The sequence below is a fragment of the Elephas maximus genome, chromosome 17 (genome assembly GCF_024166365.1).
Source record: "Elephas maximus indicus isolate mEleMax1 chromosome 17, mEleMax1 primary haplotype, whole genome shotgun sequence".
In the NCBI taxonomy this organism is placed as follows: Eukaryota; Metazoa; Chordata; class Mammalia; order Proboscidea; family Elephantidae; genus Elephas; species Elephas maximus.
Window position 1 is genome coordinate 8,896,387 of NC_064835.1, and position 144,179 is coordinate 9,040,565.

Sequence of the window (144,179 nt, forward strand, 5' to 3'; positions counted from 1 at the left end):
TGTTTTATTGACGATGCAAGGGCATTCAACTGTGTGAATCATAACAAATTATGGATAACATTGTGAAGGATGGGAATTCCAGGACACTTAATTGTGCTCATGAGGAATCTGTACATAGACCAAGAGGTGGTAGTTCAAACAGAACAAGGGGATACTGTGTGGTTTAAAGTCAGGAAAGGTGTGTGTCAGGGTTGTATCCTTTCACCATACTTATTCAATCTGTATGCTGAGCAAATAATCCAAGAAGCTGGACTATATGAAGAAGAACGGGGCATCAGGGTTGAAGGAAGATGTATTAACAACCCGCAAGACTTCTTTGGACATGTTATCAGGAGGGACAGGTCCCTGGAGAAGGACATCATGCTTGGTAAAGTGGAGAGTCACTGAAAAAGAGGAAGATCCCCAACCAGATGGATTGACACAGTGACTGCAACAATGGGCTCGAGCATAACAAAGATCGTGAAGCTGGCACAGCACCAGTCAGTATTTCATTCTGTCATACATAGGGTCACTATGAGTCAAAGCTGACTTGACAGCACCTAACAACAACAAGAACAGTGCCTAGCACATAATAGGTGCTCAATAAATGGTAGCTTAAAAAAGTGAGGGGAAGTGGTGGGGAGGGAAAAACACTAACTAGATAGTAGACAAGTAGTAGCTTTGGTGAAGGGTAAGACAGTACACAATACTGCAGAAGCTAGCACAGCGTGACCAGGGCAAAGTCATAGAAGCTTTCCAGGCACATCTAAATGCCCTGAGGGACCGAGCTACTGGGCTGAGGGCTGGGGACCATGATCTCGGGGGACATCTAGCTCAAATGGCATAACATGGAAACCCTGGCGGCATAGTAATTTAGAGCTATGGCTGCTAACCAAAAGATCGGCAGTTTAAATCCACCAGGTGCTTCTTGGAAACCCTATGGGGCAGTTCTACTCTGTCTCCTAGAGTCGCTGTGGGTTGGAATCAGCTCAACGGCAACAAGTTCTGTTTGGTTTTTTTTTAGTATATGAAGAAAATGTTCTACATCCGACTGTGGTGAGTAGCATCTGGGGTCTTAAAAGCCCGTGAGTGGCCATCTAAGATACATCGTTGTAGGTTGAGTTGTGACCCCCCAAAATGTGTGTCAACTTGGCTAGGCCATGATTCCCAGTATTATGTAATTGTCCACCATTTTGTCATCTGATGTGATTTTCCTATATGTTGTAAATATATATGTTTCCTATATGTTGTAAGGAAACCCTGGTGGTGTAGTCCTTAAGTGCTATGGCTGCTAACCAAGAGGTCAGCAGTTCGAATCCCCCAGGTGCTCCTTGGAAACTCTACCCGGCAGTTCTACCCTGTCCTATAGGGCCTCTATGAGTTGGAATCAACTGGATGGCAGCGGGTGGATATGTTGTAAATCCTACTTCTACAGGTTATGATGTTAATGAGGCAGGATTAGAGGCAGTTATGTTAATGTGGCAGGACTCGATCTACAAGACCAGGTTATATCTTAGTCAATCTCTTTTGAGATATAAAAGAGAGAAGCAAGCAGAGAGACAGGGGGACCTCATACCACCGCGAAAGCAATGCTGGGAGCAGAGCAAGTCTTTTGGGCCCTAGGTTCCTGCTCTGAGAAGCTCCTAGACCCGAGGAAGATTGATGACAAGGACCTTCCCCCAGAACCAACAGAGAGAGAAAGCCTTCCCCTAGAGCTGGCATCCTGAATTTGGACTTCTAGCCTCCTAAACTGTGAGAGAATAAATTTCTCTTTGTTAAAGCCATCTACTTGTGGTATTTCTGCTATAGCAGCACTAGGTGACTGAGACATCTACTGGTCCCATCCCAGCTAGAGCAAAGGAGAATGAAGACAACAAAAGACACAGGGGAAGGATTGGTCCAAAGGACTAATGGACTGCAACTACCACAATCTCCACCAGAGTGAGCCCAGAACAACTAGATGGTGCCCAGTTACCACCACCGACTACTCTGACAGGGATCATAGTCGAGGGTCCCAGACAGAACAGGAAAAAACATAGAACAAAATTCAAATTCACAAAAGAAAAAGAAGAAACCCCAAGAGTATGGCCCCCAGACACCCTTCTAACTCAGTACCGAAGTCACTCTGGAGGTTCACTCTTCAGCCAAAGATTAGACAGGGCTATAGGGCTAACAATAACACACTTTAGGAACGTGCTTCATAGTTCAATTTACGTACACGAGACTAATGGGCACAGCAGTGCAAAAGCAAAGACGAGAAGGCAGGAAGGGACAGGAAAACTAGACGAATGGAAACAGGGAACCCGGGGTGGAGAAGGGAAGAGTGTTGACACATTGCAGGGCTGGCAACCAGTGTCACAAAACAATTTGTGTATTAACTATTTAATGAGAAACTAGTTTTCTCTGTAAACTCTCACCTAAAGCACAAAAAAAAAAAAAAAAAGAAAGAAAGAACATAAGGGGGCAGGGAAATTAGATTAACGAAACAGAACAACCTGAACAGAAAGAATGAGAATGTTCACACATTGTGAAGAACGTAACTAACGTCACCGAACAACTTGTGTACAAATTGTTGAATGGAAACCTAAACTGCTGTGTGAACCCTCACCAAAACCATAATAAAATAGTACTAAAAATAAATAAATAAATAAATGGTAGCTATTATGGTTATATAGACCCTGGGTGGCTCAAGCAATTTTCAGTCCACTGCTAACCTAAAGGCAGGTGGTTTGAACCCACCCAGCAGCACCGTGGAAGGAAGTCCCTGTGAAATGCTTCCGTAAGATTACAGCCAAAACTCTACGGAGCAGCTCTACTCCGACACACATGGGGTCCCCATGAGTCAGAACTGACTCCACAGCAAAGGGTTTGTTTTATTACTCTTATTGCTATAAAGACTGAATAGAAACTACTGAGTTAAAACAAAAGGGAGTGGCTAGGGAGGAGCTGGAAAGGTAGGTTTAAGCCTCAGCATGGAGGCCTTGAATGCCAGAAATAAAGAGATTGGTCAATAGGGAGGATGGGACTGCTGACCCAGCCGGTGCTCAGAAGAAGCTGTGAGCACCAGTCAAGGGAGCGCTCCCGAAAGAATATTTGGCAGAGCCCTGGTTGGTATCTGGTAAAGAGCTGGATGGGATTATGGTGGTTTTAAAATACGTGCACTTTTTTTTTGACACTCTTCCCTTCAAAACATGAAATTTAGCACCCCCCCTCCCCCCGAGTATGACCAGACTTAGTGATTTGCTTCCAACATACAGAATAAGGCAGAACTGACAGTGTGTGACTTCAGTGCTAGGCCATACATGACATTGAAGCCTCTTGCTCACTCGCTCGCTCGCTCTCTTGGATTACTAGCTCTGGGGGAAGCCATGTTGTGGAAACGCTTAACCAGTCCTATGGAGAGGTCCACGTGGCAAGGAACTAAAGCCTCCTGCAGATAGCCAGCACTCACCTGCGAGCCATGTGAGTGAACCATCTTGAAGGTGGATCCTCCAGCCTCAGTCAAGTCTTCAGGTGACTGCAGCCCTGGCTGACATCTTGACTGCAACTCATGAGAGACCTCGAACCCAAACCAGCCAGCTAAGTCACACCAGAGCTCCTGACCCACAGAAATTGTGTGCAATAATACACATTTATTTCTGTTTAAAAAAAGCTGCTAAATTTGGGGATAATTTGTTATGCAGCAACGGATAGCTAATACGGGGGCTTGTGATTGGGTCTAGAGCTACAACCCCCAACAGGGCATCGAACCCACAGCTGCAGCTCCTAGGTATCCCATGAGGTTACGGTTACCAATAACTGAGCTTGGTCAATACCCACAGCAGGGAGGGTGAGAAGATGATACAGGCACCCAGGCAGGGAGGGCATCAACGAGTGCTGCCACAGACAGAGCTCGGAGTGTCGTCCGCAGCAGGTCTGGCTGTGGAGGGCATGGGTAGGGCCTGGATTGTTCAGCATTTCCAATAGAGGCAGCAGGATTGAGATCCTCATCTTCCCTGAACCTTCAGTTTCTCATCTGTAAAATGAAGATGACAAGTCCTGCTTCCCAGGGTATTTTTCTCATGATGTGGTAAAGAGCCTCACTACATGAAAATCAAATGTGAAATGAATATACAGCACCAGGCACAAAGTTGTAGCTCCGTAAGTGTTGGTAACGTCTACCCCTTGACGCCAGAGAGTGGGTCTTTCTCTTTGGTATTTTTCTTTGCCTTCTGACTCCCATCTTGCCCACTTCCACTAGGATCTGCAGTAATTTGCAAAGGAAGCTTAAAAAGAAGGGGGGGGCCCCACTGGTCATTTCTGTCCCATAACAATCCTTATTAATTAGTTGATGCTTGTTTATAGAGCAAACCTTGGCCTCCGCATCACAACTCTGGGCTACTCACTGAGGCATGGTTCCTCTGTTAATGCGTCTAAGCTCCAGCGTCCTCACCTGTAAAATAGAGATAGTAACAGCACGTGATCCATACGTAGGGCTGTTGGGAGAGGTAAGTGAGACCACAGGGAATGGGCCTGGTAGGCCCTGCACGTATATTCAGGGTGACATGACAATGATGACACTTTCACCAGGGTCTGTGATACTAAACAAGGTTATGCGCTTTTAGCACAGAACTGAAACAGCTCAGAGCTCCTGATTTCATTTATAGAAGGAAGTTCATTCTTCTTCTGAGGCCTTTCTCCTCAAGTAATTAATTGTTGGAAATCCCAAGAAATTCTGACACAGGGTCAGAATTTGCCCTCCTCCTTGTACACCTGCTGCCATATTCTGTCCAGCACTCATTCATCTCTGTACCCACTGATGTACCTCCCACCACAGTGCCTGCACACAGGAGAGCAAGGACATATTGAATGGATGGATGGACAGATGGACGGACGAACAGATGGGTGGGTGGGTGGACGGACAGACGGACAGACAGATGGGCATAGAGAATGATGGGCAGACGGACTGATGGATGGATACACTGATGAATGGACTGATGGATGTAAGGATGCTTTGAGGGTATACCTCATTCCAGGCCCCATGCTAGACCTCATCCTAGACCTTTCTTGGGACTCAGTGTAGACAGAAAGAATTCCTCTCCTGCAAGGAAAGAGAAGAGAGAGAGGAACATCAACCATCCCACAAACAGTTCTCAATCTTAGTTACACATATTTCTAATGAGTTCATCAACTTCACCTAATTAGGCTATTCTGGTGCCACTTCTGTTCTAGGGTGTGCTGAGGGAGCTTCTCTGTTCTCCACAGGAGAAGGGAGGGAGAGGTTCTAGTTGGGTCTAGTTAGTACTCTCCACCATTCAGGTGGCCCAGCAGCCCAAGGGGGAGGCACAACCAGTGAGGCAGGAGCCTTCCAATATGTTCTCAAGAAGAGCATCTTCCAATCTCTGAAATCTTATGATATTCTGGATAAGGGTAGAGAGTGGGGAAGGGGAGAAGCAACTCTTCAGAAGACTCCCCCACCACCTCCCCTTCCCCTGGAGATGCCCAGAAGTCACCAAGAGAGGAAATAGGGCTGGCTGTTGGCTGGGAGATTATTTTAGTATCATGGAAAGAGCCCTGGACTTGAGTCAGAAGCCGTGGACTGAAGGGTCAACCCTGACATGTGTTGGCTGAGTGACCTTTGACCTCTTCAAGCCTCATTTTGGTGAGGAGGTTGGATTGGATGATCTCGTTAAGTCCCTCCCATCTCTCAGGACTCGTTGACTACAGAAGATAAACTTCAATGTCCTTTAGGAGCTCCAGATCTGGACACCCAGGCTAAGTCAGGAGAGTCCTACCCACCAGCTGGCCACATGGGGTCCTGGATGAGTTAGGGAAGCCTCCGGGGTCCCTTCCCCAAGTCCATGACTGATGCCAGCAAGGACACCCTAGCAGAGCCTGGCACCCTTTGCACCAGCAAAGGAGTTGGCAAGGAGGCTTGGGGAGGAGACAGTGGCAGAGACCGGAGCCCCTGACCATGCATATGCCTACCTTCTCTGTACAGATGGCCGCCCTGCAGAGAGCCAGTACCCTACAAGCCCCAAACCTTCCAGGAGATGGTGAGCTAGGACCTCTCCCTAGTGCCCAACAAGGGCCCATGGCCACATCCTCCTCACATAAAGTCCTCAGGAGCTGGTCAGATGCTCCAGCCACAGGGAGGACCAGGCTGCCAATCCTGCCCCAGTCACCACCTTGAACTCTGGCCCCCTTCCCCTGTTGTGCGTGTCACCTGAGCAGCCCAGGCAGCCCCAGCACAAGCATTGACTCAAGGTGATGCAGCTCCACCAGGCCAGACTCCACCAAGCAGGAGATGGGTCTCCCTGGGCCTCCACCTCCACTGTTCCAAAACAAAACTGGGGAGGTAGGAGAGGTGGCTCAAACGGCCAGCCCTCACCTCCTGCCAAGACCAGGGAGGGAAGAGAAGAAGCTGGCATCATGAAGGTACTTGCTAGGAATTGTGGAGACAGTATCTATTAGGAGAGCAGTTGCTTTGCTTCCTTGGATCTAATCCAGTCTATCTACCCTGTTGCCTAGAGCTTCCACTGCCCTGGCTTCAGCCACAGCTCCCAAAGTTGGCTTAGTCTACTGGTGAAGGACTGCACCCAGGGCAAGGGAGGAATTCCCCAAGGAGACAAGGGATCTCACTGGGGCCAAGCTGCCGTGTGGCCCTAAAGTAAAGGGAAGTGCAGGCTGCGGGACCTGGAGCCAGGCTCCTCCCTGGTTTTTCTGATCCACACGGGGAGTGAGTGACTCTAGGCACAAGAAATGGTGCTCTGAGGTGTGCCTGGCTTGGAGATAGGATCCACCTGGTTCTCATCACAACCCTGCCGCTAACCTGCTGCGTGATCTTCCAGAAGAGGCCTGAGCCCTCTGTGTCTAAGTTTCCTCATCTGTACAATGGGGATAATAATTTCTGCCCAGTGTTCCCTCAGCTCAGGGCTTCTCGTGAGGTCCGTATGAGTTAATGCCGTGTCAGTTATAGATAGCCCCAGCTGTAAAGCGGCCTGGGGGTCCCCATGCCAACCTCCCGGTTTTACAGTTGTGGAAGAGTCTCAGACAACTTAGGTGACTTCCCCAAGGTCACACAGCACATTGTCTGAGAACATGAATTCCAGTGCTCGTCATTGTATAAAGATAAGGCATCATTAACAGAAATAATGCTTATGTAACAGGTATTTGTAATAAACCCACGGCCAGCTCTCCGAAGCACCAGTGATGAACTGATGAAAGTTTCAGATCCTCTGTCTGAAAAACACTCACATGCAGACTGCTCATGTGATCTTGGCGGGGCTGAAGCCCATTCATGGATTAGCTGGTGGTCAAAGATCCAGCTCTGCCGCTGTGTGAGCTTGGGCAACTTACTTAACATCTCTGTGCCTCCATTTCTTTAACAACTAAATGGGCATAATAATGGTACATAAGTTGTCGTGTGGAGCCCTGGTGGTGTAATAGTTAAGAGCTATGGCTGCTAATCAAGTGGTTGGCAGTTCAAATCCACCAGCCGCTTCTTAGAAACCCTATATGGCAGTTCTCTCTGTCCTGTAGGGTTGCTACGAGTTGAAATCACTTGACAACAACGGGTTTGTTTGTTTTTAGGTTGTTGTGTAGATTGAATGAGCTATGTACGTGTAAAGCACTTAGAACAATGCCTACCCACAAGAAATGCTAAATGTGTGTTGTTACCATTATTCCCCTAAGATAGCCTCAGCTTCCCAGGAGCCCCAGATGCCAGCACAGCTTCCTGGGATCCTTCCAGATATCCAGATATAGCCACTCAGATCTACCTCAACTTCCAGCCTAGCAGCCCCCTACTGCCACCAAGCAAATCCCCCTCACTCACCCTTGGCAATCCCCCACCTGCCTACTGCCCACCTGGGCAGCACTGCCTGCAGTTCCAGGAAGCCAGCCTCTTCCCTCCCAAGCCCTGCCCTCCCCACTGCTCTGGAATCAATGCAATCCCCTAAAAACTCATAACTCGGAGGTAATTATAAGAAGCATCAATTACCCAGCAATGTGGATTTCGTGAATTCAATTAATTTGCATGGCGATCGATATGGGTGGGCTCGCTGGGGTCCCCAGGGGAAGTTAGGACATTGTTCTGCACACTATTGATTTTACAATGTAAAATAAAACCTCTCTCCTCGAATTCATAGATGCCCATTCAGCCATATTAACTTTCAGATCATTTATTTTTGTATGTCTTTCAACTCTGTTTGTTGCTATCACACAAATGCAGAGCATTACATTGTAAGGAATAATTGAATCAATGCAGTCATGCTACGCCAGGCCTCCCAGTTGAGGAAGAGTAGCTGGTTGGTAGGCTGCTGGTCAGCAGGCTGCTCTTCTTCCTACTCCTCTTCTCTGCCTTCTCCAGCCACCCCCTCACCCCTACCCCAAACAGTCCCGCTGCCAACCAGGCTACTCCCCTAACCCCAAGTCCTCTACTCCATCAAATGTATCTACTTGATTCAAGATAGTCTTAAAGTGCAGCTGGAGGCATGTGGTTAGACAATAGGAAGAACTTTTCTGGCAGTGGATAGAAATTCAAGGAGGGATGGGGGAATAGAACCAAAACCAAACACATGGCCATCGAGTGGATTCCAGTTCGTGTCAATGTCACGTAACAGAGTAGAACCGTTCCACGAGGTTTTCTTGGCTGTAATCTTTTTGGAAGCAGATCAACAGGCCTTTCTTTCATGGCACCACTGGGTGGGTTCAAACTAACTTTTAGGTTAGTAGTCAAGCCCAAACCGCTTGTGCCTCACAGGGACCTTACAGGAGTAGAGGTCTCCCCCTTTCTGAGGAGCCTTCAGAACAAAAAAGATTTAAGCTCGATGGTTGGATTAAGTCAGGGGTGCAGTCTCAACCATCTCTTGATGACCCTTTCTTGGCCATTCAGAAGAGAACAGGCTTCTTTATCCTGCGCTGAGAGAAAAGTGCTTCTCTTCCTCCCTCAGAGGTGGTGACACTGAGGAGGCATCATTCCCCAACGCTCTGCCACACCCTTCACCCAGGGACGGCCAAGTTTAATAGGAAAAGTGGCCACCCAGAAAGGAAGGGCCCCACCAGCCTTAGCCTCCCATTCGCCCTAGCTCCCATTCCCTGTGCCCCCAGCCCTGCTGTGTTCTTCTACACTCAGCCTGCCAGTCTCCCCTGGGTGCTCCTTGAAAGAGGCCAAGCTACACTCTGAGCAGCATCCAGGGACTCCTGTGCACCCTACACCCCCCTCCCCCCTGCCACCACACACACACACATCCAGATATAAGGCTGGGGGCCACCAACCCGGCCAGTCCCAGGAGGAGATGAACTGGGGCTACCCCACTTCCCCCCACAAAAGCCCCAACTCAGCAAAGCACCCTCAGCACCCCCTGTCTGGAGAAGGACAGAGGCCTTTTTTAATTTGTCTCTTCCCCCCGCCCCTTGTCAGGATATTAGACAGCTAAACAGTCCCACGCCTGTTTCCTTCAGATAACCAGTTCCTGACGAGCCCCCTAATTGTCCCCGGAATCTCAGCGCCAGTGTATAGAGTAGGTCATTTAACCAACAGTACACACAACTAAATAAAAATCCATTTTCCAAGAGAAAATTCTATTCTTATCAGAGTTTTGCAAGAGGGTTGCAAGCAGCCCATGTTAATTGAAGCTTTGATGTTTGTAGGAGGAGGCCTCTAATCAACCCCACAAAGGAAGCTGATTCACGGCAGGGTGCCCCTTGGCTGAGGAGCCCACTCTGGGCAGCCGGTGATGGGGGTGAGGCATGCAGAGGGTCCGGGAGAGAACAGAGGGCTCAGGCCAGCCACCAGCCACCACAGGGTCCCAGCCACGGGCCCAAGCCTGGAGCCAGGCATCAAGACATGCGTTGGGGGTGGGGGGTGGGGGTTCAGTTGTCTACTTGCCTGCGGTCAGGAAACACCTCTGTGACTTCTCACCCTGTGGCCTCGGGCAAGTCATTTGACCTTTCTAAGCCTGTTTTCTCTTCTGCATGACCACACCCCTCCTCTTTACTATCCTGAAAACCCATTTGGTGATGACCAACTGAAGATAAAATCTGAGAAAATCAGTTTCTTTTTGGGGGGATGTCCTGCGTGTGAGGCAGGCTTCCTGCTTCCTTCACTTTACCATGTGTATAGCATATAGTATTTCACATCACACTTGCATGCACACACACACACACATACATACAAGCATCATTTCATTTGCTCTAAGAAGGCAGGTAGGTAACTGGGAGCAAGAAGATGGGCCCTGCAGGAATGTGTGTGAGTTCATGAGATAATACTCATAAAGAATGAACTTGGCGCCTGGACCATAGCAAGCTCTCAAAGACTAGAGGCTCCTTTGGTCGTGATGATGATGATGGTGGTGGTGGTGAGGAAAGTAGTCATAACCATTTCCATGCTAGCACAGTACCTTCCATACAAGAGCTGCTCAAAAAGAAGTGGTCAGTAGTGGTGAAATTCGCATTATATCCATGTTACAAATGAGGAAGCTGGAGCTCAGAGTTTTAGTGAGTTCCACGGGCCCCACGGGCCACCCAGCCCCTGGGCAGTAGTGTTTGGAATGTCATTGTCTTAGTTATTCAGTGCTGCTACAAACAGAAATACCACAAAGGGATAGCTTTAACAAACAGAGATTTAGTCTCTCATAATTTGGTAAGCTAGAAGTCCAAACTCAGGGTGCTAGCTCCAGGAGATGGCTTTCTGTCTCTACTGGCTCTGGAGGAAGGTCCTTGTCATCAATACTCCCCTAGTCTGGGAGCTTCTCAGCACAGGAAGCTCTGGTCCAAAGGACGTGCTCTGCTCCCGACATGGCTTTTTTGGTGGTGTGAGCTTCTCTCTTTTATATCTCAAAAGAGATTGAGTTAAAACACAGCCTAATCTTGTAGATTGAGTCCTACCTCATTAACATAACTGCCTCTAATCCCACCTCATTAACGTCATGGAGGTAGGATTTACAACACATAGGACAAATCACACCAGGTCAATAAACATTATTTAAAAAAAAAAAATGACACCAGGTGACAAAATGGTGGACAATCACACAATACTGGGAATCATGGACTAGCCAAGTTGACAAACATATTTTTGGGGGACACAATTCAATCCATAACAGTCATGAACCCAGACTTTAGCTGGAAAGCTGTGATGGGACCACTTGCTCCTTGTTATCCAGTGCTGTACAAAAGCCACCGCTAGTTAGGGCTGATCTGGGAGGAAGAGGGAAAGGAGAAATCAATAATACATGGGGCTGCCTCAGGGGCATCAAAAACACTGCTGGAGCACTCAGGGTATGACACCCAGTCCTGGGTGCTGGCCAGGAATCAGGGGTATGGGCAGGACAGAGAGACAACAGTCCTCACCCTCAGGACCGTGGGGGCTGGAGGCGGGCAGGAGGCACACTAGAGGCCTACAGCCATGCTCAGGCCCAGACCACAGAGCTCGTGTGCTGGGGAGGACAGTAGGGTGGGGTAGGCGAGGAAGGGAGGCAGTCTAAGGGGCTCTGAGGAAGAAGCACCTTCAAAAGAAAAGGATTTATCATGACCCTATGGGACAGAGCAGAACTGCCCCACAGGGTTTCCAAGCAGCGGCTGCTGGATTCAAACTGCTGACATTCTGGTTAGCAGCCTGAGCTCTGAACCACTGTACCGCCAGGGCTCCAGGGTTAAGCTAGAAAATGTTGACACAGATTTGTTTAAAAGTAGCTTACCTCTGGCCTGCCAGCTCTGTGCCAGAGACTGGGGTTCAGAAATGAAAAGATGTGTTCACAAGAGGCTCCCGCTCCAGAGGGAGACACGTAGAAAGCGGCGAGGGCTTTAACAGGGGCCTAGCTGGGGCCCTCAGGGAAGAGATGGTAACCTTCCAGATGCTATTTCAAGGATGCTTAGGTGCATGGTGAGCAGGGAATAAGGAGAGGAGAGGTTTACCAGGAACTTTCATACCCATGACCTCATGTGATGGCTCTACCTGCTGAGATAAACCAACAATGAAGAAACCAAGGGCCTGAGAACACTGGCGGCTTGGTCACGATCATATGGTTTGCAGGGAACTGAGCTGCAACCCAAACCCAGGTCTTTGGACTCCTTGGACACAGTGCCTTTCCACTGCACCAGAGCAGGTAGGCATGGGGGTATGAAATGTGAAAGGCTTAGCTCAAATTCAGGAGTGAAAATCAGAGTCTGGAAATGGACGCTGGACTGAGCTGGTGTAACTGGCCCTCCCCAGGGCACCAGGCCCAGAATCCCCTACAGGCTGTGCCCATGCCCAGCTGTGTCTGTGGCGTGGCAATGGACAACTGACCCCCTATTTGGGGCATGGGGCAGGGAGGGGGTGCATGCAGACCATCTCAGGGTGAGCTGAGGGATTCTTAGAAGGTTAGCAGCTTCCAGCTTGTGCCTTCCCAGGAGCCAGTGGAGCCTGAGAAGAGATGGTGATGAGATTCAAGGGACCAAATGCACTGAGTCTAGGCTAAGGTGGGTGAGATACTTCAGGGCCTGCAAGGCTCTCTGCTTGCTTAGCCAGCTTAGTCAATCCCATTTGCCTTAGCAGCAGTGGAGTTTTTTGCGATGTGCTGGCATGCCAAGAGTTAAAGATCAGTTAGCATTTAGAAGGATCCTCAGAGGAACAGAAGGCTCACAACTTGAGTCTCCTGATCCTGAGGTCAAAGCCTAGGGAGCCCAGGTGACTCCAAGCCTCCTAGCTTGTCCCCTGGTGCTCCCCCTGTCCTCTCCACTCTGCTCCCTGTCTGAAGCCAGGTGGTCACTCTAAGGCAGAATCTGACCATGTCACTCCCCAGCTTAGAACCCATGTGTTTCCTCACTGTCCTGGGGTAAAATCCAAAGGCTTTGCTGACAGCCAAGACCTTCTTCATCTGCTCCTGCAGGCCTTTGCAGAAGCCTTTAGTCTTGCAGGCCCTGCCTCACACTCACTGCTCCTACCAGGCAGCTCCCAGTGCTCTAAGCCCTGACCAGTGTATGCTGTTCCTTTATTCTGTGACATCCCACCACCATCCTAGCATTCAGTCCACCTCTGGTGGATTACATTAACAGCCGAGATTCTAAAGAAGTGGAGTATATTTCCCTGAGAGAAGGCATTGATGGTTCAGTGGTAGGATTCTTGTCTTCCATGAGGGAGACCTAGGTTCGAAACTCAGCTAATACACACCTGTTTGTCAGTGTAGGTGTTTATGTTGCCATGATACTGAACAGGTTTCAGAGAAGCTTCCAGACTAGGAAGAAAGGCCTGGTGATCTATTTCCAAAAATCAACCAGTGAGAACCCTATGATCACAAGGGTCCAATCCACAACCAATCATGAGGATGACACAGCACAGGGCAGTGTTTCATTCCATTATGCATAGGGTCTCCATGAGTCAGGGGCCAAATTGACAGCAGCTAAAAACAGCAACATATTTTCTTTTCCCTTGACCTTGAGTTCAGACGTTACCTGCTTTGGGCAATGGAATGTTAGTAGAAGCAACAACAGTAAAGGTGGGAAAAGTGCCATTGTGAATGGGCTTTCTCTCTTGTGCTTCTGCCGTCACCATTAGAAGACCATGCCCAGGCTAGCCTGCTGGTCCCAGGAGGAGAATAAGGGACTCATGGAGCAGGGTGGCCCGGTCCGGCTCAGCCTAGATCAGCTGACCCCCAGGCAACATGCAGAAGCACGAGCAAGGGCAGCTGAGATGAACAGAGGCACCTAGCCGGGCCCAACCTAACACAGCTGACCCCCAGCTGACTCAGAGAACCATGAGTTAAGTGAATGGTTATTGTTGTATGCCACCGAGATACTGTGGGTGTTTGTTACACAGCATAGTGTAGTACTAGCTAACTGATACATCATCTTAACCTGACTAGCTTCTATCCATTCGCCAGATCTCAGCCAAGGTAGGTGTCAACCCTCCTCAGAAGCCTGACCCGAGCCCCTCATCACCTCCGCAGTTCAGGCCAGGTGCTCTTCCTCTGGGCTCCCATAAAACCAGAACTAGCCGTGTGTGTGTCATAGTAGAACTGTGCTCCGTAGGGTCTTCAATGACTGTGATCTTCCAGAAGCAGATGGCCAGGGCTTTCTTCCAAGGCACCTTTGGAACCTTTGTGTTAACAGCCGAGCACGTTAACGATTTGCACCACCAGGGACTTCCTGGGCTCCCACAGCACCGGAATTTACCCTTTCTGCAGCACTTGTCACAGGCTCGGTTGTAACTAATACTTCACTATCCTGTCTCCCTCACTGGATTCTGAGCTGTTTGAGTCAGGGGCTTGAATATTATTCACAATCTCTAACGCAGAGAATCCCTCTGAATATTTGTTGGAAGAATAACGTGGAGCTGGCCTTTTCCAAAGGATGGACCAAAAAATCAAACCTGTTGCTGTCAAGTTGATTCTGACTCATAGCAACCGTACAGGACACAGTGGAACTGCCCCATAGGGTTTCCAAGGAGTGTCTGGTGAATTTGAACTGCCGACCTTTTGGTCAGCAGCCATAGCTCTTAACCACTGCATCACTAGGGCTCCCAAAAGATGGAAGTAAAGAGGATTTCAGAACTAGTACACAGCTTCACTTCTCATTTTCCATCCCAGCCCACCACCATCATGGAAAATACCCAAAATGGGAAGAAGGCCCATGTGAACTTACACTGCCCACAGCCACCTGCACACGCATGCGCACACTTGAACCCTACGTTCGCCCAGGCTGCACATACTCTCCGCCTGCTTGCTTGGTGACGAAGCGCTTTTTGAACCACTTTGCTCCATCTTTCTGCAATATCCTCCAGCAAATCAAGCATCCCTTTCTTGGGATGTTTTCAATCTGTTTTATGTTGATTTTAATTAAAGAATCCGAAACTGAACAAACAGTTCCTAGCAGGTGGCCATACAAGTGTGAAATAAGCAAACTGTTTTATCTGCCACAAACTCTGCTAGTAAATTTCTTCAAATTAATCCCAGCCTCTGAGAGTCTGCTGATTCCAAGGAGAAAGCAAAGCAATCCCAGCCTCCAAATATTTGGTTTTGTTACTGCTCCTGGAGTTAACGCCTGGCGGTGTCCACCTTTGCCCACCCTCATCCATGTTGTCTCCCAGACCCATCTCTGGCACTCCATTTGCCCAACCCGTCTGCCCAGCCAAGCCTCATGAGGTCAAACCACTGAACTCCACAGGCAGAACTCCAATTGTGTGGTCAGATGCCCAGAGGAGAGCCCCCAGCCCACCTTCTTCTGAGCGCCACCAGCCCCCAGCCATCTGCTCCCACTGCCGACCCTCCCACTTGAGCTTGGCCCATCAAACCAATGCTCTCCCACTCCCAGGGAGGAACAGCCTTGGGCACTGAGGACAAGACTTGCTTTCCTCCACATGGTACAGCCCAGGAAAGAAAGGAGCCCTGGCAAGGGTGTGAATAAACAGGCTGTCTCAGTCACTGCTGATGGACACGTAAATTAGCACGGCCTTTCTGGAGACCACTTCGTCCTTGCAGACCGAAAGTTTTAGAATGTTTCTTACTTTTGGGTCTAAGGACTTATCCAAAAGAAATAATCATCTATGTGCAAAGGTAACCTCAGAGCTGTTTCTAACAGCAAAAACGGGGAACTATTTGTTGTCCAACAATAAGGGATTGGTTAAATAAATGATGGTATGGTCATATAAAATATTGTAAAATAATATCTAATAACAGAAAGGAATCTTGATTTTCGAGGGAAAAGCAAGTTACAAGGCAATACATACAGCATGAATTCATTTTCCTTTTAGTTTTTTATGTATAGATATAGACATAGACAGCTGCCGAAGAGTCAGCTCCAACTCGTGATGACCTTACGTACAACCCAACAAAATGTTGCCCAGCCCTGCATCATCCTCACAGTCACCAACATGTTCAAGTCTATCACGGCAGGGTTTCCCTCACCCTCGTTGGCCTCTACTTCACCAAACATGATGTCCTCCTCCAGCGACTGATCCTCCTGATGACATGCTCGAAGCAAGTGAGCCAGACAATGTGCTTTTGTGATCCATAGAGTTTTCACCGGCTAATTTTAAGAAGGAGATTACCGGGCCTTACTTCCTACTCTGTCTTAGTCTGGAAACTCTGCTGAAACCCGTCGAACACAGATGACCCTGCTGGTATTTGAAATATCAGTGGCATAGCTTCCAGCCCATCACAGAAACCACCACGGTACAAAATCTGCTGTGTAGTATAAACATACATAGTATAAACGTTATATGTGTATTAGTCTAAGTATATAACACAACATGCATTGTGTATGTAAGAAAAAAGGCTGGAAAGATATAAACTGTTAACAGTGGCTGTCTCTGAGGTACTGGGACTATATTATCTTGCTTGCTCGCTCGCTCGCTCGCTCGCTTGCTTGCTTTGTAGAACCCTGGTTGGGGAGTCAGGAGACCTGGGTTGTGACACCAGCAGAGACAAAACTTAGTATTATGCCATCTCCCTACCTAACTCTAAAGCCAGCTCGGAGTTGTCAATAACACGCTGTGTCTTTCCTAATCAACATATAACATGGGAGAGAAACCAGGTCATCTCTAAGGCCGCACCCAGCTTCCTCTCTTGTAGTTCGTCAGCGTGTCCTGCACTACAACTGGAAGAGAAGGATGGACAGGAATCAGAAGATACAAACTCAACAGAACTGCTTCCTGTATAAGCTGTGCTTCCCTGGTCACACCAGCCTCAGAGTCTGAAGTATCGACAACACTAAGGAGTGTTTACTAAGTGCCGGGCATGATTCCAAATGCTTTCCATGTGTTTACACATGTAACGCAAAGGGGTTGCACTAGAATGAGAACCTGCATCTCTGCCCCACGGTAACTGCAGGGGAGACTCTGGGTGGTCGCTCTGCTGCTAACTGAAAGGTGGGAAGTTGGAGTCCACCCAGAGGCACCTTGGAAGAAAAGCCTGGCAATCTGCTTCCAAAAGGTCACAAGCCATGAAAACCCTATGGAGCACCGTTCTGCTCTGACACACATGGGTTGTCATGAGTCCGAGTCAATTCCACAGCAACCGGTTATATATATTTCCTTACTCCTGAAATGACAGTGCTTCCCAGGTGGCGACTTCCACCCTCTTTTCCTTTCTTCTTACCTCCACCCTCTCTCTGTCTTCAGCCTCACTCAGGTACTGCCCCTCACCTCTCTCCTAACATCAGGACTTGCATTTCTAACTGCCTGCTGGACACATCAGCCTACATGCTCCAACTCACCATGTCGCTCTCTTGCTTAATGAGCCCACCATCCACACCGTCACCCAAGGAAAACCCTGGGAGTCACCCAGAGTCCAGCTCTAAGAGTCCCCACAGCCAGGTGACAACAAGCCTTGCCAAGTCTAGCTCCCAGGTGCCTCTGGGTGCCATTTTCTGCAGTCCCTCAGCTTCCATTCCGGCCCTCACCATCTCTCACCCAGACCACCCAAGAGACTCCTCCTGGTCTCCTTGCCTCCAATCCTCCTCCTCCAATCCATTTCCCTCCAAAGAAGTCAAAACGTTTTTTCTGAAAACCCAGATTTCACCATGTCACCTCCTTCCAAATATGCAACATGCGGAGACCTCAGGAGAAAGCCAAGCTCCTTAGTCTGGCAGGAAATGCCTCTCACCATCAGGACACCCCCACCTACTCTCCTCCCTCCTCCCTCTCCCAACCTGCTCCCTCACTGTCCTCCACCCAGGCCCCACTAATCCCGAGACCTCATTAGTCCTGAGCCCAGCACCTGCATTCACACCTCTGGGTCTCTGTGCTAAAATGTTCTCCTTCCCACCTGGAAAAATTCTAGCATCTTCCCTGCACAAACACCCACCCCCAAAACAAAACGAGGGTGGAGTACCCCTCCCCCTACCAGTGTCCCCCAATACTCTTTTTCTTCCTTGCAGCTACTTCTACTACACCTTAGCAGATTCACTTATTTCTGGTCTGACCCACCCCCTCAGGAGCTTTGAGTTCCTTGAGGGCCTGGCACAGGGGCTGGTACTTGTAAAGTTACAAGAGGTTCCTAGAAGGAACCTAGATCCTTCTCTCTTCCCCTCCTCAGCCCAGGCCCCACAGGCCCTGGGCAGGAAAGCCTCCAGGGAGGGCGCTGGGAAGCTGAGGTCCTCCTGCCCCAACACTCTTCCCAGTGGGGCTGTGGGGCCTGGTCTGCATCCCTCTTCTGTCCGCCCCTCTGCGGAAGGCGACTTGGCCATAACCTTGAAGGCACAAAGCCAGCAGGGACCCTCTGCAGCAGCGGGCCCTGTATGCTGGCGAGCCCACCAAGGGCAGGCCCACCAAGGGGCAGGACGACAAGGGGGCTAGAAACCACCCCTCCTCCTCCTGCGAGGAGACAGCAAAATGTGGACCACAATAAACAAAAGAAATCCTTCCCCTTCATCTCCTGATCCATGCCCTGGCTCGGGACTGCTTATCAGCCTTTGCCAAGGTCTCTGTGCCACTGACCTGGGAATATCGCTCTTGGGTGCAGCGGCACCCAGCACTCGGAAGGCAGACCCACCACCTTCTGCGAGGGTGCTAGGCTGCCCTCCACGCCCGGGGAGCCCTGGGCATGCACCCTGCGGGGAAAGGGCACCCCCTGCCCAACCTGGGGACAAAGAAACTTGGGGACTCGGGGGGGGGCAGAAGAGGCACACAGGTGCACAACATGGCCCCACCTCCACACATTCGCTGGGTCCCAGGCACAGACGTGTGTCCCCCTGTGTACCTCCAACAAGTGGCAGATGCAGACACACCCAAGAGGAAAAGCCATCTGCCCGCTCAGCTAGGGCAAAAGCCATGGTCTTCACTTTCCTCCCCACACCCACATCAATCAACAAGTATGGGTTGGGACTTGCTGTGTTCCTGAGTGGGTCCAGGGGAACAGAGTGTAGCCCAGGGAAGGGCAGCAAAACCCAAACCAGGAAGAGAAATTTCAGGAGTTGGACAGTCTGGTACGCTAGGGCCGCTCACCTGAGAACTGAGAAGGCTGTTAAGGGGAGAGAAGGTGAGGGAGGAGAACATCTTGGGAGCTAGGATGCCCACTCACCTTGAATGCCTGCCTCTGAGAGGTAAGCCTGGTGAGGCCCTCTGGCCCAGGGTGGGCAGGTCAGCCTGGCCCAGCCAATGAGCCCAGAGGCAAGTCAGCCTAAACCCGCTGCCATTGAGTCCATTCCAACTCATGGTGACCCCATGTGTTACAGAGTAGAACTGAGCTCCATAGGGTTTTCTTGGCTATAATCTTTACAGAAGCAGATTGCCAACCCTTTCTTCCACAGCGCTGCCGGGTGGGTTCAAACCACAAAACTTTTGGTTCGTAGTGAAGTGCAAACCACTTGTGCCATCCAGGAACCTTACAGCACGCTCCTAATTCAGGCTTGTCTCACCCTGTTTTTACTAATCAGAGACACTGGACCACTAGAGGGTCCACAGAAGGACTTTGAGAAGTCCTCGATCTCCCTGAAATTAAAAACATAATGATTTTATGCACATAGAGACACTTTTCTGGGGAAAGAGCCGTGCCTGTCATCAGATACACAAAAGGATGAGAGTCCAAGGACTCAGAGAGAAAGGGAAACCAAGGAGCAGTCTGTGTGGTCCCTACCCCTCAGGTGGGGAAGTCAAGTGCTAGCTCACAGGCAGACATGGGTGCGGGCGCCAGACAGGGACATTCAGTACCGGGGCATGTACCCTGGAATGGGCCAGCTGGGAGGCTTGTTATACTGTGGACCCTTTGGGTGTGTTAGGGTGCCTAGGTCAGAACCATGCCCCTTGCCTAACTTAACTTGAGCCCTCAAGAGGGACAGCACCCCTTCCGCTAGCTCAGGGTCCAGAGTCAGGTGGGGTACTGAGAAGAGGAAGTGAGTTTGTTAACTTTCCACTGTTCATTCTCTACTAAGCATTAGTTCAATGGAGGTATGATTATCCCCATTTTTCAGGAGAAGAAACTGAGGGTCAGAAAGATTAAACAAAAGCTAGGTCACTGTGGCAGGCAGAATAACGGCCCCCCAACAATGTCCACATCCTTATCCTGGAAGCTGTGAATATGTTACCTTATGTGGAAAAAGGACTTTGCAAATGAGATTAAATTAAGGGCCTTCAGAAGGAGAGAATATCCTGGATGATTTGGGTCAGTCCAACGTAATTACAAAAAAAAAAAAAAAACAGTTGCCATTGAGTGGAATCTGACTTATGGTGACCCCGTGTGCGTCAGAGTAGAACTGCGATCCATAGGGTTTTCAGCCCTGATTGTTGAGAAATAGATCACTAGGCCTTTCTTCTAAGGTGCCTCTGAGTGGATTCGAACAGACAACTTTTTGGTTACTAGCCAAGCACTTGGGAACCCTGGCGGTGTAGTGGTTATGTGCTATGGCTGCTAACCAAAAGGACAGCATATCGAATCCACCAGGCACTCCTTCGAAACTCTAGGGGGCAGTTGTACTCTGTCCTATAGGGTCTCTATGAGTCAGAATCAACTCGACAGCAATGGTTTTTTTTTTTTTTTTTAGCCAAGTGCTTAATCATTTACGCCACCCAGGAGCCCCTAATGTAATCACAAGGGTCCTTAAAAGTAGAAAAGGGGCAAAAGGGGAGGTCAGAGTAATGTGATGTGAGAAGACTTCAACTCACCTTTGCCAGCTTTGAAGATGGAGGAAGTGGCCACAAGCCAAGGAGTGTGGACAGCCTCTAGAAGCTGTAAAAGGCAAATAAATGGATCCCACCCAAAGCCCACAGAACTGAACGTAGCCCTGCTGATGCCTTCATTTTAACCAGTGAGACCCACGTCAGACTTCTGACCTATGAACTGTAAAATAATAAATTTATTTATGCCGCTAAGCTGGTGGTAATTTGTTACAGCAACCACAGGAAATGAATACAGGCACACAGTTTATAGGAGAGTCAGGATTCAAAACCAAGTTGGTATGGGTATATTCTGAAGATGGAGCCAGTGAGATTTCCTGATGTATAGACGTGTGGGTGAGAGAATAAGAGAAGTCAAGGATGACTTCAAGAATTTTTCCTGGAAAGCTGGTAGTAGGGAACCCAAGTTTGAGAAGGGAGAGTGTTAACATGTTGTGGGGTTGTTAGCCAATACCATAAAACAATATGTGTACTAACTGTTTAATGAGAAACTAGTTTGTTCTGTAAACCTTCATTTAAAGTCAATAAAAAAAAAAAAAAAAGAATTTTTCCTGAGAGCTGTCACTTCCTAGAGTGGGAAGACTGTGGAAAGAGAAGGTTTAGGGGGAAAAATTAGAAGCTGAGTTTCATACATATAATATTTGCAATGCCTATGACATAACCAAGTGAAGACGTTGAGTAGGTAGTTGAATATAGAAATCTGGAGCTCAGAGGAGAGGTCTGGGTTGGAGATATAAATGTGAGAATGATCAATATGAAGAAGGTATTTAAAGCCACAAGATTGGATGAGGTCATGTAGGAAGACAGAGAAGTCTGTTATAGATTGAATTGTGTTCCCCAAAAATGCATTGAAATCCTAACCCCTATACCTGTGGATATAATCCCACTTGGAAATAGGGTTTTCTTTGTTATGCTGTTATTGTGTCAGGTGCCATTGAGATGATACCAACTAATAGCAACCCTATGTTCAATAGAATAAAACACTGCCCAGTCCTGCACCATCCTCACAATCATTGCTATGTTTGTGGCCATTGTTGCACCCACTGTGCCAATCCATCTTGTCGAGGCTCTTCCTCTTTTTCACTGACCTTCTACCTTACCAAGCATGATGCTTTCTCCAGGGACTGGTCCCTTCTGATAACATGTCCAAAGTACATGCAACAAAGTCTTGCCATTCTCCCTTCTAAGGAGCATCCTGGCTGTACATCTTCCAAGTCAGATTTGTTCGTTCTTCCAGTGGTCCATTGTGTATTCAGCATTCCTCACCAACACCATAATTCAAATGTATCAATTCTTCTTCGGTCTTCCTTATTCATTGTCCACCTTTCGCACGCGTATGAGGCAATTGAAAATACCATGGCTTGGGTCAGGTGCACTTTAGTCCTCAAAGCGACATCTTTGCTTCTCAACACTTTAAAGAGGTCTTTTGCACCAGCTGTCCCCAAAGCAATATGTCATCTGATTTCTTGCCTGCTGCTTCCAGGGGCATTGATTGTACATCCAAGTAAAATGAAATCCTTGACAACTTCAATATTTTCTCCATTTGTCATGATGTTGCTTATTGGCCAGTTGTGAGGATTTTTGTTTTCTTTATGTTGAGGTGTAATCCATACTGAAGGCTGTAATCTTCGATCTTCATCAGTAAGTGCTTCAGGTCCTCTTTGCTTTCAGCAAGCAAGGCTGTGTCATCTGTATATCAAACGTTGTTGATGAGTCTTCCTCCAATCCTGATGTCCCGTTTTTCTTCATATAGTCCAGCTTCTCGAATTTTTTGCTCAGCATACAGATTGAATAAGTATGGTGAAAGGCTACAGCCCTGATACGCACCTTTCCTAATTTTAAACCACACAGTATCCCCTTGTTCTGTTTGAATGACTGCCTCTTCGTCTATGTACAGGTTCTGCATGAGCACAATTAAGTGTTCTGGAATTCCTATTCTTTGCAATTTTATCCATAGTTTGTTATGATCCACACAGTCGAATGCCTGTTAATGAGGCCATATTAATGTATGGTATGTCTTAAACCTAATCACTTTTGAGATATAAAGACAGCAGATCAGGCACAAAGGCAAGCAAGCACAAATGGGGGAGAGGTAGATGCCACATGGAGGTCACCAAGGAGCCGAGGAACACCAAATCTAGAAAACCTGAGACAAGGATCTTCCCCCAAAGCAGGCAGAGAAAGAGCCTTCCCCCTAGAACTAGTACCCTGAATTCAAACCTCCTAAGCTCTGAGAAGGAGCCCTGGTGGCTCAGTGTTAAGCACTTGGCTACTAACTGAAAGGTCAGCAGTTCAAACCCACTGGCCACTCCGTGGGAGAAAGATGTGGCAGTCTGCTCCCATAACGATTCACAGTCTTGGAAACCCTATTGGGCATATTTACTCCATCCTATATAGAAACTATTATAGGGTCACTATGAGTCAGAATCACTCGACAGTAACAGGTTTTAAACTGTGAGAAAATAATGTCTGTTAAAGCCACCCACTTGTGGTATTTCTTTTACAGCAGCACTGGATAACAAAGACCAAATCTACAGACCTAGCCTTCAGAATCTGGGGAGATGAGGAAGAATCAGTAAAGGAGCAGAGGAGGGGCATCCAGAGGTCCAGAAGAGGTTCACGGGGCCCTGAATCCCTCCTGGTAGCTCTGACCGCAATCACAAAGTTTTGCAAGGTGAAAAGCTGAGGGACAAGACAAGTAGTAACTGACTTAATGGATCCAAGAAGGCTGAACCCGAGCTAGACATGGGAAAAGCTGAGAATCGACCCAGAGTACATTGTAGATCCTCAAAAGGCTCAGGAACTGACAACTCCAGGCACCTCTGGAACTGGTGGGGGAAAAAAAAACCCAAACCCGTTGCCATCAAGTCAATTCCAACTCACAGTGACCCTATAGGACACAGTAGAACTGCCTCATAGAGTTTCCAAGGAGCAGCTGGTGAATTCAAACTGCCAATCTTCTGGTTGGCAGCCGAGCTCTTAACCACTGCACCACCAGGGCTCCAGTGTCTAGTAACCTATAAAATGGGGTTGACTGGTCATTTCACAGGGTTATATTGAGAAGAAATTCAATGAAATGAGCAGAATTGCCCACACTCACTATAGCCACTTCTGCTCCTCTCTGGAACTCATTCCAACCAGGCTTTTGTTCCCACTGTTCCAGCGAGACATGTCTCATCAAGGTCACCAGTGAGTGCCTTCTCCATTGCTCAGTCCAATGGTGAGTTCTCAATCCTCATCTTACTCTTCAGACTGTAGAATCCAGTAACCATGCCCACACTTCTTTTAGAGACGTAGTTCCCGGAGTTACATGTCTTTGCCTTCTCATCCCTGTATCTACTCTCTTCACCTAAATATCAGTGTACCTTGAGCCTACCAGGATTAGGTGGGAGAGCACAGCCTTGTCCTCTTTTCCTTGAGCCATTTGTCCTGTTGAAAGGAATAACTGGGGTCCACATTCTTGAAGGATCTTCACTCTGACACACCTTAATCCATTCAGAGTTTCTAGCAGTGGGGATGAGGGCTATACTATTATTTTTATCCTTGGCACAACAATAAATTTTAAGTGGCTTTTGTCCTTCAAAAGTTTTCTCAGTTTTCTACCTTACTATTTGGAGCCTAAAATCGAGTGGCTTTTCCAAATATTTCAAGGCCCCAAATTTTTGAAAACTATTCATTTCTGCCTGCATATTGGCCAATTCTTTTCTGAACATATTCTTTTCTTACAATGCTTGGCCAACCACAGTCAATAATAACCAAATATATGCTAACATTCTATTTTCCTGTATTTTCACTTAGAGTTACAATTTCCTGAGGTACGTGACCTGACTCCCTGACAAGTTTTAATAAATATTTGTCACTGCATTATATCAATTACCATCCTTCCAATATCCAATAGAGTTTTCTTACAGCTCACTGCCCAGCCACTAAGCCAGACCACGTATTTTAGGCTTTTTTTTCCCTCAATACCTCATTTCTAGGAGCCTATCTTGATATTGGAGCCCTGGTGGTGCAGTGGTTAAGAGCTTGGCTGCTAACCAAAAGGTCACAGGGTCAAAGCCATCAGTTTGAATCCTTGGAAACCCTATGGGGCAGTTCTCTGTCCCATAGGGTCACTGTGAGTCGGAATCAACCCAATGGCAATGGGTTTTGGTTTGGGATCTTGATATCAATCATGATGCGCTAGGTTATGCTGTAACGACAACCAACACCTAAATCTTAATGGCTTCAAACAACGAATCTCTTGCTCATTCTACAAGGTAGGAGGGATGTGTCCCAGGTTATCCTCACTCAGGGATCCAGGCTGGCAGAGCCTCCAGCACCTCGAATATGTCAGTCATGGTAGCAATGTGGTGAACCACACACCATCTCTTTATATACATACACACATTTTTATCTTTGCAAAATTATATATAACACATTTGCCAATTTAATGTTTTTCATGTGTACAATTTGTTGTTGTTGCTATTGCCATTGATTCTGACTCAGGACAACTCCATGTGTGCAAAGCAGAGTTGCTTCATAAGGTTTTCAAAGGTGTGATTTTTCAGAAGCAGATCGCCAGGCCGGCCTTCCAAGATACCTCTGACCGGGTTTGAACCACCAACCTTTTGGCTAAGAGGTGTTGGTGCCATATTAACCATATTGTGCAACATTACCAACATCTCTTGCCAAATTTCCCATCACCATTAACAGAAACTTAGTGCTTCCTAAACAATGAGTTCCCCCTTCTCCTCACTCCCACCCCTGATAACCAGTAATAAACTTTGGTCTCTATAACACTTGCCTATTCTAGATATATCATATGTGTGAGATCATACAATATTTGTCCTTTTGTGATTGACTTATTTCACTCAGCGCAATGTTTGCAAGGTTCATCCATGCTGCGGCAGGTCTCAGGACTTCATCTTCCTTCATGGTAGTGTTCCATTGTATATATGCAGTACAATTTGTTTATCCCAGGATTTCCAATCAGTTCATTCAGGTTTGAACCCCTGCTGAGAATTTGCACTTCTAACAATTTCCCAGGAATTTATACATAAGAATCACCTCAGGATCTTGTTAAAATGTAGATTCTGATTCAGTATATCTAGGGTGGAAATGCAAATTCTCAGCAGGGAACTTGTTAGAAATACAAATTCTCAACAGGGGTTTATACCAGAACAACCAATTTGAAGTCCCTGGGATAAACCAAACGTGGTTCCAGAACAAACTGGTTCGAAGCCATGGTTTATCCATCCATCTGCTGATGGACATTCGGGCTGTTTCCACTTTTTGGCTATTGTAAACAGCGCTGCAATGAACATTAATGTCCAGCACACACCACCTCTTAAAGTCCTCTGTCCGAGAAAAAAAAAAACCAAACCCATTGCCATCAAGTCAATTCCGTTTCATAGCAACCCTATAGGACAGAGGACAGCTGCCCCGTAGGGCTTCCAAGGAGCACCTGTGGATTCAAACTGCTGACCATTTTGGTTAGCAGCCATAGCTCTGAACCACTGCACCACCATGGTTTCCCTGGAATCCCTGCAAATTCTACTCACATTTTGTCATCTAGAGCAAATCACATCACGATGCCTAACTCAAGAAAATGAGGGTGTGCCAACCTGCCATGTGCCCAGAAAAGGCTCCTTCGCCCACTCTCTCACCTCTCAAGCTCCTTTTGTCACTTGCTGTGGCCTCCTGCTCCTTCACCAGGAGTCCTAGGAGTGTAATGGGTATGAGCAAGTGCTTTGGAGCCAGATATAATGAGCTAGAATCATGCCCTAACCTCTCACTAAACCAAACAAACCCATTGCTGTCGAGTCGATTCCGACTCATAGTGACCCTACAGGACAGAGTAGAACTGCCCCATAGGGTTTCCAAGGCTGTAAATCTTCACGGAAGCAGACTGCCATGTCTTTCACCCACAGAGTGGCTGGTGGGTTCGAACCGCCAACCTTTTGGTTCGCAGCCAAGTGCTTAACCACTGCACCACCAAGACTCCTTATCCTCTGACTAGCTGTGTGATATTAGACAAGGTCCTTAACCTCGATGAGCTTCAGTTTCCTCAGCTCTGTAATGGGGATCAAATAGAATTTATACCAGAGGATTGTTGTAAGGACTTAGCCTGGTGCCTGGCAGGTATCAGCGTGGTTATTTGGGTGTTTTTATAATTTCTCTAACATGCAGTGTCTTTGTGTCTCTCTTCCTTGGTGACTGTCTTTTCCTCCCTCTGTTGATCTGTCTGTCTGTCTGTCTGCCTATCTCCCAAACAAGTTGCAGACTCTTCAACATGCTGGCCCACCTGAGAGACCCAGCTGGGCCTGGGGCTGACACCTTGTTGATCAGGAAGAGAGCCTGTTCCAGGTATGGAACCACAGTAAAGACCCCACATTGAGCATCTTCTTCACCTGTCCTGGGCAAGAATGGGAGAGACCTGTGTGGTTCACAGACAGTTGGAAGAAAGGCCAGGGAGGCTGTGGGGGGTGGAGGGGCTGAGGCTGAATTGTGGGGACAGCCCTGGGAAGGTCTGAGGAGTCTTAGTCCTGGATGAGAAGGAAGCAGGTAGCATACAAGTGGCCAGCACCCAGACCCCAAAGGGCCCCACTCTCGGGGAGAGCTGGGATAAAAGTGCTGCCCAAGGACAGCTCCATACACCAGAGATGCTTACCAAGGGGCCATTCTGTGCAGCTGGTATCAGAGCAGAAGGCACAGGCTCCCGCCCATAGGTGGCTCTAGGCCTCTTGTAGGTGGAAGGTCATCAGGCCCCTGAAGAGGCTGCGTTGATTGATGGAAGGCATCTGTGGCCTCAACATCCTGGGGCAGTGGGAAGAACCAGGACTGGTCTCAAAAGACCTCAGTTTGGGCGAATGCACAGCCACATACTAGTCACATGACCTTGGCGATATCATCCAACCTCTCTGAGCCTCGGTTTCCCCATCTGTAAAACATAATGACAATATATGCCCCGCTGGGTTGCTGTGAAAACTGAATGTACAGATAACAGGTAAGAGGGCATGTGGTAAATGCCCAGGTGCTCTGTGATGTTGGGTATTATTATTGGCACAGGCTTGATGGCAGACCTGTCACAGCCACCCTTTCAATGACCAGTCCCCCCCTCATCTCCTTGCACCCATGGCCACCCCTTATCAATGGTGACACCAGGAAGACAGACAGATACTGCAGCCTAGTCCAGTGACACAGTCCAGCGACACAGTCCAGCTGAGCCCCTGATCAGCTTGAAGAGTGATCTTGGGCTCCGCCACCCCTAGGGCTCCGTTTCCTCCCTATACTGAGGGGTTGGGCCACAGTGCTAACTTTTCAGAGGACTTTTAAGCCTCTTGACTTCGTGTCAGTGGCTTGAAGTCAGCCACGGGGGGAGTATTTACACCATGGAAATGGAAGAACACTACAAGTCAGGGCACCACTGGTTAGAACCACTGGTTAGAATTGCCTGCTTCCCATGGCTGGCCAGGAACAGAGCAGCTGGTCCAAGCATATTGCCTGCGTGCTTCGCATCCAGCTGCTTCCCAGAGACTCACCCCTGATAAATATGGATGCACACCTGGCTGGCAGCAGGCCCGCACCCCCACCTACCCTCTGCCTGGTGGATCCCTGGACACAGACAGGAAAGGGCTTGTCAGTTATGGAAACTAGGCTCTGGGCCCTGTCTGGCTTGAGTATTACGGGATGCTTACACTGCCCCATATCCCCTATCTCTTGCCAAGCCTCCATCATCCCACCTGCTCTGGAACCCCACAAAGACCCTGCCCCCTCTCCTTCTGCCCCCACAAGACCTCCATGTTGTGCAAGGGCTGTGCTTCAGGGAATGTCATTCACATAGACTGTGATGGGCCTGGTGCCCCTGGAGCTGGGCCAAACAACACCTCAAAACCTAGAAGGCAAACCTGTCTGAGCCAGGTGAGGGGAGCCCAAGATGGGGAGTTTGTTCTGGGAAGGGGGCTGGTGGAAGAGGCTGGGCCTTGTCTGACCCCAACTGTATCCCCTTCCAGTGTTTTTTGTTGCTCTTGCTGTTTGTTGAATCAAGCCCTCGGGGGAGAGGAAACTGCCTGGGGGTGTCTCAGTTTCATACTCTTTCAAAGCACACTCACTGTCATTGTGTCTTCTGATCCTCACATCAGATGACTCTCAGGTCCAACAGGTGCTGCTCATCCCATTTGACAGACGAAGAAACTGAGGTTCAGAGAGGTAATGCGCTCACTGAAAGACCCACACAGAGTTAACGACCAAGCCAGGACCAGAACCAAGGACTGCTCGCTACCAACCCAAGGTGCTTCCCAATGCCAAGCCTAACTCATTTTCCCAAATATGTGCAGAATTCTGTGAGGCCACGGGGTGGGGGACTGGGTTCAGCATCTCCCCTTCCCTAGAAAACCTTTCAGGCAGTGGTCTTTCACCAGACGTACTGTGGAATCACCCGGAACCAGCCTGATGCCCCAGTCCATTGCAGAACAATTCCGTTTAGAATCTCTGGGGATGGGGCTCAAAACACACCCGTTGCTGTGGAGTTGACTCATGGCAACCCCATCGGTGTCAGAGCAGAACACGCTCTATAGGGTCTGCAGTGGCTGATTTTTCAGAGGTAGATGGCCAGGACATTCTTCTGAGGCACCCTGGATGGACTCGAAATCACAACTTTTTGGTTAGCAGTCAAGCATGCTGGCTGTTAACCACTTGCACCTCCCAGGGATTCCAGGTGAGGCCCAGGCACTGGTATTTTTTACTGCTCCCCCGTGATTCTAATGTGCAGCCATGGTGGAGAGCCACCAGCTGGAGGGTACCACAGAGGGTCTGTTATCAGACATGCCAGCGTCCCACCATGCGGCGAGGGGGCTGGGGGCCTAAGTGCTCATACTCCACCTCAGAGGGCCTGGGCGCGCCCCACAGCCATCTCACCTCGGGAAACATCAGACATAAATTAAGGTGCAAATTGGTGCTCAATCATTTCTATATACAAAGGCCCAGAAAATTTCAGGGTTGGGGAGAACGACTGAATCAACTCAGTGACAACAGATCTGGTTTTTTGGTCACTTATTTTGGGGAGAGGGAGGTCATTAAAATATTAATAAAAGAAAAATAATATTTTCACTTTAAAGGTTGTAAATATTAAATGTTTAAACAAAATGCCTTCCCCCATGGCTTCAAAATGTCCAGAGATTTTCCTTCTCCAACTGGGAACTGAAGAGCTCAGGCCCCAATCCAGAGAGGGGGCAGAACAAGATGCCTTCACCGCCCCCCCCCGCCCCCCCGCCACCACCACTAGAGAGGCCAGGGACCTGCACAGCCGCCGCTTTCCTAACACAAACGATCCGGAACACAGGCCCCAGTACCTCCTGGCCCATCTTCCCATGCCTGCCTGGGCGCCCAGCGACAGGGAATGGGAGAGAAACACAAGCTCGTGCTGCCCTCTAGTGGCTCTGAGGATAACTGCAGGCACTTCCAGGCCCACAGGGGCCCGGTGCACAGGACCCTGACACCGAATGAAATGAGAGCCTGCCCCAAAGGGCACAACCACTGTGGCAGCACCAGGCCCCCGACAGCCGGAGATCTTACCCAGGTGCTAGGGCTGGGTGGCCTGGACGCTGCAGCCCCAAAAGGCCAGACCACGCCAGACTCTGCTTACCCTCTCAGTTCCTCTTCCTCCCATCTCCCCAAATGAGGGAGAGTTGGACGTTAGAAGTCAGGGAAAAGGCCCCAAAAAGGTAGAGTCCTGGCCCTGGTGAACGTCCGCAGCCTTCCTCCAAACAAGGCTTGTACTCTCCCTCCACTCTTACACCCACTCCTCTCCTCATCCAAATGCTTGTTGTTAGCTGCCATCAAGTGGGCCCCCCAATCATGGTGAGCCCAGGTACAATGGAACAAAACGCTGCCGGTCGTGTGCTCCCCCATGATCAGCTGTAGATTGAACTGTTGTGATCCGTTAGGTCTCCATTGGCTGATTTTCAAAAGTAGATCACCAGGCCTTTCTTCCTAGTCCATCTTAGTTTGGGAGCTCCGCCGAAACCTGTTCAGCATCGTAGCCGCACCCAGTCTACCACTGACAGACAGGTAGTGGCTGTGCATGAGGTGCCAAAAAACCAAGACCAAAACCAAACCCACTGCCGTTGAGTTGAATCCGACTGGAGTGACCCAATAGGGTTTCCAAGGCTGTAAATCTTTACAGAAACAGACTGCCACGTCTTTCTCCCGAGGAGCTGCTGGTGGTTTTTAGTCGCTGACCTTTGGGTTAGCAGTCAATCGCTTTACCCGCTGCACCACCAGTACGCTAGCCAGGAAATCAAACTAGGTCTCCCGCAAGGAAGGAGAGATTTCTACCACCGAACCACTAATGATTTGCCTAAATCCTGCCCACCCGAGCACCCACCATCTCTGGGGGGCCTTTTCTGAGCCCTCCCTGCACCGCATTCCTTCCAGCCTCCAGCCTCTCTACCTTGATTTCCTGTATCTTGCAGCGGGTACCCACCCACCAATCGTCTGTCAGTTTGTCGTACCGTGGTGGCTTCCATGTTGCTATGATGCTGGAAGCTCTGCCACCGATATTTCAAACGCTAACAGTGTCACTCATGGAGAACAGGTTTCGATGGAGCTTCCAGACTAAGAAAGACTAGGAAGAAGGACTTGGCAATCTACTTTTGAAAAAATCGACCAGTGAAAACCTTATGAATAGCAGTGGAACATTGTCTGATATAGTGCCAGAAGATGAGCCCCTCAGGTTGGAAGGCACTCAAAATACTACTGGGAAAGAGCTGCCTTCTCAAAGTGGAGTTGACCTTAATGACACGGATGGAGCAAAGCTTTCAAGACCTTCATTTGCCGATGTGGCATGACTCAAAATGAGAAGAAACAGCTGCAAACATCCGTTAATAATTGAAACGTGGAATGTACAAAGTATGAATTTAGAAAATTGAAAATAGTGAAAAATGAAATGGAATGCATAAAGATCAATACCCTAGGCATTAGTGAGCTGAAATGGTCTGGTACTGGCCATGTTGAATCAGACAATCTACTATCCAGGAATGACAAATTGAAGAGGAATGGTGTTACATTCATCGTCAAAAAGAACATTTCAAATCTATCCTGAAATACGATGCTGTCAGTGATAGGATAATATCCATATGCCTACAAGGAAGACCAGTTAATATGACTATCATTCAAATTTACGCACCAACCACTAATGCCAAAGATGAAGAAACTGAAGATCTTTACTACCTTCTACAGCCTGAAATTGGTCAAACGTGCAGTCAAGATGCAATAATAATTACTGGTGATTGGAATGCGAAAGTTGGAAACAAAGAAGAAGGATTCATAGTTGGAAAATATGGCCTTGGTGACAGAAATGACACCAGAGATCACATGATAGAATTTTACAAGACCAGCAATTTGTTCATTGCAAATACCTTTTTTCAACAACATAAAGTTTGGAGCTCACCGGATGGAATACACAGGAATCAAATCAACTACAGCTGTGGAAACAGACAGTGGAGAAGCTCAATGTTATCAGTCAGAACAAGGCCAGGGGCTGACTATGGAAGAGACCGTCAACTGCTCATATGCAAGTTAAAGCTGAAGCTGAAAAAAATTAAAACCAGCCCATGAGAGCCAAAATATGACCTTAAGTATATCCCACCTGAATTTGGAGACCATCGCAAGAATAGATTTGATGCTTTGAACACTAATGACCAAAGACCAGATAGGTTGTAGAACGACATCAAGGAAGAGAAAGAAAAGCCCAAAATGGATTTCAGAAGAGACTCTGAAACTTGCTTTTTAACAGAGTAGCTAAAGCGAACAGAAAAAATGGTGACGTAAAAGAGCCGAACGGAAAATTTCAAAGGGCAGCTAGAGAAGACAAAGTAAATACTACAATGAAATGTGCAAAGACCTGGATTTAGAATTTAGATTTAGATTTAGAAAACCAAAAGAGATGAAAATGCTTGCCATTTCTCAAGCCGAAAGAACAGAAGAAAAAATTCATGCCTCAAGTTGCAATTTTGAACGCTTCTATGGGCAAAAATATTGAATGATATGGGAAGCATCAAAAGAAGATGGAAGGAATAAACAGAGTCACTGTACCAAAAAGAATTGGTCAATGTTCAACCATTTCAGGAGGTAGCATATGATCAAGAACCAATGATATTGAAGGAAGAATTTCAAGCTGCATTGAAAACCCAAAAAAACCAAACCCGTTGCCGTCAATTCCAACTCATAGTGACCCTATAGGACAGAATAGAACTGCCCCATGGAGTTTCCAAGAGACACCTGGTGTATTCAAACTGCCGACCTTTTGGTTAGCAGCCATAGCTCTTAACCACTATGCACTAAAGGCATTAGCAAAAAAAAAAAAAAAAAAACACTCCAGGAATTGAGATGTTTCAACAAACAGATGCAGTGCTGAAGGTGCTCACTTGCCTATGCCAAGAAATTTGGGAGACAGCTACCTGGCCAACCAACTGAAAAAGATCCATATCTGTGCCCATTCCAAAGAAAGGTGATCCAAAAGAATGTGGAAATTATCAAACAATATCATTAATTTCACAAGCAAGTAAAATTTTGCTGAAAATAATTCAAAAACGGTTGCAGCAGTACATTGACAGGAATTCAAGTCAGATTCAAAAGAGGACATGGAATGAGGAATATCATTGCTAATGTCAGATGGATCTTGACTGAAAGCAGAGGATTCTATAAAGATGTTTACCTGTATTTTATTGACTATGCAAAGGCATTCAACGGTATGGATCATAACAAATTACAGATAATATTTCAAAGAATGGGAATTCCAGAACACATAATTGTGCTCATGCAGAATGTCTTAGACCAGGTTCTCTAGAGAACCAAAACCAGTAAAGCATATAAATAGAGAGAGAGAGAGATTTATATTAAGGAAATGGCTCATGTGCTTGTAGAAGCTGGAACATCTTCTACAAATCCATAGGTCATGATAGAGGCTTCTCCTGATTCACATAGGCACAGGGGCTGGTGAACCCAAGATCATCAGGTCAGACAGCAGGGCTCTAGCTCACAGGCTGTGAAGATCAATGAATCCCAAGATCAGCAGGCAAGACCGCAGGTAAACAGCTAGCTCAAGTCCCAAGAACCAGAGGCCAGAGGAACAGAAGCCAGCTGCAGGATCAAGTGCAAGCAAAAAGCCCCTGAGCATTATCAGAATGCCCACTTATGTTCGATGCAGCCCACTTGCCCAAGGAAACTCCCTTTCAACTGACTGGCTACTCACAGCAGATCCCAGCATGGGGGTGATCACATATCAAATCTCAACAGGAAAGTGATACAACATTATACGACTGCCAAAACACTGAGAATCATGGCCCAGCCAAGTTGACACAATCTTTAACCATCTCACAGAACCTAGACAGAGACCAAGAGGCAGCCGTTTGAACAGAATAAGGGGATACTGTGTGGTTTAAAGTCAGGAAAGGTGTGCATCAAGGTTGTAGCCTTTCACCATACTTATTCAATCTGTATGCTGAGCAAATAGTCCGAGAACCTGAACTGTGTGAAGAAGAACACGGCATCAGGATTGGAGAAGGACTCATTAACAACCTGTGATATGCGGATGACACAGCCTTTTGCTTGCTGAAAGTAAGGAGGACTTGTATCATTTACTGTTGAATATCAAAGACTACAGCCTTCAGCATGGATTACACCTTAACATAAAGAGAACAAAAATCCTCAGAACTGGACCAATAGGCAACATCATGAAAAACGTAGAAAATGTTAAAGTTGTCAAGGATTTGATTTTACTTGGATCCACAATCAACACTCATGGAAACAACAGTCAAGAAATCAAACGATGAATTGCACTGGGCAAATCTGCTGCAAAAGTCCTCTTTAAAGTGTTGAAAAGCAAAGATGTCACTTAGAAGACCAAGGTGTGCCTGTCCCAAGCCATGGTGTTTTCAATCGCCTCATAAGCATGGGAAAGCTGGACAACAAATAAGGAAGACTGAAGAATTAATGCCTTTGAATTATGGTGTTGGGGTAGAATACTGAATATACCGTGGATACCATGGACTGCTTTGGTGGTTTTACCATGGACTGCCAGAAGACCAAACAAGTCTGTCTTGGAAGAAGTGCAGCAGGAGTGCTCCTCGAAAGGGAGGATGGTGAGACTTCATCTCACATACTTCAGATATGTTATCAGGAGGAACCAGTCCCTGGAGAAGGACACCATGGTTGGTAAAGTGAGGGTCAGTGAAAGAGAGGAAGACCCTCAAGGAGATGTACTGATACAGTGGCTGCAACAATGGGCTCAAACATAGCAAGGATTGTGAGGATGATGCAGGACCAGGCAGTGTTTTGTTCTGTCGTACATGGGGTCACTTTGAGTTGGAACCAACCCCACAACACCTAATAACAACTGCAGGTACCACTCAGCAGGCCAGAATATTTTTCAGGGCCTGGGACTTTTTAAGGCTATCCATGTTTCCTGCCCCCCAACCCTCCCTCCAGTAGATTGGGACCCCTGAGGGCAGGTATCCTGCTATATTGCATATGTTGGCAGTGGCCGCCTGCAGTCTCGCTCAGGCTGGAGCACTTGCTGTACCAACCCCCCCTGAGGACTCAGCCCTGGGCACTCATGGGGAGGCCTCTGCCCCTCCTCTCCCACGCCCTTTCCGTGGTCCAGTGCACACTGAGGGGGCAGCATGACCTTGGTCAGGGACCAGTCAGGCAGTTAGGCCCAGGGAAGGAAAGACAAGGAGCCCAGGAATGCACAATCTGAAGCTGGAGAAGGACGGACAGGCGAGTAGGTGAGTGGAAGTCCCTCCATCCAGAGACACTGATGGAGAAGAGCTGGCTCTCAGAGAATAGCAGTGGCCTCTTTATACTTTCTGTCTGTACTGAGATGGTGGCTGGCCATATGGGGTGGGTGGAAGTGCTAGAGCCAGCCCCCCGCAGCCAGCCCCCAGTGGAGGCAGTGAGGACCCACCTCCTCCCCCACCCCACCTCAGAACCAGGCTAATTCCCAGGGTGCCCAACCCTCCCAGCTGGCTGAAAGTCCCCTCCGTGTCCCATCCAGCCTCCCACTGCCTTCCCTCTCCCCACCCTCCAGTCCCAGTGCATTAGCGCCTTCAGGTTGTGGGGAGCAATTCCAAACACCCCATTTATATTCCCAAGTCTAGGACTTGTTAATATGGAGTCGCCGCTGGGGAAATGGGAATGCTGGTGAAGGAAGACAAATCGGGCCCAGCGGCCAGGCTGAGAGCACTAACGTTCACTTACATCTCATTCACCAGGGGCCCTCTCCAGGCCTCACCACACACTGGGCCTCTGTTACTTCCATTCCTTACTGGGAGGGGCCAGGTGGCGGCCCTAGAGGAGCACCTGTGAGCTCCAAGGGGCTCCCAGGTTAATGGGAGGTGGACAGTGAGCTGTCCTGCTGGCAGCCGGCGGCAGAGGAGGGGCGGGAATGAGGACAAAGAGGAATGTGGACATAGGTGAGGCCCAAACCAGAACATTCCTTCAGACAGAACTCTCACTCCTGACTCCAGTAAGAGAACCAAAGGCTCGGAAAGCCACCAGGCTCTACAGCCAGCCTCTGCCCAGAGAATGGAGTCCACATGGGCCATTGGGCTAAAACAGGCCAGGAACGGCTCCTGCTCTGGTTGTGGCCTGAGCAGGGGCTCTGCACACACACTCACCTCCCACACTCAGGCACCCGTCACAACACAGACACAGCGCAGGGGGCAAGGCGGCCAGTGGGATACTGCCATGCAGCAGGCTAGGTGCCCAGTCCCAGGCAGGGCGGGTGCACAGCATGAGTAATGCGGACAGGGGATGCACCCGAATCCTGATAAGGGAGAATAATAACTTGTCAAAGATATATATGATATGTGTTTGCCTTCCCGACGGAATATCTATGGGGCTAATTCATCAACCTAGTGGGCTGGCTGAAGACCCAGGGAGGGGAGGGAGAAGCAGCACTTGACAGGCCCAGGGCCAAACCGGCCTACGTGGGGAGCGGGCACTGCCTGCTTAGGCAGCTCGCCCCACCTGGCCCTGTGGGACCCTCAGGCTACACCCTGTGGGGGTCTGGAGAGCACTAAAACTGGCCCTGTCCGCTGGGTCATGAGGCTCCCAAAGCTCCTCCAGACACGTTTTCTGGAAGTCCCCAGGTGGTACAAACGGTTAAGCGTTCAGCTGCTAACCAAAGGTTGGAGGTTCAAGTCCACCCAGAGGAACCTGGGAAAAAAGTCCTGATGATCTACTTCCAAATGTCAGCCATTGAGAACCCAGTGCAGCACAGTCTTACTCTGACACCCGTAAGGTTCTCATGGATTGGGATCGGCTCAACGGCAGCCATTGAGAACCCAGTGGAGCACAGTCCTACTCTGACACCCGTAAGGTTGTCACGGACTGGGATCGGCTCAAATGTCAGCCATTGAGAACCCAGTGGAGCACAATTCTGCTCTGACACCCGTAAGGTTGTCACGGATTGGGATCGGCTCAACAGCAGCCATTGAGAACCCAGTGGAGCATAATCCTGCTCTGACACCTGTAAGGTTGTCACGGATTGGGATCGGCTCAACAGCAGCCATTGAGAACCCAGTGGAGCACAGTCCTGCTCTGACACCCGTAAGGTCGTCACGGATTGGGATCGGCTCAACGGCAGCCATTGAGAACCCAGTGGAGCACAGTCCTGCTCTGACACCCGTAAGGTTGTCACAGATTGGGATCGGCTCAAATGTCTGCCATTGAGAACCCAGTGGAGCACAGTTCTGCTCTGACACCCGTAAGGTTGTCACGGATTGGGATCGGCTCAAATGTCTGCCATTGAGAACCCAGTGGAGCACAATTCTGCTCTGACACCCGTAAGGTTGTCACGGATTGGGATCGGCTCAACAGCAGCCATTGGGAACCCAGTGGAGCATAATCCTGCTCTGACACCCGTAAGGTCGTCACGGATTGGGATCGGCTCAACGGCAGCCATTGAGAACCCAGTGGAGCACAGTCCTGCTCTGACACCCGTAAGGTTGTCACGGATTGGGATGGGCTCAAATGTCAGCCATTGAGAACCCAGTGGAGCACAAGTCCTGCTCTGACACCCGTAAGGTTGTCACGGATTGGGATCGGCTCAAATGTCAGCCATTGAGAACCCAGTGGAGCACAGTTCTGTTCTGACACCCGTAAGGTTGTCACGGATTGGGATCGGCTCAACGGCAGCCATTGAGAACCCAGTGGAGCACAGTTCTGCTCTGACACCCGTAAGGTTGTCACGGATTGGGATTGGCTCAACGGCAGGCATTGAGAACCCAGTGGAGCACAGTTCTGCTCTGACACCCGTAAGGTTGTCACGGATTGGGATCGGCTCAAATGTCAGCCATTGAGAACCCAGTGGAGCACAGTTTTACTCTAACACCTGTAAGGTTGTCACAGATTGGGATCGGCTCAACGGCAGCTGGGTTTTTTACTAGTTTTAATGAGTCGATATCTCACTCACATAGGACGTTTGTGTGCCCCTCCCCGCTCCTCTTCCTTTCTTTCTTCCTACTGCTCACTCTGTGCAAATCCTGTGGTTTGAAAAAACTGCAAGGTGATCAGAAAATGTCACCCATTTGGAGAGGAGAAGAACCAGGGAGAAATCGAAAAGCACGGGTCCTATTTCAATCTTGTGTTCTCCCGGTCCCTGTGTCTCTCTCCTTGCACCACCCACCCCCCCTGTGGCCACACACTCTCACACACGCACCCCTCAATCCTCTTGGCCTCTGCAGAACTGGGAAAGGAAGAAAAAAGGCAAGAAGGTCTGTTCCCTTACCCAGGGCATTTCAAGGACACTGAGACCTGAAAACCAGAAACCCACAGGACTCCTCAGGAGGCTCCTGCCTCAGAGATTTCACAGCAGGGCCTGGCCCCACCTCCTCACCGGAGAAAATTCTCTCATCCAGCTATGCCTTGATGATCACTAGGGATTAGAGCTTCCTTGTTAATCCCTTCCAGCCCTTTCTCAGCTCTTTTGTCATAGTAATAACAAATACTGAATTTGCATCTCCAGTCCTCTGGGGCCCCTCCTTGAGATCTGCCTGTCCCTCAGCACCCCAGTCCCGAGCCACACAAGGGGAATTCCAAAATTCAAGGTGTCAAAGGAAGGGTCCTCATGCGCCCTCCTCAGGCCGGCCACCTCCACATCTTGCCCAAAGCTCCCCCCGTCCTGCAGGCCCTGGCCAGGCATCGTCCCCAGCTGCCCCACAGATCCTCAACCCTACACCTGAGCTACCTGCCCAGGTCTAGGATTTGCACACAACACTGAGGTCACCTTGGTCAACTGCAAGATGATGCTCACCATCCAGCTCTGCCCATTCATTCAACAAAGGATTGAGCCCCTATTGTGTGTCAGGTCCAATCTTTTTTTCTTCTTCTTCTTTTTTTTTTTAATTGTGCTTTAAATGAAAGTTTACAAATCAAGTCAGTCTCTCATATAAATATTTGTATGTACCTTGCTATGTACTCCTAGCTGCTCTCCCTGTAATGAGACAGCACACTCCTCCTCTCCACCCCGTATTCCCCGTGTCCATTCAGCCAGCTCCTGTCCCCCTCCGCCTTCTCATCTTCCCTCCAGACAGGAGCTGCCCACGTAGTCTCATGTGTCTACTTGAGGCAAGAAGCTCACTCCTCACCAGTATCATTTTCTATCTTATAGTCTAGTCCAATCCCTTTCTGAAGAGTTGGCTTTGGGAATGGTTCTTGTCTTGGACTACCGGAAGGCCTGATGACCATGACCTTCGGGGTCCTTCTAGTCTCAGTCAGACCATTAAGTCTGGTCTTTTTACAAGAACTTGAGGGCTGCATCCCACTGCTCTCCTGCTCCCTCAGGGGTTCTCTGTTGTGTCCCCTATCAGGGCAGTCATCAGTTGTAGCCAGGCACCATCTAGTTCTTCTGGTCTCAGGCTGATGTAGTCTCTGGTTTATGAGGCCCTTTCTGTATCTTGGGCTCATAATTACCTTGTGTCTTTGGAATTCTTCGTTCTCCTTTGATCCAGGTGAGTTGAGACCAATTGAAGCATCTTAGATGGCCGCTTGCTAGCATATAAGACCCTGGACGTCAGGCCCAATCTTGGCACTTACACACAAGACGATCCCTGCCGTTGTGAAGCGTACATTGTTAAAATACTGAATACTCCCACGCCAGTTGGTAAAATCTACCACCCCCTGTTCTTCCCTCCGCTACCTCCCCACAAGCCAGAAACTAAAGAGTTAAGTCCTAGCACAGCTCAGGGGCCTCCAGGACCTTCCCCAGCTCCTTGCCTCACCTGGGGTCCACCCTGATTAGTCAGAGCTGGTGCCACACTGGTTGCTAAATAGTTCGACTGTCACCCTGGGTAGTGCATCTAACAAAAAACAACAAAAAAAAAGCCATTGAGTAGATTCTGGCTTGTAGTGACCCTATATGACAGAGTAGAACTGTCCCATAGGGTTTCTAAGAAGCCACTGGTGGATGTGAACTGCTGACCTTTTTGGTTAGCAGCTGAGCTCTTAACCACTGCACCACCAGGGCTCCGGAAGGAAGGAAAGAAGGAATAAGGGGGGAGGGGATAGTGCATCTGTAACCCCTTCCTTCCTTCTTTCCTATCTGTTCGAGGCCTGAGGTCTCCCTTCCAGCACCATGACCCTCTCCCTGCCCACAGCTTCTGGGCACAGATGTGAGAGGCCACTCCCAATGCTCAGAGTCCCCCTGTCACTCACCCAGGGCATCCTGGCACTGGTGGCATCTCAGGACCCCAAGAACCAAGAAAGATGGAGACTAGGCTCCCAGTGTGCCAGCGCCTTCCTCCCCTACCTCCCTCCCGCCCCCTCTTCTCCCTAATAAGCAGTGATAGCCCCTCTGCCCTCTCACTGACCCCCCATACTGCCCTGTCCGCAGATGGCAGGCCCCGGCTGGAGAGCGCTGGGCTGTCCCCCTCACAGGGCATGGGGAAGGTGAGCGGAAAGGGGGCACGGCCCCCGCCAGTCCAGCCTGAAGCTGGAGAGCAATTAACTTGGCATTTTCAAACAGGGGCTGAGTCAATGCAATGGAGAGGAGGGTGCCAAGCAGCTGGCTCAGCTCATTAGCAGTACGGGGCTGAGCCAACAAGAAACAAGGTCAGGGAGGAGGGGGCAGAAGCCCCCAAACGAAGATGAGGGAAGGGTGAGTCAGAAAGACGGCTGCAGACCCCACCCACGCCTGCCCAGCAGCCAGCCTGGACACTGTCCTGACTCCCAAGTGTCCCAGACCAGCCCTCACCCAGGTAATCCCTGCCCACCACTCACCAATCAGCAAACATTCCCAGGTACCATCAAGTACCAGGAGTAAAAGGTAAATCAGACTCCCTCTGGGAGCTGGCCTCACAGGAAGATAAAGCCAGTGACTCAGGTCCTAAGGAGCATCCCAGACCTGGAAAGGATGGAGGAGGACTGGGAGACTTCACAGGAGAGGTGGTCTTTTTAATACCAGTACCGGTTGCCATAGCATTGACCTCAGCTCATGGACCCCATGTGTGTCAGAGTAGAACTCCCCTCCGTAGCATTTTTAAGTGGCTGGTTTTTAGGAAACAGATTGCCAGGCCTTTCTTCCCAGATGTCTCTGGGTAGACTTGAACCTCCAACCTGTCAGTTAACGTTGGTGTTGTTAGTTGCCATCAAGTCAATGCCAACTCATGGCGACTCCATGTGTGCAGAGTAGAACTGCTCCATAGGGTTTTCAAGGGTGTGAGCTTTCGGAAGCAGATGGCCAGACCTGTCTTCCTAGGTGCCTTTTGGTGGATGCAAACCTGCAGCCTTTAAGGCTACTAGTGGAGCTCTTAACCATTTGTGCTATCCAGATTTAGGTACGCACACCCTGCCTTTTTCCAAAAAGGAAATAAAGCTACTGAATCTAGCCACTTGCTGAGAACCCTGCCAAGTGCCAGAGGCACTACCTAAATTACCTGTGATCCTTACCTCAGCCTACAAGATTCCTCTCACCTCAGGCGTAAGTGACTCGCCCAATCGCACACAGCTAGAAAAATGGCCAGGCTGGGACTTGCACTTGGCTTTCTCCGACTCCAGAGCCTGTTATTTCTAACCCAGTGCTTCTCTGGGTAGGATTCAGCTAGGCTTGAGGACAGGGGAAGCGTACTGCATGGGAAGGGGCAAGCTAGGGCAAAGGCTCAGATTCCAGAATGAATAAAGTGAGTTCCAGGGACCAGATGTTTAGCCGCCTGACCCCGCCAGGTTGGAAAAGAGCATCGTGTGTCCCCCACTCCCCAGGACAGGCCTTTACAATCAGAGGCCTGCTGACCTTGCCTGGTGGACGTGCCACTGTGTGGGAGGAGCCCCAAGCCACCCGTAAAGCATCCTCGCAGACAAGAACCAAGAACATACCAGAATACCATCCTGGGCCATGTCAGCATTACTGCCAATTCCACTACCTGCTGCTGTGGAGTCCAGTCCAGCTCACAGCAACCCAAGGGATGGAGTAGAACGGCCCCATATGGGTTCCAAGGCTATGATCCTTACGGAAGCAGACCGCCGCGTCTTTCTCCCTCAGAGCGGCTGGTGTGTTCAAACCACCAACCTTTTGGCTAGCAGCCGAGCACTTAACCACTGCACCACCAGAGCTCCTCCCAATTCTGCTAGCCTGGATTAATCTTTAACTCTTGGATGAGGGGCTATTTCCAGGAGGCTGTGTAGATCTCTCTGGTCTTCATGCTGCTGCTCTCTTCTGGGCGAGGAAGCCTTAGGGGGAAGGGCTTAGGGACCATAAGCAAGGCAGAAGGGCAGCGACAGTCAAGAATTTGGGAAAAATCTGGAGTCTACCAGACCACAGCAGGCTTTCAGGTGGGTGAAGGGGCAGGGCCAGGGAGAAAAGGGATCTGGTGTTCAGCTGAATTCTTGGCTTGAATTTTCCCATCAGAATCAACCCGGACAACCCCCTCACTCCAGGATTTCCAGCCAGGCTGGGGCTGCCTCTGTGGCGCAGTGGTTAAGAGCTTGGCTGCTAATCAAAATGGCGGCAGTTTGAATCCACTAGCTGCTCCTTGGAAACCCTATGCAGCAGTCCTACTCTGTCCCATAGGGTCCGTAGGAATTGGAATCAACTCAACAGCAACAAGTTTGTTTGTTTTTTCAGGTCTCTGGGTGGTACAAACGGTTTGCATTTGGCTACTAACCAAAAGGTTGACAGTTTAAACCCACCCAGTGGCACTGCAGAAGAAAGGCCTGGCAATCTGCTTCTGTAAAGATTATAGCCATTAAAACCCTATGGAACAGTTCCACTCTGTAACACATGGGGTCACCATGAGTCAAAATTGACTCAACGGCAATGAGTTAGACTCAAGATATGACCTTTTCCCATTCCCCCACCAATCTTGACCCGCAAGTAGATAGACTTTCCCTTGTCTTCATAGCCCCGTCTAGGTGAAGTTAGGACATTCTGTAAAGGACTTGTATCAGAAAACAGAGGGCAGATAAACTCAACATCATACAATGGACAGGAGCTCCTAACATGCTTGTTGAATGATAAAGTTATTCCCCTAGATTTCACTAGAGTGAGTTCCTTGGAGACAGAGGTTTTGACTTTTTTACTGCTGTATCCCTGGTGCCTAGAATAGTACCTGCACATTGTAGGTGCTCAATACATCTTTCTTGAAATAATAAATGGATGATGGGATGAATGGACCAAATGAATGTCCTCACTGGTGCTAAGTACACTGCCCTCACCGGAGCTCATCCTTCTCACCTTCAGTTCTACACATCAGTGATCACCAGCATTTACTGTCATACGGAATAACAACTGGCACTTGCTATGTGCTAGGCATAGCACTGAACACTTTCCTGAATTATTTCATTTGATCCTCACAATGCTATGCACAGGAACTAGCACTACACTCATTTTAGGGATGAAGAAACTGAGGATCAGAGAGGCCCAAGGCCACACAGCTGGTAAACAAGGGAGCCAGAACTTGGACCCGTAACTATCGGTTTCCAAAACCCACGTTCTCCACCACTAAGGGTACTAGTGGTAGACCTGTAACACCCACCAGGGATACCTCCTAAGAGCTTCACAAGTCACCAAATTCAAGGATATCGCCATGACATGGAATTTGCCCCCAAAATCGTTCGTTCAATAAATACGAAGCCCCTACTCTGTGTCCATCAGATGCATGAATGACTGACATCAGGCCCTTCCCCTGGAGTTGTCACGGTCCCTGTGGTGGGCACCACCTTGGTCCAGGGTCTCTGGTCCCTGTTTGAGACCCTTCCAGCTCTAACACGCTGGCCTCCACCTGTCAAACAGTCTGGGGAAAACCCTCTATCACCTGGTTTTCCCAGCCCCACCCAAGGAGGCCTGCAGTGCCCAGCTTGCTTGCAGCGCTGATCTGCCCAACAGGTCCTGTGCTCCAAGGACAATCAAGCACAGGTTGCCACTTCTCCACGGGCTCCCTGATGAGTCGTTACTCAGGCATCCCCCAGGGAGAAGGTGTTCTGGAGCCCTAACTCTACACTCTCACAACATCAAGAACACTTTACACAGACTCTAAGGATGAGTGAAACCATCTCCACCAAGGCAAAGCAGCATGGTTTTCTAACAAAAGTGCCTAGCAGGCGAGGGCCAGAAATGAACAAATCATTCCCCCTGGAAGGGGCAAAGCATTCCACCTGGAAGGTTCCCAAGTGGTTACTGGTCCACCTCCTTGCTTTACAGACAAGGACAACTGAGACCTGCAGAGAAGGCTGAAGACTCGTCCAAGAAGGCTGGGCCTAGCTATTCTGATCCTAAATCAAGGGCTCCTTCCCTTAGTGCCCGAACATACAGGGAACCAGTTCATGTAGGTACTAGGGCAGACCAGGATGAGGCGAGGCCTGATGTCAAGCAATATCCTATTAGCAGCGAAACCACCCTGGCCAATGTGGTTCTAGCCCCAAGGAAATTTCAAGAACGTGTTGTTCCACAAGCTCCTATCCTGGCTGTCATTGGGCTTGTCTGAATCTGTGGGGTTGTAGGGGCACCGTGAATGCAGGTGCCTCAGGAGCCTCGGGGTCTTTGTCTGAAGGAAGGGCCCTTTCTCCACAGCCTGCCAGGAAGAGGCCAGGGGTGGTGGCAGCCCTGATTGTCTGGAGGGGCACACAGTCTTGAATATCATTGTGGAGCCAAGTGGTCACCTGTACCCAGGACAGGGGGACTGGCAACAGCACCCTGATATCTTCCCTCTCCCCAGCCCCACCACCACCCCCTGTTCCTAGCTGGGCCAATTGTCTTCTTCTCCAGCCCAGCCTGGGGCAGTTGCTCTTTTTAATGTTGAAAGGAACCTCATCAATAATTAAGTCATACCCATCCTTCAGGTCCTCCATACCTCAGCCACATGGGATTTCTGCTGTTCCCTAATTACTTCTCACCGTTGTCGACATCAAGCCTTCACCTCCATCACTTCCTCCTTCCCTAGCTCAGCCAGTTGAAATCTGGCCCATTCTCCAAGGGCCAATCAGAACTCTCCTCCCCCACTTCCAGCTGGCAGGGCTCTCTCAGTCCTGGCTTCCCCAGGCCTCTGCCCCTGCCCCTCACAGTATATACACCACACACTGTCATATGCCATGCCAATGCTTGTACATGACGTCCTGTCCTAGCACAATACCCTGCACCAAAAGAGCTGAAAATTATTTTTTTAACTCCCCCAAACAGAAACTCTTTACCCACTAAGCATTAACTCCCCATTTCTCCTCTAATCTATTTTCTGTCTCTATGCATTTGCCTATTCTAGGTATTTCATATAAGTGGGATTATATAATATTTGTCCTTTGGTGTCTGACTTACTTCACTCAGCATAGTGCTTTCAAGGTTCATTCATGTTTTACCATGTATCAGAACTTGGTTTCTTTTTATGGCTGAATAACATTCCCTAGTGTGGATATGCCACATTGGTTTATTCACTCCTCTGTTAAGGAACACTTGGGTTGTTTCCGTCTTTTGACTATTGTGGCTAATGCTACAGTGAACATTGGTGTACATGAACCTGTTTGAGTTGCTGCTTTCAATTCTTTTGGGTGTATACCTAGGAGCGGAATTGCTGGGTCATATGGTTAAAAAAAAAAAAATTTTTTTTTTTTTTTATGGTAGTTCTATGTTTACATTTTTTAGGAACTACCAGAGTGTTTCCCACAGTGACTGCACCACTTTACATTCCCACCAGTAATGTCCGAGCATTCCAATTTCCCCACATCCTCGCCAACACTTTTTACTGAAAATTAATATTTAATAGAATGAGTAAATCTAATATGCTGATCATGTTGCAGGTGAGGAAGCTGCAGCTCGGAGAAGTTGAGTGGCTTCCCTGAGGTCACACAGCTGGCCAATGCTGGAGGCAGCTCCATCACCCATAAAAACGTGTTCCCTACCCAACCGTCTTTCCCTGACCCCACACCACCTCCTACCACTCAAATCAAGCCAGAGGCTCCAGCTCAGGATTGGTGATTTTTTTTTTTTTTTGGTCATAAATTTTACACACACAGAAGAATGTATTAAATGTAGATGAACAATTAAAAGAATAACAATCAATCACCCATCTGTGTCTCCACCACCCAGATTACGACACAGAATGTTCTTAGTGCCCTAAAAGACCGCTATGCTCCCACCCCCAAGCGCCTCCCTCCCTTGATTGCCCTGGAGTTAACCACTGCCCTAACACTGTGTCAATCATTGCTTTTCTTTATGATTGTGCCACTTTTGTATGTCTCCCTAACAATATTTTACCCTGCACTTACATAGCTAGGTTTGTGCTTGCTACTCAGTTTTTCAAAACTAAACAGGATCTGTGATCTCTTCGGTGCTGAACACGGTTCCGTTCGAGTTTTGCCAACCCGGTGAACTCTGAGCAGACGTCTGTTATAAAACCAGGCCACAAAAAGGCGTACAGAGCTCTCCCGTCAGCTGGCACCAGCTTTCCCCTACAAGCCACCTTATTTCAGGCACTGAATTAATGGTGTACAGATGACATGCACACTAATGTGGAATTAGCATAAGTCTTGATTTTTTTTTTTCAAGGAAGGATTTTGTGTATGAAAAAGTCAGCTGCTCATGCCTTTTTCTAAGGGGGCTGTTTCGATCCCAGTTGTTTGACAGCCATCGTGACTGGAAGCAGAAAAGAGGCCCTAAGAGGGCATGATGGAAAACAGGCTCTGAGGGGCCCCCAGACACCTCCTTTCCGCACCCCCCAGCCAGCCCTCACCAAGGTGGCTTTGGCCCACAGCTACCCTAACCCAGGGACTCGGTGGCAGACAGAAGCAGACCTACTTTGGTTTCCATGGCAACTGCTGGCATCAGGAGGCCAACCGAGTGAGCTGCAGCTAACAAAGCAGCTGGTTTGAAGGGTGTTGATCTCTCCGCGGACCAGCAAGACAGAGTCACCAGGGACCAGAGGTGGCAACCACACCAGGAGGAGTCACGGGAGCTGGGCACACGGAGTCTGCAGGGGCCCGTGTGTGCAACTTGCACGTGCGTGCACGCACACACACACTCACACTCACCCACAACCCTCCCTTGCCCATCTAGATAGAGGCGCATGCTGTGTAATGCACACACACGCTCCACTGTGCACACAGAGACCCGTGCACACACACTGGCCTGCACTCCCAACTCAGACCCACGTTCACCCTAAGTACCAGTTTTACAGCCGGACCCATTCTCATATACAAAAACACAGACCTCCCACATATAAACGCACAGTCATGTACAAAACTTACACACAGATCTCCACTTTACCCACCGCACAGCCTCCAGACACACACGCCCACACACACAATCACCGCACAGTTGGTACACGTCGTGTACTTACCTTCTACATGCACAGTCGTGTTTACAGAGAACCGTACATCCATACTGACCTGTGTGCTCACAAAGACACTCCCAGTCACAGACACACAGATACAGAGCAAACACCCAAATGCTAAAACTTGAAGCCGAGGAGCCCGAGCTTTCTGAAGTGACTCGGAAATAAGATCACGCAGTTCCATTCTGCACAGTAGCTGAATCTCCAAATCCCAGAAACATCCCTCCTCCTGGCTTATTGCTCCATTAAGTGTGCCCACCATGGAGGTGGGTCTTTCTCGTGTCTCCTGTAAATGACGAAAGGACAAAAATCCAACAGTCTTCGTGTCACTGAGACTCGAATAAAAATTTTGATGACAGACTCACAAACCCACAGAGACACACACCCCTCTCTAAGACACCCGCATGTGTTACACTCCATGATGGGGCTGGCGGTCCTGGGTAGCCTGGAGGAGGCCGCTCCCCACTCCCCCTGCCAGGCTAGGAGAAGATGCCTGTTGTTTCCTGCTCCTAAGAAAAAACAAACCGGTTGCCACCGAGTTGATTCAGATTCATGGTGACCCACTGTGTGTCAGAGTAAAACTGCTTTACAGGGTTTTCAATGGATGATTTTTCAGAATTAGACTGCCAGGCCTTTCTTTCAAGGTTCCAATAGAAACCCTATGGGTCACAAAAGAATATTGTCCAATATAGGCACTCAAAATACCCAGTGGCCACAACAATGGACCCAAGCATAACAACAATTGTGAAGATGGCACAGGGCTAGGCAACGTTTCATTCTGTTCTGTACGGGGTTGCCATGAGTTGGAGCTGGCAACTAACAACAATATCGTTATTATGAATTCAGATTGATAATGCAAATGATTTAGAACTTAAAATAGGGGCTGTTGCGATGAACATCCTTAACTCCCTAGGGTTTAACTCAGTAGATTCTTTTTCAGTTTCAGCAGTAGCAGTATTAGCAGTGTGTGGTCTTTTACAAAACAATTTCACATATGCCATCTCATTTGCATCCCTGAGCATCTCCTACGTGCCAGTCATAGGGGCAGGGAGACCCAGCCCTCAGCCTTGAAGAGCTCCTAATCTAGTTAGGAGGAAAAGGAGGGAACAGCATTCAAACTTATACCCTGTGGCCCATGTTATCACAAAGGCCAATGCAAAGGGCACTGAAGCAGGAAAAGGAACATCCATTGGTGGAGAAGAAACAGGCAGTGGTGGTGAATCAAAGGAAGCTTCAGGGAGGAGGTCACATTTGAGCAGAGCCTGAAAGCACTTTTTTTTGAAAGCACAAGTAGGTTTAGACAAGCCAACTTAACCGTTGCCATCAAGGTGATTCTGACTCACAGCAACTCGCAGGGTTTCCAAGGCTGTAATCTTTCCGGAAGCAGATGCAAACTGCCGCATCTTTTTCCAGCAGAGCAGGTGGTGGGTTCCAACCTCCACCCTTTCCGTTAGCAGTCCAGCACTTAACCGCTGCACCACCAAGGCTCCTTAAGCCAACTTGGAGGAGAATAATATTCCCGTGGAGCTAGAGTCCAGAGGTCAGGAGGAAGCAGGGGAGAAGGAAGCCACAAAGGTAGACTGAGGCCAGGTTGAGAAAGGCCTTGCAGAGCAAGTCAGGGAGTTTGGCCCAGGGAATCATCGTGTGTGTGAACCAGTCAGACCTGTGCTTGGGAAAAACACCTCTGGGAGTCGGTGGAAGGGACGCCGGGATGGAGGGAACTGGGCGTTGCAGGATACAACTGGAGCCTCGAGTACAAACAGGAGGGCTAAAATTGCACCCTCCCATGAACAAAGTCAGAGCCCTAGCTCCATGGCTGATCTCTAGAAGGTCCTCCATAAATGTCTACTGAACTGTACGGTGCCGCGGGGTCACGCGAGGAAAATGGAATTAAGAGTCAGTGACCCCGAGGTCTAGTTCAGGCCCACTATTGACTGGCTCCGGGACCCTGGGCCGGAGTTTAACCTCTCTGGTTGTAGATTTCCACGCTGGTAAAAGGAAACCGAGAATGCCCTGAGCTCTCGCAGAGCTGTTGAGGCTCCTAAGAGGGAACACGCTGAAGGCGCAGGAAAGGGGCAGAGCGCAGGCCTTAGCCGGCCGCTACCGCCTACCGCGACCCGGGACTCGCCCCGCTCTGGGACCAGATGCGGGGAGAGCTGGCTCAGGCTTAAGCAATTACCTACGCCCCAAACCCAACACCTGTGCTCCACTTCCGCACACGAAGATGGTGCCATCTGGCCGTGCCAGCCTAGGTCTCCTGTGGCCGTGGCACTGGGCGCGGTCCGGAAGCTCGCGCCCCGCGCCCCTGCCCTGGCCCGCTCCTGGTCAGAGCAGGCGCGGCGGATGGGGGGCCCGGGTCGCGGGGGAAGGGACTGGAGCAGACGCAGGCTGAGCTCCGCTGACCAGGCGGTGGTGTGCCCAAGGCGCCCTTTCCCTTTGATGAACAGCCCCTTCCCTTTGGGAACAGCAAGGCCAGCTACAAAGCACCTTCACAGCCTGATTTCTGATTCTCACAACCACTGTGAAAGGTGAGCAGGAAAGGTCTGAGCTCCCCGCTTTCCACATAGAGAAACTGAAGTGCTAAAAGATCAGGTGATTTGCATGTTAAGAGATGGAGCCAGCTGGAAACTTAGGTCTCCCAAGTTCTCGGTCCTTTCTGCTAGCTGGAGCTGCTCTGGTTCCACCAACCACTTTGGCTAACACTGGATGTGGGCAGAAATTCTTCCTTCACCCAGGGCTAGCTCTGCCTCCTTCCACCCAGCCGCCTTGCCATCCACGTGCCACCTGTCCCACCAATGAGCTCCTGAACTACTGTGTCCACCCCACACGCCCTAACATTAGTGGGGATCTGTTGTGAGTTGTTGCTGAGTGCCTTCAAGTCTGTTCTGACTCCTAGCAACCCTATACACAACAGACAGAAACACTGCCTGGTCCCGTGCCATCCTCACAATCATTGTTATGCTTGAGGTTATTTTTTCGGCCATTGTGTCAATCCATCTCGTTGACAGTCTTCCTGTCTTTCGATGACCTTTTACTGTAGCAAGCATGATGTCTGTCATGTATTGAATTATGTCCCCCAAAATATGTGTCAATTTGGCCAGGCCTTGATTACTGGTATTGTGTGATTTTTCCCTCATGTTGTAAATCCTGCCTCTATGATGTTCATGAGGGGAGATGGGCTGCAGTTGTGTTAGTGAGGCAGGACTCAAATCTACACGATTGGATTGTGTCTTGAGGCAATCTCTTTTGAGATATAAAAGAGAAAAGCAAACAATGAGACTGGGGGACCTCATACCACCAAGAAAGCAGTGCTGGGAGCAGATCAAGTCCTTTGGACCCAGGGTCCCTGCACAGAGAAGCTCCTAGTCCGGGGCAAGATTGATAAGGCCAACGGAGCAATAAAGCCTTTCCCTGGAGCTGACACCCTGAATTTGCTATTTTACTGTGAGGAAATAAACTTTTTTTTTGTTACAGCCATCCACTTGTGGTATTTCTGTTACAACAGCACTAGATGACTAAGACAATATCCTTCTCCAGGGACTGATTCCTCCTGATAATATGTCCAAAGTATTATCTCCCCGTCATTGCTTCTTAGGGGCATTCTGGCTGTACTTCTTCCAAGACAGACTCTTTCATTCTTCTAGCAGTCCCTGGTATATTCAGTCCTCTTCACCAACACCATAATTCAAAGGCATCAATTCTTCTTAGGTCTTCCTTATTCATTGTCCAGCTTTCACACGCATATGAGGTGATTGAAAACACCATGGTTTGGGTCAGGCGCACCTTAGTTTTCAAGGTGGTATCTTTGTTTTTTAACATTTTAAAGACGTCTCTTGCAGCAGATTTTCCCGATAAAACGTGTCATTTGATTTCTTGGCTGCTGCTTCCACGGGTGTTGATTGTGGATCCAAGTAAAATGAAGTCCTTGACAACTTCAGTCTTCTATTTATCATGATGTTGTTTATTGGTCTAGTTGTGAGGATTTTTGTTTTAAGTTGAGGCGTAGTCTTTGAGGCTGATGTTGAAGGCTGTAGTCTTTGATCTTCATCACTAAGTGCTTCAAGTCCTCTTCACTTTCAACAAGCAAAGTTATATCATCTGATATTGCAGGTTGTTAATGAGTCTTCCTCCAGTACTGAGCCAAGCATAAATCAGTAGGATAAATCATAAAATACACACAAAGAATGCCTTTTTTTTTTTTCAAATAGACTGCTTATTCCCATTAAACTACTCAACTGTTCTTGCCCTCTGTTATCTATAATGATTGGGAGCTGATCCTACCACTCATGGAATTATAGATTCTCCTGCCTAGAAGGAACTTTTAAGACATCTGGTCTAAATGCCACCCCTCAGCAGTACAAGAATCCCCTATTTATTCAACGTCATCAGTGAGTGCTCACCCAGCCTAGACTGAGATTCCTCCCAAAACAGGAGCTCACCATGTTGTCAAGCAGCTCGTTTCCTCTTTGCCCAACTCTGGTGGATTTGAAAGTTCTTGCTTTTCTTTAGCTGAAATCCATCAGTCTCCCTAAGTACCCAAATGTTCCTGTTGGAGCCACACTCAGTAAGTCAAATCTTCCTTTCCACGGTCCATCCTATATTACCGAGGCAGCTGGGGCATCACCCTGAGCCTTCTCTAACTAAACCACCCCAGTGCCTTCAACCATTCCTCAAAAGTCTGCCTGTGAGCTCCTTTCTCAGCCTCCAAACACTCCTGTGTGATCATGTCCTTCAGAGCTCAGGGCAAATGTGAGTGTGCACTTGATGCATCAGTTACTGCCAACAGCAGCTCCAGGAGGTTGACAGTATCATAATGCCTATTTTACAGATGAGGAAGCTGGGAAGTGCAGGAACTTGCCAGAGGTTACTCAGCTAGTGGCAGAAGAAGCTCTACTTACTCCTCTCTGTTGCCCTTGTAGTCTCCCAGAGGGACGCAGTACTGTTACCGGGCAGCTCTAGCACCAGCACAAGTGCACTGGACTTGGAGTCAGAACAGTGGCCTTGCACCCACCGTGTCTCTTATTACTGTGTGACCCAGTATCCTGATCTGTAAAATGGGCATAATTACAGTGTCTACCTTTTAGGCCGTTATGGAGATTAAGACAAATTTAGAGGTATGACCCCAGGCCTGATAGCCCCCACTAGCTCCTGCTTCCCCTCCAGGAGTCCAGAGGAACAGAATTCACGGGAACTAGGACAGGTGGGGGATTTCTGCCACAGCCTATGGACTGGGGGCTTCTCCTGGAGGAAGCCAGGTTCAGGTCTCCAGGTCTCCCACCCCTCCTGGAGTCACTCTCTAAAATGATTTCTCAAGTGACAAGCAAAAATATATTACCAATTTCAGAGTGTGATTTGCCTGCAACTTTTTAATCCTCGGGCTGTTGTTGAATAGATTAAAATGTCTGCTTTGATCCATGCATTTAGGTGGAAACATAAATATAGCCATCACTTATTCTCTCAGCCGCCAAGATGGGTGTCACGCTGCATCACGCTGGCTTAGCTACCCAGCCAGGGTAATGCATGAGAATGACCTTTTTACCATTCAAATCCCTCTTGTATTTCAGCCCGGACTTTTCTGGTCCCATCAGCAGCCGCCCTCCACGTGCTCTCTGACCCTCGGATGCACCACAGCTCACGCGGGGAAACGGTCACTCGGGACAGGGTGGGGGCGCCCCAGCCGGCGGAAGCAGCGGCCGCCCAGCCGCCTGGTGCCGCGAACTTCCCCAGCCCGGCAGAGCCCTGGAAGAATAAATCTCCGGAGAAATAGATTTTGAAGAGGAATTTGGGACATAGATCTTCCGTCAGCGGAGCAGACTTCGGCTCAGCAGTTTTTCAGGCTCGCGGCTTATCCCGAAATACATCTATTTTTACATGGATCTCGGGGGAGATTTCTTCCCTCCCGGGGTGGGAGGCTACGGAGGGAGCCGCGGTGGCCTCGGCTGCGGCGGCGGAGGGGGCGCGGGAGGTCTGAGCCCGGGCCTTCCCGCATCCACGCGTCCTTCCACAGTCCGGGCGCAGAGAAATGGAGCCGTCTTCCCGAGTCTCAGTCCCCGCACCGGCCTTGAGCCCCCGCCCCCACCCAAAGCTCCCGGCAACCTCTGTGACACCCCCCACCCCATGAAGTCCCCTGAGGGGGCCGGACCTGCGCTGAGCTGCGGGACACCCTCCCATCCCCGCGAGTCTTACGCGCGGACACGCACAGGCGCGCACAGTCGCGGCCTCCTGTCGAGCGCAGACAAAGCCCGGTGGAGCTGCCCCCCCCCCCCCCCCCCCCCGCTCCGGGTTTATTCTGGGCTCAACGGCTGGCTCCAGGCCACTGTGAACAGTGGGAGCCGTTCTGAGCAGTCCCACAGACCAGACCGCGGACTGGCGGGCGGGACTCCAAACCGTGTCCTCTGGCAGGCAATTAGGCCTCAAACAATGGCCCGCGAAATGTCAGAGGTAGCAGGGAGGCTGAGAGTCACGCGGCTTTGGGCATGTGGAGGGGCAGGAGTTGACCACGCGCTCACTGATAGAGGCCTAGAGCTCTCCTGGCTCCCACAAGCCCTTTTTACAGACTGGACGCTCGTGGGCCTCTTTTTCCCAGATCTCCTTGAATAAATTAACCACTTTCACCCCAGGAGCCTCCATGCTGCAGAGACCTGCTCCTCTAAGATAATCAGGGGAGAGAAGACAGTCCCAGGAAAAAAGTGACCCCAGGGTGGCTACAACTGGCTCTGGCCCCTACCCTCTCCCCACAGGCCAGGCCCCCACACGCAAGGGCTTCCTATTCTAAGAGGCACAAGAGCCCAGGCTCAGCCAAACCAGCATAATTTTACCCAGGCCCTGCCTCTCCCCTCTCCAGGCCCTGGCTCTGGACTTCCAGCCAGAACGTGGCACTGGGTCAGTGCGCAAAGGAGGGAAAGGTGGGCTTTGTGGGCTCAGCCCTGCCTCAGATGTTTATAACTCCCATCCTCAGGCCCACCTCTGGAAGCTTCCAACTTCATTCTCAACCTCATCAGCTCCTGCCACCTAAAAAAACCCACCCATTCCTGTAGCCTCCATTCCGACTCATCCACAGCGACCCTAAAGGACAGAGTAGAACTGCCCCATAGAGTTTCCAAGGAGCACCTGGTGGATTTGAACTGCTGACCTTTCGGTTAGCTGTTGCAGCATTTAACCACTATGCTCCCAGGGTTTCCCCCTGCCACCTAGCAGGCTTAATTCCCAAAACTGTGCCCCTCCCTCTCCTCCAGCAGTGCCAGACTCTTCCTCTGCTCTGCTTTCAGACACCCTTCTCTTTCCGCCATCCTTCCCAGCATGCTGAAGAATGTTCCTGTTGGCCCTACTGAGGCTTGGGTGTGTTCTCACTCCCTCCCTTCCACATCATCCAGTCTTTTCTTAGGCTCCTGCATCAATAACCAACGGCCATCCAGTCACCAACTCATGGCTATGTCTCACTCTCCTGCCAGACCTTTGCCCTTTCTTAACCCTGCCCACTAACCCTCCCCTGGACTCAGAGATGTGACTGCTCCTAGCCCTTCCTTCCTTCCTTTCCAGGTGTATCTGCTCTTTCTCTGTCTCTCTAATCCTTCTTCCTCTTCCTATCTCTTTTTTGGTCATCCTGCAGGGTTCTTTTCAAATTTTCTTTCTACCTCTCTCCCTTGGATGCTATCTGCACCCAAACCTTAAACCATTGCTTCCATGTGAGTAGCTCAGAAATTTGTGTCACCACGTCTGATATTTCTGGTGAGTGTCAATTGCTCACAAGATAGTTCCAGGTTGGTAGGAGCCCTGCTGTCACCCCTAAGTCACCTCGACTGAAACAAATACATCATCTTCCCTCCATAACCAGCTCCTCCTCCTAGAGCGACCAATCAGTTACCATCATTCTCCTGGTTTCCCAGGCTGGACCCAAGGTGGTTGTTGTTGACTGTGTCAGTCCATCTCATTGAGGGTCTTCCTCTTTTTCACTGACCCTCTACCAAGCATGATGTCCTTTTCCAGAGACTGGTCCCTTCTGATAATACAGCCAAAGTACATGAGATGAAGTCTCTCCATCTTCGCTTCTAAGGAGCATTCGGGCTGTACTTCTTCCAAGATTGATTTGTTTGTTCTTCTGGCGGTCCATGATATATACCATATTCTTCGACAACACCATCATTCAGGGGTGTCAATTCTTCTTCAGTCTTCCTTATTCACTGTCCAGCTTTCGCATGCGTATGAGGCAATTGAAAACACCATGGCTTGGGTCAGGCACACCTTGGTCCTCAAAGTGACGTCTTTGTTTTTTAATACTTTAAAGATGCCTTTTGCAGCAGATTTGCCCGATGCAATATGTTGTTTGACTTCTTGACTGCTGCTTCCATGGGCATTGATTGTGGATTCAAGTAAAATGAAATCTTTCACAACTTCAATCTTTTTGCTGTTTATCATGATGTTGCTTATTGGTCCAGTCATGAAGATTTTTGTTTTCCTTATGTTGGAGTGCAATCCATACTAAAGGCTGTAGTCTTTGATCTTCATGAGTAAGTGCTTCAAGTTCTCTTTACTTTCAGCAAGCAAGGTTGTGTCATCTGTAAATTTGTATAATCTGTACAATTGTGTGGAAACCTTGATGGTGTAGTGGTTAAGTGCTACAGCTGCTAACCAAAAGGTTGGCAGTTCGAATCTATCAAGTGCTCCTTGGAAACTCTATGGGGCAGTTCTACTCCGTCTTATAGGGTCTTTATGAGTCAGAATCGGCTCCACAGCAATGGATTTGTTTTGTCTTTTTTTTTTTTTTTTTGGTACAATTGTGTAGTCTCCAAGGTTAACTCTCCCCTTTTCCTCACCTCCCCACCCCTCCCCCCCAGTACACACAATCATCCACCAAGCATTCAATATTGCCTACTTTCCTTTGAAATGACTAGGTACTTATCCAGCCTTTCTATTCCTACTACACTTCCAGGTTCTATTCCTTATTTCCATTCACCAGGACTATCGAAGTAGACACCTAATCTGTTTGCCCCATGTGGTGAGCGGAATATATCCCCCCAAAGATGTCCATACCTTAATCCCTAGAACCTGTAAATATGTTACAGTACACGGCAAAAGGGACTCTGCAGAATTAATTAAGTTCCCAAAACCAAACCCACTGCCATTGAGTTGATTCTGACTTATAGTGACCCTATAGGACAGAGAACTGCCCCATAGGGCTTCCAAGGCTGTAAATCTTTATGGACGCAGACTGCCACATCTTTCTCCCTTGGAGCGGCTGGTGGGTTTGAACCACCTACCTTTTGGGTCAGCAGCTAACCACTTTACCCACTGTGCCACCAGGGTTCCAAGGTTACAGACCTTAAAATGAATTATTTTGGCTTTCCAGGTGGGCCTATTCTAATCATATGAGCCCTGAAAAGCAGAGAGCTTTCTCCAGCTGAAGTCAGAAAGACGCAGCAGGAAGAGGAAGTAGCAGAAGAGATGCCGCAGTAGGGGAAGTCTGAGTATGAGAAGGATTCGGCTACTGGCTCTGAGATGGAGGGGCCCACAGTCAAGAGCCCAAAAGAGGCCTCTAGCAGCTAGGATGGCTCAGCTGACAGCCAGCAAGGAAACAGGGACCTCAGTCCTACAACCATAAGAATCTAGATTCTGCCAACAACCTGAGTGGGTTTGGAAGCAGATTCTTCCCAGAGCCTCTCCATAGGAGCCCAGCCAGCCGACACCCTGTTTTCGGCCTCGTAAAACCCAGAGCAGTGTGAGGGGACGGTGGGCTCTTACACTAAGTGCCAGTCAAACCCCATGAGGACCAGGGAAAGCCTGAGGAGGGAGGGAAAAGAGATTCAGAAAGCCGGGAAAGGGAGGACTGGGGAGGGGAGGGGAGGGGAGGGTGAGAATAAAGGGAAAGCTGTGAGGAGGAGAGAGAGGGAAGCTGGAGAAGAGGCAGGGATTTCTCCCACATCCACTGCAGAAATATCATGGCCCCCAGAGTACCCTTAGTCTGGCGGGGTTAAGGTGAGGTGAGAAGATGGTAACACCCCCCTCCCTTGGCCACCACAACTAAGAAATTGTATAGAGTAATTAATCAAAAGGTAATGAGAAATGTGTTTTCTCTCCCAGCCTAGCCCCACATCATATTCTTATTAGCTAAGGTTATTACAATAGTAATCATGCGTGCTCCAGGCGCAAATTGGGTGTTTTGCTCCACTGCCACCAATTTAGAAAACCATTAATGGCCAGATAAAGCCCCCATGGTTCACACCAGCCTCAGCTGAATGGGCCTGTGGCCGGTTCCTTAGTCACACTGCTACCCAGCCGTTGTCCAGAGGAATTTGGAGGTCTGACAGCCAGAAGTAGCCAATCATTGGTCGAGTGCGAGGGGTGCTGGGTGCTGGGCTGGGGAGAAACTTGAATTTCATGCACACACACACAAACACAACCTCCTGTGCATTCCCTAAAGCAGTGTCTTAAACCAAAAACCCAAACCCGTTGCCAGTCAATTCTGACTCATAGCGACCCCGTAGGACAGGGTAGAACTGCCCCGTAGGGTTTCCAAGGGGTTGCTCATGGATTCGAACTGCCAGCCTTTTGGTTAGCAGCCCAGCTTTTCACCACTGCGCCACCAGAGCGCCAAGCCGTGTCCAAATTACCTCTAACTGCTGTCAAGTCAACTCAGAGTAGAACTGTGCCCCACAGAGCTTTCAGTGATTGATTCTTCGGAAACTAGATCACCAGAACCTTCTCCCAAGACGCCTCTGGGTGGACTGAAACGCCCAGCCTTTCAGTTAGTAGTGGAGATCATTACCCATTTGCACCACCCAGGAACTCCTCTTAGTGACCTTGTGCTGCCATAACAAAAAATACCACAAGTAGGCAGCTTTACAAATCAGAAAGTTATTTTCTCACAGTTCAGGAACTGTAAGAAAGTCCAAACTCAAGGCATGGCTTTAGAGGGAGGTCCTTCTTTATTTTAGCTTGTAACCCCCCAAAAAACCCCTTGCTGTCAAGTCGATTCTGACTCATACCAACCCTACAGGGTAGAACTGCCCTATCGGGTTTCCAAGGCTGTAATCTTTATGAAATTAGACTGCCACATCTTTCTCCCACAGAGCAGCTAGTGGGCCTGCTGGTTAGCAGCTGAGCGCTTAACCGCTGTGCCACCAGGGCTGTATATTTCAGCTTACAATAGCCAGCAATCCTTGAAGCTCCTAAGCTTGTAGATGCATCTGCCATGTGTCTGTCTTTACACGGCGTCTTCCCCTGTATGTGTGTCTGTCCATTCTGCTCTTTTCGTAACTCAGGGGTGATTAGGTTTAGAACCCACCCTACTTTGGTATGACCTCATTAACATGACAAAAGAAAAACCCCACATCTAAGCAGGGTTCCATCCACAGGGGCATACCTATTCAACAGATATTTTGGGGGGACACAATCCAATCTATAACAGGCAAAGGCAGCCCTCATAAAACTAAGCAGAAAGCCGAGTTTGCCTCTGGGGGTCTAAGTTATTTTGGTTTTCTCTTGAGCCCTTATGCTCCCATCATTCCCCCATCAGAGCCTGTTCTCTTGAACCGAAAACCAAAACCAAACCCATTGCCTTCAAGTTCAACTCATAGCCACCCTGTAGGACACAGTAGAACTGCCCCACAGAATTTCCAAGGAGCACCTGGTGGATTCCAACTGCCAACTTTTTGGTTAACAGCCATAGCTCTTATGACCCCAATACTCCCCAGCATGTTTTCTCCTTTTTCAAAATGGGCAACTGAGAGCTTAACATAACTAAGGCCCCGATAAACCTATAATTTTTTCTTCCTCTGCCTGCCTCCTTGACATACCTCTGTTAATGACTTTGTTTTCACCAAATGTTAATGACTTTGCTCTTTGTTTTAAACTGATGCAAATAACCTTTTGTTCTGTCCGGACTACCTGTGGCATACAACCCCCACTGGGAAGTTGGAGCTCAGGTATCAGATATGTATTTTCTTTAGCCTAATAAAGAAATGTCTGGCAGGGGACTACAAAGACACTTGTAACCCTTGTGAGATTCTATATAAGCTCTAATGTGAAACTGCTCTTTGGGACTCCATAGAGACAGCCTGTGTTGCTGCTGGGTCCCCGGTGATGTATGCATCCCCTTAATAAACTTTCTCACTCTTTCTGACTTGGAGTATGTTTCACTGGCTCCACTGCTCCAGGGCACGGACCGTAATCAGGTAACACTCTTAACCACTACGCAACCAGAGTTTCCTGTTGTCTTGAAAATGCTGGATAAATCTATGGTTACCAAACAGAGGTACACGGTCAGGTGCTGACTCGTGATGAAGTTTCCTCTAGTAAAATGAAAGATAATACAGCAAGTTTTTTCCTAAAGCTAAAAGTGCTCAATTTTAAAGATGTTCTTAAGTCTGACATTGTCCCTTCTATTTTGTTTGTGACTTTTGTACTTGGTGATTACTCAGAACTCTTTTGGTTGTAAGAGATGGATTTAAACTGATCTTACAAAATTGGAGATTTGCTGGTTCACATAACTAAAAAGAGCAAGGGTAGAACCAGGAAGTCAGGTGGTATTGTCAGACCCCTCTCCCTTTCTCTCTCTCTCTTTGTGTTTGCCTTTGTTCTCTCCTACTTAATTTGAGCTTCCCTCTGGGTTGGGGTCCTGGGAGGAGGGTATGCCAAAGGCAACTCCAGGCTTATGATCCTAGAGAAAGGAGATAGCTTCCTAAGCACACACAAAGTCCCAGGGCAGGACTCTGACTGTCCCACCTTGGGCCATATGTATATATTCTAAGGCCGATAAGTCATCAGATTACTCCTGAGGCCAAGGTATCAGTATGTCCTCTGCTGACCCACTAGAACAGGGGAGCAGTTAGTGCCCTAGAGGAAGTAGCAATGTGGTAGCCAGAAAAAGAGGGAAAAGGGACACTGGGCGGACAAAGACAGCATTCACCACACCTGGCAAAACAAAAAATGATGTCAGTCCTCGCCCCCTCCCAAAAAAAAAAAAAAAAAAAATTCCCCAAAAGGCTTGAGAACTATTGAGTCAAACACTGAGCCACTAGAAAATGTAAAGACCATTTTACTCATGTAAAATCCCAGGATTTACATGGGAAAAAGTAACATTACTTTAACCAAACCAAATGAGGCACTAATAGTAGGCTCTTAACAAACTTTGGAAACCCTGGTGGCGTAGTGGTTAAGTGCTACAGCTGCTAACCAAAGGGTCGGCAGTTCAAATCTGCCAGGTGCTCCTTGGAAACTCTATGGGGCAGCTCTACTCTGTCCTACAGTGTCACTATGGGTCAGAATCGACTCGATGGCACTGGGTTTGGTTTTTTTGACACATTTAACAACCTTATTAGTACGTAAGAGAACTACTTCAAAATATCAGCCTTCCTGTGTAATCAGAACATATTGGTGGTTCCTTTGACCCATTCCAGATAATTCTACACTGAAAACCAAGATGCAAATCAAGGCAAGGGAAAGAAGCTTCTTAGAGCCATAGACCTTACCAGGGTAAGGTCACTGGGCAGCAGTTTCTCTGGAAAGGGAACTCCCCAAGGGCCCAAAGGGACCAGGTCTCATGGAAACTCAGGACAGCTCAAACACATTTCCAGAACACCAGACCCAGGGGCAAAATGAGTTTCCTGGACCCCACAGTGCCAGCATGCCTATGGCTTGTTTGTCCAATGAATGCATCAGAGTATGGGCAGGACACCCTTCTCTTAAGGGGTGATGGCTTGGCTATTTTGATCATTTATTATTTAGCTATTTTAACCTTCTAGAGAAGTCTCCCAAAACAATAAACTGTCCTCATCTGGTGGAGAGAATGAGGATTTGGAGCTAAGCAGACCTGACTTTGAAATCTGTCTCTACTTCCACCTGGCTATTTGGGCCTGGGCAAAACAATTTTGCTTCTCTGAGCCTCAGTTTCCTTACCTGTAAAATGGGAATATACCCCAGAAATGGTCCGTGAGCAACCAGAAGTCTCAGAGACATTCTTGCTGAGCATTTACTAAGGATCAGGCACTGTGTGATGTTCTGTAGGTAAGAGAAGATTTAGAAGGTGGCCTCCCTAGGGACATGAGAGAGAGAAGACACATACCCAACATCTATGATGCAAAGGAGAATGACACATATATCATAAGAGAGATATGCACCAAATGCTACAGCATTTGGGAGAAGAGGTATTGCTTTCAGCTGAGGAAGATCTGATGGAGGAGAAGTTGTCTGCTCTGGCCTGAAATGACATTGATGAAATGTGGTGATGAGGAAGGTAAGGGTATTCCCTGCAGACAGGATGACCCAAGCAGAGGTCTGGGGACGAGAATACTAAGAGTGGGTTGGCTCTCTCCCCTGAATCTGGAGAAGGCCACGACTGGATGGTTCCTCCCTTCTGGGCTATCCCATTTCCTCTTCTTCTGCCACCATAGCTCTACCCTCTCCACTGAGCATTCATGGGTAAGGTTGGCTGGGCAGAGCAAAGGGGTGGCATGAAAGAGGGTGTTACCTCAGGACTTGTCCCTGAAGAATCCTGGGACTATGACACCGTGCACAGAACCATCCATATATACCCCAAACACACACCTCCCTTTATCTGCCTCTCCAGCTTGGCCAAGGTTCAGTGCTGCTAATTAGCAGCAATCAGCTCAGTTCCCCCAACTCCTCTGCCAGGGCAGGGATGTGGCTGATCACTGAGGCTTCCCTTCCTTCCTGCAGGGAAGGCACAGCAGGGGCTGGAGGCAAGGAGCAAAAGGGAGGGAGTAGCAGCTCTAGGGATTTGGTTGAGGTGGAAAATGGGGAGAAAATAGAGGTTTCTTTGGATTAAACTAGCTGAAGGCAATGGTTACAGCCTCTCTAGCTGCTGCGTGGACCGAGCCTCTGTGGCAACGAGAACTCCTAGCAAGAAAGTACTTAGTAATACAAAGCCCTTTCCCACCGTGTCTCATTAGCTTCGTCTCCAAACGACCCTGGGTCTTATTATTACTTATTCAATGTTCTTCTTCCCTGATCAACACTAAGATCTACAAGGGAGGGGAACATGCCAGCTTTGTCACTGCTGTGTATTCTCAGTGCTATATACAGTGCCCAGCACAGAGTTGGCATTCAAAAAATAGTTGTTGAAGAGATGGATGGACAGGCATGCAGATGGATAGATGGACAGACAGATGAGGGTTTATCCCACTTTACAGATTAAGGAACTGAGGCCCAGACAGAAAAAGTGATTTACCCAAGACCAATTAGAAAGGTAGGGGCAGACTAGCACGAAGCCCCAGTTTACCCGCCTCCCCATTTGGCACACTTCCCAACACCCCGAATTGTCTCTCTTCTTTGGTTTCCAGACACGCTCAGCCAAAAAAGGCCCACCTTCTCTGGTGGTACAGGGTGAAGAGCATAGGATTTGGAGTTAGATATTAGTTATAAACCTTCACTTCACAAGCATCTGTCCTCTCTCTTTTGGCTCAAGTCTGGCTACCAGGTGACTACCCTCCCCCTAGCAATGCTTTCCCTCCTCTCCATCTCAATGAACCTGGGTCCTAAATCTCAATCTCCTTATTGATAAAACGGGAATAATGATACCGGTCACATACATTGTTGTGGAGGTTAAATTAAATGAGACAATAGGTGAAGCCCAGTGACTGTGAGATGACAGGCTTATCTCAGTTCCCCAGCTCTACCTAGACTCCTTGCCTTAGGGCTAACAGACACCTCTCCAGTCCTCTCACACACCACCTGGAGGCTTCTAGGCTGCAGCTTCAAGCTCCCCCTCTGACCTCGCCCAACACCATAAGGGTGGAGAATTCTTCCTTAGGGCCTAGTTCTGTCCTACCTCAGCCCCCAAGGCCAAGTCAGGGCCCTTTTTCCTTCAACTTTTGTGGTTTCTGAGATAGGAGGCCCCTTGGCCTCTGGTTCCCAGGGTCACTACTTGGACTCCAGCCAAACCTCTCCCCAAAGTGAGTTCTGTCCCTTCCCAGGAGGCCACACTAATATTGTCCACATAGACCCTGGGCAGACTTTCTGGCCCCCATTGTACCTGTTGTCCCTCCTGCTCTCTGGTATTTCTGAAACACCTAGATTTCTTTGCTTAGACCAGACAGGGGTCCTGCACCTCAGGTCTAGGTAGCCCTACACAGTCCCTCAAAGCACTTTTGGGTTTATAAGGGCACATGTACATTTTATGAAAAAAAAAGATCCATAGCTAGAGGGGTCTCTGATCCCAGAAAGCTTGAGGTTCACTGACTGGAGGCCTCTGCCCACCTTCCACCCTACCTACGACAGACAGCTCAGTTCAGTCCATTGTAAGTTGGGATGAACTTTTGACCTTTCAAAAGCCCAGTTGGTGTGATTCCTCCTGCCTGGCCTAGCGAGAGTCCCGGCCAGCACCTAAATGAATTTCAGGGATATGGGGCTGTCTTAGGCTGAGTTCTCTAGAGAAGCAAAACCAGTAAAACATATAAACATATACAGAGAGAGATTTGTATCAAGGAAATGGCTCACGCAGTTGTAGAGATTAGAACATCTCAAATCTGTGGGTCAGCTGGAAGCTTCTTCTAATTCATGTAGCCGCAGGGGCTGGCAAATCCAAGATCAGCAGGTCAGACAACAGGGCTCTGGCTCACAGGCTGCAAAGACCTACGAATCCCAAGATTGGCAGGCAAGACCGCAGGTAAGCTGCTAGCTCAAGTTCCAAGAAGTGGAGATCAGATGAAAAGGAGCCAGCTGCAGGATCCAGAGCAAGCAAAAGCCCACGAGCCTTGCCAGGAAGTCCACCTTTATTGGATGCAGGCCACACTCCCAAAGAAACTCCCTTTTAACTGATTGGCTACTCACAGCAAATCCCATCATGGAGGTGACCACATTATATCAAATTTCATCATGGAGGTGATCACGTTATTATATGACTGCCAAACTACTGAGAATCATGGCCCAGCCAAGATGACACATAACCTTAATGATCACAGGGACTTTGCCACTTATTGCCTCAGGCTCAGCAGCACAGATTTTTGGACCTGGCTCTGGCCCCAGCACAAGGTATGACCCCACCACTCCATCAGTGGCTTAGTAGGCTAGCCACCAGCAGCCACCACCCTTCCCATCAGCAAAATATTCCCTCCAAAACAGAGTCTGTTATCTGTGTCCTGCATAGTCCTAAAGGATAGGATTCTATACACAATGGATGCTGCATTAATACTGCCACCAGATAGAGGTTAGAGGGGCTTTGGTTTGGGGCAGGTGGAACTGGGGGTCCTGGCAAAAACGGCACTCCTGTAGAATCCTAGAGTTAACATCTTAAAGAGATCTCATGAGACCATTTGATTCAGCCAACCATTCAAAAAGCCACTTCTTTATTACCTTCAGTGTACCCAACACTGCGGGTACGAAGACAGAGAAGACATGATCCCCTGGGATAATATTAGTGTCATTCCCATTTCACAAAAGGGGCAACTAAAGCCAGAGAGGTTAATGCCTTGTCTAAGGTCAAACAGTTGGTACATGAAAGAAAGGAACTAAATAAAGGCCAAGGGCCCTGTCTGTCTTCTTCACTTGATTCAAGAGTTCATGGCACATGCCTCCAGCCCAGTGACCTGTCCCCAAATGTGACTCGCACAGGTCAGCCTTGGGGCTGGCCTCTGCCTCCCCTCCAGATGTGGTAGAACGACAGGGAGGGTTGTCTTCAAGTGGGCAGACACTAGAGTTATCATGTCTCTGTTTTGCCTAAGGCATGTACAGGGCTCTTGGCAGAGGAGGGTGGCAGAAAGCTGGGAAGCCACGGTCTGTGCATGCAAATGAGGCAGCTGCATAATTAATTAACATCAAACAGTTTCATTAAAAGATGGAGCTTTGCGGCTGTTTGTCTTAAAAAAAAAAAAATCTGAAACAGCAGGAAGAGGACAAGAGAAGGGAGGCTCAGACTGCTCAAGCCCAACTCAGAAACAAATGATTCTGCCCGCTGTGGATGGCCAAGGGATCTGGTGATGGTGACAAGATCTGTTAGGAGAGAAGGCTGCCCAGGATGGCCTCAGGCCCCAAAGCTTAGATTGAGCTTCCTGGAGGACATCTTGTCCTTCCTGGACAGGGATGATGCCCTCTCACTGTCAGCCCACCAACCACCTCCACCCAGGCCTCTTCCTGGAGCCAAGATTTGGGGAGAAAGGTGGGTATTGCAGGCTGAGCCCAGGGACCCATCACAGGGCAGCAGAGTGAGGAGTTCACTGGGAAGAAATTTCCAGCTTCTGAGTAGTGGCTTCCCCAAGGAGAGGCAGACACCCTACACTCACCCAGGAATCAGATGCTCCAAAATGGTCTCAAAAGCAAGACAAAGAGAAGACTTGGAGAAGCCAAACCAGGGAGCCTATTTCTACCTAAATCTCACCTCTCTCCTCCCCACACACCTAGACATCAATTCTTCAAAATGGAAAGAAGAGGGCAGGGGAATGGGGAGCCCCTTGCCAAGCTTTCTGGGAGCTAATGCCTCAAGGCTGGAGCATCCCTGGGCACCAAGCCATGGGATGCGGTCCCAGTTGCCCTGGCCAATTTCCCATGAGTCAGGGCAGAAGCATAGCAAGAGGAGGTTAGAGGGGGGCATTTGCCCTTGGTCGCAAGTCCAAGAGGACACCAGACGAGGCTGACTGGTGAATCACCCCGTCACCCACCGATGAGGCTACCCCTCTGAGCCAGGGAGGTAACCCCTCAGAAGTCCTACCAACCCTCCGTGATCTGCTCTGCTTCTCTTCCCAGCTCTTCTGCCACCTTCTCACCCCTACATTTCCCCTGTGCTCCATTCATATCAAAGTGCTTCCTATCTCCCCAGCAGCCATGGTCTCTCACACTTCCATGTTGTTCCTTCTGCTAGAATGGTCTTCCACCCATGCCACCTTCCCATACCCTACAAAGTTAGGTATTTTCCTCCCTGTGCTCTGCAGAATTGGTGTTTTAATTATTTGTTTACTTGACAGACTCTAGTCATGAAAGCTCGTTTTAAAGTTACCACATAATTTTGAAGTCTAGACCTGGGCTAGACTTGAAAAGTTTGTCAAATGAATAAATGAATATAAATCTTCTAAACTGAAACAGGTCACAGATCTTCACCTTATCCAAACTTCTGACTCTTGACAAATGGTCTAAGCCATCCAGAATGAGACGTTTATTCTCTTTCTGAATATATCTGACATCTCTGCAGTTGAGAAGGGGTGGTGTTGGAAGAAGTGATCCTCAGGAGGTTAGGATTCCAGAATCCTGAGCCCCTTCTCAAAACCCAAAGATAAGCGACAGTTCCTAGTAGGTAGATGCCTTAAGCTGAGCGCTGAACCATGGTAAAGGCTTATATGCTGGGGCAGGTCCCACAGATCTCTACTCCTAAGCTGGACTGGCCCATGTGATGGTGAAACGTTATATGGGAATGTAGTGGGGCTGAAGGGATTCCAGCCTCCCTGAACCTCCATGGCCACAGGGCCCACCGAGAGCCTGCACTCATCAGGAGCTCCGGCAGCTTCTTCTGTGGGCCTGTAGTTCTGGCTGGGAACCAAGCGGGACCAAATAGCTGCATCTCTTCCTGTCCACCAGACATCCTCTTACCCAGCATCTTCTCTTCTGCCTGCCCCCCCCCACCCTCCCCCAATCTTCTTTCCTCCAAATCTGTTGACTCCTTGTGGCTTAAGTCTTCCCTGAGATGGCCAGGAAGGAGAGGATCCATTTTAAATTAATAAAGTTATTAGCAGTTAATTACCTGAGATATCTTTATAATTGAAAAGAAAGAGAAAAAACAGAAGCCCATAAACATTCCCAGAAGCCTGTTCTTTCCACCATCACTTGGCAGGGGGTTGGGGGGGTGGTGGTGGAGAAGGGGGAGAAGGGCAGTGATCAGGACCCCACTCCTTCTCCCAGGACCCTGTTCAGACCACTGTCTTTTCTTTCTCTCAGTATTCCTCCACATGCTCCGACCCATCTGCACAGGGATATTTGTTAGGAGGGAAAGGAAACCAGCCCCAAGGAGAGCAGGCTACTACGCTGCAGACACTATGGAGATGAACACTCAAGTGTTTGCAAGATACCGTTAGCTGAGAGAAGCTCAGTAGACGTCAAAGAGGTGCAGAGAGATTTATTTCACATGGGGGGGATGCAGGGAGGAGGTGCAAATCTGAGGACTTTAATACATATATTTTTAGTGATTTTTGTATCAGATTATCCTTATTATTTGACAATTAAGTGTGGCTGGCATATGCCAGTATTATTGATTTTTAGTCCCAGCCAAATTCACTGCCACCAGAGTTATCACCACGGTCAAGGGTCATCTCCCTTCCCCTCCTCCCCACCTCCACCAACCCCTGCAGGTGGTGGAGATGTGGACTGAGTGAGGGGTAGCAGCATAAGAGAGGATGCTGAAGGAAAAGGCCCCTTCCTCAAGCTGGCCATGCTAACGAAAACAAAAACAATGCCGTCAAGTCGATTCCGACTCATAGCGACCCTAGAGGACAGAGTAGAACTGCCCCACAGAATTTCCAAGGAGCGCCTAGCAGATTCAAACTGCCAACCGTTTGGTTTGCAGCCATAGCACTTAACCACTAAGCCACCAGGGTTTGAAAAAAAAAAAAAAGGGGTTAAACCACTTGATAATTAGACCCTGAGACAGCAACTACAAGCTAGGATGGCATACCATGAAGGTTCTTATCAGAACGGGCAGAGGGGGTGATAAGTTCTCCTGCAGAAAACTCACCAGAGGCCACCCTGTCGCTAAGAGCTCAAAGAGGTAGCCCCAGACCCGCAGATTCCATGAAGTGACCCGCCCGATTGGAGATCCAGCCTTCAAAATGGTCTCCCATTCTCATCAAATTTTTCCCTGCTTAGGTTAGGGTCTACCTTATTAGTAGGAATGGTCCTTGGGTGGGGCGATTTGCACTTGACTACTAACCCAAAGGTCGGTGGTTTGAACTCACTGAGTGGTGCCACAGAAGAAAGGTCTGGTGATCTGCTTCCATAAAGATTACAACCAAAAAACCAAAAACCCTGCAGGGCACGTTCTACTCTGGAGCACGTGGGGTCATCATGAGTCAGAATCGACTTGACTTCAACAGGTTTGGGGTTTTTTTTGTTCGTTTATCAGTAGGAGAAGCATGACCTGAGATAGCCAAAATCCCTTCTATCCCCCAAAAGACCTCCCCAGGAGGCAAGCAGCAGAGAAATGGCCAGCACTCACCAGTCAGCAGCCTTAGCAGAGGCATCATCAGCTCTCGGATGTGGACAGCAGGGTGTGGGCACTGACAGGGGCAGATGTGAAGGCAGACCTGTGAGCCCCGAGCTGGAAGGCAGCACCCCAGCTTCCAGCCTCTGCTGCCCTAACAAGCCTGGGACTTTGGCCACACCCTGGCTCACCCTCCCTGTCCTCCTCCTCCTGGCCCCTTTCCTTTCCCTCAGCAAGACTCTGGCTCCCTGAACTAGGCTAAAACCTCCATCTTGAGAACTGAATTTCTGAGCAGCATTTAGCCCCCTGAATAGCCAGAGATGTCAAGAGCAGAACTCTCACCTCCCACCCACTCTTCTGCAGGCAATAACAACAAGAAGCTAAGGCGGGGGGAGGGGCAGGGGTAGGTGGGGATGGGGGGATGAGCTCAGAGAAGGTCCATGCGTAATCACACAGGCATGCAACTGTGATTGTATATACAGTAACACACATACAGAAAAGTGCATATATGTTGGATTGCTTTAATTTAGCATTTACTACGTGACAGGTAAGTAACATTATTAGCCTCATTTTATAAATGAGGAAATGGAGGTTCAGACAGCCTAAGCTGTATGTTCAAGGTCACAAAGCTAGTATGTAATGGAGAGGGATATGAACCCAGGCACTCTGTCTCCAAACTGCCTAAACCCTATGTTTTATCCCTTTTTTTTTTTTAATTAATTTTTATTAAGCTTCAAGTGAACATTTACCATTCCAATCAGTCTGTCACATGTAGGTTTACATACATCTTACTCTCTTCTCCCACTTGCTCTCCCCCTATTGAGTGTTTTATCCCTTTTAAAGGCATCTGCCATGGTGGAGGTGGGGAGGAGGTGGCTGGGGAGCCAAGGTGCATGAAAACTTTCCCTCCCTACTCCATGGGAGAAGTTGCCCTTCCTCCTCCTCTTCCCCGCTGCTCCGGCAGAGCAGGGCCAGAGCCCTTGGTGGGGGAGCTGACCAGTCCGATGCAAGCTCCTCCAGGCAGGGCCGTCACCCAACTTTAAGACCTCAGCGTCCCTTTCTGGCTCCCTGCCCTCTACCTCTCTGCCCTGCCAGCTACACCCTAAAGAGCACTGACAGTCCAGGAACAGAAGCACCCCCATATGTCCCCATCCCAAGTTTCAGGATCCTGTTTCTTCCCAATTAATGCCCTCGCTTTAACTTCAGACACTTCTCAAGGTTGGCAGTTGAGCTGGTGTAATTCAGCCACTCTTACAATAATAAGACTCTGGGTTTGACTTTTGGCAATATCAGCTCTGTTACTACAAGAAATAACACTTTCGTTCAAAACACAAGTAGAAACTTTGAGGTCGATTATGCCCTTAGTACATCTCTTTCTTTCACCAGTTTGTCTAGCAAAAGTAGGACCAACCAACCAGGTTCCTTATACTTCTCATTATGACGGAATTGTAAAAATGTATCATATATGCAATCACCAGAGCCTTGCCTTTCACAAATACCTGATCTATTGGTGGTGACATTTTGCATATTTGAATTGCTACCTCATGCCATGGATTCTCTCTTTTCTACTGGAAGCAGAGTCATCAACATCTTTAGGACTAACCAGACTTGAAAACCAATTTAGAAAACTCATCCTTACAATTTTGTTCCCCTAGAGCCACTCTCAGTACCAAATGTCTTTGGCCGGGTTCTCTAGAGAAGCAAAACCAATAAAGCATATAAATATATATACATTATATATATATACCAAAAACAAACAAACAAACAATGAGTCAATTCCAACTCATGGTGACCCTATAGGACAGAGTAGAACTGCCCCATAGGGTTCCCAAGGATCACTTGGTAGATCTAAACCACCAACCTTTTGGTTACCAGCTGTAGCTCTTAACCACTATGCCACTAGGGTTTCCAAATACACATAGAGAGAGATTTATGTCAAGGAAACAGCTTACGTGATTGTAGAGGTTGGAATGTCCCAAGTCCGTGGATCAGGATAGAGGCATCTCCTGATTCACATAGCTTCAGGGGCTGGCGAACCCAAGATCAGCAGATCAGAGAACAAGGCTCTTGTTCACAAGCTGTGAAGATCGATGAATCCCTAGATGGGCAGGCAAGACCACAAGGCTTCTCCTGATTCACACAGCTGCAGGGGCTGGCGAACCCAAGGTCGGCAGATTAGACAGCAGGGCACTTGCTCACGGGCTGTGAAGATTGGTGAATTCCAAGATCGGCAGGTTAAGTTGCTATCTCAAGTCCCAAGAACCAGAAGTCAGATGAACAGAAGGCAGCTGCAGGATCTAGTGAGGCAAAAGCCAGAAAGTCCACTTATATTCAGATGCAGGCCACATACCCAAGAATACTCCTTTTCAACTGATTGGCTACTCACAACAGATCCCATCATGGTGGTGATCACATATAAACCCTGAGAATCCTGGCCCAGCCAAGGTGACACACAATCCTAACCATCACAGTGGGGGAGCCAGCCAGTCCGATGCAGGCTTTCCCAGCCCCTCAGCCAGTGCCTTCACCTGACTTTAAGACCTCAGCATCCCTTTCTGGCTCCCTGTCCTCTACCTCTCTACCCTCCCAGCCACATCCTCAAGAGCATTGACAGCCAGAAGCAGAAGCACCCAGCTGGGCCGGGGGAGGGGGGGGGGAGCCAGAAAACCAAACCTGTTGCCCTCGAGCCAATCCCAACTCATAGCAACCCTATAGGATCCGGTAGAACTGCCCCATAGGGTTTCCAAGGCTGTAATCTTTACTAGGTGCCCTGGTGGTGCAGTAGTTAAGAGCTTGGCTACTAACCAAAAGGTTGGCAGTTCCAAGCCACCAGTCACTCCTTGGAAACCCTAGGGGCAATTCTACTCTCACTGGCAACTGTTTTTTTTTTTTTAAATCTGTACAGAAGCAGATTGCCATATCTTTCTCCCATGGAGCACCTAGTGGGTTCGAACTCCTGGCCTTTCATTTGGCAGCCTAGTGCTTAACTACTGCATCACCAGGACTCCTTAGAGGAGGGTAAGGCCTAGTCTAATTCTGGGGTTCCCCACCTGCCTGGCCATACCCACCCATCCCACCCACTGCATCTGTACTTTTAAAATCACCTTAGCGTGTCTCCCATGCCAGAGAATGCAGCCAGAGGGAGAGAAGATTTGGGCCACTGACATGGGCAGCATGGGGGTGGGGGGACACCCACTGCTAGCACGAGGGAGGGGGCAGACAGGCTGATGCACAACCCGGAACCTGGAACATGGGCATGTGGGCAGGGCTGAGGGCAGGCCCCAGGAGCGAGCCCAGAGTTTTAGGTCAAACCTGGAAATGGGTTCCTCTGGACGCTGTCTGTGGGCCAGTGGATGTAGAATCTGGAACCAGAGTGGATGTGTGAACCTGGAGGGGGTGGATCTGACACCTGTAGCCACCCAAGAGCCCAGTCATTCCCAGGGCCAAAGCCGCATGTCCAAGAATCCGGGACACTCAGTTAGTCCTAATCCCATCCTTTCTTTCCTAGGAGCCGAGACTCCTCCTGTGATTCAAAGCAGAGAACAAAGCAAGGAGGGAAGGAAGGGAGCCCCAGAGTCCCCTGTCCCAGCCCCACCCCCACCCATGCCTCTCTGGCTGCTGTGATTTGCCTTCTCTTTGGCTGTCCCTGGTCTCTGGACAGGCACTGCCCATCTGCACACTGCTGCTGAAATGGCCTTTCCAAAACACACCTCTAGTCATGCTTGCCCTCTGCATGACACCGTTTCCTGCTTCCTCAAGCCCACAAAATGTTATTGAAGTTCTGCGGAATACAAGGCCCCTTCAGCCCTATCGCTCCCCAACACAACCCATCTTCCAGTCATCTCAAACTCCTTGCCATTCTCTAAACTTCTGTCATCTCTCCCTCCTCTGGGCCTCTGCACACCCTGTTCCTTGGTCTGTCTCCCGCGAGGCTCTAAGCTCCTTGAGACCATCTGCATCTCTGTAACCCTAGCACTTGGTACAAAGGAGCAGAGGTTTTCTGAGTAATGGCTTGATGGAGTGAATGGATGGATGAATGTGGGAAAGGATAAGTGAAAACTCCTAGGAGTTCGTGGTATTTTCCCCCTTGTAACAATGAAGAAAGATTCGGAGGTCACACAGAATCAGTACCACATCCCATCACCCTTGACTGCCCCACAAGAGCCCTGGAAAACCTAAGGCAAAATAAAGGACGGAGTAACAACCCGGGATGGGCTCAGGGCAGCACACGGCTAGAGTAGTGAGTGGTCAGGAAGAGGAGATGGAGGAAGAAGATTGTGGAAGGTCAGCACCTGTAGATAAAGCTCCGGGTAAAGGAAAGGGGTTCAGACTAGGGAGGCTTCAGCCAGAAGTCAGAGGAGTGGACCTGGGGTTCCAGGAGGAAAGAACAGTCTTCCTTCAGGAATCAGAAGGAGACTAAAGAAGATCCTGGGGCCAGAGTGAAGACAGTACACTGGGACAGGTGTCACTAGCCCATGCTGGCTGTGGTGACTGTGTGAGTCCTTAAACAGAGGGAACCCTTCCTCAACCCCACACCCTCAGCAAAGAAAATAAATAAATAATCATGCGTCAAATTCTCAGGAAGAGAAACACGTGGACAAGCAGGCTAGGCATTTGGCCTGTGAAGTCCTCAGCTTCTTAGCCCTAGGTGGTAACAACAGTGAGGAAATCTGGGGTCCTCAGAAGATATGGCTTGGATAGCCCTATTCCTCCTATTCTTCACCTCCCACCCTCTTTTCTGAGTCCTCCTCATCCTTTGAAAGCCAGCTCCCCATCCTAGTCCTTCCAGAAGCCTTCTCTAAGGCTTTGATTTTCCTTACTCATTTCCCTGTGAATGGCAAGAGCTCTTCACCAGGCCCTTGACTTCCCCAGTCTTATTCCGGACATGAAAGACCATCTCCCTAAGTCCCGTGGTGACTCATGCGGAGAGCAATGGGTCAGATCTTCCATCATCAGCCACCTGCCCCAGGCCTCGCCTCAGCCCTATCTGCACCTGCTCAGGGTTCAGAGCTCCAGGGTCTGGCAGGAGACAGCTGTGGTATGGCTAGTAGCCTGCTTTATTAAGGAGGGTAAGTAAGTCAGCTGTTGCCCTGCTTCAGCAGAGAGGACCCAGGATGACTGCACACCCTGCAGTGCACCAACCGGCCTTGCAGCAATCAAGTCAACCCAAGCAAAGTGGCTCATGGGCACACCTTGTCTGTGGGAAGTACACACCATGGTGAACACAGAGAAAGGCAAGTCACCTGGCTCAGGACACTGACTTAGTGCCTCTGTGCCCCCAGAGTCAGGAAAACATGGACCCAGGTTAACTACGAGGCCATGGGCAATACCGTGTCCTTGTGCATGCTCGCTGTAAACGTCTAGCCCTGCAGGTATGCTGTGTGTCCCTCTGTTAGACCCTGAGGAATCTGCCTACCAGTGCCCCACCCAGGAGCTTCTTCACCATCACCCCCAGCCCAGATCTGAGGGCACAAACGACAGAAGTAACAGATAAGAAGAGGCCAGAGGAAAGCAGCTAAGAAGCTTTGAGTTGGCCAGTCTCACCTCCCCTCCCATCATCCCCTTCTCCTGCTCAGCCAGCACCAGTCCAGCAATGGGGCAACAGGAGGAACAGGAGAGGGGCCGCACAGGAAAGAGACCGACGATCCAGCACAGACAGCCCCAGCAGGGCCACCCACTCTTCCACCCCTGGCAGCACAAGCCCCATCACCAGGCGCTAATTAAATCCCCCTAATGGTGAGGAAATAAGGATGCAGGAGCCGGCTCCACCATGGCCTCCGCAGCCCACCGCCCTCGCCTCTCCATTGGACTTATCGCTCGTCACAGGATGTTTACAATAATTTTTAATTTGTGCAATTATTAATCACTTTTCTATCTGCCTCATTTGCATAATAATTAGTCATCTCACTGTTTGGCACGCCTGTGAATGACAGTGTTTTAAATTGAATTAAGATTTTAATATTCTATTTTCCTGCTTTCTTCCTCCTCCACACGCTAATCAAAGTCAGATTTGGCAGGCAGAGGGAGGGTGGGGAGGAGGCTGGCAGGCGCTGGACTTGGCAAGCTCCGCGCTCCTGAGGGCTGTGCCGGGAGGTGGGCACGGCTGGAGAAGACAACAGCAACCACCTTCCCCCAGAACCCGCCACTGGGGCGGGGGGCTAACCCAGCCATCAGCCAACTGAGAGGTGGTAACGAGGTGAGGAATGGCCAAAGGCAACAGGGAGGGAGGGGTGACGTGGCTCAGTGGCACAGAGATCAAGAGCAGTGCTTTCACTTCTTCCCCTAAATAGGCTGCTTTTTGCAAGAGAAAGTTGGAAAGCACATTACAGGCTGGTAATTCCTCCCTGGTTACTCATCTAGGTTAACTTTGATGGCTCAGAGTCCCCCAGGTAGAGAAGCAGGCTGGAGCGGTCTAAAACCCATTGCCAACCTTTGGATGTACTAAACTGGATTCCCCTTCCCTCTCTCTGGAACCACCACCTTCCAAATCCCAGCAGACCTTGTGCCCAGGCCTGTGCTCCACCGATGTATTAGGGACAGTTGGATTTCCACTAACATGGGCAACAGGCAGGCCTCACTACCTATATATCAGAGGACAGCTGTGGTTCTCTCTCTCTTACCCTCAAGCCCCTCTTCTCACCACCCAGGAATTCAGCTACTGCCTGAGAGGGGCGGCTCCATTCCAGCCTCCCCACTGCTATTGTGGCATTGCCTTGCATGTTGCCATGGCAATCCCTGTGGCATCCCTGGATACCCATTGCTGCTCCAGAATTCCCTGCTCAGGCAGGGCAGCTCTCTCAGCAGTTGGCTCAGAGTACCGCCCCTTTCTGAGGACAAAGAGCTAGGGTATGATGGTCAGCAGGTGTCTACAAAGCCAGGTACTGGCCTCTCCCTTAAGGTGAGGAGGGAGAGAAGATGAAAGAGGGGGGCTGGTGCAAGCAGCCACAGAGCAGGCCATCACAGCCCTGGGGAGGGCCAAACTCAATTCAGCAACCAAAGTCATCCCCAGGCCAAAGCAGGGGGAAAGACCCCATCTTGGTACAGAAATTCCTTCCTCTGCTGAGGAGCAGGGTCTGCCAAGTGTGCATTCAGGGCTAAGGGAGAGAAAGTCCTCTATATGAAGAAGAAGGAAATGAGGTCTCGCTACCAGAGTAAGGAGGAGGGAAAGCTAGAAGTTTCTCTTTCACAGGTCTGCACAGCTGCTCCCCATTCTCCACTCACAGATCAGTCAGCAAGGTCATGCAGAGAAGGTGCCAGATACTCTTTGGGTTCCCTCCAGCACAGGTGTCCCTGATCTGACCCAGGAACCTCCTTCCTATACATCCAACTGCTGGTCCACCTTGGGAAGCAGCAGCCGCAGGAGCAGGAGTGCCAGGAACCCACTGGCCCAGTCTTTGCCTGAAGGGGCAGGAAAAAGGATTGTAAGGATTCAGGAAAGGCCCAGTCTAATCCAGAAATGATGAGAAGCTTTTGAGAAACTGGGCCCCAGGGCTTCCTGCTGTGTCCCCAGCAGAGACTAGAGGGAGCACATGGCCTTGTTCTCAAGCCACTAAACCGGGCCCCATGGTACCATCATCCCTCAGGGGACCCCAGCCCTGTACTACAACCAACTTCACCTTACCGGGAGTTATGTGCTCCTGGCCCTCTTCCTCCCCAGCGGCGGCGTGGCAAAGGGAGCTCTCGGAGCTCTCTCAGGCAGGCAGACCAGCACACATAGCTAGGGCTGCAGCAGCCTCTGCTGGCCGTCTTCACCTCTGATGCCTCACCTAGGGATGCAAAGAAGGCCAGCAGACCCTCTGAGAGCTCTATGGTGACCACGATTTCCAGTTTGCCTGGGAAGATCCTGGTTTACACCTGTTGTAATTATTATTAATAGCAGCCTGCCTCCCTTCCCCCGCCCGCATTCTCAGAAGTGTCCCTGTTTGGATGAGAAATTCAAGGTCTCTCTAATCACAGCCAAATTCAGGTCCCAGAGAGCCCCGGGAGGAGTAGAATATCTCTGAGCACAACGGACAGCAACCTGCTCTGGCCCAAAACCACAGCCAGCAAACAGGAGGAAATTCAGAGTCCCCTGCCCTAGGCCAGAGCAGAGATAGGTTGATAGTCCTGCTTGGCGAGAAAGAAAGCAGATCCTGGGGAGAAATGCTCAGCACAAGGGCAGAAAGAAGGTAGGAGGAGAGCAAACTCAGCAAAAGGGTAGGAAGCACGATTGGAGGAAGATGCTATCTCCACATGTGTCCAGCAGATGGCAACACAGAGCAGTCAGCATCCCCGGTCCCCAAGAAGCAGGGCAGCCTCATCTGCTGGTCACGTTGTATAGCTCCAGGTATGGCCTCTGCCCTCAGCAAAGCCTACCTAGACTGCAAAACCTCTCTCCCCTTTACCCTACTCTTCGTTCTCCCTTCCCAGGTGACTCCCTAGCCTGACTTACAAAGTCAATAATTTAAGAAACTTCACAAGCCCACCCCCTCCACACCACCACCACCTAAGAGACAAAGAGAAGCCTGAGCATTCAAACCCAGGGTAGCAGGACTCCTGATTCCTTCCTGTGTGGTGTTACCTGGCTAATGCAAGTTCCCTCGGGAGCCCCCCTTTTCTCCATCCATTGGGGTTGAGAATTCCTGAGTACAGAGGTATGATAGGGCCATATTGTTTTTGTGCAATGGGAGTGGGGTCACAGGAATGGGGATCTCTATACACCCTGCCATGCAGAAAAGTTCGCGCAAATGTGTAAGGCACAAGTCACTTCACCTACAGCAAGAGTCAACAGCTCTGGCTTCTGGGGGACCAGGACAGCAGCAGCACCCCCACTCCACAGAGCCATCCCCACATCACACAGCCTTGTGACATGAGTGGGGAAAGAGAACCCCGGGCTGGTTCTGACAGGTTTTCCTGCACTGCCTTCCACTAGTACCTCCTCCCTGCCTGTGAGGCATGTGGGTAGGCCCTGCTGGAGACCGGAAGTCACATCCTGCACTTGCAGGAGCTGGTCGTCTGGCTGGTCGACCCTTGGGCCTCAGTCCCATATCTCCTCCCACCACTTTCCCTTCAGCCTAATGCCAAGATTCTTCCCAGGCACATGGCTGGGGCCAAACTGGGATTTTATTCTCCTTTTCCCCAGTCAGGACAGGGTAATATTGAAAAGGAAAATTAAGGATCACAAAATTCTTGAGCTTTCAAAAGTGCCCTGTTTACACTTGCACATCGTTTGTAAAATAGATACTGAATTCTGGAAATTCACACTCACTTAGTTCTTACCCGCAACGGAACCTTGACCTAACATTTAGATGCATTCAGTGTTTACTGAGCGTCCTCTACAGACCCGGCTTCACGCTGCATGCTGGAGACTATGGTCTCTGCCCTTCCTAAGCAATAAGTGTGGCGGGGGGAGAAAAACACATCACAGTTCACTGTAGTGTACAGAGAGTTACGCTAGAGCTCAGGTGTGTACAAGTATTGCGAGACAGAGCCAAAGAGGAAGGATTTAATTCTGCTGGTAGAGAGGGAGCAGGGAAGCATCCACAAAGGAAATGACATTTGTACCGCGCCCTGAAGGATGACTTAGGTTTTGCCAGTGGGAGGAAGAAGAGGGCTGAAACATCAGCTTGGGAAAAGCACGGAGGCCTGAAACCATTTGACCAGGGGAAGTGAGAAGTTCAGATAGTACAGGGAAGGGGCTGATCACCCTGGTCATGAGAGGCCTTGCCAGAATGCTGAGGAGACTGGGCTGCATCCTGAAGACAAGGGCTTCATCCTGAATTTCCTTCCTCCATGAGCCAGCAGGACTCTCCTGTCCTCAATCTTCCCTGTCAATACCGGGATAATCATGCTTCGTCCATGGTGTTCCCAAAAAGCCACAGACTCCCCGTGGTGGGCCTGAGTTGGCTGGCAGAGCCACTGCATAAACATCTGACTGGAGAGTTAGTTCCATGTGCTAATTAAGCATTCATCTAATTGTTGCAGACATGACAATCAATTAGCCCAGGGGATTAGAGACCTCAACTAAAGAGCTGTGGCGGGAGGGGGAAGGGGGGTAATTCTGAAGGCATTGAGCCCACTCTCGCCCAGAGTAGCCACTCCAAGACTCATTCATTCATTCATTTGTAGAAAGAGCATCGGTAGGCTTTGGCAGCGCTGGGGTCTTTAGCCCCAGTTTTCCCATCTACAAGATAGAAATTAGCATCCACATTGTGGTTCTTATGAGATTAGTGTATGGAGAGTCCCAGGCCCACAGTAGCAGTAAGTAAATGGTAGCTATTAGGTCTGGAGTGCAAGGCCTTGGGCCAGGAGCTGGGAATTTGAAAATGAGTAAGAGACAGTTCCTGGCCACAGGTCCTCACAGCCCACAATGTAATGTGGTAAGTGTTGCGTACAAAGTGCTAAGGAAACTCACAGAAAGGCTGGATTGGCAAGCAGATCCTCCACTGGCAATAGCAGCAGGAGTTTCAATTCTGAGTTCGTAAGTAGAACTTGGCAGAGAGAGCCCTTCTAGACCCTGCCACATACCCTGAGGATCTGTCAACACCTCAGGTTGTTACTTGAGCAGTAGCTTTGTCTTTGTCAATACTTTCTTATTAATCCACACCAAAACACCTTCCAAACTGTGACTCGGAAGCTAAATTCTCTCCAGCATGAGACCAAGCTAATCTGATTCAGGCGAAAGAATGGCCTGTTACGGATTGAATTGTGTCTCCCAAAAATGAGTATCAATTTGGCTAGGCCATAATTCCCAGTATTGTGTGGTTATCCACCATTTTGGGATTCCACGTGATTTTTCTATGTGTTGGAAATCCTACCTCTATGATGTTAATGAGGCAGGATTAGAGGCAGTTATGTTAGTGAGGTAGGACTCAATCTACAAGATTAGGTTGTATCTTAAATCAATCTCTTTTGAGATATAAAAAAGAAGACAGCAGAGAGGCAAGGGGACCTCATACCACCAAGAAAGCTGTGCTGGGGTTCCTGAACTGAGAAGCTCCTAGACCAGAGGAAGATTGATGACAAGGACCTTTCCCCAGAACGAACAAGGGAAAGGACTTCGCCTAGAATTAGCACCCTGAATTTGAACTTCTAGCCGTCTTGACTGTGAGAGAAAAAAATTTCTTTTTGTTAAAGCCATCCACTTGTGGTATTTCTTTTTTAGCAGCACTAGATAACTGACACGGGGCCCAAATAGCCCCCATTCCAGCCTCCTCTTCTCCTACACGAAGGAAACCAGGACAAGGCCCACCATCCCACCACCTTTCATTTAAGAAATGGTAGAAGAACAAGAAAGTGGGTTTTCTAAAGGCTAAAAGTAACTATTGCTCTTGCTGTTGCTGGGTGACGTCAGGTCAATTTTCAACTTATAGCGACTCCTGTCACAGAGTGGAACTGCCCCATAGGGTTTTCTAGGCTGTAACTGTATTATTGCTGTTGTTACGTGCCATTGGGTCGGTGCCAACTCACAGTGACCCTATGCACAACAGAACAAAACACCACCCAGTCCTGCGCCATCCTTACAATCATTGTTATGTTTGAGCCCATTGTTGCAGCCACTGTGTCAATCCACCTCGCTCAGGGTCTTCCTCTTTTTCTCTATAACTATAAAAAAAATACTGGGTTCAAAACACCAACTGCACAAGTAAGAGATGAGGGGTGACACGGGCTCACAGTGTGTGTAAAGGCGACATGGGGACTTCTGGCAACAGCAAGTACAATGGGAAAAGCTAATTCAGTCTTAAACGCATTGATTGAAATTTAATATCAAGACTGAGGGAGTGATAGATCCATTGTACTCTGATTACGGTCCAAATCAGTTGCTGTACTTTAAAAAGGACCACCACAAACTGGAGTGAGTTCAGAGAAGATAGTGCAGGTCTCAAAATCATGCATAAAAAGAATGGTGAAGGAACTGAAAAAAGAGTCAGATGGACCCAACAGCTTTCTTCTACTGCCAACATAGCTGTGACATTACTTCCTGATCACAGAAAGAAGTGCCACAATCAAGAGGGAAAAAATGTCTTACTGTCAGCCATTGAAGCACAAACAACGATTGTTCCAACAGTCTCTGCTTCCAACCCCACACAGAGCCTGCCTGATGGTAGCAATTCAGGAATAGTTCTTCTAGTCTGTTCAGTTTGTCCCTGAGCTCTATTTTTGACTCTGGGGACACACCTTGAGATCACCTTCTGAGGTTAACTAATAGATCCGCTTCCCTGGCCACCTCCCTCCCCACTAGTGTTCTTCATCCTTTCCCTCCCACCTCTTTGTCTTGTGTCAGTCTCTGGCATGGGTTGTCATGCTTGGTTCTGCTGCTGGACTGGGGGTGGAGGGGAGGGAAGACGCCCTCTATGTAAAGTGTCTATAGCACAATTAAACTCTCTCCATATGAAGATTAATTTCCCACCTTTTATTACTTAAAAGATGGTCTGCTTCCTTTCTTGTATAAGCTTAAATACAAAACTCTCCTATTACCTTCCCCAAGAAGGGAAGAAGGTAAGAAGACATAGAAAGCAAAATTCATGCCAACACATCTAAAATATTATCAGGTAGAAGAGGGGTAAATCTGTTTTTGAAAACCTCAAGATGGAAAACCAGACAAATTGCGAAGCCACAGGGAAACACAACTGAAAATAGCTAGAGTTGCTCAGAAGTGGAATACATGCACCTCAGGAGGCAGTGACGGGGCAGAAGTGTTCACACATAGGTGGGAGCAGTGCTTCCAGAAATGGGATTTGCCAGGAGATGCCAGCACTGGAGTGGATATGAGGATTAGATCTCATTTAAGACCCTTTCCGACTTTGAATCTATGATTGATATAATCAGCACTGCATTTCCATGGGGCCCAAAGGGGACAGCAGTTGAAATAGTGGAAAATACTTTAAAATTAGTTCGTGTGGGGAAAGTGGGGTGAATAGAAGACCTTTAAGGTCTCTTCCAACTCTGAGGTTCCTATTTTGTGATTCCAGGTTCTGAGAGAGTGTCAGCTACTGGCAAATCTATACAGCTGACAAGATGCGGCTCAACCTTGTGTCTCAGGACAACACTTGGTGTGTGTGTGTGCACGCGGGCGTGCACGCAGGCATGCATCTGTGGTGGGTGGAGAGTGGAGATGAGGGTAGGAAAAGACAGATATCCCCTGAAGGGCCAGAGGATGGACACACACAAACACACATATACCACACACAACGGAGCTCTATAGTTGAGCTTGCAGCTGGCGCAGGGATCAAATCCCAAGAATCTTGAAGCCTGAGCACTTCTATAATCACTCCCTCCCTTAGCTGCCATCACAGCAGTCTCTGTTGTTAGGGACATAACTGTCTCCACTTCCTCTCCCAAAGCCACTGCAGTGCGTTTCACATTCAAAATGGGAGGACCGCAGCACCCTAAGATGCCAAACCTCAGAACCAATGCCCATCTGCCAAAGCCCAGGGGCTGCCTCACGAGCGGGGGGACAGAGGACAGGGCTGAGCAGAGGACTACTGCCAGCCTGACCAGGAAGCCAGAGGCCCAAAATGGCACCCCCCTTCAGCCACCTCTGTGAGCTCTGTGACTGTGTGTGAGGGTCCTCTAGTCACCCCACTACCTGGCATCCCCCTTCTCATCCCCTCCCTGCTCCCAAAACTCCTGCTCTCTGCTTCTTCCCTCTAGCGCAGGGTTTGCAGACAGAGAAAGACACAGAATGCTTCCTGCCCTGAGTCCTACTCTTGCTCAGAACATGGGCAGATCTCAGTAGCTCCAAGGCAGGCTTCCCCTTAAGAGTTCTCATTACCTGGGCTCAAACTGGCATATTTATCCACTCCTCACTACAACCCCAGCCTCTTGACACCGACCGTCAGTAAAATGGCCCTCTGGCAGCCCACTTTCTCCATCTTGCAGGACACCCACACATCTCCTCCTCCACTTTACACCTGTCAGTCAAAAAGTCCATTGTCTTTACCAGCCAAAAAGCTGCTGCTGTCTTGGATAACGACTCATACAGACCCCTTAGGACAGAGTAGAACTGCCCCATAGGGTTTCCAAAGAGCAGCTGGTGGATTCGAACTGCCCACCTTTTGGTTAACAGCTGAGGTCTTAACCACTACACCACCAGGGCTCCTCACCAGCCAAAGAGCTGCTTCTAAACTAGCAGCATCCCATTCTTTCTCAAGTCACACCTCCTTGCCCTAAACCTCAAATGCTGAGTCTGGAGCTCTCTGCCTGTGACCAACCACAATGTAGCCGGCTCAGAGGGTCACCCTTCCTCCCTCTCCCAAAGGAACTAGAGGGGCTTCCACCAGGTCTCATGTGGTGTATCCACGCAGCTTTGGGAAAAAAACCAGACTCTAACCGTCTAGTGCTCCTACAGACTCCTCCTTCCTTGGCCCCTTAGGAGACACAGGCACCACTGCAGCCGCACCAAGCCCTGGGGTAGGAGACACTCCCACCCGGAGACTGGACCGTCTGACTGTGAGTCCACCACTGACCATCTTCATGGTAAGCCGCCCCTCTCGGCACTATTTTCAAGGCAAAAAGAAACAAAAGATCTGCAATGTTCATTAAAATAGCTGCTTTTGACATGCCATATGCCCTTAAATGCAGAGAACCTTCTCCCCAGTTTTTACTGATCCAGCCTCAAATTGGGTCTACCAGCACCAGCACCCCACCTGTCCCATTAGTGGGGGTAATGAGTACTGGAAGGCTGCCATGGGTAAAAAAAAAAAAAAAAATGGGTAGACCTAGAAAAATCATTGGAATGGGCTAATCACTCCTCCTTCCTCTACTCTTGCAGGCAGAATACTCCACCCACTTGACTACTCTTCTTCGAACAGCACAGCCCTCAAATCCACTCAGCAAGAGATGCTGGCTCTACAAACACAGCTAGAGAGCAGAGAGGCTGGGGTTCAGGTAAGGTCAGAAGGAGGGAAGAGTGGAGTCAACAAAGACTGGGCTATGTGCCATGGATGTAGCAGACATGTTCTCAATATTGTAAGGGAAGTATCTACATGCCAGCCACTGTGCTAGATACCTTATTTCAGATCCTCTCAATAGCCCAGTGATTTTACACATTGTGGCTCAGAGAAGTTAGTTATCTTCCTAGGGTAGCACCTTCTGAATTTTTGATGACCTCTCTCACTTTGGGAGATGGACCCCCACTGACCTCCCGTACTCTGCCCCATTAACGAGGGCAAGAATGGCCCTCTGAACAAAGAGGTGAATGTGGCTTCCTTCCCACAATGGGGGAGTAGCAGCACAACGTTGCTTTGCAGAAGTTGGAAGGCCAGGAGATAGCCCCAGGAGATATTAAATACTGCCTGGAGCCCCTGCCCAAGGCCCCGCCCCAGATACAATCCCCAACCTGCTTCAGCCAGTACTTCAAACCTCAATGGTTCTACAGAGAATGTTTCGAGCCCTGGAAAACGGAGCCTGTGACCTACTATGGGGAGGAGCCGTCCCATTCAGGTGAGACTTAGCCTAGAAGAGTACCAGGTAGTAGAGGACAGAGCAGTGGTGCTTTGCATTAAGCAGAATCTAAACCCTCTGTTTCCAACCCACCCCACTCCATCTAACCCAGGGACACTCCTGTTCCCCAGACAGATCCCATCGGTGGGAACCACCAACCCAGGGGAATGCAGAAAGAAGCAAGGGCCCTGGTTCTCTTTTTAAGAGCCCTTCAGCCAATATTTGGCTAAAAGGTCAGCCAGGACCCCTATGGGAGGGCACCAAACCAACCACCCCACCCAGCCTTCTCTCCTCCCTGCTTTGGTAGCAGGGGCGGATTATTCAAGCGTCTGTAGTGAACAATTTCACATTGGTTTCACATTCAAAGATGTGGTGAAACCTATGTGAAATTGTTCACTACAGATTAGTAAGTAAACACACGTAAACCCACGCTTACCTTGTTTACTGGGTAATCTTTCCCTGTCAGGGACTGTAAATTTGAAAAGAGGCTTTGATTCTGTAGGACGGTGCTGTGGGGTTGGGAGAGAGACAGATGCCAGCCATACCTAGAAGCAGAATCTTTGACTTGGTGAAAAAAGTGTGAAATTGTTCACTACAGATGATCTGGTAAGTGAGGTAAGCACCGTGCTTACCTTGCCTATTGGATAACCCACCACCTGTTTGGCAGAACCAGCTGCCAGCCCTGCAGTCCAGGTTTTCAAAACTCAGGTGATCCAAAGGGGATGGGAGGCCACTCTCTGAGACTCCTCCTTAAAGACTCTTTAGTTCTGGTCTTGGGGAGACATCCCTTAATATTAGAGCAGTGGAAGAGGCAATGCTAATATACTGTATTTTTACATGCCTTCTACATTTGTTTGCCAACCGTACCCTCATGTGAAAAAAAAACGCAACATGTAAAAAAAAAATTGGCATAGTGGCCCTTATGAAAATACCTCGGGTGGGTGGGGAGACACATTTAGCAAACAGACATACAAGGTGCTCATTATTTGCATAAAAGTACAGTATTTTGGGTCTGCTGTCCCCATTATGGAAACCCTGGTGGCATAGTGGTTAAGGGGCACAGCTGCTAACCAAAAGGCTGGCAGTTTGAATCCACCAGGCGCTCCTTGAAAGCTCTATGGGGCAGTTCTACTCTGTCCTATAAGAGTCACTCTGAGCCAGAATCGACTCAAATGGCAACAGGTTTGGTTTGTTTTTTGCCCCCACTATACAAAAAGGTGGAAAAGGCCCAGAAAGAAGAAAAGGCTGAGTCGAGTTGAGATGAGCTGTGAAGGAGCCAAGATTCCCCGCCTTTCATGCCCTTCCCACACGGGGGGCACTCTGCACACTTTTTTTGCCTCCCTTAGGTGACCACAACATGACCACTACTCATCAGATTTCCTTCCAGAGCCCACCTCTTGGTCAGTCCAGGTTCCCAGGTCACATTCAGGGCAGGTAAGTAGCACCCATAGTGCGTCAGAGCTACAGGGAGTGTATCAGCCAGTATCGGGGTGATTTCCAAGCCCCAGTGTGGAGTCGAATCATCGCACCTGACCCAGACAAGAGCAGCAGAGGGATCCAGTGAGTAACCAGAACTGTCAGCAAACTGCAGTGGTGCAGTGGGGGAAGGGGCCAGAGGAAGGCCCTGTCTCTCAAGACAAAGGTAATTAATTCAGAACTCAGTCTTCTCTCCATTGCAGAGGCACAGCTGTAGAAGGCAACAGAGCAAAGGGCTCTTTTTCTTTAATAGAGTTTTGGATGTCCTTCTAGCTCTGCTTTACTTAGTCCTCTCATATAAGATTCAGGCAAGGACAAACTTCATGCTGTGCATAACTAGGGGCCAGCCCCTTCCCCTATGCATCCATGGGAGACACAAGCCCCAGCTGCAAGGCAAGAAGGAGAATTGCTAGGCTCATCCAGTGCTCATAAAAACTATGAAGAATCAGTCAATCCACTTCCCATCTTTGTCCTGCCTTCTCTCCTATTATACTTCTGTTAGGGCTCAGAATGGCCCTCTATATCCCTTTGACTCATCCCTAAAAAGTTGGAAAGTCCAGCTCGAGCCCTAAGTCAGTAATATGCACTTCCCAACTGTCAGAGAAACTGCAGTCCTATTTCAAAGCAACAGATCAAAGGATAATTCCCACCCTGAAGTGAACAGGCAACGAGAAGAGCCCTTCTCCCCACCACTAAACATACTTCCAAGTTCCTGTTCCCCAGGACCATCTTCTCTGAGCTGTAGCCTCTACTTGTCTAGCAAGCTGTTTCTGAAATGCTCTCCATTGCCCTATTCCCTGGTTGCAGGTGCTCGGCCTCTCTGCTGAGTCTTAGCACGATAACTGGGGGATGTGAAAAGAAATGGGGATAAATTAAAATTTTATTTTTAGAAAAGCCATAAATTTTAATTTGAAATTACCTGAAAACACACTGTATTTTACGCAGACACACAAATGAAAGGGGGGAAAAAACATGCAGATGGCACTGTGCCCTGCTATTTGGCACACCTGGATTGGTTCACAGGTGTAGATCCCTACTTGTAGGACTGCTTTTACTCTGTGCAGCAAATGTATCCAGACTGTGCAGAAAGAAGCTGCCCCTGGTTGGCAGCCCACTGCTTATCACCATCAGGGGCAGACCCAGCTGAAGCAGGGGACATCCATCTTAGGTGGGGGCAGCAATGCCAAGTTTGATGGAGACACCGTGACCAGGGTAAGTGCTCAAGCTCTCTATCAAGAGGCAATCAGAATGAGGGTCCTAACTGCTTCCACATCCCAAGGTGGTGGGGAGATAGGGAGAGAAGGGAGTTTACCATGCCAAGTGTCCTTAGGAAACCCAGAAAGGTGGCTTTCCCTAACCTGTAGCTGCTCACACAGACTCTGACCTCTCCCTGCTCAGAGGTAATGTTAGAATGTACTTAACTATACGCTTGACATTTAAAATTGCTTAAGTCAGCAATTAAAATTATTATTTCCCCAGACATGAATTCCTCTCTTCCCAGACATCTTATCTACCTCTTCCTAAACCCCTGGTGAAAGCAGTCAAGGCTAAGGGCTCCTCTAGCACACTCAGCGTCTTCAAAGACAAGTTCCGAAATGAAACTACCAGCAAGCGATTCTTCCAGGACTGGGGCACTCAGGCCCGAGGATACTCTGGAGACACTCATTACAGAGGCTACAAGAAGCCCCTGGTAAGAACTCCTGCTGTGGGCAGGACACAGCCCCCAGACTCTCCCCTCCCCTCTCACCTTGCTACCAGGTGAGGATGGGTGGGGAGAACTGCAGGAGGGGAGCCTAATGTTTAAATCCTGGCTTTCTCAACTCAGAACATTTTGAGTAAATGTTTCCTCTCCTGCCAAAAGAAAAGGAAAATAAAGAAAACAGGCCCTGCATAATAAGCACTAGAGATGGCATGTTTACCTGTGTCGGGATGAAGCGTCACTGCTTGTAACCCCTTTGCCAACAGAGGGTGCTAAACATGATATGCCAACAGGAGAAGAGTTCACCTCCTTTTACAGCTGACGACTCTGTCCCCTCCCAATGCCATCCGAGGATCCAACTACCACCAGGACCTCCGACACGCCCTTGTTTTCTGAAAGGGTGAGGCTGTGTAAGGCCAAGGTCAACAGCACTAAGTCTGAACATTATATGCCAACAGGAGAAGAGTTCACTTCCTTTTATAGCTGACAGCTCTGTCCCCTCCCAATGGTGTGACTTCACAGGTGCCATCTGAGGACCCAACTACCACCAGGACCTCCGACACCAGGACCTCCGACACGCCCTTGTTTTCTGAAAGGGTGAGGCTGTGTAAGGCCAAGGTCAACAGCACCAAGTCTGAGGCACGCAGAATTTCTCTGCTGAGCCCAGGAAATCCCTCAGGTACAAAGGAGATACACTGAGTCATTCTGACACAGTAATGTAGTTTGCACATGGCAAAGAAAGCCAGTGCCAGAGGGGGAGGCCTGACTCAACTCCAGCCCTGCCCGATAATCCCTCTGCATATTTTTACAGGCCAGTCCAGCTGCCTAGAAGCCGACTCCAGAAGTATTTGTGCCAAGAAGACTCAAAAGCAGAAAATCAGGAGAAAGACATTGCACAAATAGCCTATGAGGATATACACAGTTCAAGACACACATCTCTTCGCCAGCTCAAACTTGAAACTGAGGGGTCTCAAGATAGCTACCTAACAATCTAGACTCAGCTTTCTCCCTGGGATTTCCCGGCTACACCCTGCCCTAATGCAGCTCTCTCTGGCACTAACTGAGCAAGGGTAAGTGACGTCTTCAGAGAGGACTGACGCACTGTATGTCCTAGAAGGTCAGTGTGTTCCAGGAGACCTGCGGGAAAGGAAGTCGGAGCATTTATCCCTACCAATGAAGCAATGGCAAAGCACCCAGGCTTCTGGAGTCAGTACCAGCCATGAATTACATTCTGTTTGAGCCAGAGTGTCTGCTCACTACTTCTTTTTTTAAAAAAAAAAAATTATTCATATTTATTGAGATATAATTCACCTACCATAAAATTTACACTTTTTTTTCAAGTGTACAATTCAGTGGTTTTAAGGCTTCTTAAGTCTAACCTTGGGAGTGGACAAGAAGACATGGGAGGGGAAGAGCAAATCAACAAAATCAAACCCATTGCCGTGAAGTCGATTCTGACTCATGTCGACTCTACAGGACAGAGTAGAACTGCCCCATAGGGTTTCCAAGGAGCAGCTGGTGGATTCGAACTGCTGACCTTTTGGTTAGCAGCCAAGTTCCTAACCATTAATACCACCAGGGCTCCCAGAGGGTCAGAATTTGATTTAAAAAAGAAAAAAAAAAGTCCTTGTAGAGAAAGGTTTCCAAACCCAAGGGAGATTCTGATCAAAATCTAAATCTGTCTTGAAAACTTTACCATATCAGAGGTAGGGTTATGCTTCTGGATCTAAGGTGGGATAGGAAGAGGAGGAATGGCACTCTGTCCTGTAGTGTTGCTGTAAGCTGGAATTAACACGAGGGCCCAGGACAACAACGTGCTCTTGAGAGATTCTAAGGCCTATTTTTTTTTATTATTTTGAAAAGGGCTCAGCTTTCCCCCGTCCAGAAAAGGCATCTCACACTGCCCTCTAGCAGCCAGCCTAGGAATTCACAGTCAGTCATAGCTGTGCAGGCTTGGGGTCCATGCCCTAAAGGACGTGCTGTGCTCAATATGCTTAAAGTCAGAGAAATTGGAAGTGGGGAGGGCCATAAAAATTGTCACAAATGCCTATTAAATACAGAGTTCACCTAGAATACCATCTTTCTGCTTCTCTCCATATCATTCTCTGCTTGAAGACAGACAATAAATTTTTGTTTGTTAAGAAAAAAAAATATCGTGGTTTAAGATTTCCAAAGCATCTGGGACGCTTAAAGAAAGTTGTTCCTAAGATAGAAAACAGGGTGGGACCCCACAAAAATGAAATTAAAGTTGGAATCCATATATAAACAAAAGCCCTGTGTGCTGAAGGGATATGACAGTGAGCTAGCAGTTGAATGTACTCAATGCCACTTCTGGCCCAGGAAAAGGGGAAGACTGCCAAACAGTTTACAAAAATCTAACCTTAGATGTAGTCATCTCGGTAAACGCAGTAGAAGGAGGATCCAATGTCTGTAGCCTGTATTCCTTGTGGCCTTTTTTTTTTATACAGGTTTTTTGTTTTAGAATAATGTTATATTTATAAAAAACTATAAAGACAGTACAGAGTCCTGTATACCGTTCACACATCTATGACCAAACTGATTTTTGGCAAGAATACTAAGTCCATTTGACAGGGAAGGAAAAATCTCTTCAATAAATGCTGTTGGGAAAATTGGATTCCCACATGCAGAAAAGTGAAACAGGATCCATGCCTCACGCCATACACAAAAGCAAGTTCAAAATGGGTTCAGGGCCTAAATATGAAAACTAAAACCATAAAATTGTTAGAAGAAAATGCAGAGGCAATGCTGCTGGGCCTAACTTTTAACAATGGATTACATATCTAATATAGTAACAAAAACACAACCAGCAAAAGACAATAAATAAACAAAACCTCATAAAAATTAAAAACTTCTGTTCATCAGGATTTTACCAAAGAAGTGAAAAGGTAAGCTACTGAATGGGAGAATATCTTTAGAAACTATGTATCAGATAAGAATTTCATAACCTAATTTCGACAATAACAAAAAGACAACCCAATCATAAAATGGGTAAAGGACTTGAACAGACATTTCACCAGAGGAGATTCAAATGGCCACCAAACACATGAAAAGATGCTTAACGTCATTAGCCATCCAAAAGAAAAAACACCCGCTGCCCTCGAGTCAATTACAACTCCTAGTGACCCTACAGGACAGGGTAGAACTGCCCCATAGGGTTTTCAAGGACCGTCTGGTGGATTCGAACTGCCAACCTTTTGGTTAGCAACCACCGTACTTAACCACTATGCCACCAGAGTTTCCCCATTAGCCATCAGGGAGATGCAAATTACAACTACAACGAGTTATCATTTCAATCCCACTAGGACCGCTAAGAAAACACTGGTAGCACTCTGGTGGTGCAGTGGTTAAAGTTCGCTGCTAACCAAAATGTCCGCAGTTCAAATCCACCAGGCGCTCCTGGGAAACTCTATGGGCAGTTCCACTGTGTCCTATAGGGTCACTCTGAGTTGGAATAGACTTGACAGCAATGGGCTTGTTTTTATTTTATGATTGCTATTTACTATATAGAGGAAAAAATAAAATAACAATGTTGATGAGGATGTGGGGAGACTGGAACCTTAGCTGTTGCTAGAGGGAATGCAAAATGGCACAGCCATTGTGGAAAACAGTGTGGCAGTTCCTCAAAAAAAAGTAAAAATAGAACTACCACATGACCCAGCAATTCCACTGCCCCGTATATACCCAAAAGACTTGAGAGCAGAGACTCAAACAGATACTTGTACACCAATGTTCATTGCAGCACTACCTGGAAAAAAAAAAACCTGCTGCCATAGAGTCGGTATCAACTCATAGCAACTCTATAGGAGTAGAACTGCCCCATAGGGTTTCCAAGGAGAAGTTGGTGGGTTCACGCTGCTAACCTTTTGGTTAGCAGCCAAGCTGAGAGCCCTGGTGGTGCAATGGTTAAGAGCTACAGCTGCTAACCAAAAAGGTTCGCAGTTTGAATCCACCAGCCACTCCTTGGAAACACTATGGAGCAGTTCTACCCTGCCTACAGTGTCGCTATTAAGTCAGAATCAACTCCACAGTCAATGGGTTTGGGTTTTTTGGTATACCAGTCAGAATCAACTTGATGGCAGTGGGTTTGATTTTGGTTTGGTGGTTATAATCCCATTTGGGAATAGGGTTTTGTTATGTTAATGGAAATATTAGCATTGGGTGCATTTTAAATCAATCTCTTTAGAGATTTAAAAGAGCAGATTAAGCAAGCAGCAAGCAAGCAGCGATGGAGGAAGATACATGCTACAAATGATGATCACTACCAGGAACCAAGAAACTGAAAAGAAAGACCTTCCTCCAGAGCCCACAGAGTGAGAAAGCCTTCCCCTAGAGCTATCGTCCTGAATTTGGACTTCTAGCCTTCTAAACTGTGAGAAAATAGTTGTTAAAGCCACCCACTTGTGATGTTTCTGTTATAGGGCACTAAATAAGACAGAATTCTACTTAGCCAGTAAATGACACATGCTGCAATACGGACGGAGCTTGAAGACATTATACCAAGTGAAATAAATCAATCACAATGGGACAAATATTGTACAACCTCCCTTATATGAAAAGACAAGAACAGGCAAATGTATAGAGACCAAAGTTTATTAGCGGTTACCAGCGGGAGGAGGGAGGGAGAAAGGGAGAATTATTGCTTATGGAGTACTGAGGTTCAGGTTACAGTGATGGAAAAATAGCATTAAGGGTAGGGTTACACAGCCAATTGATGTAATTGCTGTCAATAAATAAGTTGTATACCTACAAAAAGTTGAACTGGCAAAAGTTGTGATAGATACATTGAGGACAACAACAACAACAAAAAGAGTAGCTGCCGAGGCTGCTTATGTACAACCAAACACCTCATGGGATTTGGTCCTTGGTTTGGAGGTTTAGGGTCATGGTTTCATGGGACATTTCGGTTAATTGGCCTAATAATGTGTTCAGTGCTTCTGTTCCACCTCCTAGTTTGTCGCTTAGTGCCTGATGTCTTAAAAACTTGCAAGCAGCCATTCAAGGTACAATAATTAGTCTCTATTTGCCTGCAGCAACAGAGGAAAAGCAGAGTCAGGAAAAGGAGGAGGAAACGAATGTGCGGCTAATTGCCTCCATGAACAACTACTTCCTCTACCATGAGACCAGAAGAATTGGATGGTGCCCAGCTACTATTACTGAACATTTTGATTAAAGATCCCATAGAAGAATACTGATCAAAAGGGGAAAAATATAGAATAAAATTTCAAATTCTCATGGAATCCAGACTTTTAGGAGTTATAAAAAAAAAAAAAAAATAGAGGCTGGATAAACCCTTGAAACCAATATCCTGAGATAAGCTTTAAGCCTTAAGCCAAAAACATTCCCTGAAGTCTTCTTAAAACAAACAACAGTTTGGCTAAACTAGTAAAGAATGTCTACCTTGAGCATTGTGCTCTTTCAAGGTCTATCTATCTAGGATCAAACTAATAACAGTAACTTGAAAGATAGGAAACAGGGCAGTGAGTTTGTTAATGGAGAAGGAACAACTTAGAAAAGAAAGGTTAGAACAGCTGCACAACGTGAAGAATGTAATCAGTATCACTGAATTGCACATGTAGAAACTGTTGTATGTCCTGCTGTGGATACTCTCAACAACAAAAATAAATTATTTTTAAAAATCCATTTATGTGTTTAAAAGCTGGGGAATGGACAGCCTTTCTTCAAGAGTGTGAGAAGTGCACACTGTGGCAGGGACGACAGCTGCCCAACAAAGTCCCCTTTTCCCTTCTTCTTGGGCACAGAGTACATTCCTCAGGCTCCTTGCATTAAGAAGCAGTTAAACAACTAAGTTCTAGCTAACAGAATGTGAGCGAAAGTGTGTGCCACTTGTAGAGCTGGCCCGTAACAGCTGCCAAGCAATCCTCCAAGCTCTGTCTCAAACTCACTAGAACGGCAATGCCCAAAGCAGCCTTGGAAGCCATGCTGAAGTTGGCAGAAGTGCCACACGCCTCGTCCCTAGATGACTGCATGAAGTAGAGCATCCCCCTCACATTTTCCCAACCTGAAACTACCCTGGATGTCACGTGACCGTGGGAAAAAAACACAAACGTCTATTGCAGTAAGCCAGTGTATCTGGAGGTATAGCAGTTTAGCTTATCCTGACTAATACAGGTACTAAATGACAATTCCACTAGAGCAGGACCTTGCTTCTGGATCTGCGTGTGTATATTCGTGCACACACACACACACACACACACTCACCTGCCTTACGGCCTCAGTTACACAAAACTGAGTTGGTCACACACCTCAGTTCATGGGAGACTATCGCTTTCATCCACGTTTCCCTTCTCCCATTTCATGCCCCATTTTATTCCTCCCACAGACCCCATCCTAGTAAGTTAAAACATAATCCTCCTTAAACACTAATGTGGCTTCGTGTGTTTAATTTACTTACGTAGCTTGCTATAAATCTCACTGTCATTTATTTTCCTCATCTGAGGTCTATCATGTTGTTAAATTCTTAACAGCTATTTTCTGACTGCTTTTTTATAATATCCCATCATATGCATATAGCACATTTTACTTATCCATTCCCTTAGTGGTGGACATAAAAATTGCTTCCAGCTTTTTGCTACCCAAGCTATGCATAGATAAACATCCTTACATACAACTCCTTGTGGGTTTGTGCTAGTTTCTCTAAAGGTTGTGGCCAGGAGTGGAACTGCTTTCATGTAGGGTATGCACATACCTAATGTATTATCTGCTGCTGCGTAACAACTTACCCCAAAACTTAGTGCCCTAAGAAAAACAATAGCCCAAAAAATGAGAGAAAATATTTGCAAATCATGTCTCTGATAAGGAACTTGTATCCAGGGTATATAAGGAATTCTTACAACTCAACAAGAAAAAGACAATCCAAAGGATTTGAATAAACCTTTCTCCAAAGCAGATACACATCATTATCCATTAAAAAAACAAAAACCAAACCTGCTGCTGTAAGTTGATTCTGACTCATAGCGATCCTATGCAAATCAAAACCACACTTGACATCCACTAGGATGACTATAGTCAAAGACTGATAATAACAAGTGTTAGCAAGAACGTGAAGCAACTGGAACTCATATGCTGCTTTGGAAAGAGTTTGGCAGTTCATCAAAAAGTTAAACATGGAGTTACCACACAACCGAGTAATTCCACTCCCAGGTGTATACCCAAGAGAAATGAAAACACACATCCACACCAAAATTTGTGCATGAATGCACACTGCAACATTATTCATAATAGCCAAAAAATGGAAACAACTCAAATAGCCATCAACTGTTGTATGGATAAAATATGGTATATCCACACAATGGATGTACCATAAAAAGGAATGAAGTACCGACATATGAAGAGCCTGTAAACATCGTAAGTGAAAGCAGCCAGACATGAAAGGTCACATATCGTATGATTCCACATGTATGAAATGTCCAGAAGATGCAAATCCAGAGACAGAAAATAGACTAGTGGTTACCTAGGGCTGAGGATACTGGGGGGAAGAGGGGAGTAACTGCTAATGTACCCACGGGGTGATGAAAAGTTCTAAAATTGATTGTGGTGAAGGCTGTACAACTCTCTGAATATACTAAAAACCACTGGACTGTGCATTTAAAATGGGTGAATTGTACAGTATGTTAATTATATCTCCATAAAGCTGCTTTATTTATTTATTTTTAAAAACATCTATTAAATCACAGTTTCTGTGGGTCAAAAATTTGGATGCAGTTCTGCTGGGTGATTCTGGTCATGATCTCTCATGAGGTTGTGGTCAAGCTGTCACCCAGGGGCGTGGCCGTCTGAGGGCTTGAATGGAGCTAGAGGGTTCACTCCCAAGATGGCTCACTCACATGGCTGGCTGTTGGTGAGAGGCCTCAGTACTTCTCCACATGGGCCTCTCCAGAGGGCTGCTTGAGTGTCCTCACAACACAGCAGCTGGCTTCCCCCAAGGCAAGTGATCCAAGGTCTCAGAAGTCACACACCATCATTTCTAGTACATCCTATTGGTTACATAGGTCAGTCCTATTCATTGTGGGAAGAGACTATACAGGGGCTTGAGTATGAGGACACAGGGACCACTGGGGACCATTTGCAAAGCTAGCTACGTGACGATAATGATAAGAGCTAAAAATTTTGTGATACTTATTATGTATCAGGCACTGTTCTAAGTTCACAATAAACTTACTAGTTGGTACTATTACCTCTATTATATAAATGAAGAAACTAAGGTACAGAGAAGTTAAATGACTTACTAAAGGTCACACAGCTAGCAAATGACAAGCTGGGATTCAAACTTAGGCAGTACAGCTCCTGAGCCATACTCTTAAAAGGCATGACATATCGCATCCCAGATATTAATTTCAGTAAGTGTTGCCCATTGTTCTCCAGAATGGAGGCATCAACTGAAACTCCCCATGAGTTTTCATTCCCCATGAGAGTTCCAGTTTTTTTTTTTTTGGCCTAACTAACAAAGTAGAAACTCATTAATGTTTTAATTTGCTTCTCTAATTGCTAATAAGGTTGAGAATTTCTTCATACACGAATGAGCTATTCTGATTTTCCATTTTGATTTTACCTATTCATATTCTTTGCCCATTTTTATTTTGTGTTTTCTTTTTCTTCCTGATTTGCAATTTTTTAAATAGTCAATCCCTTGTCAGTTTTGGAACCCTGGTGGCGTCACAGTTAAGAGCTCGGCTGCTAACCAAGAGGTTGGCAGTTCAAATCCACCAGTTGTGTTCCTTGGAAACCCTATGGGGCAGTATTACTCTGTCCTATACGGTCACTATGAATCAGAATCTACTCAATGACAAGGTTTTGGTTTGTCAGTTTTAGACAGTGCAAATGTTTTCTCCTAATATGTACCATTAACTTCATCTATGGGATGCTTTCTCGAAGAGAAACATTTCATTTTAAAGCAGTCAAATCTATCCAATCTTACGGGTTATGCACTGGGAATCTTAAAGGTCGGCAGTTCCAGTCCACTGGCTGCTCCTTGGAAACCCTATGAGGCAGTTTTTCTCTGTCCTATAGGGTCACCAACAGTCAGAATTGACTCCATGGCAAAGGGTTTTTTTTTTTTTTTTTTTGGTTTCATCCTCACTCCAAGGTCAAAAGGACATTCTCCATTTTTCCCTATTACTGTTATTTTACCTTTCATTTAGGTCTTTAACTCCTTTGGAATTTATTTTGTTTTATATGGTATAAGGTATGGAGCCAACATTACTTTTGTTCATATAATAAGTCAATTTTCTGAGTACCACTAGCCATCTATTCCCCCACTAAATTGTGACACCACCTTTATCATACACCAAGTCTCCAAATATCCATGAGTCTATGCCTACGTCTAGCTTAGTATTAATTCTTGCCTTCTCAGAAAAGGCTCTATCACTGTGAAAGTTTTTATTTACAGTGCTTTCAAGATTAATGGACAATCCAACCATCACCCCCAGGATCCTCAGGGGGTTCAATATAACTTGGGTCTTCCCAGAAACAAAATACCCAGTTAAGAGAATGACTTTAAAAAAATAAATGTATATGTTTATTAATTAAAAAAAGAAAAAAAAAACCTTACCAAGAACAAACCCTGGAGCACTGAGAATCAATGCTTCCTCTGAAAGCAAGCAACAGCCAGTGTGGGCACACCTGAGAAATACAGGTGCCTCAGTCCAAACAGCAGACCCCAAATATTCTTCTGGGGTCAAAACTGGCACTCAACAAGTTGCTGGTTTACATGGGCCCCGATTATTAGCGCAGACAACTGTAACAGATGGATGTCTGGCTGCCCTATGCCCATTACTGCAACCCAGAGTTACCCCCACAGCCTCAGAAAAGTTACATATCCTCAACACTCCACTTGTAGGCAAGTTCCTCCACTGCCTTTTTGCTGGCAAGTCTGGCAAAGCGCTTCTGCTCAAATCCATTAGATCTGCAATCAAAAGAGATAAACTAATCAGCCAAAACACTGAACTGAGCATTTATTAAAAAAGAAGGGTTTACAAGATAATGAATAGGGAGGAAAGTAAGGCAGTCATGTGAAAATATTTAATACACGTGCAATACAAGCAAAAAGACAAAACTCATCCACTTATTAGTCCTTGTCCAGACCCTTCTCCCACTCTTTGACAACTAACTTTACCACTCTCTAAAGGTCCAGCTCATTCTCAGCTGCTGGGAACATTTCATAATTTATCCATTCATTAGACACATTTACTGAGTTCTTATTATGTACCAGGCACTGTGGCAGGCACTTATGAAAATGAGTATGACACAGCACCTGTCCAGGTATACTCGCAGACCAGCAGAGGAGAGACATTTAAACAAATAATTACAACAAAAAACACAAACTATGCTAGAAATATGTGTAGGGTACAGTCGGCACAGAGTGGGGATCTTACTCAGATTGGAGGGACAGCAAAAACGTGACGTGAGGGATGGGCAAGAATAGTCAGAAACAGCTTCTTAGAGGTGGCCCCTAAGCTCAGTCTGAAGAGACTAACAGTTAACTAGAGGGCTGGAGATGGGGAGGGCCAAGGTTTGGGGGCATTTCAGGAGAGCCCAGCATGAGCAACAAGAGCAAAGGCACAAAAGTAAATAGTCTGGTATGTTCAGGGGACCAAAGGCAAACTGGTACGACTGGAGCCTGAAGTACGACAAAGCAAGCAGCATGAGACAAGCTGGAAAGGCAGGCGAAGGCCAAGTTATAATGAGCTTTGTAAATCATGGTAAAAAGCTTAGATTTCACCCTGTAGGGATGGGTTAAAACAAGAGCATGAACTGCATTTCAAACAGATCACTCTGGGGGAGATCTGAGGCCAGTAAGTTACTGCAATGGTCCAGGCAACAGCTAATGAAGGCAATGATAAAGAAGAAGGAAAAAGGAAAGAGAGAAGACATAGGAGGCAAAATTAGGACTTAGTGATTGATCGGAAACCCTGGTGGCGTGGTGGTTAAGTGCTATGGCTTCTAACCAAAAGGTCTACAGTTTAAATCTACCAAGCTCTCCTTGGAAACTCTATGGGGCAGTTCTACTCTGTCCTATAGGGTCGCTATGAGTTGGAATCGACTCAATGGCAATGGGTTTAGTGATTGATCAGCTATAGAAGAGCAAAGGAGGAGGAGGTAAGTTTGACCCTCAGGTTAACAACCTGAGTGACTAGACGAATGAGGCTGCTTCCAACAGGACAGAGTACACAAGAACAGGAGCAGGTTAGAGCAGGGGAACATGACAAGTTCAGTTGTGAACATGCTGCATTTGAGGTGTCTCAAGTACAGATCAATAAAGAAATCCAACATGTAGCTAGATACACCAGACTGAGCTGGGAATACAGATTTGGGAATCATGTACATACAGGTATTGAAGGTATTACTAGGTAAGATTCAGCCAGACAGGGCACGTGGTGTGACAACAGCTAAGGGTTAAGGATGGAGTCCTGAGAAACACCAGTATTAAGAGGTGCTCGGAGGATGAGGAGCTCACAAAGGTGGCTGAGAAGTAATGATAAAACACCAGGAGAGTACAGTGTCATGGAAGTCAATAAAGGAGTGAGTTTTAAGGAGGTACTGAGTGGACTTCAAATTTCCTTCTAATTACTATGCATTCTCTTGTCCTATACTAAACTTCTTGAAAGAGCCTATATTCACTGTCTCTATTTCCTCACTTCCTACCTCATTACAACCTTGCTTTTGTATCCCTGTGCCATACAGTTAGCTCTCTTTCCGGTCATCAACAACCTTCCTTGTTGCCAAATGCCGCGAACTCCTTCCTCCTCGCAAATCAGCTACCGGATTTTGCCACCTCATTCCATAACACTTCTCTGCTTCCTCTTCAACTCTTACTACATGTCACAGTTCAGACTTTCATTACCCCTAGCCTGACCTATTACGACAGCCTCATATCTGGTCTCCCTCCTTCCAAACTTCTGCTTTTCAAATCATCCACATTATTGTCACAATGATTCATCTACCGAAAATGCAGAGCTGGTTTTTAATCCTTCAGTGACGCCCCTTTACCTCTTCGGTAAAGACCAAATTCCTCACAAAGGCTTCCAAGGCCTTCCTTGAATGGGCCCCTGCCTACCTCTCCAGTCTATCTCATACAACTCCATTTCACACTTGATGCTAGCGAACACCAGCAAACTGCTTATGATTCCCCATAACACTAAGTTGTTCCATATCTTTACAACTTTGTACAAATAAGACTCTCTTCCTTAAGCATCCTTCTTATCAGGCCTTAAGACTCAGCTCATTCATCACCTCCTCTAAAAAGGGGCCCCTGACTATACCCTCCTAAGGCTGAATTTACTCTTCCTTCATGCTCCCAGATGGAGCTCTGATGGCACAGCGGTTAAGAGCTCTGCTGCTAACCAAAATGTTGGCAGTTCAAATTCACCAGCTTTGGAAACCCTATGGGGCAGTTCTACTTTGTCCTAAAATGCTATGAGTCAGAATTGACTCAACAGCGATGGGTTTGGTTTTTTTGTTTTGTGCTCCCAAAGCATCTTGAAAAGCCTCTAGAGTAACAGTCACCAAGTATCACTGAAATTTCTATTTGTTTTCTCCTCTAGATAGAAAGTGAGTTCCTGGGCTCAGGGACTGTCTCTCATTAATGGTTGAATCCCTGGAACCTAGTATATAGCTGCTTAAAGCTGCAATATTTATGCTAAGTGTTACTGAACTGATTGAGGTAACAGGCTTCCCTCTTTCCTAAGTCCTTCCCTAAGTGGGGAGTGGGGTAAGCAATGGAAGGCTTTAGGAGGAAGGGAAGCTTATTATGGATGGCACCATCTTCAACCTTGGAAGCACGCCTGGTATTCTAGAGCAGAGAGGAAACCACTGTTTGCTGCCTTCTGAGAAATAAGTACTTGACAGAATCAACATTAACATGGCAAGACAAAGGACATACGACTAACAAATCAAAACTCAAACTGCAAGAGAATCGCGGCGGACTGAGCTTCGGGCTAGGGGATCAGGGGCCCAGGATTCTAATACCAGCTTTAGGTAGACTGCTTAATGTATTTGGCCTTAGTTTCCCTATTATAAATAATAGGGGTTAGACTAATTGATCTTATGGGTTTTTCTGACTGTAACATATTATAGATCTGTCCTAGAAATGTTTGCTTATAGCTGGTTAAAGATTAGCAAAACTAGAAAACATGATAAAGAATGAATAATCAAAGAAAGAGAATGAAAGAAAAAGTCTAGGAGAAAACAAGAATGAGTAGTGTAGGAGAGCAACTGGGAGAGATGAAAACAAATCAGACATGGGGGGTGGGGCGAACCTAGGTCAGACAGAGTTCTAAGTTTTGAGTCCAGGAATTAAAAAAAAAAAAAGAATGAATTCAATGTAGTAGGGAACATCTTTACAGTTGTCGCTATAAAAAGATCTGCTTTGAGCTACATAGCAAATCAGTGCTCTGAAAAAGCCTCCTGCTACCAAAGAGCTTATATACAGAGAGATGCAAACCAAACTGGTGAGCTGGCCTGTAACTAAAAAAAAAAGCACCCCAAAAATATCTGCCATCAAGAACCTTGGATGTCGATTGCTCTGGGAAGACAAAAGACAACGCCTTTATATCAGAAAAATACAGTAATTCTAAACTTGACACTACCTAATAATATATATGGATCAAAATATGTAATCCAAAACTGATATAATTACAAAGAGAAATTTATAAATCCAGAGTCGGGAGATCTCAGTAAACAGGTTAAAAAAAAAAAAAAAAGGTGTTGGTGGGGAACATGTAGAAAATTTGTGCAATACAATTAACTAGCTTCAACTAATGAACATACACAGTACCTGTTACGGATTGAATTGTGTCCCCCAAAAATGTCTGTCAACTTGGCTAGGCCATGATTCCCAGTATTGTGTGGTTGTCCATCATTTTGTAATCTGATGTGATTATCCTATGTGTTGCAAATCCTCACCTCCATAATGCTAATGATGGAAACCCTGGTGGCGTAGTGGTTAAGTGCTATGGCTGCTAACCAAGAAGTCGGCAGTTCAAATCTGCCAGGTGCTCCTTGGAAACTCTATGGAGCAGTTCTACTCTGTCCTATAGGGTCTCTATGAGTCGGAATCAGCTCTACAGCAGTGGGATTTTTTTTGGTTATAATGTTAATGAGGCAGGATTAGAGTCAGTTATGTTCACGAAGCAGGGCTCAATCTACAGGATTAGGTTGTTATTTTGAGTCAATCTCTTTTGAGATATAAAAGAGAGAATCGAACAGAGAGGAAGGGGACCTCACGCCACCAAGAAAGCAGTGCTAGGAGTGGAGTGTGTCCTTTGGACCTGGGGTCCCTGTGCTGAGCAGCTTCTAGACCCGGGGAAGACTGATGACAAGGACCTTCTTCCAGAGCTGAAAGAGAGAGCTGATGCCCTGAATTTGGACTTCTAGCCTACTAGACTGTGAGAGAATAAACTTCTGTTTGTCGAAGCTATCCACTTGTGGTATGTCTGTTACGGCAGCACTAGATACCCAAGACACTTCCCAAATGTGAAAAACGTGAACTGAACGATCAAGGAAGCTCAACATACCCAAAGCAGGATAAATGCAAAGAAAACCACACCTCGTCACATCATAGTCAAACTGCTAAAAATTAAAGACAAAAAGAAAATCTTGAATGCAGCCAAAGAAAAACACATTACAATTAGGGAACAATGAAACAAATAAAGGCTGAAGGCTGACTTCTAATAAGAAATAATGGAAGCCAGAATACAAGGGAACATCTTTAAAGTGCTTAAAAAAGAAAATTGTCAAACCAAAGTTCTATATCCAGTGAACCAGCCTCCAAAAGAGGAGCCCTGGTGGTGCAGTGGTTACATGCTCAGCTGCTAACCAAAAGGTCAGTGGTTCAAACCCACCAGCTGCTCTCCTGAGAAAGATGTGGCAGTCTGCTCCCATAAAGCTATGGGGCAGTTCTACTCTGTCCTATATGGTTGAGTCGGAATCAACTCGATGGCAGTGCATTTGTTTTTGTTTTTTTTAATCCTTCAAAAATGAAGATAAGACTAAAGTCTCTACTCAGCAGAACTGTACCAATATCGATATGCTGGTTTTGATAATGTACTATGTTTATGTTATATACAGTAAAACCTGCAAGAGCCAGAACCTGTGTAAGGTGAAAACTTGTCAGAGAAGGAAAACTCAAGTATTTCCCACTAAAATGAGCAATAGAAAAGTGGTAAGACCGCCCCCTGTCAAAGGTGGAAAACTTGCAAGACCTAGAAAAATAAAGTAGTCCTGTAAGGTTCTGGCTCTCACAGGTTTTGCTGTATTATCATTGGGAGGATGTTGGGTGAAGGGTACACAGTTACACACGTACTATTTTTGCTACTTCTTGTTGAGTCTAAACTTATTATTTCAAAATAAAAAGTTAAAAAAGGTGAAACAGACATTTTCAAATCAACAAAAACTGAGAGTTGGTCACCAGCAGATGTCCAAAGTAAGAAACGTTAAAAGAAATTCTTCAACAAAGAAGGAAGAGTACCAGAAATGGCAACTCTATAAGTATTAACAACTATATGTATTTTTTTCTTTTGTTCTCTTAGCTTCTTCAAAAGAAATCTAAGTGCAAAGTAAAAATATAACACCGTATTGTAGGATTCGTAATATTAAATGTAACATACATGACAACAATAGCCAAAAAACAGAGAGTAAATGGAACTATACTGTTTGAATATAACTATAAAGCTAAGTAGGCTGTGATGAAGTTACAGATATATACTGTTATACTCAGAGCGAACACTAAAAACAAAAAGTGCAAAGACGTTTAGCGAAAAAGATCACAGAGCAATTACAACTGAATACAAAACTATATACCTAAAATCCAAAACACTAACGATGCCAAACGCTGGCAAGAATACGGAACAACAGGAACCCTCATTCATTGTTGGTGGGAATGTAAAATGGTACAGCCACTTTGAAAAACAGTTGGTAGTTTCTTATAAAGTTACATACAACCAAGCAATCGCGCACCCAGGTATTTAGTGAATTGAAAACTTATGTTCACTTAAATATCTACACACAAATGTTTACAGCAGCTTTATTCACAATCACTAAAACCTGGAAGCAACCAAGATGCCCTTCAACAGGTGAACAGATAAGCAAAATGTGGTACATCCACACAATGGAATACTGTTCAGTGATTAAAAAAAAAAAAGAACAGAGAGACGGAGCCAAGATGGCAGAATAGACAGACGCTTCTGGCGAGCCCTCTTTACAACAAAGACCTGAAAAAAACAAGTGAAACGAGTATATTTATGACAAGCTAGGAGCCCTGAGCATCAAAGGCAAGCTTAGAAAACGAACTGAGAGGCCGGGGGAGGAAGAGACTGTTCAGAAGCAGAGAGGAGATACCAGACCTGACTCGCAGGGAGCCCTCAGGCACCATTCCCGGGGTGGTGGCGGTGGGCTGGTGCTAGTGTTTGGCTGCAGTTTCCTCAGGGAGAAGCAGACAGCCACACAGCCTACTCTCACCTCCAGAACCTGAGAAGATCAGTGTTCTCGGCAAAAGCTAAATACTTGCGTATATTTTACCGCGCCCCTTCACCCTCAATCCTGCTTCAGCAGCTGAATTCCCGGGGCCTGAGACAGGTGCTGTCGAGCACCTAGAGCCATACTCCTGGCCTTGGGGAAGGAAAAAATTTGCATTTGGAGGAAAAGATAATTTGTCAGCTCCACTAACCGAGGGAGCTCAGGAGAGAAGCGGCTCCTGTCCAGGCATAAACAGTCCATGGACTTTGAGCTCCTTTCCCCTCTGCATGGACCTGTGTGGGCCTATTTCAGGAGAATAGGACCTTGTTGGCAAACTTCAACTGTTTCAGTTGCGTGGTGGAGAGGTGGGTATTTAATGTTTGACATTGCTTTGCCTATTAAACAGGGTCCTCGGCTAGACACATCAGAGGCCTAAGGACTGGTAGCTCCACTCAGGTCACCTAGCCACCCATGACAGGGGTCCAAGAATAACTGGTACCTCCCAGTCCTTACAACTAAAACACTGGGTGCCCATGGTCCTTCTGCAGAACCCACCCACCTGCAAGCTCTAGGGAACAGAGACACGGTTTCCTCAGAGACACTCAGGGGTCGGTTCTCAGCCCCCTGCCTTGTTCGGAGCGTGACCCCCTGCTGCAGATACCAGTACATACACCAATCACCCCTGCCCCTCTAAGACTGTAGGACAGAGCCTGTACCACACACTTGATGATCAGCTACCTGGACACCTGAGCTGAATTCATACAAGAAAAGTGAATGGACTCCTAGACTGATATACCTGATAACAGCTCTAGCCATCTGGGGACAGGACATCAGAGCTCCAAAGGTGAAAATAATCAAGTTAGCTCACTAAAGCAACCCACTTGAGCATATCAAAACAAAAACAAAGCAAGAAGCTATGCCACAGTAAGCAATCATAAACTAATACAATAACTTATAGATGGCTCGGAGACAACAGTCAATATCAAGTCACATAAAGAAACAGACCATGATCACCTCAACAGACTCTCAAAACAAAGAATCCAGGGATCTTCTAGATGGAAGTGCATTCCTGGAATTACCAGAGGCAGACCATAAAAGATTAATATACAGAACCCTTCAAGACATCAGGAAGGAAATGAGGCAATACGCAGAACAAGCCAAGGAACACACAGATAAAGCAATTGAAGAAATTAGAAAAAAAAAAAGAACAAGGTGTTGCTCTACGCAAGAACATGGATGAATCTTAAATGCGTTTTCCTAAGTGCAAGAAGTCAGACCCAAAAGGCTACATACGGTATGATTCCATTCACATGACATCCTGGAAAAGGCAAAACTACAGGTACAGAGAACAGATCAGTGGTTACGAGGGGCTGATGGAGGTGTGTGACTGACTAAAAGTGAGTTCATGGGGGAACTTTTAAGGTGATCGGTGGATGCATGATTCTGCATTTGTCAAATCTCATAAAACTGCATAGCATAAAGAGTGAATTTTAGTGTGTATGTAAACTATTAAAAAAAAAAAAAAATCAGCCACGATGTCAGGGGATCCCAGGATAGAGAATGCAGACTGAGACAAATTAATCTAACTGTATTACAAACCTAAGAAATAACTGCACTGAACGGGGTGGAAGGATGAGAGGAAAAGAACTGACCTAAGTGACATTGGTAAATGGTGTTCTGACTGGAAACTAAAGACAGAGACACATGGAGCTGCACTTAAATGCTCTACTTTAGTTGGTAAATTTGTTTCTCTTTCTGAATTTCTCAATTCTGCAACTGTTTTACACGTATACCTGAGGTGAACAAAATGGATGGTAGATGGTGGACGCGAGGTTTCACAATGTTGGAAAGGGAAGTTATAGATAACCAAGAACAGAAGGTGGGACCAGATTATTGTCAGAGATATCAATATGAACTCATGTTTAATACATACGTACATACATATGGATAGACACAGAAACAACTATAGATATACATGTATACATGGGTTACTATGCATACATTACCTACCTCTGTCTGCTGAGAGGACCTAGAAGCAATGACACCCCAATAACAACAAGTACTTCTAGCAGCCATATCCTGATTTATAAATACCAATCTCCAATAAAAAGAACCAGGCTCCTTGGAGAAATGGCTGATACTAAGTCTGGGACAAGGAAAACAGAAAATGAGCCGGGAGAACCCTGTGGTACCAGAAAGTAAGGAAGTGCGCAAGAAAATAACTAAATAAAAGGTAGGAGCATGTCAAAGGAACACCTAAAAGAACTCTCAATTTCCAAAGCTGGAACAATCCAAGCAAAAAAAAAAAAAAAATATATATATATATATATATATACACTACTGGATTGTAACCCAAAGTTTAAAATAAATATATATGAGTCCATACTGATATAAATGACTGAGTAAAAAAAATAAATAGGGAGGAGAAACAAATATTCCTTAGAGAAGAATTCCAAATAATATTTGTAGATTCCCCCCTGTAGGTCCCCTTTGGACTCAGTGGCTCGCTTCCACAGAATACAATATGAAAAGGGAAAAATAGTAACTTTACAATGAGAAACCTGTCAAATACTACCTTAATCAAGTGATCAAAGTTAATATCATATGGATATCACGTACCCCCTATGATAATATGATGAGCAGGGCATGTCACCACTGTGGTATTGTTTCCAAAAACCATAACCTCGGTCTAATCACAAGAAAAACATTAGACAAACTCAAATTTGAGGGACATTCTACAAAAAAATCTGATCATACTCCTCAAAACTGTCAAGGTCATGAAAAACAAAGAAAAAGATTGAGAAATTGTCATAGATCAGAAGAAACTAAGAAGACATGATAACTAAATGCAATGTGGTATCCTAGATTTGATCATGAAATAGAAAATGGACATTACAGGCAGTGCCCGGGTTACGGATGAGTTTAGTTCCTAATTCTGTCTTTAAGTCAAATTTGTATGTAAATTAGAACAGTTAGGCATCGTTCATATCTAATGTCAGTCAGTCAGATGTTTTGGTATACAGTAGATAGTGCACATTTCTATGCATAAAAAAATATTAAACATTTCCAGATACACTAAAACATCTTGAACGTAATAATACAGTAATAATAATAATGTTTTGATGTGCATCACAAAGTAGTGCCCGCTTGTTGTTACGAACCACTGTACATACCTCGAATTTTAATATAATAGACTTTAAAGGGGTTGGTTCATAATTACGGGTTGTACCTACGGCAGACGTTCATAACCCAGGGACTGACTGTAATGGAAAAACGAGTGAAATCCAAATAAAGTTTGAAACATTAATAAGGTACCAATGTTGGTGTCTTAATTTTGACCAAGGTACCATGGTGACAACATTAGGGGGAACTGCAACTGGGTGAGGAGTGTACAAAAACTCTTTGCATTATTTTTGCAATTTTGTGTAAATCTAAAATTATTCCAAAACAAAAGTTTATTAAAAAAATAGAATTAAAAAAAAAAGTTTTCAATTAACCCAAGAAGACAGGCTAGGAGGAACGGAAGAAACAAAAAACAGACAAGACAAATAGAAAAGAGCCAAATGGTAGACTTAAATTCAACCATATCACTAATCATATTAAACATAAATAAAGTAAAAGGCAGGGACTGTTAAATTGGATTGTAAAAAAAGCAACATACAAGCATATGCCATCTACAGTGATGCATTTTAAATCAGTCTACAAGAAAAATACGTTATACGAAAGATACAAACCGGATGAAAGTAAAAGCATAGAGAACTATGTTTCAGTCAAAGAATAAGCATAAGAAAGACGCAGTGGCTACAGGATGTCAGATAAAATAGACTGGAACGTAAGGATCTTCCTAGAGGAAAAGTTGTTCATTTCATAATGATAAAATAGTTGATACAATAGGGAGACATGATAACTTAAATGGTAGGAACCTAATAACAGTTTCAAAGAATATGAAGCAAAACTAACAGAAGTAAAAGGAAAAACAACAAACCCTCAGTCATAGTTACAGATTTTAACACCCCTTCCTCAGTAACTGACAGAAGCAGGCCAAGGGGGGAAAATCGCCATATAGGGGATCTGAATGGAACTGTTAACCCAACTTGACCTAACTGACATTCATAAAACACTATACCCAACACGTGCAGAAAACACATTCTTGTCAAGCGCAAATGGAATATTCACTAAGGTAAACCACATACTGGGCCATAAAACCTGTCATAATAAATTTCAAAAGACACAAATATTACGGAGTATATTCTCTGAACACAATAGAATTAAATTAGAAATCAATAGCAGTAGGCTACCTAGAAAAGCCCAAATATTTGAAGCTAAACAATGCACTCATAAATAACCCATGGATGAAAGAATAAAACCAAACGAGAAATTAGAAAATATTTTGAACAAAATCCAACATCCATTCCTGAAAAGGCTCTTAGCAAACTAGGAAAAAAAGGGTACTTCTCACTTGATAAAGAGTATCTACAAAAAGTTATAGCTTACAACATATTTAATGGTAAAAGACTGTTCTCCTCCTGAGATTAGGAACAAGGCAAGGATGTCTGCTCTACTTCTATTCAACATATACACTGGAAGTTCCAATAGAACAAAAGACAAGAAAAAGAAACACAGGGCATCCGATTGGAAAGGAAGAAGTCAAACTGTCTTTGTTCACAGATGACATGATCACTAGGTAGAAAATCTGACGGAACCTAGAAAAAAGCTATTGTACAAAGTGAGCTTCACTTCAAGGAAAACAATTAACAGTATTTGTTACCAATGGGGAGAATTAAAGCTATAAAATAAATAAGAATTTTGGAAAACTTGTATCTGCCACCAAGAACTCTTCAGCTCCCCAGTACTTAAAGGCTTTTGGGATGAGATCAGAGGTGAGATCAACAAAGATGACTTTTTGATATTGTATTTGATATTGTACTGACTATGCCGTCAACTGTGTGGGTCGTAATAAATTATGGATCACATTTCGAAGAATGGGAATTCCAGAACACTTAATTGTGCTCATGTAGAACCTGTACATAGACTAAGAGGCTGTTGTTTGAACAGAACAAGAAGATGTTGCATGGCTTAAAATGAGCAAAGGTGTGCATCGGAGTTGTATCCTTTCACCGTATTTATTCCATCTGTACGCTGAGCAAATAACCAGAGAAGCTCAGCTATATGAAAAAAACACAACATCAGGACTAGAGGAAAACTCATTAAAAACCTGCAATATGCAGAGGACACAACCTTGCTGGCTGAAAGCAAAGAGGACTGGAAGCAACTTACTGATGAAGATCAAAGACCACAGCCTCCAATATGGATTATACCTCAATATAAAGAAAACAAAGTATCACAACTGAACCAATAAGCAACTTCATGATAAACGGCGAAAATATTGAAGTTGTCAAGAATTTCATTTCACTTGGATCCACAATGAATGCCTATGGAAGGAAGAAGCAGTCAAGAAATCAAACAACATACTGCATTGGGCAAATCTGCTACAAAAGACCTTCAACTTTGAAGTGCTTAAAAAGCAAAGATGTCACTCTGTGGACTAAGATGCGTCTGACCCAAGCCATGGTATTTTAAATTACCTCATGTGTATGTGACAGCTGAACAATGAATAAGGAAGACCGAAGAATTGATGCCTTTGAACTACGGTGTTGGTAAAGAATGCTGAATATACGACCAACTGCCAGAAAAACGAACAAATCTGTTTTGGAAGAAGTACACACAGAAAGCTCCTTAGGAGAGAGGATGGCGAGACTTTGTCTCATGTACTTTGGACATGTTATCAGGGGGGATTAGTCCCTGGAGGACATCATGCTTGGTAAAGTAGAGGGTCAGCGAAAAAGAGGAAGACCATCAATGAGATGGATTGACATAGTAGCTCCAACAATGGGCTCAAACATAGCAATGATTGTGAAGATGGTGCCGGACCAGGCAGTGTTTCATTCTGTTGTACATGGGGTAGCTATGAATCAGAACCAATCTGATGGCACCTAACAACTACAACAACAACATAATGAAATATGTCAATATTTGGAAGGCCTGAAAAACTTGATGAACCAATATTTTCCAAATGACCAATGCATGACATTATAAATCATGTACTGGTAAAAGATCCATTCAAAGTCAAAACAGACCAATGGATTTTAATGTAACAGTATGAAAAATTCTTTGATACAGTTTAAGAGTCTACCTACAACTAACCTTTAGAAACCACCACCTGCTGAATTTTTTTTATAATATCAAAGAATATAACTAACTGTATGTGTGAGGCTGGATTTTCCTGCTATACTTCAACCAAACAACATACTGCAACACACTAAATGCAGAATCTAGCTGTTTTCTATTAATCCAGATGTGAATGAGATTTGCAAAAATGTAAATCAATGACATTCTTCTATTTTGTTTGGAAAACAGTTATTTTTCGTTAGAAAAAAACTATGTTAACATTCGATGGCCTTATTATTTTTAAGTGAATTCATTAACTTTTTAAATTTCTCATTTTTAATATGACAAATATTAGTACATATACTTTACATAAACAAAAGCTTTTTGGAGTCCTAAATAATTTTTAAGAGAATAAAGAGATTCTGAGACCAAAAAGTTAGAGAACTGCTGTGCTAGATGCTAGAGGCAAGAGGAGATGGGATCTAACATGTAAGTAGAGGGACTGACTTTGGTTAGGAGTACATATAGTTCATCCATGACAACAGACAGGAAAGAAGAATATGTGAGCACAGATGCTGCTAGGTGAACAGATGAGGTGGTAGGAGTCTTATGAGATGTTACAAGGGACTCACTACTAAAGCAGTGAAGAAAATTAAGGCTCAAGGGCAACATTTTAAAGCTACAACATATAGAAGGTTCCTAACCATCACCCATCCCCTCTAAACCTTAGAAAGTATCATTAGAAATGACCAACGTCAAAAACAAAGAGTGTCCTATGTGGACTTCCCGAGTTGTTTGTCCAAAGCTTTAAAAAAATATTTTGAAAGAAATTCTCGTAAAAAGACCAGATTTAATGGTCTGACTGAGACCAGAAGGACCTCAGAGGTCATGGTCCCCAGGCCTTCTGTTAGCCCAAAAAGCCAACTCTTCAGACAGGGATTGGACTAGACAATGGGACAGAAAATGATACTGGTAAAGGGTGAGCTTCTTGGATCAAGTAGACACATGAGACTATGTGGGCAGCTCCTGTCTGGAGGAGAGATGAGAAGGCAGAGCGGGTCAGAAGCTGGTCGAATGGGCATGAAAATAGAGAGTGGAGGGAAGGAGTGTGCTGTCTCAGTAGGGGGAGAGAAACTAGGAGTATATAGCAACGTGTATATAAACTTTTGTATGAGAGACCTGACTTGATTTGTAAACTTTCACTTAAAGCGCAATAAAAATTAAAAAAAATTTTTTTTTGAAAGAGAGATAGAAGGAGGGGAAATACTTCAAGCAGAGGAAAGAGGATTTGTGGACCTCAGAAATAAAAAAAAAAAAAAAAAACCCAGTGCTGTTGAGTCCATTCCAACTCATAGTGACCCTACAGGACAGACTAGAACTGCCCCATAGAGTTTCCAAGGAATGCCTGGAGGATTCAAACTGCTGACACTTTGGTTAGCAGCTGCAGCTCTTAACTACTATGCCACCAGGGTTTCCACCTCAGGAATAGAAATAAGCAAATTGTACATTATTAACCTTGTGATTAGAGCAGAGAATGAGGAGGGATGATTTAAGAACATTTAAGAAAGGTCAGGTCAGTTAGAAAGCAACACTGCAGAAAATACGCTTACCTGTCCACCCCATCCCAGCGATACCCAGGCCAGATATTGAACCTGTTGGGAGGAGGTGCTGGGCCACTATAGCGAGGTCTCACTGCAGACAGGAGAGAGGAAAAAGAAGTTGGTTACTTATATAATCCAATTCAGAGCTGGATGGCACTGGAGAAAAATATCCTATATAGAAATCGCTATTCAATTGGACCTAAACCCCCAAATACAAGGAATGTAAAATGTATGGAAAAGCCTTCTGTTCACATAGCTATATATCATCACCCTAATAATTCTCTCTCTTCACAAAAATCATCTCCATCTCTGATGGTTCCCAGAAGTCCCACCTTTCTTATTCTTGTTCTCCTTGGCTTTATTCTTTTTGATGAAGTTGGCCATGGGGTCGCCATCTCTTTCTTGTTCTCTCAGCATCCGATCCAGGTCTTCATCATCAATATAGCGGGCCAGAGGCTTCTGCATCTCCTTCATTGCATCCTCCACATTTTGTTGCTGTTGGCGGCTCTGGGCAAGCCTGGGCAAAAATAACCAAAAATATATGATACCCTCTCGAACGTTTTCACTTCTTTTCACGGAGATGGGCCACGCTGCTACATCTGGAAAATCTTTTCTTTCTACTGGCCTAAGCCAAATACTGAAAAGGGTAGAATCCCAGACTAAACACCACAAGAGTGGAATGAATCAGTACTTTAGGAAGGACACTGAATTTCTATTCCAGATATCAGCTTTGAAGGCAGAACAATGAGGTAGGTGGTCAGGGCACAGAGAAATGCCTGGCTGCAGTCACTGTCATGTTCCTTTCCCTCTCCGTGGTTCTCTTACCCTTTTCCCCACTGGGCATACAACTCATCTCTTTCTGTGTCCTTCTCTGCTTTTCTCCTTTGCTCTAAACGTTCCAGTTTCAAGTTCCTCTTACGACCAGACTTATCTCGAAACACGGTTTCAGCATACTGGAATTCAGCTACAAGAGAAAATCACACTTTTTAAGATAAATACCAGTATCAAAATCAGAAATATTACTAATAGGTGATATCAACCACTTAGGATTCTGATGCTAGCTAAGGAAATTTACAACCAGACCACAAGTAGTTCCTACCAATCTATAGGTGTATATTGGCAGTAGTCCTGAGAACTGACATTTTTCAAGACGGAAAAATGCTACTTAGATCCACTGAGAAGTTAAAACAATGCATCAAATCAGAGGTGAAATCTGACAGCAATTAAAATATTAGGTAGGTAGGTTAGGTTAGGTAGGTAGGTTAGGTGGGTAGGTAGGTACGTAAGTAATGTAAGTAAGTAAATAAATAAAAAGCTACATGAGGCTAGATTGGTCTCTGCACGTTCATATCTTTACCTTCCAACTCCAGGGTTTCTTGGTCCCGTTTCTTGAGCTCCTGCTGCTCTCGCTGTATGTCAGTTAACACCAACCCGGCTTTGGCCCCAGAAAACATGTGTGCAGCCTATTCAATGAAGACGGCAGCATCCAACATTAATAAGACAATGAGACAGTAGGCTTCATGGGTATATACGGTTAGTTACATTTTTGCCTAAGAATCACCAATAACCAAAACAAAAACTGTAGCTTTGTAATCTCATTGTTGACCACAGGATTTGCAAAATAGAAATGAAGAAATAAAGAAGAATTCAATGGAAAATTAATAATACTACCAAGTTTAAGAGAAGACAATGTCCCTGAATTATAGCTGTAGACACTGCTGAAATGGCCAATGTTTTATTGTGTATATTTTCACCACAATTAAAAAAAAAAAGAATAAACAGAAACGAAAACCAACAAGATGTTAATAAGCAGCGCTAAGCATCTGTACGTCTGACTTTTTAGCACATAAACTGCACACATGAAGATTCACTCTCACGTTACCTGATCAGAAACCTGTATCAAGCTTTACACCCTCCAATACAGACCCACACTGATAAAATATTCCATTTAAAAACAAGAAATTCAAGCCAACCTAAGATCTTTAAATTGTGGATATCTTTCAGGATAATAACAGAAGATATGACCAAATGAAAACTTACACTGATCTTCACTTTACATAAAGACAGCAAATTGACCCACAAATGGAGTGCATAGCATACCGTGATATACTTAAGCAATATATTAAATTTGATTAATGTTAAATTTTCCAGGAACTACGCAGATACGTAAATCGGTACAGTTGAAACAGAGACCTCACTCTGTTCCCCAGAACAGAAGAATCCCACTTTCTGGGCCAAGGATAGGCTAGTCTGCCCTGCCAGGCCCACTTGGCTACAGGGGAGACTATATCTGAGAAGTCCACCTGGAGAGAAACATTAACACCACGGGCTGTATCATTCTGTTTAACTGACTCACTGAATAAGATTCCTTTAGTAGTACTACAGTTACTGCAACACAGTTACCCAGGATTCATGGGGATTTTTTTTTTTTTTCCTGTTAATTAAGCCTTTACCACAGATTTAAAATAAAAACAAAATGCTGACTTCCCAGAAGACAAGATTCCTAAAGGCAGTTTTATATTTTTAGTGCCTCTCTTTAAAATCTGGCTACAGAGACCTCTAGTCCAATTCAACAGTTATAATCTCATAGTAACAATAAATAGTTAATACTAACTGCTTATACTTCGCTACTTACACTAACTCATTTAATTCTCACAATAACCTTATGAAGTGGGTACTACTATTATTTATATTTTACAGATGAAGCAGCTGAGGCTTACAGATATTATATGTCATCCAAATAACACCGATTGTTAAGTGTCAGAATTAGGATTTGAATTTCTGACCATTTGACACAAAATTTGTGTCCCTAATTCCACTTTGCAAACTACAGGCCTCAGTTTATTCATAAGTAAAGAAGTTTTCCTAGATTATTAAAATTAGATTTGTGGAACTAAACGGATATAAAGGCAGAAGCTGTGTACGCTATCTGGGAAGTCCACCTGGGCTGAGTTATAGCCAATCTTGCCTTCAGAAAGAAGGAAAGAACTCCGGAGGTCCTCTTAACTAGATCTACTACACTACCAAGAGCTACCTCTGCCTCTCTGGCCTTTATCTGTGGAACTTGTACAGAGCTGAAGGATAGTCACTCTACAAAGATCCCCACCTTCTTTCCAGGAGGCTGACTCCTTCGAGGTGGAGACAGATCAGAATCAGTAGATTTGGTCCGTTTCCTTCTTGGTGGAGAGAGGTCAGAATCAGAGCTCTGGTGTCTAGGTCTATTCCGTAGAGGTGACAGATCTGAACCAGAATCCTGGTGCTCTGGACTTTGTTTGGGTTTATGCCGTGGAGGAGAAAGATCTGAATCAGAGGCTTTCCTGCTGTCACTTGGGTAGGAAGGAGAGTTCAAGGTGTGACTCTGTCGTCTCCTAGGTGAAGAACTTAAATGAAATTTCCTATGGCTGGGAGAAGGGCCTAGAAATGGAAGAATAAATTCTTTAACCCCTTTGGTGGAAGCTAAAGAAAAAAAAAAAAAAAAAGAACTTACCAAGCTAGTGTTCAATATCCACTTAGTCTTCCTGTGAAAAACTATCGCTAACCTAAACACAAGTGTGTGGGAGAAGAGTAAAGCCAGACACAACTTTTAAAAACCAAGTGACTACTGACAGTGAGTAGTAGTTGAGATCTCAACATACTCATCCACGTCATATTTACCCACCCATAAAATGGGCAAAATAACTTACTCAGCTCTCAATGGTATGGTAAAAATTAGAAATGCCTATAATACATTCTGATCGCTGCAGACTAAAGGATAATAATACATTTTAATTTAAAAGTTAAAATAGTACCTAGGGACAAAAGATGGCAAAAATAAACTTCTATATATAAACACCACAAATTACCTCCCAAGAAGCAATCTGGCAATGCACATCGACAATATTGAAAGCGTTCATGCTTAAAAACTCTGATTCGGCAAATCAACTTCTACTTAGTTGTCTAGGAAACCTATCTAGAAGTACTTAAATTTCCAAGAAATCTATCTAGAAGCAGATAAGGAAATAATCCAAAATGGGGACAACGGTTTGTGTACGGGGATGTTCATTATAGCGTTATAAAAGTAAAAACTTAGAAATAATATAAAATATGCAACATTTTTTATGCAACATTAGGGAAATGGTTAAGTAAATGTATGTAATGGAACATCTATGATTTAAAATTACATTAACAGAGATTTTTTGATGATATGGGAAAAAGATAAAGTTAAATGAAAAAACCAGGCAAGATTACACATATACTACGTATTTACTCCATACTCAGGACTCATGTACAAAATGAATAGAAAAAAAAGACCGAAAGGACACTGGCCACACCATTAACAGTGACTGCCTGTGAATGACTGTTTTCTGCTTCTTTATACATTCCAAAATTTCTCCAACAAGCATGGAGCATTTTTTTACGGGGTGGGGAGAATAAACAAAAGGATATATAAAAACTTTCCTCCTTGCCACTGTAATTTTTTAATTATGGTATAACTTTTATTCCCAAGCCCAACCTCTCACCCTTTCCCTACAATTTTCAAAACTTCTTCAAAGAAACTCCATTCTCATCTCCAGAGATGATAAATACTAATAAAGCAGGTAGAAGTTCCAAAACAATAGCTCTTTGGGAGTAAGTCTTACTCACCTTTAGAATCATACTGCTTATCCCTAAGGTGGGATTTTGCTTGCTTTTTTCGTGGCGGAGAGAGGTCCGAGGCATACTCATGTTTGCTGTTCTTTGTGAATGACGAACGAGAGGGTCCTGGCCCCTTCCAGTGTGGAGAAGACTTGCTAGAGGTTCTTTCTGGGGCTTTACTGCTTTTGGTTCTGGGCAGTGAATGAGGGGCACTGCCAGATAAATTGGGGGAATCATGACGAGCCCTTCTGGGAGGAGATATATCTGAGGAATTGTGACGGGCCCTCCTAGGAGGAGATGGATCTGGTGAGTCATGACGAGCTTTCCTAGGAGATACATCTGAAGAATTACAATGAGGTTTCCTGGATAGAGAAGGATCCCAGGGATCATGACAGGCCCTCCTGGATGGTGAAGTGTCTGAGGAGTCATGACGGACCCTCCTGGGGGGAGATGGGTCTGGGGAGTCGTGACGGACCCTCCTGGGAGGAGGTGGATCTGGGGAGTCGTGACGGACTCTCCTGGGAGGAGGTGGATCTGGGGAGTCGTGACGGACCCTCCTGGGGGGAGATGGATCTGGGGAGTCGTGACGGACCCTCCTTGGGGGAGATGGATCTGGAGAGTCGTGATGGACCCTCCTGGGCGGGGATGAATCCGGGGTATCATGATGGAAATGCCTACGTGAGGCTAGGTCTTCACTGTGGCCTAAACACAAACAGCAAAGAGTCAGATTCCCACAAATTCTCTGCATACCCTTGGCACCCAAAGGTTCAAAACAACATACATCTCCAACCTACTCAGAAAGCTCAAAACATCTGCATAGAGCTTTTGCTTAGGGGCAGCAGACCAGCACTTATAACTATCTTAATAATCCCTTTAATTTGCCTACCAGGGCATAAGTTTGCACAGCATTTTAAATACATTTATCATATTATACCCTCTAAGGTAAGCAGGGTAGGTATCTGTTTTACAGACAGGAAAATAAGAGTCTCTGAGGAGCCGAGTGATTTTTTACCTAAGGTCACACAGCTACTAAAATGAAGCGACAGGCTAGAACCCAAGTCTTCAAACTCCCAATCCAATGCTCTTTCTAAAACCTTATTTATTCAGAGAGTTTCAGATCACAGGCTCCTATTGATACTTAGCCTGGATAATTTACAGTTTACACTTACTCTTCCCTCAAAAGGCAAACTGAACAAACCTGTGCCGCATCAAAGCGAAAGGTTGTTAACTATTTAACCCATGTCATTGTACTCCTTTCTTAGAGGGGAAAAATCAACAGAAGGAAAAAAAAAAGATCAATGATTTATTCATCACCTACTACAACCCAATGCTTTATAGAAATTATCTCATTTAAACTTCACAGCAAGTCTAGGAAACAAATATTATTATCCTCATTTTATATATGAGGATGCTGATATTCAGAAAGATTTAGTAATTTGCCAAAATCACACTGCTAATAAGTGGTGGAGTGAATATCCCAAACCAGATCTGTTTGACTCCAAAGTCCATGTGCAACCCTTAAAAATGTCCAAAGGAAGAAAGACTTCGAGACTTTCAATTTTTAAAGGCATAATAGAAAGAAATGTTTATAGTGGCCTGGGACATTTCCAAAATCTAGTTATTCCTCTCCTCCAATTCTTGCCGTTGAACTCTATGCCCCAAATTAAAAAAAAAGTTGGGTAGGATCCAAAGAATAAATGTTAAATGGCTGAATAAACCAAGTCAACTCCTTTACTTTGGAAAATAGCCCTCTCTCTTTGGAATCCACTCTACAGAGAAAAATACTGACATCTGTGGGAGAACCGACAATAAGCCTAATCCATCAGGTTGATAAATTCCATGATATTTATAAAAAAGGAAGTAAGAGTCAGAGATCAGTGGAGTACTTCCAGTCACAGTTGGGGATAGGGCAGTGAGAGTGAGGCAGAGAAAAAAGGATTATATACGTGTGTGCATGCAGTGTACGTATGTAAAAGTGCATGTCTATATATAAATGAGCGCATGTGTGTGTATGTGCGTATCGCTTCCTAGACCTATAGCTATAGAGACCGTAACATTCCTTCTGGAATAGGATTATGGAAAAACTGTAACTACAGCTACAGAATAAGGAAAAACATAACAGATTCAGAGTAAAATATTCTGATAATGAAGTTTTCATTCATAAAGTTAAATAATAATTTACTGAAAATTAACTGAAGCAATGGTGATCACTAATGTATAACTAACTGTCCCTTTTGTTATGCATTTTTTTCTGATCTGAATTGTATAATAATTAACTGAAAGGCACAGAGTACTATACAGAAAGAGAAATTCTGTTTAGGAGATAATTCTTTTACCCTCCACATGTGAGTAAGCATCAAGAGTAAAACGGAGCTAATCAACTATCAAGAAGTGAGATCCTTGTATATAAACAAATAAATAAAGCAAAATACCAAATTCCTTGCCATCAAGTCTATTCCAACTCACGGTGACCCCATGTGTGACAGAGTAGAACTGAGCTCCATAGGGTTTTCTTGGCTGTCATCTTTTTACGGAAGTAGATAACCAGGCATTTCTTCCATGGTGCCTCTGGGTGGGTTCAAACTGGCAGCCTTTAGGTTAGTAGTGGAGCACAAACTGTGCACCCCTCAGGGACCTTCAAGGAATAAATACAGGCTATAAAAAACCACTAAGCTTCCACTGGCCACACAGAGCCTGAAGGATGTCCTGGGACTAAGTATTTTCTAGTTCAGATCCCATAGTAGGTAGATCTACCTACTAAGTTCTTGGAAAAGCCTCAAGTGACGATTTACAAAAGAGGAATGGGCTGCAAAAAATCAAATGCCTATTAGCAATTCAATCATTCAGCAAGTATTTATTAAAGGCACCACTTTGTGCTGGACAGAGGAAATGCCAAGGCAAATAAGACTAGGTCCATGCCTTCAAAATTACAACCCAGTAGAGGAGACAGATGTGGCAAATAAATGCCTTTTATCCAATTCTTAATGATTCAAAAAAAAAAAAGGAGGGGGGCTTAAATTATTAGCCTAAGGACACGGTGGAGAGTGGGTAGGTGGAGGTGGCACGCTGTAAAATCCAACATTTAAGGCGAGAAGAGAAAAAGATTAATTTCTATAAATAAAAAGGATCAAGAACATTACTCCTTGACCCATACACAAGTGTCTTCATTCTAGGAGAGGAGAGAGGTTGCCGAAGTCTACCAGCTCTGTTCCTCTGATTCGTGCAAACTCCTCCCAAAGTCCTGCCTAGATACCAAGTGCTCTCCTATTTGGGGCCAGAGAGGATCCGGTGCTGAAAGGCCCCCAAACGAGTCCCTTCCTGGCCTCAGCAACTCTAATACCAAAATATAAGAGAAAGAGGTCTCTCAGTTCCCACGTCTTACTACCCCTAAGGAAGTCTTAAATTCTTTTTCCCATATTTTTCAGACAATGATACACTAAAACTGTGTATTTCCCTAAGAGAGAAGTGTAAAAAAGAAAAAAGGTCTCCCCCCCATAGCTAGGGAATTTAGATTTACCCTACTGTTGTAACTCACCTCCCAGAAGCTTCCATTTGGCACTGGAACGAAAGGCTTCCATCTGCTTTACCTCTTCCGGCCGCTCATCCACAAACTCAGCCACCTGTGGGAGTGAGGACATTATGTCAAGAAAATGCACAGGATCCAGCCAAGGTGCACTACTGTCTCAAGAACCCAAAGCTATGACCACTCCCGTCCCTAATATACCCGGGGCACATATACTCAAACGCTCCTGAAGAAACATGTAATGATTGGTCCTCAGTGATGTTTGCTCCATAAACATCTGATTGTTACTGGACTGGCTTACTTATAGAGCTTTCTCTGACTGATTAATTTCCTTCTAAAGGCTAATTTCTTTCATTACAAACCTTTTCAAATAACCTGCCAGGTACGCAACTGCTACTTGCAAGCTAAAAGCTATATCTCCCTGATGCCTCCTTTTACATTCGGAGTGAAAGCATGGGCTGGATGCCTGTCACACCTATCACTAATCAAGGACTTTGGGCTCCTTATGAAATCTTTCTTGCTGTAGGCAGTAACAATGATAGGGGTTTTCTTGAATCAAACCAAAAGAAATCACTGAGATGTAGAATCACAGAATCTTTAAGATATGAAACCACATTCCACATCATCCAAACTCTCAAACGAATCTGGAAATTTCTCCATGGTATCCCTGATAAATGATCACTTACGTAATCCTTTCCTGAAGAGTCTCACTGACAGTGATCTCATTTTATAAAGCAATTTATTGCATTTTTGGACCGTGCTAGAAAGTTCTTAGTTTTATTAGACCAATATCTACCTTCCTTTAACTTCTTTCCATTGATCCTAGTTCTCACCTCTGATGCAAATGAAACCCTTTCACATGACAGACTTTCAAGGATGGCTGTTGTAATAACTTCTAGTTACGGGGTAGCAACTACATGGAAAGCACCACGTTTTATGCTTTACTTAATATTATCTCACTCAATCCTCGCAACAGCCCTGCAAAGAAAGGCTCCATGCTACTGAAGAATAAACTATAACTAAGAGAAGTTAATTAACTTTCTCACTGTCACAAGCTAGTAAGTGGCAGAACTGGATTTCAAACCCAGATAATTACCCTCTACTTCTCTTCTCTCCCAAGATCCTACTACCATTCCTCACATAACCTAGTTTTGAGATTTCTTACTGTGCATCGAAAGCACAGGCTTTCAAGCAAGACCTACTGAGATCTACATTCCCAGCTCTGCCACATATTAACTGTGTAGCCTTTGCAAGTTATTTCACTCTCTCTGAGCCTCAATTTCTTCATTTGTAAAAATGGGATTCAAAGGATTGCTGTGAGGACCCAATGAGATAATTCATGTAAGCACAGTGCTTGGTGCCTGGTAAATGCTCAGTAAGTTGTGCCTATTAGCGACTCTTGGGCTGTGGCTGCTGTTGTGGTTGTCATTATTATTTTGTGGTGGTGGTCTTGCTGTAACAAAAATGACTTCAATAATGAGGATATGTTTTACTGACTGTAGAGGGCAACAGGGCAAAACCTCTCTTGTTTAGGTTTTTGGGCAACCATAAAAGCAAGACAGTATTATAAAGTAATATTAATAGATACGACTATATAAAAATTAAAACTTTCAAATGTGAAAAGCTATTATAAACAAAATAAAAAGGCAAATGATAAAATAGGAAAACTACAACATAACACCAAATAAATCGATGGGAAAAAAAAAGATCAAAACTCCAATTTTCTAAAAAATAGACAAAACACAGACGCCCAAGAAACACACGAAAAATTATTCATTTCATCAGTTGAAAGGAACTGGATACCACTGTTTGCCTGCCAAACTGGCAGAGGCCTGCTGTTGCTTTTGTTGTTGTGAATGACGTCCTGGCACTGATGAAGAGGTGGGAAAACGCCATTCTCATACACCACTAGCGGGAGTATGAACTGCTGCCACCTTGTGGAATGCAGTAGGGGAGCACAGTTTAAAAGGGCCATATCTATCATCTGACCCGTTAATTTCATTTCATAACAATAAAAAAGATCCCTACAATGACTTAGGTAATGAGATGTTTATAAAAGCATTGTTATTTTAAAACTAGAAGTAAGCTACGTGTCCAGTAATAAAATTAAAAATAGGACATGTTAAATTAATAGGCATATTGAACTACTATGCAATCATTAAAAACCATATTCTCAAAGAATATTTTAAGATTTTAATATTCACAACATATTAACTGCAAGTGCAAACTACAAAAGCATATTTACAGTATGATCCCAATTATGTTTGAAAAAATAAATAAAATTCAAGTATGCATAATCTATGAAGAGATAAAACTAAAAAGATATGCATTAAAATGTTGTCTGTGGATAGTCATAGTATTATATTCTTTTAAAACCTTAAACTTATGATTTCCAAATATTCTACCATAAACACATATTGCTTTTACAAAAACTTAAGAAATGTTATTAGATTAGCTTCAAGTGATTTGTTCTGGCTGAAACTAAATCAGCTCCGTATGATCACTGTTTTCTTTCAAATTACTTAAAAATCATCGTCTAAATAATCTGTTGTAGAATTTTGCTAGGGATTAACGTGAAGTACACACATCTGGAATCTATCCTGACAACCTCAGTACAATATACAGCCTATCGACAGCTCTCCTGTTCACCCTGTTCCTCCTGTTCACATAGATTTCTGTGAATTTAGCCAATGCGAGCTTATTTGTCCAGGTTTTTGTCCATCTGGATCTATTCATCCTTCAAAACTCAGTTCACATATTTACTGATTTCACGAACTCTTCCAACTAACACTAAGTGTGCCACTTGGTGGGTATGTGAAATTTATCTCCTACATTCACCACACGTTGAAATTATTTAAAATTCAGTCTCTCAAACTGGAACCCACATCCATTGCTGGGGGGGGAATATAAAATGGTACAGCCACTGTGCAAAACAGTTTGATGGTTCCTCAAAAGGTTTAACATAGAACTACCATATGACCCAGTAATCTCAATCCCATGTATATACCCAAAAGAAAACAGAACACAAACAGAAACCTGTACACCAATGTGCACTGCAGCACTTTTCACAAGAGCCAAAAAGTGAAAACAATCGGACTGTCCACCAACAGAGGAATGGATAAACAAGATGTGGTACACACATACAATGGAATATTACTCAGCCATAAAAAGAAATAAAGTCCTAATACACATCACAATAATGGATAAACCTTGAAAACATTAGGCTGAGCAAAATAAGTCAGCAACAAAAGGACAAATACTGTATGATCTCACTAACATGAAATAAGCATATATATAGAAACCAAAATTAGTGGTTACCAAAGGTGGAAGGGAGAGGAAAAGGGGGAATTTTTGCTTAAGGGCACTAAGCTTATCTTTATGGTGGTAAAATAATTCGGAAAAAGATAGTGATGAGGGTTGTATAACAAAAAGAGTCAACGTCACTGAATTATGCCTGTATAAACTGTTGAACTGGCCAATGTTTTTTGTACGTATTTTCACCACAATAAAAAAAAAATCAGTCTCCCCTTCTAGGGTATGCTCTCTAAAGTACAGATACTATATTCCATTAATCTACATATCTCCAGTACTTAGGCAAGTTTATACAATTTTAAAGCTTAGTTAAATCAATGAATGTTGCTGCTATTGTTAGTTGCTGTCAAGTCGTTTCTGACTCATGGGTGCAAATAAAAAGTTCTCTATAACTGAACTCGAACATTGTTCAGAAGCTGGATTCCCACAAACTGAACTGTTGCTAATTCTAGTTATTGTTCTATCACTGATGCTGAGGAAGTCCTGCCTTGCTCTGTGACTGGTTCCCATTTCTAGGCTAATGGGTCCCTGGATAAACAGAGAAGTCAGTGTAGAGGCATATGTCAAAGAAGACTATTTTAAACAGCTCTTTGGAAAATGGCATCTCTTCTCTGCCCTCAAATTTCCCTCATACAAATCTGTCCTGCACTGGGAGTACAGACTGGGAGGTTTACATCATTTCCAAGTTCCGACAGCCCCAAAAGATATATACCACAGGCAAATCTCCATCATCTTCCTCTTCCTCCTTCTCTGGTTTAGTGGTGGAGATAGCTGTCCAACTCACATCATCATCCACAATCCGCATTCTAAATGTGAAAAACAAAAGATAAAAGAAGAAAAATCATTCTTGGATAACAGCCTAAGAGCACTTATCCATCTGGTTTTAGGAATAAAGTTCAAAATCCTACACATTCCTGCGTGATCCGGCCTTTGCCTAGGTGGTCAACGTCATCTTATACTGCTGCCCTCTCAGTTCACTACCTCACGAGCACCTGAAACGAGGCAAATTTCTTACCACATCAACTTTCACATACCAGTTCCCTCTGCCTGACCTGCTCTTCTCCTCATTCTTTACCAGAAACCTCTTACTCATTCTTCAGGTCCCAACATAAATTTAACTCCCTTAGGCATACCCTCCTTGATTGGTCCTCTCCCCTAAGTCTAAGAACCCCCGTTACACACACTCAGAATACTTTCACTGCATTTACCACAAAGGAATCAATTTATTGTGTAAACAGTTGTTTAAGGCCTGTATCTCCAATAAACTGTAAGCTCCATCAGAACAGGCACTACGTCTTTCTTGTTCATAGAGGCCTTGTCGACACCCTGCAGTAACTGGCATGTGACGTATTCAATAAGTGTGTGTTACAGGGATGAACTATAGATGACAGGAAATAACATTAACTGCCATCACATGAATAGCTATTATTTGAAAAGTCAGGGATATTTTATAAATCATCTCTAATCACAACAACATAGTACCTGGGAGGTACTAACAGTTAATGTGCTCAGCTGTTAACAAAAGGCTGGAAGTCTGAGTGGCCAGAGTCTACCCAGATGTGCCTTGGAAGAAAGGCCTGGTGATCTGCTTCTGAAAAATCAGCCACTGAAAACCTTAGAGAGCACAGTCCTACTATGACACATGGGCTTGCAATGAATAGGAATCAACTCCGTGGCAGCTGATTTTTTTAAATCACAAAAACCATTTAATACAAGCAGTATTATTTACTATTATTCTCATTTTCAAGATGGGAAAACTGAGATTCAGAGAGATTAAATATCTTGCCCAAGGCCACACAGCCTATAAAGTGGCAGAGGTAAAATTCAAACTCTGAACAATGTTGCCCCAAAGCTAAGCTATTTCACTACATCGCACTGCCTCCAAAGAATCCACCCGAGAGAAAGGGACCCAAAAACACAGAAAGCAAAAAAAAACAGAATCAAACCAGGAAAGGCAATAGATTAGTTCCTTGGAACCCTTTGACACCGCTGGGCTACAAAAGTTTCCTTGTTTGTAAAACTGTGATAATAACAATAACGACTCCGTGGTAGTGTTGTGAAGCTTAAGTTCATGTATGTGTAAAGTACCTAGAACGGTGCCTGACATACGGCAAGAAGTGTGTACGTGCCAGTCGCTGTTGGGGGCATTAGCAGCAGTAGTGACCAGGGCTCTCCGACTCAGGATCACGAAGCCTTTGGGACTTTTGAGAACCCCACGGGCAAGTTCAGGACCCTAAATCCGAGCACCAAGGCACTGAATTAGCTCCACCCCCATTCTCAGAGCACGATATTCATTAACTCCGGAGGGGTCGGAAGGCTACCAAAGCGGGAAAAGAGTCATGGAAGTCACAGCCCAGTTTAAACAACCGAAGACGCTGCTCAGCAGCGCGAAGGGTAAAGGCGGGCAGCCACAGCGGGCCCAGGCCCCGGCGCCCCGAGTCGCGCGCCCTGAGCTTAGGCAGCGGGCGGACGAGCGGGCGGAGCGGAGGACCCAGGCCGGCGAGGAGAGCAGGCAGAGCCCCGGCCGGCGGCGCAGAGACCAAGGCTGAGGGCCGCCACAGGCCCGCCCCCGCGGTACCCACTCACCCCTTGCCGCCGGCCCCTCCGGGCTTCGCCCGCTTTTTGCGACGCTTGCGACCGGACTCGGGGCCCCCGTCGACGCCGGCATCTGCCCCAGACAAGTACCGCTTCAGATACTCGGCCTTGGAGAGCGGCGGAGCTGCCGCCATGGCAGCGGCGCGGGCGGGGAGACGGCTCGCCCCTGGGGTCAAACTTAGGGAACGCGGAACGGACGGCAGTGACGGGAGGGGCGTGGCCAGACCCGGAACTGGCGGAGCGTCGGAGCACCGGCGGGGAGACCTCCCGGGTGACGCGTTCGTGGACCAACCGGAAGTGCAGGCACGTCTAGGGCCCGTTGTGCGTACTTGTGAGGACGTTACCTTATTGTGTGTCCATCCGTTCATTCACCAAACTTTGCAGTAAGCGCCGTTCTAGCCTTGAGGCTACAATCACGACCCAACGAGATATCTGCCTCCAGCAGCTTCAAAGCACCATATACGTAGTGGTTAGCATAGGCTGTGGAGTTACAGGGTATTTAAGTTTGAATCCTGGCTCCGTAACTTCCTAGTTGTAAAACCTGGGCAAGTTATTTAACAAAATGGGGACAATAATAGTACTTAATCAGGATGATTGCGAGATCTGAGATGACGTTACTGTGTAACGTGCTTAGAACAGTGTCTGGCGCAGTTACCGATAGTTATTTTTATTAGCAGTGTAAGTATCTTTAGGTGGGGAGAAGTTTAACAAGCTTCCAGGTACATTCAAGAGGGGAGATCAAGAACTTCAGACCCAGTATGTTGTTAGTCAGGCCGCTTCCAACTCATGGTGACCCCACGTGTAGCAGAGTAGAACTGCTCCATAGGGTTTTCAAAGCTGAAAGCAGCCAGATTGCCAGGGCTGTCTTCCGAGATGCCTCTGGGTGGGTCCAAACTGCCAATCTTTCCACAAGCAGCCTAGCATTGAACTGTTTGTGCCACCCAGGAACTCCTAGACCCAGTATAATTCCTGTGAAAAATACGGAGGTTTCTAAAATCTGTGTAACTTCTGCACATCCAGTTTCATTGGTTGCACCTATCTACCTCTTGAAGGAAATTGTGTAAATCTTTCCATTGAAAAAAGACCTGGACCTGCTTTCAGCACAGCCAAAGAGTAAAGCCTGTGAGATCAAATTCTAATACTCAAGTCTTGGGGGGAGAAGACAAGAGTACTTGAATTATCTCATTTAAACCCTCACAACTATTCTCGGTTTATCATCCTTATTTTACAGATGAGGAGATGGAAGCTTGGAGAAGATAAGGGAAGTTGCCCGTTATCACACAGCAAAAAGGTGGCAAAGACAGGATTCAAGCTCAAGCCACAGGACTCTTGGGAGCAGAGGTTAGGGAAGTGCAGTAAAAAACGTGATCCAAACTTTTTGAAATAAAATATTAGACTGGATATTTTCTTTTTATAAGGTAAATTTTGTCGGTTTTAGTCAAGTAGGCATTGTCATACTTTATAACTAAATACACATACACTGCGATACATGCTCAAAAACTCGTTTATGTTGTTGTTAGTTGCCGAGTCAACTCTGACTCGTGGTGACCTTAGGTATAACAGACAAAACATTGCCCAGTCCTGCGCCATCTTCGTGAACATTGACTTGAGTCCATTGTTTCAACTATCGTCAATCCATCTCATTAAGGTTTCCCTTATTTACCAAACATGATGTCCTTTTGTAGTGATTGATCTTTCCTGATGATATGTCCAAAGCAAGCAAGCCAAAGTTGTGCCATCCTTGCATCTAAAGAGCATTCTCGTATTTCTTGAAGACCACTGCTCTGAAGAATGAACTTCTAAGCACTGGGCTATAATCTGAGTGGCTGCCACACCAGCCCAGAAAAGAAAGCAGGCTGGGTCCCTGAGGGGTTATGAGGAGACATTGAGAAACTAGGGCATCACTAGCTAGAGGTTTCTACAGGTCCCCCATATGCAATGCTGCCTTGGCTTAAAGTCCAATTTGTTAGTCTCAAACTGCCTCCACCTTGATGACAACAGGCATTTGGAAAGGCTCACATTTCCAATCTAGTCGATATTACCAGTATGCCCTTCTGGGCCCTGCCAACCCATCTCCTGACCATTTCTGGCTTCTTCAGTTCTGTCCCTACCCATTCTACCCAATCCTCAACCTTGGCTTGACAAGACCCAACCTCAATGGATCCCAACCCTGTCTGCTTCACAGGGCAATTAGGCAGGACCAAGAAAATGCATGTCTGGTGGCATGGTCTGAGCTTTGCCCTCTCTCTACAGTTGCATTGAATAAGGCAATAATAATTATTATTATTATTATTATTTTTATGGACATGAGCTCAAAATATTGAGAGCTCAAGTTGCACAGTCAGATTGGCCTGGATTTGAAGCCTGCCTCTTAACTATACTTCATTTTGGAAGTTATCTAAGCTCTCTGAAGCTGTTTCCTCACCTGTAAAGTGGGGATAATTTTGTTTATTTATAGCTATTTCCCAAAAAGGACTTAAAGCAAAAATGGAGACACTTCAGAATTTTTTAAGGATTGATGAGAGAAAATACAAATAAAAGGCACTTCACAATTATTAACTCAGCTAATTCCCAAAAGCCCCTACAAAAAAAGGTACCATTATTTTTATCCCCATTTTACAGACCAGGAAACCAAAGCAGCAGAGGTGCCCATACTAGTGGACTTTCTAAACTCTAAAGTAAATATGCAGACTAAGTAGCACTGCCTCGTTCTTTTATGGTTAAAAATGCTGCCATTTTTCTGTAAAGGGTGGGGAGAAGTGTGCAGATTTTTTAAAAAATAAGAAGCAGCCAATAAATTCATAGAGTCAGGAACTGTGGTTGCCAGGTACTGGGGGAGGGAGGAATCAGGAGTTACCGTTTAATGAGTATAACATTTCCATTTGGGGTGATGAAAAGGTTCTGGAAACAGTGAATGTTCTTAATGCCACTGAATTGTACACTTAAAAATGGTTAAAATGGTATATTTTGTTGTGTATTTTACTATAACAACAAAGAATGAAGTCAAGCAGTCTTAAACACCACTGCCCTAAATATAAGCAGACATGGTATTCCCTGCAATGTGCAATAGGCAGCTGACATACCACGGGTGTATGAAGACAGAAACATACTGACAGTGTCGTAACAACAGAAGTCTTCCTCACCCCACCAGTGAAGCTTTCAGTTAGCGAGGTCATTGCCCTTCATACTAATTCCCAGCACTCACCACATCTCCACCACTTACTCCATTACGACGACACAGGTACACATTCAGGACCTACCTGTATGTTCACAGGTCTGATGACCAAATATAAAATATAGCTGTATTTAACATGTATGAAATATGGTAAAGTAGATAGAATGCCCTCAAAATAAACTCTTCTTTTTTTTAATATAATCACAAAACTTCCCATGTAAGTTTTACTCTCATGGTTGTGAAATTAAATCTCCACGTTCTTAGGCCGGCAGCTTGACTCTCTCACCTCCCCTGGCCTTAGAGCAGAGCCCTTGTTACCTCCATGTGCCCAAAGGGCTGGATCCAGGATGAAGGATTCACAAACATCAGCCAAGGATTATGACAGATCATCTGTATGCCATATGCTAGGGAATGTGGGGCAAGACAAAGTTAAGCAGATGTAGGCTTCCATCTCGGGCAGGCTGTATGAAACGTGACTGAAAGAGTTCAGGGACACTTTAAAAGTGTGAAAATGAAAGATGCCAGGCCTTTGTCCTATCAAAGAGCAAGGAGTACCTTAGCTGGGTTATCCCAGTCTGGAACCTGGTCATGTCTTGCAGGATATCATTTCCCAGTAACTGGGGGACTGCCTCATGCCAACCAAACTCAGAAGACTGACAAACCAGAATGCCATTTGTTTTCCCTTCACAGTGGAAGATGAAGCTGACACTGGGGCTCGTCTTCACAGAGCACATCCACCCGCGCCACAGGGCATTCACCAGATGATAGACCCAAACGGTGTCTGGTAAAGTCAGGTTCCCTGGTCAGCTGAAAACACATCTACAGGCAGTCTCTTAAAGTAGAATACTTGCACGTGAGAAATCTCATCAAGGTATTATAGTTTATAGTTGCAAGAGCGAGTCATTCGCTAACCTTAGTCTCCAAATTCATAAAAAAAAAAAAAAAAAAAAAAACCTTGTATTCAGGCATGGGGGTCAGTCCTACATGGAAGTAATAAATGCCAAAGAATCCAATACAGGCAGGTTTCTGAAAACAGAACCTTTAGAAACAAATACATTTCAGGAAGAGGGAGGAGGCAGAGATTCCAGATAAGGCATGATCGAAGTGAAAAGGAAACCAGAGGCACATTACTATCACAGGAACCAAGGGAAAGGTTGAGAGAAGAGAGGGTCCACTGTCAGATGTGGAGAATAAAGGGTGAGAATATTTTCCAAGTGGAAAACCACTTGTAAGCTTTGGGAATAGTTTAATAGAGCAGTGAGACTGGTTGTGATTGCCAAGCCATCCATAACTAGGCAAGTCTTTGTAGCACAAACCTTAAGGTTTGAGGTAGCATCTCAATCAACTAATAGGTCTTTAATGAACAAATTACCCTGCAGCCAGCACCAAGGGCATCACCATTTGTGAGACTGCCTGGAGTTAATAGGAACCTGGAAGCTACAGTCAGAGAACACTGGCCGAACAGTAGCCAGGGAGTCTAGAGCCCTGGGCTAGAGTGCTCACTGGGCTGTTAACTTCCAACACAGCTATAGACAGCCCTCTCCCTCCCTGGCCGAACCTGAGTTTCCCCATTTGTAACTGAGAGAGTAGGACCAGATGATCTCAGATATCCCCACTGGCTCCAGCATGCTCCAACCTCATACCTTTGCAATCTCCTATGCCTGGAAATCTCTTTCCCCAGCTATCCACATGGCCTACTCCTTTGCCTCCTCCGCTTTGGCCAAATGTCAAATTATCACTTTCTTGTTGAGATTTTCTCTAATTGAAAACTATCTGAAATCACACATACACAACACTTTTCCTGGCAGCACCCACAGCCGTTCCCAGCTTTACAGTCCTCCACAACACTAAACGCCATCTGCATACCGTTTTACTTATTTGTCCACTGTCAGTTTCTCCCACTGTCAACTGAATTCATTGTCAATTGAAGCTCCATGAAGGCAGAGGTTTGGTGTGCCTGGCACATCACAGGCATTCAAACATCTCTTGAAGGAATGAATGAAATTTCAGCTCCAATCCCAAATTACAATGGCCACATTAGAGAAAGTTTTATTCAGGAGTCTGAATTCTAACAGCATAGTATCAAACAAGGACAGAGTGAATACCTAGGCCAGCGCTGTCTGAAAGCCATCACTTTACTAACTTCACCTATGCTGGCCTCCCTCCCCTGAGAAGGTACTTCTCCTGTTGAAAGTCAGTATTGTATTTACCCAACACCAACTCCCCAACTCCAGCTGTGGCTGTATTCCACCTTCTCCATTTCCTTGGGTCAAACTTCACAGTGGTAGCCTAGAGCAGGAAGCATTATACATACAGAGGGAGGGTAAAGACTAAACAGGAATCATGGTAATGACATACCCACAGTTCACCTCCAGGTTTCTTCACAGACTTATTCAAAACATCCAAAATGAGGTCAAGTAACACCACAGCCTTGCACTTCCACCATAAGCTGTTTAGAAAATGTGCCTAGGTCCACCCACCATGGGCAAGGCCTGGTGGGGAGGACTCTCCTCAGCCTTATTACAATAGCAATAAATAACCCTGCAGTGTGAGCAGTGCTGGAGGCTGGCCCATGAACCTCTCGCTGCTACCGCTGTGCGGCCAGGCCTGTCTCATAGCCCTCCGTCTTCATGTCATTGAGCCCTAAGTCTTCGTTTTGGTCAAATGTGCGCTTGTAACACTCCACCTTCATCTCAGGGTCATCTTCAGGTGCGTACACGTTCTGCAGGACCAAGGACAGACAATCAGCGCTTGTTTCATCCTGCCGCCCCCAACCCTGGCAGCTCCCAACTCCCACTTGCCCAAGACTTAATGAGGTTTTAATTCTTTTCCAATTCCTCACGCTGGACTGACGTAGTGGGCAGCAACAAAGTCCACAGGGGCTGGTAGTATGATAGCCCAGTCCTAGGGTGAGTCAGGGAACAGTCGGCCTAAAAACTTTCTAACTGCACCCTCTTCTGAAGAGTGTGGCAGTGGTCTTCATCACAGCTCTGACCCACAGTAACTGCTCAATAAATACTTAAGTTATTATTAATCACCAAGATTCTTCCCAGTCAGCTTAGAGGCTCTCAGTTTTCCTATCTGGCCTCTAGTTTAAGACACCATTTCTCCTCACTCTGCAATCACATTTCCAGAATGAAAACCCCAGAGGTGGGCTTAAAGCTAGGGACAAGAGCTAAGCCATAGAAAAAAAGGAGTCTAGGAGTATCTTTTTTTTCCTCATTACATACACTTACAGTCCCGCCCACCTTCCCCTTTTCTCCCTATGTTCCAATTTCTGCTAAGAGGTTCCCTGATAAAGTGCAGTCCATTTAGAATCAAGTCTTTCAGTTTCTGGGGAAATGATACACATTCAAGGAAGATCAAAAAATATAAACCCATGAAACATCAGGAAAGGCTTAACGTACCTGCAAGTAGCTGTTTCCTGCTGGATCATCCAAGATAAAGTGGGCCTTCACGGTACCTTCAATGATCTAAAAGGGAAAGAGACCACAGCATGTAAATTTTATATAGCTCCTGCTAGGAAAAGGCTATGTCTGCCAGACAATAACCAACTCAGTTTACACTGCAGGATCTTCAGAAGTCGTAAGAAAGGGTGGAATCAGGTGGCTCTAGAAGTGGAGTGGAGCCCCTGGGTGGTGCATATGGTTAAGCACTGGACTAACCAAGACTGGTGGTTGAAACCCATCCAGAGGCTCCTCGGAAGTAAGGCCTGCTTCCAAAAGGTCGCAGCCTCGGAAACCCCGTGAAGCAGTTCTACTGTGCACACACAGGGTCACCATGACTTGGAATCAACCTGCTGGCAACTAGTAACAACAAAGAAGTGGAGTAAGAGGGTCTAAAACAAGGACTGTATGAAAGCTATTTAAGAAGCAATTCCAGCAACAACAGCCAAAAAATGTATGTGCAGGAATATATGTACACATGTAGGTACATGTGTCTATATATATAGGTGTGTCCACATGTGTATATATATGCATGTATGTTACTATAGGAGCCCTGGTGGCACAGTAGTTAAGAGCTGTGGCTACTAACCAAAAGGCCAGCAGTTCAAATCCACCAGCTGCTCCTTTGAAACCCTATGGGGCAGTTCATATTCACTGAGTCGGAATTGACGCGACAGCAACAGGTTTCTTTTGGATATGAGTATATGCGCACATATTCACATATAAAATAAAGCACAGAGGGGGCACAATTACGGATACTTCTTAGACATAACCAAACACCTCATGGGACTGGTTTTCTGGGTTTGAAGGATCAGGACCATAGTCCCATGGGACATCTTGGTCAATTGGCATATAATATAGTTCATAAAGGAAATCCTGGTGACATAGTGGTTAAGTGCTACAGCTGCTAACCAAAGGGTCGGCAGTTCAAATCCGCCAGGCGCTCCTTGGAAACTATATGGGGCAGTTCCACTCTGTCCTATAGGGTCGCTATGAGTCGGAATCGACTCGACGGCACTGGCTTTTTATAGTTCATTAAGTTATGTTCTACATCCTAGTTTGGTGAGTAGTGTCTGAGGTCTTAAAAGCTTGCAAGTGGCCATCCAAGGTGCAACTATTGGTCTCTACTTGTCCAGAGCAAAAGAGAAAGAAGAAAACCAAAGAGGCAGAGAAGAAACTAGTCCATAGGACTAACAGTCTACACAAACCATGGCTTCATCTACCCCCAGACCAGAACTAGACAGCTACCACTACCAACTGTTCTGATCAGGGCCACAATAGGTGGACCCTGATAGAATGGGAGAAAATGGTGAACAGAACCTCAAATTCTTAACAAACAAACAAACAAACAAAAAAACAGACTTACTGGACCAGTAAAGACTAGAGAACTCCCCAAGACTACTGTCCTGAGATACTCTAATCCTTGAACTGAAACTAACCCCTGAAGTCACCTGGTAGCTAAATAACAGATTGGTTCACAAAACAATGAGTATCACCTGTAAGAACTGTGCTCCTTTAAAAAAACCTACATGAGACCAAACGATCAACAATTACTTTAAAACAAAGATGAGAATGTAAGGGGGCAAGGAAACTAGATTAATGGAAACAGAAAATCCAGAATGGAAATAATGAGAATGTTCACACATTGTGAAGAATGTAACCAATGTCACTGAACAATCTGTGTAGAAATTACTGAATGGGAACCTCAACGGCTATGTAAATCTTTACTGAAAACACAATATTATTTTTTTTTAAACTATGAAAGGCGGAACCTGGAAGGCAGTATGCTGGGTGAAGTTAGTCAGTTGCAAAGGACAAATATTGTATAAGACCACTATTATAAGAACTTGAGAAATAGTTTAAACTGAGAAGAAAACATTCTTTTGTGGTTACCAAAGGGAGGAGGAAGGGAAGGTGGGATAGGGCATTCAGTAATTAGCTAGTAGATAAGAGCTACTTTGGATGAAGGGAAAGACAGCACACAATACGGGGAGGTCAGCACAATTGGACTAAACCAAAAGCAAAGAAGTTTCCTGAATAAACTGAATGCTTCAAAGGCCAGCGTAGCAGAGGCAGGGATCTGGGGACCATGGTTTCAGGGGACATCTAAGTCAACTGGCACAATAAAATCTCTTAAGAAAACATTCTGCATCCCACTTTGAAGAGTATCGTCTGGGATCTTAAACGCTAGCAAGCAACCGTTTAAGATGCATCAATTGGTCTCAACCCACCTGGATCAAAGGAGAATGAAGAACACCAAGGACACGAGGCGATTACGAGCCCGAGACAGAAAGGGCCACATGAACCAGCGACTACATCATCCTGAGACCAGAAGAACTAAATGGTGCCCGGCTACAACCAGTGACTGCCCTGACAGGGAACACAACAGAGAACCCTTGAGGGAGCAGGAGAGCAGTGGGATGCAGACCCCAAATTCTCATAAGACCAGACTTAATGGTCTGACTGAGACTGGAAGGACCCTGGTGGTCATGGCCCCCAGACCTTCTGTTGGCCCAGGACAGGAACTATTCCCAAAGCCAACTCTTCACACATGGATTGGACTGGACAATGGGTTGGCGAGGGATGCTGGCGAGGAGTGAGCTTCCTGGATCAGGTGGACACTTGAGACTATGCTGGCATCTCCTGCCTGGAGGGGAGATGGGAGGGTGGAGGGGGTTAGAAGCTGGCAAAACGGACACAAAAAGAGGGAGTGGAGGGAGAGAGCGGGCTGTCTCATTAGGGGGAGAGTTATTAGGAGTGTGTAGCAAGATGTATATGGGTTTATGTGTGACAGACTGACCTGATTTGTAAACTTTCACTTAAAGCACAATAAAAGTTATAAAAAAAAAAAAAAAAAAACTGTGAAACACCTACGCTCATCCAAAGACTTCACCAAAAGAATAAGAGCATTACCTACAGACTGGGAAAAAGTTTTTAGCTATGACATTTCCGATCAGCACCTCATCTCTAAAACCTACACGATACTGCAAAAACTCAACTACAAAAAGACAACCCAATTAAAAAATGGGCAAAAGATATGAACAGACACTTCGCTAAAGAGGACATTCAGGTAACTAACAGATACCTGAGGAAATGCCCACGATCGTTAGCCATTAGAGACATGCAAATCAAAACTACAATGAGATTCCATCTCACTCCAACAAGGCTGCCCTTAATCCAAAAAACACAAAATAAATGTTGGAGAGGTTGTGGAGAGACTAGAACATTTATACTCTACTGGTGCGAATGTAAAATGGGACAACCACGTTGGAAATCGATTTGGCACTTCCTTAAAAAACTAGAAATAGAACTACCAAACGATCCTGCAATCCCACTTTTTGGAATATATCCTAGAGAAATAAGAGCCTTTACACGAACAGATATATGCACACCCATGTTCACTGCAGCACTGTTTACAATAGCAAAAAGATGGAAGCAACCAAGGTGCCCATCAACGGATGAATCCGTATATAAATTATGGTATATTCACACAGTGGAATATTATGCATTGATAAAGAACGATGAATCCGAGAAACATTTCATAACATGGAGGAATCATTATGCTGAATGAAATTAGTCAGCTACAAAAGGACAAATATTGCATAAGACCACTATTTTAAGAACTTGAGAAATAGTTTAAACTGAGAAGAAAACATTCTTTGATGGTTACTGGGGGGTGGGGGGAGGGAGGGAGGGAGAGGGGTTTTCACTAATTAGACAGCAGATAAGGACTATTTTAGGTGAAGGGAAAGACAACACACAATATAGGAGAGGTCAGCACAACTGGACTAAAGCAAAAGCAAAGCAGTTTTCTGAATAAACTGAATGCTTCGAAGGCCAGCGTAGCAGGGGCAGGGATCTGGGGACCATGGTTTCAGGAGACATCTATGTCAACTGGCATAATAAAATCTATTAAGAAAACATAGGGCATCCCACTAGCAAGCAGCCATTTAAGATGCATCAATTGGTCTCAACCCACCTGGAGCAAAGGAGAATGAAGAATACCAAAGACACAAGGTAATTATGAGCCCAAGAGGCAGAAAGGGCCACATAAAGCAGAGACTACATTAGCCTGAGACCAGAATAACTAGATGGTTCCCGGCTACAACAGATGACCGTCCTGACAGGGAACACAACAGAGAACCCCTGAGGGAGCAGGAGAGCAGCAAATTCTCGTAAAAAGACCAGGCTTAATGGTCTGACTGAGAGAAGAAAGACCCAGAGGTCATGATCCCCAGTCCTTCTGTTAGCCCAAGACAGGAACCACTCCCAAAGCCAACTGTTCAGACAGGGATTGGTATGGACTACGAGACAGACAATGATACTGGTGAAGAATGGGCTTTTTGGATCAAGTAAACACATGAGACTGTGTTGGCATCTCCTGTCTGAAGGGGAGATGAGAGGGTAGAGGGGGTCAGAAGCTGGCCAAACAGACACGAAAAGAGAGAGTGGTAGGAAGGAGTGTGCTGTCTCATTAGGGGGAGAGCAATTAGGAGTATATAGCAAGGTGTTTATAAATTTTTCTATGAGAGTCTGACTTGATTTGAAAACTTTCACTTAAAGCACAATAAAAATTAAAAACAAAAAAAAATTGTGATGAAAAATTATCTTTAACCTAGAATTCTATTCCCAGTCAATAATCATTCCAGTGTGAGGGTAAAGAAATTCTCAGACATGTAAGTCCCAAAAATATTTCTTCCTAATCACTCCTTCTCAGGAAACTACCGGAGAAGATGCTCCAACAAAATGAGGGAGAAAACCAAGACAGACGATGACAAGGGATATCAGAAATCAGCAGACCCCCAACATGATGGGTAAGGGAAAGAAAAAAAACAAACCCATTGCTATCGAGTCGATTCCAACTCATAGTGACCCTACAGGACAGAGGAGAACTGCCCCAAAGAGCTTCCAAGGAGTGCCTAGTGGATTCAAACTGCCTCCCTTTTGATTAGCAGCCATAGCACTTACCCGCTACGCCGCCAGAGTCTCCTGATGGGTACGAGAGGTGTTTAAAAGACAGGAAGAAGTGGGTAGGTGGCCTCTGGTTAACTGGAGTCCCATGACCACTAGTACTGGCCAGAGAGCTCTTACCTGGTCCAACTTCTGGCTAAACTCCTGCAGTTTTTCTGCCTGGCCAGGACTGGAACTGTCACCCAGCGTGAAAGGGTTCTTGATCACCTGCAATAAATGGCACAAGTGCTCAGCTTAGGCATCCAAATGTAGCATACTGGCTCTCTGTTAGGTTTGACCATAAGCCTAGCAGGGTAGCAGGTGGGTGCCTCGTCAGGCAGGCAAGCTGGGTCTCCACTTATCCCACAGCACCTTTCTGACCAGGCAGCCACTCCTGGAAATCTATGGATCAATCTACCAAGACAACAACTGGCAATGTTAAACAACGATTATAATTTTTTTTCTTACAAAATGGGGAAGTTCAATTTACAAAGCCGAAATGCCTGACAACTGAGAACTGACTAAGTAAACTAATTCATCAAGAGGATAAATACACGGGTTTAGTCAACACAGACATATATGTGTGTTGGGGAGTTCTAGGTGTTGAAAGACCCCACATGTCCTCATTTTACAGTGAAATAAATGATTTACCCAAAACCACAAAGGAACTATAAGGTCCCAGCTTTAGGCCTAGGAGTTTTCGTTAAAAATTTCCCGTAAAGTTATCATCACAATCCGAAATAACATTTCAGTCTCTTAACTCAGCTTTAAGGCAAAGAAATCCCCAACAAGGACATCTGAGGTCTTCTGGCCCCTTTCCCACAGCAGAACTGCTAGAAACGGCCATGCGCTACATTCTGGTGACTCACCAACTCCCGGATGTCCTTCAGCAGCCCCTCCAGTGTGGTGAACTTGCCCCCGAGTACAGCCATTCCCAGTTCAAATTCCAGCTCTGGGATTTCCACACTACACGTCTCAGACTGAGAGATGAGAGGTCGAATGAAGCATTCAATCAGGAGCAAAGAAAGCTAATCAGAAGCCTCTGCCAAATTAATACCAGCGGTGATGGTTTGGGGACAAAAGCCAGCTGACTCAGGTTTTTCTCTGCCTCCTGAGTTAAAGCCAGAGATACATTCCTGTCCATGTGAACCACAGAAGTGGAACTAACTTAATAAAGGGAGACCTGAATCACAGGTCCAAGCTGTCAGGCATCCCGTCAGAGGACATCAGAGAAGAGGGCCCCAATATAGACACTGGAGGCGAAAAACCTTCAGCGTCATCAGGAAGAGTTCATGGGTCACCTTCTGAATCTGGAATTCCAATGCCAGATTAACCCTGCTCAAGGATCCCCAAACTCAGGGAACGGGGGGTACCTCATGTTCCTAAGACATTACTTTATAAAAAAAAGACTATTTCTTCTAGATAGTTGAATATGAGGAGAACAGTCACTTTCAAAAGTGTGTGTTACCTTGAGGAGGTCTCTGGTCATATCTGAGGGGTCTGTGATGTGAAGGGTGATCCTGGTGCCCAAGGGCTCTACCGCTCCCCCAGATTTCACCTGCACAGAGGACAGTCAGTAGCAGCACTGGCAGAAAGAAGAGCCCGATCCTCAGCTAGTGCCAGTGATACCTCAGGGGATAGGCTCGGACCTCCCATCGGTTACACCCTCTAAAGGCTACCAAAGACAGAACCTTCTAAGCCAATAGGAGCAGCAGTTACCTAAACAAAAAACACGAAAAGCTGGCCAGGGCTGGAGTGCCCAGAACTGATAGCCTACCAAAATTTACCCCCAATTGCCAAGAAACCCTGAATTTACCTTTAAAAAATAAAATTCTGACTCTAAAGGTTGAAAGAAACGTCAAGGATTCAGTCCAGCCCTTTCATCCGCTGCACCTAATGTGTGGATCCTCTTTGTAATATCTACATTACTGTTAGACGTAAACCAGCCTGTGCTTCTGCTTGAATACACTTAGCGGGAGGGAATTTAGCATCCTCCAAGGCAGCGCATTCTATTTTCAGACAGGTCTACCTGCTAGGGAGGAGTTCTCTGCCCCCTGAATTTCCACCCGTCTCGGGAGGGAGCCAAAGTCTTCTCTCTCTTCCAGATAACTGACACAACTCTTAAATGAGTTATGATGCCTCTAACTTTTCTTCTCTAGACTGATTCCCAGTTCCTTGAAGGGCTTCTCACCCGACACTAAAGCCTAAGAGAAAGACCCAACACCCCTCCATCCCAAAGCAGTAGGTTTAGAAAGGATGACGTTAGGAAAAGGTTACGCTTTAGCTAGTCTTCATCCCAAGCAACAGTGCCCACCCACCTCATTGGTCCGGTGCCCGCAGTTCTCGCAGTTGGTAGCCATGATGATAACCTCCTTAAAGTGGGGGATTTCTGGAAGATGGAATCAAGGAAATCTGCCTCCAGGGCAGCAAGACCACCCTCTGGGGAAGAACAAATCCAAACCCCAAACAAACAGTTTCGGTTCTAAAACTGCCAGAAAATACATCACAAAAAGCAGCCTAAAGCAGACACTCCTCTGGATGAGAGCAATTTCCCAACCCGTGGGGGTCCCTGTTCAGGCCACACACGAGAGCCTCAGGAACACAGTCTAACTCTCTCTTCAAAAGGTGCACAGTCTTGTCAAAGGCAACATCCATCTCATCATCAGAGCGGAACATGTGCTTTCCTTGAAGGGAGTGCTCCCAGCCTGAACGTCATCTTCATGCCTAAGTCAGAGGAGGAGCGACCCAACTGCCTGACAAAAGATACGTACTAGCTTCATGTTGGTCTGAGCCGGAGCATTGCATTCTGGGCAGTTTGTGTTGAATTGTAGCACCTGGAACACAATTTGTGGACCCAGGGTGAGCCCTCCCAGGCAGGATGCTCAGTCTAAAGACATTCACGCTGGTTCCCATGTTGGTGGTGAGGGAGAGAGCCACTCAGCATTATCAGTCTCAGCCCACAACTCTGCTCCTTCCTCGACAATATCCAACGTGACTCACTTCATTCCTGAGATCATCCTCTTCCAGCTTCTCTTCTGGTGCCTCTGCCTAAAATAGCAGAGATGCGAATCACAAGCTGGCAGGTATGCCTCAGCCTCCCCAACACCCTGCCCCCGAGGGGGAGAAAATGCTCTGGTTTGCTTATGTCACATGCCACCTCATGGGTTTGACAGAGAAGATGTCAAAGCCCCAGTCAAGGGAAGCTCAAGAGTGAGTCCCAGCCACTGCCATCCTTTACCAGGAGATTTACTCTTAAGTCTTTGATGTGAGCTACACGAGAGGCACAGACATGCTGAGAATAGAGCACACAAGGCATCGGCAGCAAAATAAGTTTCCACTGACTCCAAGCAACCCAGAGTGCCAGGTCATTTCAGGGCATTCTGGCTCCTTCCATACACTTACCTGGAGTCCCAGCATCTCCTCCTGCTTGGAAGTCCGGTTATAGTGTGTGATCACCAGGGCTTCATCCTTCTGGGGAGCAAATGGGTTTTCCACAAAGCTGTTCCCTGAGGGATCATCAATGATCTAGTGAAGAGACAGTAAACGCAACAAGAGATCACATAAGATCCCCCATCTACCATCAGGCACCACAGTGGAAAAATTTCATTCTTAATGGTCTCTCTTCCCCCCAAATCTGGGGCAACTACAATTCCTCAGTACGTACCAGAGTGAAAGGGGAGGCCACTTGCTTTAGCCCCTTCAGTTGGACAAGGAACTCATCAATTCTTTCAGCTATGGTTTCTTCGCTCGCCTGTCACAAACAGAGACTAGAATCATCAGCCCTGGTGGTATACCTCCCACCCTCTGCCACACCCTTGTCACTTCCAGCCCTGACTTACTGTGAGTGGGAACAGAGTGATTCAGACTTTACAATGAAATGTAGCAAACAAGTTTGAAGTTTACGGGTAGTGCCAGGTAACCCTTATTTCTTCACTCACTCATTCAGCCATTTAGCCCAGGCACTTGTGCTGGCTTAGGGGTACAGCAGTAAATAGATCACAGGCCTGTCAAGGGCTGCCCAGCTAATTGGGAAGACAGACAACTAAAGATGCAATCATGATACATTGTTTTTGTCATGACAAATATCGGATACAATGGAATACTCAGGAAGCACAGATTGCCTATGGGGATTAGAAAAAGCTCTTCAGAGCTAATGTCACACCGGCTCTCTGAGATGAGACTTGAGTATACATTAAGAAGGAAGGGACAGTAGGAACAACGTATGCTGGCAGCTACAGCACTACCATATGCTTCCTCAGAAAGTTCTCACACATTCAAACCAGATACATGGAAAGCAGAACACTGCATTCAGATACACACAAGAAATTATTTCTCGAGCTGCTGCCATCAGAAAACCCCAACTCACCCTTCGCATAGGCTGGTCCTGTTCCAGGCCAGAGATAGCACGGTTGATCAATCCTTCAACAGTGGTCAGCGCTTGTGAACAAGAACAAAAGATGGGTGAGTCTTGGCTCTGCTATCCCGTCCCTGAAAGACCCTAGACAATTCACTTGAACTCTCTGGGCCTTGATTTTCTTACTTGTAAATAAGGAGGCCAGATACAAAGTTCCATTCATCTTTTACGTAGTATCACGTAACAGTGATACTACAATTGTGAAATGAGCACACCAAGGTGTTACCATTACTCTCTATTACCTCAAGCTGTTTTACCTAAGCTTTCCACTGATGTTAAACCAGTCAAGTTCCCAATTACACACACAAGCTACTAAACTAACAAAAGGGGTTTTGCAAGAAGGTGGGAGGGATTCCACGTAGGTGTGAACAGTCTTAAATTTACCTCCCTTCTGGCTGAAAGCAGGAATTTCAAAATCCAACTCAGGGATCCTTGTAGTGGCAGAGTCAGTCTTCACCACTTCTCTGTTCATGTCCTGGGCAGAAAGGAAAACTTTCAGCCAAGGGAGGTCAGCAGGACAACTTCTCAAGAAATAACCAGACTTCCTGTCTCCATCAGACCCCAGCCCGGCTATTTCTTCCTCTCTCCACTCCAGAAGTCCAGACTACTGTGGAACAGTCCAGGTACCGCCAGGCTGCCGGGAAGGTGAGAACAGCACTCAGAGCAGATACTGCACATTTCCTGCCCTCTGACAACCTGCACAAATCTGATCTCACGTAGGAGGATGACGGCACCATTTGAAACCGAAGCTTGGAGACGGGGTTTTATTTGAGGTTCCACCATCGGGATTAGAGCTGACTCCAGTCCCCAAGCTCTCTCTAGGATGCTGGGGAACCTGCTCTGGACGCCCCTCACCTCCTGGGCCCTGACAGTCAAAGTGTAGCGCACTCCCTGGTCCTGGATCCTGCCTGCCGACTGGATCTCCGTGTTGTTCCAGCCACAGTGCTCGCAGGAAAAAGAGCTCACGATTATTTCTCTGAAGAAGGGGATCTTGGTGAGCAGCAGGCGCGTAACGCCCTGGGGAGGAAGAAAGCAACCAACAAAGGAATCGATGAACGCTCCGTTCCCCGCCCTCCAGACCCCCGGACGCACTTCCCGGTCCCCGACTGGGCCCGCCAGCCCGGGCGCCCAGCCGCTCAAGCCTAACCCTCCGCGACGCCTGCGGCTGCGCTCCCGTCTTACGTTCCGGTAACAGTTCATGCACAGCGACTCGATCTCGGTGGGCTGCTGCTCCTCGTCCTCCGCGCTGATGGGCCGGAACAAGCTTCCTGGGGCAGGAGCCCGGGCCGGGGCGGGGGAGGGGGCGGCGGCAGCCCCCGGGGGCCCCGGCTCCAGGGCACCGGCGCCCAACATCGCCGCCACGCGCAACGCAGACCTCCACTTCCGACTTCCGCTCCTCTCTTGGCCCCACCCCCCTTCTCGGGCACTTCCGCCGGCTATGACCCACCCTTTTTTAAAGAGGCCGCAGACTTTGGGCCCTCGGGGAACCAAATCTGTGAAGGTTTTTTGGTTCTTGGGACTTCTGTAGGCAACTGATTCACTATTTGCCCCTATCTCAATTCAGGCGTCGCTTCCCCTAGAATGTCCTCTCAAACCCAGGGCAGTTTTTTGCACCCTCAGAATAGCTTCCACCCACAAAACCAAAACCCATTGCTGTAGAGTGGATTCCAACTCATAGTGACCCTATGGGACAGCATAGAAGTTTCCCATAGGGTTTCTAAGGAGCGGCTAGTGGATTCAAACCGCTCACCTTCTGGTTAGCAGCCCTAACACTTAACCACTATGCCACCAGAGCTCTCCTTCCACCCACCCACCAAGCCCAAACCCCAAACCCACTGCCATCGAGTCTATTCCGACTCATAGCGACCCCATAGGACAGAGTAGAACTGCCCCACAGAGTTTCCAAGGAGCTCCTGGTGGATTCGAACTGCTGACCCTTTGGTTAGCAGCCGTAGTTCTTAACCACAGTGCCACCAGGCTTTCTGCCCACAGAGTTCTATAAGTCTGTCTGTAAAAGCCTTGAGGGCAAGGGGCCTGGCTGGTCCCTCAGTATCCCTGAGGAGGTGCGCTTAGTTCCACTCTTGGGCCAGATGCTTCAGCTCCAAATCCCCCTCCCTGGCTTTTCTTCTCTTCTCTCAGACCCTCAATCCTTGTCATGGATTGAATTGTGTTCCCCCCCAAATATGTGTCAACTTGGTTAGGCCATGATTCCCAGTATTGTGTCGCTGTCCTCCATTCTGTGATTGTAATTATATGCTAAAAAGGATTAGGATGCGATTGTAACACCACCCTTACTCAGGTCACCTTCCTGATCCAAGGTAAAGGGAGTTTTCCTGAGGTGTGGCCTGTACCACCACTTATCTCTCAAGAGATATAAGGAAAAGGAAGCAAGCAGAGAGTTGGGGACCTCATACCACCAAGAAAGCAGCACCAGGAGCAGGGTGCGTCCTTTGGACACAGAGTCCCTGCGCCTCAGAAGCTCCTCGACCGGGGGAAGATTGAGGACAAGGACCTTCCTCCAGAGCCAACAAAGAGAGAAAGCCTTACCCTGGAGCCGACACCCTGAATTTGGACTTGTAACCCTAGACAGTGAGAAAATAACTTTCTTTTTGTCAAAGCCATCCACTTGTGTGGTATTTCTGTTATGGCAGCACTAGACGACTAAGACAATCCCCATCTCCCTTTCTGTTCTTCCTGCTTCCTATTTGTCCCTCTCATAAACACCTCTCCAAATTCCAGCCTCCAATATACAACCCCCGTTTTTACTCTCACCCCCTCATCCCACCGCTTCCAACCCCAGCTGACTCACCCCTCCC

At 46.4% G+C, this 144,179-nt stretch overlaps 2 protein-coding genes and 1 long non-coding RNA gene across 3 annotated transcripts; all 3 read right to left on the minus strand.

Moving 5' to 3' along the window:
• Positions 1–19,070: 19,070 nt before the first annotated feature.
• On the minus strand, positions 19,071–76,087 carry LOC126060389 (uncharacterized). The gene is made up of 7 exons (XR_007513581.1): positions 75,698–76,087; positions 70,429–70,773; positions 39,814–39,891; positions 39,506–39,642; positions 28,642–28,750; positions 27,201–27,470; positions 19,071–26,945 (listed from the first exon to the last, which is right to left on the minus strand). It is a non-coding gene; the product is annotated as an uncharacterized LOC126060389 (long non-coding RNA).
• Positions 76,088–92,676: 16,589 nt separating this feature from the next.
• On the minus strand, positions 92,677–125,584 carry BUD13 (BUD13 homolog). Its single transcript, XM_049856510.1, has 10 exons — positions 125,370–125,584; positions 123,496–123,589; positions 119,484–119,568; positions 115,958–116,650; positions 114,441–114,748; positions 112,692–112,797; positions 112,160–112,298; positions 111,667–111,851; positions 111,344–111,425; positions 92,677–97,017 (listed from the first exon to the last, which is right to left on the minus strand). Exons 1-10 carry the CDS (start codon positions 125,510–125,512, stop codon positions 96,924–96,926), a joined length of 1,929 nt encoding a protein of 642 aa, XP_049712467.1. The 5' UTR covers positions 125,513–125,584; the 3' UTR covers positions 92,677–96,923.
• A 1,282-nt stretch (positions 125,585–126,866) lies between these two features.
• ZPR1 (ZPR1 zinc finger) lies at positions 126,867–142,752 on the minus strand. The gene is made up of 14 exons (XM_049856511.1): positions 142,546–142,752; positions 142,219–142,380; positions 141,748–141,838; positions 141,316–141,386; positions 140,614–140,700; positions 140,352–140,474; positions 139,950–139,997; positions 139,717–139,783; positions 139,268–139,338; positions 138,418–138,507; positions 137,819–137,929; positions 137,091–137,177; positions 131,961–132,026; positions 126,867–131,275 (listed from the first exon to the last, which is right to left on the minus strand). Exons 1-14 carry the CDS (start codon positions 142,714–142,716, stop codon positions 131,141–131,143), a joined length of 1,380 nt encoding a protein of 459 aa, XP_049712468.1. The 5' UTR covers positions 142,717–142,752; the 3' UTR covers positions 126,867–131,140.
• Positions 142,753–144,179: the final 1,427 nt, after the last annotated feature.

Bases quoted from the DNA above. Each gene is read 5' to 3' on its own strand.
- BUD13 (XM_049856510.1), bottom strand. From the start codon at position 125,512: ATGGCGGCAGCTCCGCCGCTCTCCAAGGCCGAGTATCTGAAGCGGTAC. The intron at 112,798-114,440 runs GTGGGGATCTTT...TTCATTGAATAG, and splicing joins GTCAGCCTCCTGGAAAGAAG to GCTGCACACATGTTTTCTGG. The intron at 111,426-111,666 runs GTGGGACTTCTG...TCCTGTCTGCAG, and splicing joins GGAGAACAAGAATAAGAAAG to TGAGACCTCGCTATAGTGGC.
- ZPR1 (XM_049856511.1), bottom strand. From the start codon at position 142,716: ATGTTGGGCGCCGGTGCCCTGGAGCCGGGGCCCCCGGGGGCTGCCGCC. The intron at 137,178-137,818 runs GTGAGTCACCAG...CATTTATTGCAG, and splicing joins TGAAGGACATCCGGGAGTTG to GTGATCAAGAACCCTTTCAC. The intron at 132,027-137,090 runs GTAAGAGCTCTC...TTTCCCTTTTAG, and splicing joins TTAGCCAGAAGTTGGACCAG to ATCATTGAAGGTACCGTGAA.